At 39.4% G+C, this 144,179-nt stretch overlaps 3 protein-coding genes across 9 annotated transcripts; 2 read left to right on the forward strand and 1 right to left on the reverse strand.

Annotated features, from left to right (window-relative positions):
• Nucleotides 1–17,280: 17,280 nt before the first annotated feature.
• On the reverse strand, nt 17,281–42,369 carry LOC127570341 (heterogeneous nuclear ribonucleoproteins A2/B1-like). Of its 4 annotated transcripts, XR_007956349.1 has the most exons (13): nt 42,044–42,369; nt 39,733–39,801; nt 39,286–39,399; nt 38,566–38,712; nt 35,963–36,173; nt 34,689–34,790; nt 32,949–33,023; nt 32,798–32,860; nt 28,208–28,291; nt 24,526–24,645; nt 21,327–21,402; nt 19,593–19,801; nt 17,281–18,170 (listed from the first exon to the last, which is right to left on the reverse strand). XR_007956349.1 is itself a non-coding variant. In XM_052015790.1 (12 exons), exons 1-11 carry the CDS (start codon nt 42,047–42,049, stop codon nt 21,350–21,352), a joined length of 1,044 nt encoding a protein of 347 aa, XP_051871750.1. In that variant the 5' UTR covers nt 42,050–42,368; the 3' UTR covers nt 19,818–20,967; nt 21,327–21,349. The 4 variants fall into 4 exon arrangements, 3 of the variants coding, with proteins under 3 accessions (XP_051871750.1, XP_051871751.1, XP_051871752.1); XM_052015790.1 differs by lacking the exons at nt 17,281–18,170; nt 19,593–19,801 and adding an exon at nt 19,818–20,967 and having other exon boundaries at nt 42,044–42,368; XM_052015791.1 differs by lacking the exons at nt 17,281–18,170; nt 19,593–19,801 and adding an exon at nt 19,820–20,967 and having other exon boundaries at nt 32,798–32,856; nt 32,948–33,023; nt 42,044–42,363.
• Nucleotides 42,370–42,643: 274 nt separating this feature from the next.
• On the forward strand, nt 42,644–63,087 carry LOC127570422 (chromobox protein homolog 3-like). 3 transcript variants are annotated; one of them, XM_052015989.1, is made up of 6 exons: nt 42,644–42,780; nt 44,064–44,144; nt 49,128–49,269; nt 51,474–51,639; nt 56,545–56,642; nt 59,803–63,087. In XM_052015989.1, exons 2-6 carry the CDS (start codon nt 44,093–44,095, stop codon nt 59,930–59,932), a joined length of 588 nt encoding a protein of 195 aa, XP_051871949.1. In that variant the 5' UTR covers nt 42,644–42,780; nt 44,064–44,092; the 3' UTR covers nt 59,933–63,087. The 3 variants fall into 3 exon arrangements, with proteins under 3 accessions (XP_051871949.1, XP_051871948.1, XP_051871950.1); XM_052015988.1 differs by having other exon boundaries at nt 42,737–42,865; XM_052015990.1 differs by lacking the exon at nt 44,064–44,144 and having other exon boundaries at nt 42,766–42,865.
• Nucleotides 63,088–69,707: 6,620 nt separating this feature from the next.
• LOC127570926 (sorting nexin-10-like) lies at nt 69,708–111,745 on the forward strand. Of its 2 annotated transcripts, XR_007956424.1 has the most exons (7): nt 69,708–69,815; nt 88,984–89,029; nt 97,535–97,621; nt 98,758–98,858; nt 99,548–99,646; nt 109,119–109,296; nt 109,676–111,745. XR_007956424.1 is itself a non-coding variant. In XM_052016876.1 (6 exons), the coding sequence occupies exons 2-6, from the start codon at nt 89,000–89,002 to the stop codon at nt 109,216–109,218; spliced, it is 417 nt and encodes a 138-aa protein (XP_051872836.1). In that variant the 5' UTR covers nt 69,708–69,815; nt 88,984–88,999; the 3' UTR covers nt 109,219–111,745. The 2 variants fall into 2 exon arrangements, 1 of the variants encoding a protein (XP_051872836.1); XM_052016876.1 differs by having other exon boundaries at nt 109,119–111,745.
• Nucleotides 111,746–144,179: the final 32,434 nt, after the last annotated feature.

Genomic DNA, 144,179 nt, shown 5'->3' on the forward strand with positions numbered 1-144,179 from the left:
TTATTTATTACATTATTACTTGGTATGGTACTGAAAAATGTCCTAAAACTTTATAAAATGTTAGAAATCACTTGTATCAATTAATTTCAGTTGAATTGGTGACTTTTACTTAGTGCTTCTCATTATGGTCAGTACATAGAAATGTCATAGAATTACAAATGGACAATGTTGGAATAGAGTCAGTGGGTCAGGCAGCATCAGTGAAAAGAAATGAAGTTAATTTTCAAGGGACCAAGGGAATATGGGGTCAGTGCAGGAAAGTGATGTCGGGATAAAATTAGCCCAAATCTTATTGAATGGCAGAGCAGGCATGAGAGGTAGCATAGCCTGCTCCTGCTTTTACTTATAATGTTGTTATGCCAACGAACTGGGGAAGGTTAGAATGAAACAAGTTTGAAGACTTCCTCACTGTGACTCTGTCCCTGACGTGAGCACACTTGACTCAATCCCACAGCAGCTTTCCAGACCAACCTTGTTATCACTCATGAGTGACAAGAAAGCCAGAAGGCTATATCCTAACTTAAAAGTAACAAGGTTTTGGGAGCAGATCGTTTCGCCCTTGAAACACTAAAATTCAGCGGTGAAGAGCTTCAGTCACAAATCCACAGGCCTTATTGTCCACAATCCGCAAGAGGAGAATATTCCAAAGAATCTCAGAGATGTTGTAATTGTGACCATCTTCAAGAAAGGAGACCGTCCAACTGTGGTAACTGCAGAGAGGTTTCCTTGCTGTCCACCCACCACAGTGAAAGTCATTAGCAGGGTGCCCCTCAAAACATCTCCTCCCAGTGGCAAATGGGCTGCTCCTCAATCATAGTGTGGATTCCATCCATCCTGAAACACAGTGGAGATGATCTTGACCACGCAACTGAAAAATAATGCAGAGAGCAGCACCACATAGCCTTCTTTAGATTCACCAAAGACTCTGATTCAATCAGGAGGGACTTTGGAACCCCCTGTTCAAACTTGGCTGCTCACAATAATTTGTCTCCATCATACGCTTGCTCTACAATGGGATGCAAGTCAATGAAATTAACCAAAGGTCCACAACAGAACCACTGTCAGTGAAGTCTGGTGTCAAACAAAAGTTCTCCTAATCGTTCCTGCCACAATGTCCACACCTCACCTCCAGCAAACTTCTTCCATATGTAGACCTCATCTTCAGAACCAATTGGGAATCTGTTCAACGTTCGGCAACCACACTGCAGAACCAAGGTTATCAAGAGCTCAGTTTCCAAGCTGCAGTGTGCAGCAAATGCAAGCTATCATCTACTCTTTTCACAGAAGCACATAAGAGGACTTACACTCAGCAATCCTCTACCAATATGCACAACTGGCAAGACGTTGGAAGACATAAGACTACTTCCCAAATCACAAGAGCCCCTCAATAAAGGCAGACAATGCATGAGCACAGCCTTTGTTACATTTCAGGAACAGAATATTTGAAAATCAAGACAGACCTGGCACAAAAACTCATGGTCTACCAGGTGGCAGTGATCCTTGTCCTCCTATGTGTTTCTGAGATCTGGACGATCTAAGCATTTCAATTCACTGGAAAAAATACCACAAAACAGTCTTCACCTGACCCATCTGTGAAGAAGTCTGCACTTTTCATATTGGCCTTGTTACCCACCACAGAGCCCAGAAAACGAGAGGAAGTTATCCTTAAGACTGCCTAAGGAGAAGAGGTAACTTTTGTTTTTCCAAACATTTTACAACAATTTCTGTTTTTAATTAATGTGCAGAAAATTGTGGCCCGTTGAACAGATGTGGAGAAACCGCAAAGCTTACACTTTATTTTCTGGCTATTAAAGTCTCTTTTCTCCCCTAAATCTGAATTCTTTATGTCTCAAAAGTATCATTTATTAATTAATTACATTTGTCTGTCAATATAACACTGAAAGAAAACAGCTAATAATTCTTTTTTCTTTGGAAAATATAACTTGAATTAAGATGAGAAAGGCCATCCTGACATCTGCAATTCAGTTAAATTTCTGATGCTGGATTGAATGTAAGAAATACAACTGGCAAATAAGTCAGTACAGTTTTCTGATTTTCCACTTTCTTCACAAACATGCTGAAGCTATTTTGCTTTTATATAAAAAACTGCTTCGTATAGAGATTTTAAAATTTGCTCTCTAATTTTGCTGAAGATAATTTTGGAAAATAACTGATCTTGAACTGGAGAAATTTTGAGAAAATTATGCCTGCATTTCAGCTGATTCTGATGCACTGATTATACCACATGTGAATGATTGCACAATTTCAGTTCTGAGTGAATTAAATTACAAGTAATTATAATATCAGACAAATTTATATCTTGTCATTGTAATGTAAAGTGCTCACTTTTGTTTTATTTATGATCAACTATCAGGGAAAAGTTGGTGAATTTTTTGATGGTTTGTATTTAAAAAAAATTCTGGGCCTGGTAGATTTGAAAGGATTGTTCATAGCCTAATTGCATTTAAGAGTGGAAGCCAAATATATGCATGAACAAGGAAAGAGTGATATGCTGAAAAATTGAAATATAATAGTGGTCCAGAAAGCAAATATGGGTATTAGTAGCAACAATTTGACCCCACCATTTAGAAAGGATGGAGAAAGCAGGGGGGACTACATCCGAGCCAGATGTCATCAGTTGAGGAATGAAGATTGTAATAACAGGACACCAGGAAAAAAATAGGGTTTGCTCGTAGGTGTTATTAAAGGCCAACATGCAGGTGGATAAAGCAACTAGAGGAGAAAATGATATGTTGCCCTTATTACAAGAGGATTTGAATACAAGAGTAAGGAAAGTCTTACTGGCAATTATTAAGAGCCTTAATAAGACTGCACCTGGTGTATCGTGTGCACGTTTTGGTTTTCCTATCAAAAAACATTCTTTCCGCAGAGTGCCTTAGAATGGTTTCGAGGATGGCAGGTCTGCCATACGAGGAGAGATTGAGCAGTGTGGGACTGTATGGTCTTGAGTTTAGAAGAATGAGAGGAGATCTCATTGAAATATACAAACTCCTTAAAGGACACAACAGGCTGACTGTTTCATGTTTCTCCTGGCAGACTTGTCTAGAACCAGGCGGCACAGTTCCAGAAAAAGTGGTAGGTCATTTAGATCTGAGAGAAGGAAAACATTCTTCACAGGAATTTTCTATGCCTCAGGGCTGTGAAGGTTTCAATGCATTAAGGGATCAAAAGATATGGGAATTGGACTGAGGTAGATTGGCCATAATGAATGGTGGAACAGGCAATGAGTGGCTATTCCTGTTCCTATTCCTTACATACGTAGATATGGGACAGTAGCACTGAGGTAGATCAGCCATGTTCTGATGGAATGGGAGAGCAGACATGCCAAAAGCCAACTCCTTGTTCCTGACTTTAGAGATAAATCTAATATCTGACTATATAATAATTCCAGAATGAGAATAGGAACTCTATATTCATATATTTTCTTCAATCTCTTTGAGGGCATGCACACAAATGCTTTGTGAGACAAGGCTAAATGTGAATCAAATGCTTCATTCATATGCGATGAAGCGATGAATGAACGTCCCTTATACGATGAATGGACTATGACCTCACCATCTACCTTGTTGTGACCTTGCACCTTATTGCACTGCACTTTCTCTGTAGCTGTGACATTTACTCTGTACTGTCATTATTTCACCTGTACTACATCAATGCACTCTGTACTACCTAATATAACTGGACTGTGTAACGAATTGAACCTGTACGATCAGTATGCAAGACAAGTTTTTCACTGTAGCCGAGGTACAAGAGACAATATAACCAATGCCATTCAGTGAGTGCATATAGATTAGATAGTAGTTAATCGGATTGCAGATGTCAGGATGGCCTCATCTCATCTTAATTCAAGTTATTTTTCAAAAAAGAAAAAGTGCACATAGTACGATCAGATTCCCTTAGTCTAATCTATGCACTGTCCATCAGTAGCAACAATTTGAGGACATGTGAAGTATTCTTTAGTTATCACAGCTAACATATCCCTATCAGCTTTTATCAAAAACCACAAGTAGAGACTGACTGCCTGAATTCTCCAGGTTGATCATCAGATTACCACTTATTTATTCCCCATGCAGAATTGGTTCACTTGCACTCAGCATACTGGATACATAAACTGGGCTATCCACCCAAAGTAGAGTTCAACATTCACAAATTTAAAACCCTTTCTGTAAGATAATATTTTAGTCAAAACGTACATCGAAACACAGTGAATACATCTTTTGCGTAATGTTCTGGGGGCAGCCCGCAAGTGTCGCCCACGCTTCCGGCGCCAACATAACACGCCCACAACTTCCTAACCCGTACGTCTTTGAATGTGGGAGGAAACCGGAGCACCCAGAGGAAAACTCATGAAGACACGGAGAGAATGTACAAACTCCTTACAGACAGTGGCCAGAATTGAACCTGGGTCACTGGAAAGCAAAAAACAAAGGAAGGCAGGAACAATATCTTTTGATGATCCTGGTCTGAACATCTTTTTCCAGATTATTCCAATTAAAATGGTCTGCCCGCTAGATAAATGGGCAGCAGTGGAAATTGTGTAATTTGGATTATTTCAGAGCATAAAAGATACAAACTCGTTGATGGCAAGTGTGCATAGGGATAATAGAAGTTGTTTTGTATAATGCATTTATTAGTGGCTCAGTTTTGAAGGGGTGTTCATTTAAATGCATCCTCCAATCATGGCCGATGTTTTCCAACTGATCTTCAAAGGATATGTGGTTTATGTACTCCAGTTAAATGGTGCTGTGAATAGCACCTATCGAAAACAAACCATGTAGGAAACTGCTTTGTGCTGAATAGCATCTCTTATCAAGCACAGTATATTTGTGGTGGAAGCAACACAAGAGATTTGTACTCTAGTGCTACTTGGATGCTGCACAAGCATTGCAACTCAAGTGGGCAAAATCACACAGCAGTTGACAGATATCTACAAATAATGATAAGATGGACCTGGCTTACAATATTTCAGGAATGGGATGGGAATCGTGCATCTGGCTTTGCCATCCAGTTCAGACACCCACAAATTACGTGTGTCAAGGCAACCAAGTGGATGTCATTAATGATACACTTTTACCTTGCTTAGCAGGCAGGATGCATGACAGCTGTTCCAGGAACTTGGCACAAACTCCTGCCCTCCCTGCTGCTGGAATTTTGTATAATGCGCATCAGCCACAGTTCAGCATGGAGAGACTACCCAAAGGTGTTATATTGGCCAGGGTAATTAGTGCAGTCTCCTACACCATCCTGGTTTACGATATGAGTGGGAGCATTATTGGGAAGGAGCAGCTCATATTTCATGTATTGACAGACCTGGATACTATGATCTCATCAGCTTCCATTTGATGCAAGGAGAGTACTGTCTCTCCTGCTCTGTCTGCACGCTCACTTCAGCCCAGAGATTTCTCTATGGTAACAAGTGATTGCTGGCCAGATAAATCTCTGGGCCGAAGAGAAACTGCACAACCAAAGAGGGAAAGACAGCAACTTCCATTACATCCATAGTATATTTTGAGAGAGATCACAGGAGTTGGCAGGTCTATCAGTGCTGGAGAAGGTACTGCCATTTCTTCGCAATGGCTCACAATCAGGGCTCAAGGCTGCATCCCACATATCAGCACAGAGGAGCTGCACCACTCACTCCATCTCACATAACACCAGCTCTCACTAGCAGCTTTTCTGCAGGGAACCACAGGGCCAATCATCGCTGGAGTGCAGGATTCTATACCAAGTTCCTGGCATAGCAGCATGAGCAAATGCCTTAAGAAAAAAAGTTTCAGGGTACGCTGCTCAGAATTTGGATCTGAAGACCAAGAATGCTGTAATGAATTAGTGCTCTGCAGGCTCACACTAACCAGGATACCCTGATTTTAAAGCATGCTACTATTTAATAAACAAGGCTTTAATGTCTTGCTTCCACAGGATTCTTAGGATAGGTAGTTAAACTGCTTTCCTGGCCACACTGCAACCCAAACCAGTAAAGCAAATTTTCAATAAATTTCTCTTAAATCACTAGTTATCCCCCTCTCCCCCAACATGCCAATCAACATTCAAATTTACTTCATTCCATTCCACATCAATTGATTATACCTTCAAATTCTCACATTCGTCCACATGGGTTATAGCCACCAGTTTTCAACTTGTTGAAACCCAACATCCATGGGCAAGCCTTTATTCAAACTTCCTGTCCTGAGGTATTATGCATGACTCCTTCCATACTCCCGTTTAAGTTCGAAGCTGTTAGAGCTTCAGCATGCTTAAGCAAGCTAACTCTTCACCTTAATACATCAGTCCACACTAAAGTCAACCTATATGCCTTACACACAGAATAACTTCACTTCTATTGAGGTGTGACATCTCCTGTAAGATTCTTCATCTTTCCTCCCTCACCCCACTGTTAAAAAGGTGTCTAAATAAAAGCAGTCAGTCTCTTAATGACTATTAATGTGAACTAGGCAAGATCAGATTTGAAGGTGAAGCAAATAGGACTTTGTTCAATTGATTATAGGAACTAATGGATATTAAAGTGAAAGATAATTGCACCAATTTTTTCCACTCTAGTACAAGTGCCCTGAATCAGAAATAGGGTTACTGTGGGTAACCGAATTCAGGTGAGTGATTTCAAAAATCCCCACCAACCCTGGTGCAACTTCAGACCATTGTTTCATTCACAGATATACTACTTATTTACAAACTTTAATCATCAACCCAAAAATAACTCTTGGAAATGCCAAGTGTCAAAAATTAAACATCAAATAAACGTTAGAAAAAAAGGTCACAGGATAAGATGCCCAAAAATTAGGGTAAGAACAAGATTTTCAAAATTGGCTTTTTGGGGGCAAATATGCAATTTGGTAAAATATTCAAGCTTGCCACTACTTAAATGCTACTTTCTGGGATCGACTATCACATTAGAACACATGACTGACTTGTCAAATATTATTTAAGGTGCCTCAAAAATACCCAGCAGCCAGTGGAAAAGGTTGGTGACTTTACATTGAAATACTAAGCTTTACAAATACAACTTTATGATGAGTTATGTTAAGATGGCTTCCAGAATATTCACTTGCTGAGCTGTAATGTTTATTCCAAAGCGAGATGGGGAGTTGTCATCCTTTGGGAATTAAACCACCACCCATCCTGGATAATCTGGCAAACTGACCCAGGATCTTGCATCTTCCAAGACCCTACTCAGCTATTGCTATAACTAATATTTTAGCATGGTGAAAATGCTGGGTCAGCCCAACTCCAAGGCCAAGGTTTTTCATGTCTGTCTCAAACTGGATAGTGGTCAGATCCCATGGGGCTCAAGTTGCTAGTTAGACTCCAAAGTGAAACACACAGATCTAACAATGTATTTGCTACTTTTGGTTAGGAGTTTTTACATTTAAGTTCTGAAAACTTTTTAAAAGTTGCAAGGAATGTTTTTAAAAAAAATAGATCAAATATAAATGGGGCAGGAAAGGGAGGAGAAGCTGAGAAGACAACTGCAAACAGTGCAAATCATTGTCTAGGGCAGGTATAGCATAGATACTGCATCGGGGAGGAAGACAATCTCAATTCTTGGCGGACTGTGGGATTTGCTAAGAGGGTATGGAGAAAGCTACAAGCATCCTTGTTAGGTTCATCCAGGAGGATCTGAGTAACAGAGGGCTTTGATTAACTGCTGTGTTCCCAGAGACACACACAGAGACTAACATCAGCGCTGCTGGAAGATCAACCCGGTGAAAGATGCTCTTTGTCTGCCTGAAACTCTTTGCTCTTTCAGTTCAGTGACATCTGCCAACTGGCACATTGCCAGATTGCAGGGTTATATGCTGAGGGATGCAGCCAATGCAAAGGATCTGTGGGGAAAGACTACAGTGTAGGCTCCTTATGCAACTGGATATTGAGGGGCTGAGTCAGGCAGGGAAGCCCCTCAAAAAAAAAAAGCATGTATCACCCCAGGGGACCACATGAGTGGCAATGATGTTATGAACAGAATGGTTTTCCATTTGTCTTTACCTCCAGTAATGTTGGTTGTCACTCAGTTTTGATACCGGTTGTAAACCACTATATTGCAAATGAGATAGTACAGATAGTACAAATCTTCACTCACCAAGCCTATAATGCAAATCATTTGGTTAATTAGAGCACAAGTGGTGGTACCAGTCACCACATGTACATTTTGACATCTGATGCTGTGTGCTCTAGCCTGATCAATAATCTTGACATTGATCCCCAGATATGTGGACATATGCTTCTTGATAATTTGATTCTTGATAATTTAAGTGCAACCAATCAGCAGAGGAATGGGCACCCAAATTATAGCTGGTTGATTAGCTACTATAAACAACATAACAAGCAACTTGTTTCCTGATTTTTGTTTTATTTCATCATACATGGGACAGGTCATACAATTTTGTACAGGAGCTCAGAGTGGTAGCAGATTGGTTGGCCTCTGGTACAACAAGCCAAATTAAATTAATGTCTAAGGAATTAAGGTGATCTATTGGGTGACAAATTCTTTCACAGCTTAAGTAGAAAATTTTTTAATCATGCTACAAGCCAAAAAATAGCAATCAAGCCAGATTTAAAATATTATATACAACCAAAGAAATGAGGTGAGAAAATAAGCAGGTAACAATTCAATAATTGTAATAAACTCCTCAAAGCAGATAATGACAGGGAAAACTCTAGTAAGGGGATGATATTGCCAATTGGGACCTAGAAATTGAAAATAGTTTCAGTGAGATTATATTGTTAAAATCATGGCACAAACAGCTGTGACGTCATTGACACTGAAAGGTCTACGATTTCTCTCTCCAGATGGATGCCTGACCTGCTCAGATCATTTTCAGATTTTCAGCATCTGCAGCATTTTGCTTTTGTACAGCAATGTCATTTTCACAGGCTACCAGCTTGCTTCTATTGAAGAGATTACCTCTGCACACATTATTCATTTGGTCTGCGTTGAGATTCCAACCACTTCCCACTGAAATAACATCAATTGTACCTGTATTGGAATGATAGTCTTGCGGTGGTTCAGAAACTCATTTTCAATTTTGACTGCACCACGCAAAGCAGGTCTATAAATGAAAGTTTCCAAACAGTGGGCATATAACTATGATGTCCAAAAATCAAAAATGAAACTATTTGTTTAAAAATGGCTCCTCAGTCCAGAGGAAATCTAGAAACTCATTGCCAGTCCTCTGCAATGGCAATATTTAAAAGCTCATTGGACCCTCTTGCCAAGATGACCATTCCATTCAGCTTCATGTCGACAGATAAAATTTATTCCATGGCCCATCTTATTGCCAGATTTTAATTTCGTTCCACGCACTCATCACACCTCCAAAATCCATTAACAACCCTATATCCCAATTCCACTAAACTGATAACCACTTTTTCCATTCTCCAAGATAGCCAATATTGCAAGCAACAAACCACTATTCAAAATTAACTGATTGCTCATTGTGATAAATTATGGACTCATTTCCAAATTCCACGATGACCTTTCCTGTAACTACACACACGATCTGTCAGGGTTTGAAACCCAAGATAGCACTGATTAAAAAAATTACAATTCAGCCATGGCTATTCAACTTCAATAACCTTTCATTGTGACATTCTTTATCCAATGTAATCCTGTCATTCAGTATGTTTCCTTCAGCTTATTCGTGGGTTCACTTTATTATAGTCAGGGATAGTTATAGGCTTCTCCCAGACTCTACAGCTCCTCAATTTATTGTCTAGTTTCCTTTGTCCTCTGATGTTGCCCATGGTATCAAGATGCATCATCTGCTACAGTACCTAGTTGCATCTTCCAACACATCCTCAAAAGTCTATAATGCCTTCTTCTAGTCAGGTTTCTTGACCATACCCACACTGACCTTTGATGGTTGCCATTATTAAACTTGTTTCAGCCCTTCAAGTCTGCCACTCAAAAGTAGAGAAAACAGAGCAGATTGTGAGGAACCAAAAAAGGACTGAAACTTTCAAAGGCATTCAATAAGGTGCCACACAAAAAGTTATTTTGCAAAGTATAGGAGCGTGAAGACATTTGGTGTTTTAACATGAATAGAAGATTGCCCAACATGAAAGCAGTTCATTGGGGGCATGAGAGTCATTTTCAGGTTGGCAAACCTGCAACCAGTGGCAGTGAATGCCTTGAAATTTAAAATATAATCACCTAGAGGAAGGACATGTCCCTGCAGCCAAGTTTGCAGATGATTAAAATTGGAAGGGTGTGAGGAGGAAAAAGACATGGAGTTAAGAGAATACAAGCTCTTTAGATAGGTATTGAGTAGTATGGCTGCATACAGAGGAATTGTCTCTGACAAGTCCCATTTATACCACTAAGGACTGGTGATCTTATTAAAACATTCCAAGATTTCCAGGGGATTGCCAGAGCACATGCAGAAAGGTGGTCTCTCCTGATGGGAGGGTTTTGGATCAGATGGCAGTCTCAGAATAAGGGGGTATTCATTTATGACTTGAGATTAAGATGAAGTTCTTTGAAATTCCTTACCCAGAAAGCTCCAAGAGATTGAATCCTTGAATATATTCAAAGCTGAGAATGATTTTCCAATCAGCAATCAATCGTCATGGGGTAATGGTGCGGGAGACTAGTTGGATCAGACATGATCTTACTGAACTGTGAAGCTGGCTCAAGGGACCAAATTGCATATCATTTCCCATTTTTACTTATTATAGCTGATCTTTACCTCAGCAGCACCTTCCTGACCCAACTCCATATGCCTCAACATCTTTTTAAAAAAAGTCCTTCCTCATCTCACATATAGTCCTTCTGGGAATTCAATTCATCACCAACTGGCTGAAAAAAAATTCTCAGCTGACCTAAATAGCCAACCCTACTTTGAAACTGTGATCCCCAGCTCTCGACTCCTCAGCCAGGAAAACTCAGTCCTCATCTCGCCTGTCAAACCCCTCAAGAATTATGTACAATCCCACCACCCCTCCCCCGATTGCTGAAGCAGGTTGAATCAAATTTTCACTCCATGTTTGAAATGACCCAAAGATGAAACTTTAAAAGCTTAGTTTATTACAAAAGGCAGCAGTTACATGGTTAAACGTTACTCTGACTCAGCAATCTGCTTTAAGAAAAATCTTCAATCTGATGTTACCACTTTCAGCTGGTCTTCCATACTTTACCCATATAGTGCTTTATTCACTGACCACTTCATTATATTGGTCAGTCTCCCAAAATAGTAAATTCTCATTGTGTTTAGATTCCTTTCTAGTACTGGCCCACATATTTATATTCCCAAACCCCTCCCCCCAAAGAGGCAAAATTCTTCCTTCAGTTTTGCTTCAGTACAACTAGCCATGTTTTCAGGCTATTTAAGCTCAGCATCTGGATGCAATCCTGAAATACAAATTTGGAAACTTAACACTGATAATATTCAGTTTTCAGTAACAGGAGAACCACTTCACATCTGCTAAGACCATCAAGGCACTCAAATGTTTTGTCCCGATATTGGGCAGTAATCTGACACTTCACAGATTTACTTCAAAGTCTTTTCATTCTTTTTCCACTACAAGACAACACATTCACAATGTGAATGGTTCCATGCAATATCAATATAGTACTTACTTTACCATTTGCAAATTAGATACTCCATTACTTGTACCATCAAATAAAACTAGCTCTACTTCATTATTCATGGTTGTGATGAGTGATATTTTACAAACTGCACCTCAGATTTGAAGTGTATATTAAGTGCTTTATGGTTGCAGTTACTGCTGATAAACCAACTTTGGAGAAATTGAAGTTAATGGCAACGAAAATCTGCTTTAAATCATAATTCTGACAAATCGAGAAGGAAATCTCAATTTTAGCATTTATTTTGTCTTCTGCCTTCAGTTAACATGGGAAGCTTCAAGGTTTCTGGTTGTATGCTTTTAGTTACTACCGTTTTTCTAGGGTCGAATTGTCCCATCTGGGGCTAGTGATTCCAAAGGGACCTGCTGGCATTCAAACAGAAGTTCCAGACTGGCGTTGCACGTGCTACAATTCCAGGATTTACTGAATGATAGATGCATCAGATTTGTTACTACACCGTCACTGGAATTCACATACAACCCAATGACAAGAGTCTCAATCTTGCTTGGATTCCCCAGCATAACCTGGGACTATTATCTCTGAGATCCCAGGCTCAGTCAGACCCAGGTAAAGAATCCAAGACCAGACTTCCATTTAGATTGTGGGACAGAGTTAGAATACAAAAAGGAATTTTTTTTTAAGAAAAGGAAAACTTAACACTGAAAGTTCAATTACTTGAAATACAAGTTTTTGTAAACGTTCCATATGATTTTTCTTAACACAAAGTTGTACCATCTGTGTCAAGAAATGCAAGTTGAAAAGTAATATTTACTTATTACTCCTCCCCTCCCCCCCCCCCCCCCCCCATCCCCTCATAAACTCAATTTTATTCTGTCTCAAATTTTTGGGCAGTGATTTGTGAATTCTGCAAGGGCGAATTTCCATTACCCAGTCATAACATGGGGAGTTGTCTGTATTTGCAAGTTTACAATGTCACTAACTAAGCCACATTCAAAAATTAGTTTTGCCTTTTGTCAAAGCTCTGCCCAGAGCACTGCTTTTTGTAAAGACTTCTGGACTTTGCCACCTGAAGATACAGAGACATGTAAAGTTAGATCTTTTGAATTCAGCTCAAGTAAGCATGGAGATCATGAGTAGCATGCCATGTCCAGCAAGATCTAGTCCTTTTTTCCCTACAATTCCTTATTCCCCCTCATATCCATACTCTAAGATTTAGACTTTATGATCTTATATTTAATATACTTCATTCAGGCCAGCCTTGTTTGATATAAGTTTGGATTATTTCCAGTAAAAACAGATTGTGCCTGGATATGCTTATACTCTTTAAACAAAAATAGCAAAAGAATTCATCCTAATTCAACTGTTTTCCTTTTAATAAGTCAATAATTTCTACATCCTACAATGTTTACCATTTCTGAATAAGATTAGTCTATAAGTCTAAATGCTGTGGTGCATTGTTAAATGGCTGAAGTTAAACGGTTAAATTAGGCTGAAGAACCAATAGTTAATTGGAAGCACAAGTACACTGCAGGTTGTAGTGTAGGTAGCGTGCCCAACAGAATGGCTACAATATTGATGTTGCGAATTCCATCATTGTATTTTCTTGGGTCGAATTGTCCCAGCTGGGGCTAGTGATTCCAAGGGACCTGCTGGTTGTGAAATGCAATCCCATGGTAGCAGCCGCCATAAATGGCACTGCTTAAAGAAAAATTCTCTACACTGCAAGCATGAAGACAATCTTTTGCTCACAAGGTTCACTACCCTCCTATTCTCCCTTAAATTCCCAAATTCCTGCCTATAATTATTGTCACCACCTTAACCTTTCAATATCACGATCTTATTCTTCACATAGTATCAGTCTAATTTCCTTTGCTAATTACGTCATTTTATTATCCTTTACTATCCAAACCTCCTACATCCAACATAAAAACACTTCCAAATCACTTACAGAAATAGGAATAGGCAAGTTGTAAATAATAATCTGATGCCAATCTATTGCACGTTCTCTCTCAACCAAGATACCAAATTCAGTATCAGAAACTTACAGCATTAGCTATTCAACCCAGGTCCACTGAAACAAAAAGGCTTAGATTAATTTTAATTCCTTGCTCTACAGCATACACATGCAGGTTATGACTTAAGTGCTTAAACCTGATACTTCTTAAATATCAAATGTTTCTACTTCCACCACCTATCTTTTTTAAAAGGTGACAAGGCCCTCCCTGACCTCACTTGAGTGTAACAATTTTCTTGGACTCCACCACCCCTCCCACCCCCAACCAATCCTTCTACCAATCAGCTTAAACGTATGCACCCTAGTTACTCACCTCTTACTGCATTTTAGCATCTCAATTCTATACATTCCAATTTAATCTTCTTTTAGTCTCCTTTGTTCCAAAAATGCTTCATTTACCCACCTTCTCCTCAAAACTATACCTGTAGTTCTCCAGTCTTGTAAATATCCTCACAAATCTCCTCTGTATTTGAGTCCAAAAAAAAATCGGTTAACTCAAGTGGAGGTCAGGGAAAGCCTCATCACATCTTTCTATGTGATCAAAACTTTACTCAGTACACAGGACTCCCGCTGTGGCATCACTACACTGGTGTTCTATACTTTGACCAATGAGGTCAAGTATCACCTAACCACTCTTTACCCTCCTCTGGAACACAGCAGTTTTCGTAACAAAGCCAATAGTTTTAAACTATATTGTTGACTTAGAACTTTATATTCGACCAAAGTAAGCAGTTCTACTTTCTTGTTATCATATAGCAACCAGGTACAATGTTTACCTGGCTCTCACAGCTCCAGTCTTTTATTCTTCCAATGGTAGAAACAGTAATGTCTTAAAAGGTTCCTATTTTTTTAAAATGTATGATTGCCTAGTCCCACCATTAACACTTCACTATTCATCCATAATATATGCAACTAGATCTCAGTAATGGAAACTGAATCAGTTGTCTTGGCTCTAATTCACCAGTCGTTAACTTATCAACATACATCTTGAGTGTCACCTAGAACTTGCGTCCAAGCTATTTACCAGCTGTAGAGACAAAGTACAGAAATGCACAAGGATGAGAATACAAATGAAAATAGAGGGCAATGGTTCAGTCCTCCAATTTTGTTTTTAGAATATGAGAATATAAGTCAAATGAACTTCCATCTACATCTGACTTTTTTTGGAATAATGGCCAAGAGGATCTCTCAGCCTATGACATATTGATCCACTGGATCAGGCAAAGTAGAATGGGAACAAACAGCTCTCAGATTATCTAGCAATGGAGGAACTACACTCATGCTTGAGGCACCAGTTATTCTTAATCTGTCAACAATTTAGCAGAGATCAAATGCATCTAAGTTTACTGATGATCAATACTAGATAGGATTGAGAATAGGGAGAAGAATGTAAATAGCCTTCAAGGGGAATAAGGCAAGCTGAGTGAGTGGGCAAGAACCAGCATAACCTAGCAAAAAACCGAGGCCATCCCCTTTGGAGAACATAACAGAATAGTATCTCTTAAAAAAAACTGGTTAATATTGATGTTTCAAAAGGTAATATTCTTGCACATTCACTTAAAGCCAACATGCAGCTGCAGCAAGCAATCAGGAAAGTAACAGTATGCTGGCTTTTTATCACGACAGTATTTGAAAACAGTTGCAGTAAGACGTCTCTACTTCTATGACTTATCGTCTTGCTCTGAATTTTAAAAAAAATCACTAGACTGGTTCTAAGGATGGCAGGTCTACTGTATGAGAAATTGAGCGGATTAGACATGTAGTCTCTGAAGAGAAAATATCTTATGAGGTTTGGCAGACTGGATTCAGGGAGGATAATTCCACTGTCTGAGCAATCTAGAAACAGAAGCCAGTCTCAGAATAAAGGATTGAATGGAGATGCAGAAATTTCTTCACATAATCAGTGATGAATCTCTGGAATTCTCTACCCCAGAAGGCAGTGGAAGAGTTCATTTAAAACATAGGTCATAGATCACTGGAAAATTAAAGAAATCAGCAGAAATGGGAACAGTGAAGGAAAATGGCATTTAGATCAGCTGTGATCTTGTTAAATGGCATCCTGCTGTTCTTATTCCTTACATTCTTATGCATGTTAGAGACATATCCTGCAATGGAACAATAAAGTCAGTATAAAAGTTGGCTACCATTCCTATGGAAGAATTCAGAGTTCAGTCCTGGGGAATTCCTAAGTGAACAAGAGAAAAATCCACACACAATCGAAGGACATCATAGTCTCACTGAAGCTGAAGAGGAAAGAGGATAAATTAGGTTGATGTGCTTGACAATGTCAAAGGCCACTGAATAAACAGAGGGCAATGAATCACCAGTATAAAAGATTAAAAATAATGCAGAAAAATCCATTTGAGCAGATTCAAACATGGACTTCCAGGAATAGCAGGAATTTTTTGGCATAGGTTGTGGGATGCTTCCAATTCTGACATTAACTCCAAAGTTGCAGGGTTAAGGAGATCCTATCAGAACAATGCCCAACAAGTAAATACATTAAATAATTAACAAAGTGGTCTACTCCCTCAATCTCCCAAATATTGTCTCCACTACTGCCTGGGCCCAAATCATTACTATTCACCAAACCAGGCTTCACCCAATAATCTGCTCAATGTATAGGCCACACACAAAACATCTCCTTACAATGCAGAATTTTAGATTTTGCAATCCATTGAATTATACATCAAACTAGACTCTTTCAGGTAATAGGGCATTCTGTACATTGCTGAACAAAGTACAGAGAACCTCTTGATCTTAGTATTAAATCTGCCCTTTGAAGTTGCACCCCCTTCATTGTGCTCTCATGCCCAAGGAATAACATTTAGTTCATAAAACACGATTTCTTAATCTGGTGGGGAGCCAGTAATTTATACGTGCTCATCTGGGGGAAAAAGTGCATTGTGGCCATAAGTGTAGGCCATCCTATTAAGAACTTTTACAGAATATTACATCACAAATGTTTAAATTTTCAGTATTCAGTTTAGCCCAACTTCTAAAGTAATAGTTCAGATATTAATTGCACACAGGTTATATTTAAGGACTAACAGTACCCTAACCTTTGTTCAGCTAAAGTGTGGGTGCCTTCTGTCCCTCAGGCCAACTTAAACATACTTTATTCATGCATTCATAAATAGTAGTTGTAACCTAAGTTTAATTTGAATTACTTCTAACAGTGGAGTAATTTCACTCACTTTTCCATATTATGCATCTGCTTGATAGTACTGAGTTAAGTTAGGAGTACCATTTCATGGTTTCATAGTGAAAGAATGCCATTACCATACACCTAGAATTGACAGGTATACTTACATTAATTAGACATTCCAAACCAACTTATAAACCTGGAAACAAGAACCAGAATCCTATGGAAATTTGTAACATTATTCATATATCTTCCTATTTTGCATTCAGGCAAGTAACTGATGTAATGTTTCCTCAGCTCCAGCTAAGAAGCGAAGTTTCATTTGTCAGATTTTTCAAAAAATATAAGTTGCAAACTAACACAGATGCACATTTGCAGGCAAGCATATCTACTTTTTAAAAACTCTGAGACAAGGATCCTGGAAAAATAGCACCAGCAAGTTTCAATGCTGTCTCAAGCACTTTCCAAAGAAAGTTTCTAGGGTCAATGAAACCCAACCAACTGAATGCCTCATGGTTGTGTGCTTAATTTTCTCAGATGGATTCCTTCCCTCAAGTACAAAGTTCTTTGTTCATTATTCCTGCAGCACAAATTTCATACAGCCGGTTGTTTTAAAAGTACCATTTTCAAGCAAGTTGTGATGACAAATTTATTGGTGTAATGTGCTGCGTCAAAAAAAAGCACCATAAGAACAAAGCCAAATTGTCCAGTATCATGGAAAAACTCAGTCAATTATGCAAGTACATACACCAAGTAATTCAAGACTACAAACAAAATCCACAGCAGATGGCTTGTCATACGAATCTGAGAACATGCACAATGTGGTCCAAATTAAACCAATCTTTGAGAACTTCAACAATAAATTTCAACATTTATCCTGAAGATGGATGTAATCATGAAAACTAACTTCAGTTGCTCTGTTTCGACACTTCAGCAGAACTGCAAGTTATAATTCTATTGCTACAAGGAAGTTTTTTTTATATCTCTTAGCAAACCAGCAGCATCCAATTCTCTCGTAAATAATTCCAAAGTCTAAGTTTTCATTACTCTATCCATAAGACCATTTATTATTTTGATTACCCAATGTACGAAGAACTTCCTCATCAATGTTTTAAATTTACCCTTTGAGGCTGTGCCCCCTTGGCTATACTCTTGAAGGTCAGGAAATTTTCCACAATTGTGCCATGCAATTTATCGTTAGTATCTGCCACTCCTATCCATAATAGTATTGCGGTATTATGTAGAATCTAAGAGAAACTAAAAACCAGTAGCAATTCAATTGCTACACCTTTTTGGAAAAAAAAAATCACTAAATTGGAGCTTTTTGGTCAAACCCACCTTTAAAACCTGCCATGAATGCAAAGCTATTAATTCACAGAACTCAGCATCCTCAAAATTTCACGATCCATAGAATTCTGTTTCACTTCCTGCAAAGAAAGAAAAACAATGCAAGTAAGTTCCATATTCACAGAAATGAGAGGATAAACAATTCTCAAAACATTAATACAATAAAAGAACTCCTCTTCAACAATCATTGTTCAGCTGCAAGATTTAGCTGGCAACCACTCATAGGACATTGGACCAAAACTATTCCAACCAGACTAGATTTTTTCCCCAAACCAATATCCAATTAGCACATTCCAAACAAGGACAAATGGTTAACAATAAAGGGAGAACAACTTCAGCTTAGGGATGCTGAGACAAGCTTTTGCACCACTACTGAAACACAAAAGCTAATAAGACCTCTTTGACCACCATGACCCAAATGTTTTGTCAAATTTTCAAGTCCATAGCATTTCTATTCAGATTATATTTTAACCTCCTAAAACCCAATTCATCAAATTTTCCTAAAACAGTAATAATCACATTTCAGGCCAATAGGGAGCACTGTTTTGATTACTAGACAAGAGACTAAGAAATGCAGAATGTAAACACTTTGACAAATCCTATCCATTCCCATTAACCCTGACACATTTTACAGCTGGATACCACCAAATAAATCCAAATGTTCTGAAAAGATCCAATGTTGCAAATGAACCAAATATCTCAATGTACTTGGGTTCCACGTGGGTTCATGGCACGGCAAAGCCTGTATTGCAGAACATTTCCATTCAATGGGTCAGTTTCCAAACATTTATTTAGTTATACTTATTTGCATGTTATAGATTTAAATCTAACTAACAAAATGAAATTATTAAATGCAGACTGCATCAAATACTAATGAGCTCAGACAGATTCTTGGACAAAATCTATTTCTGAAAAATTACTTCACGTTAAGGCTCAGGTACTTTTAATCAATGGAATGAAATCAGTTTCTTGAACCAACTAACTTTAACCCTACCTCAGCAATGCAAACACTACAGATCACCTCTGGCATTACCATGGATTGTCTCCGATTGTCTTTTTTGCAGTCTTGTTTTAACAGATTTTTCCACTCCCTCTTTACTGTCTTAATTTATATTCTGTGTGTTGTCTATATCTACATGCCTGTGATGCTGCTGAAACCAAGTTTTTCCATTGTACATGTACCTCACTGTATTTGTGCACATGACAACTTGACTTGTTCTGTATAGGACAATGAACTGAAAGGTGAACATTTTGTTTCAAATTACCAGAGCGTTTGAAAAGGCAAAGAATGTTAAAAACTAGAGCTCTATTATACATTTTAAGCTCAATATAAAGTATTGAGACAAGGGCTATACAGCCTCCATCAATACTTGCTTCATAATTAGCAAGCATTAAATCAATGCTTTCAATTCTGAGGAGCAAACATTTAGTCTAATTTAAACATTCCAAATTTTAAGGATCATTCAAATTAACACATACTGTTCAGAGTTCTGTACACTTACCTACTTCAGTAGAGAACCAAAACTCATCATGTGGCTTACAGCCAAGATCACTGCCCTCACCACTGTGATTTCAGTTTCAGTGCAGCTCAGACCAGTTGATAGAGGTCAGATGCTGGCTGAGGATGGTTCTGATCACATGTGGAATGAAGACTGGCAGCTCTCACTTTAGATCCAGTGGACAATCAACACCCACCTTCAGAAACTAAAACCTTAAATGGCATAGAAAAGTTTATTAGTTAGGCACAAAGAGACAGTGAAAGTTTATTTTTGTTTTGGGGCATTTAATGGCACAAGGAATTTGGTGTAAAGAAATTCCCACAATGTGATACAATAGAACAAATTCAATATACCAAAACAATTATCTGCTCGATTTCTATGAGCTAAGTTTTGACCACCTCTTCACTTCTGTAACGTAAAAGACAATTAAATAATATCTTACCTACATGGTGAAGTTAACTGATGCTTAGCTCTATTCTGCTCTATAAGACACATCTGTTTTCGTTGGCCTCCTCTTTAAATTTACTGCAGTTAAAGCTTTTGATCCATGAATACCGCTCACTGTTACAAGAGTGCTGGCTGAAATTAGCTTCTTTGTCCAGACTTCTTGTGCTAGACCTGTTTTCTTGGAAGTGTAAACCACTTGCTGTTTAACGTCGGATCATGCCTTTCCTGGCCGATGAAGTAGCTGCTGTATCTATACGTTCTAAGGATCTCTCCTTCTCGCAGAAACCAGTTCTAGCAGTTTTTAAAAGTCTGAGGACTTGACGATTCATCTCTGCACTTTTTGCCTGATTAGCAGTCCTGCATTCCCCTGGCTGTGTCAAAAGCTGGAATTTACCCACCCACGATATATCTACCTAAGAAAACAATTACACACCCCCTTTTCTTTTTTTTTGGGATTTTATTAAAGTTACTGTGGACATACAACATTTTCCAAACTCTACACACTGCAGATATTTAACATAGAAAGGCTGAATATTATAAACTCCATGATCCTGGTTCATAGCTCTCAAAATTTCTCAGTGCATCTAAGAATATTTAAATGTCAAAAATCCCCTCAAACTCATAACAATTCCACATTGGAACTTGTGTAGAACACTACAAAGATACTACAGCAAAGAAAATTAAAAAAGCTAGAAATCTGTCTCCAAGGCATCTTTACAGTCCTTTCTCCACATCAAGAGTCCGCTCAATTAAACAATCCCAAGCATTGACAAAATGGTTTTCTCTGCCTGTGCTCTGGAGTCTTCCGTCATCTCACTGCCTTTTATGTTCCGCTGAGATAAATTTTTTCCTTAAAATTTTGCTGAGAGAATAACCTGCAGCTGTCCTGTAAACTCTGGGCTCTCATCCTCCCCTATTTATATAGTGATGCCTGTTACAATAAAATAAAGGTAAACAGTAAGCAGCAGTTAATCACAAAAATCCAAATGTTACTATCTATTTAACATTGAAATGGTACATAGCCCTCAAAGAGTGGTATACCAAATGTTATGTTTCCATAAAAGTTAGTTAAAATAACTTGTAACTACATTACTCCTCCCAGACAACTTGCTACAATTATGAATAGTCGTGCATATCTAATTGGAGCAAAGACACAAAGGGCATCTTTTAAAATTACTTGAAACCTTTCAGGTTTAACAATTCAAACAGTGTTAGAAGTAACTTTAAATGTTTGTTACTGGTATTATTAACAATAAAATGTTCAACAATAGGAATGGATCACACACTTACCCTTGGAATGGGTTGTTATTGAATTAATATCTGCTGCGGCCACCAAATCCTCCTCCTCCTCCACCACCATAGTTTCCTAGAGTTAAATTTTAAAAATTTGTTTACACAATTTTATTACTGTTTGCATGGAAAACGTAGAAACACTGCTGTACCACATTTCCTATTCATTTTTCCCTTGGATCTCATGTCAGAATTCACAACTTAGCCACAGGAGAAAACCATGCAGTTTTGATCATTAGTCCCTCTCAAATGCCAAGTGATCTCCTGCTCTTGCATGAAAAAAACAGCAGCCTGGAATGTTCCCCACTTTCAAGACCGGCAGTTTCCTTTGAGTACACTACAGTGATTTTAAATTAGTAAGATTGAAGCTTCATTCTTGCCTAAGTAGAGGGAATAACTTTCACTTCGGAAATACTGCACCGAACTGATGAAAGGTGAGCTCTGATGAAGGATTTAAACACAAAACATCAGTTTCTTTCCAGAGATGATTCCTGACCTACTGAATGCTTTCAGTATTTTATATTCACACCAAACAGATTTGTCTGAAGATACCAAGTTCAGCAAGCAAGCAATACTATTTGCAAACCTGAGATGTTAAAGTTCATCGATTGAATACAGATCCAACATCATGATTTAATAATGGACTGGGCACATCTCACTTTTCTCAAATAAAAATTTAAGGGAATTCTACATTACTTATAGTCATTGTTCATAGCCAGGCTATTATGAACTTTTGCTTTAGCTGGTTGAACTGACTAAATTTGGACCAACTATTCATTTCTCAAGAATATGTAGTTAAGAATTCTAAACAGTCACTGAAGAAACTTTTAAAACTTCTGATGTTTTAAGTCAAGCAAGGATTGAGTGATTCTACACTCCAAAGTTCATCTGCAAAATGGCTGCAGGATGAAAATGAAAGGTTTGTAAATAATTCAGACTGTACCTAACAGATGAAAATGGTACTAAGTGGAACTACCAAGGTACAATACTGGGATAAAATAATCATACTATCAAGAAAAACTAATGGTTCTAGATTAAACAACAACTCACTATACCAAAAGGTTTGGAAGATCTGTCAACTACAAGAAAACTATCTGGAGTAATCCTTTTCACCATTTAAATGATACCAAATCCAGTCGTCAAAAGATAGACAGAAGATCAAACTTAACTGTCTGCTTTTTGTCTTCTTTGGAAAATAAGGAAAAATATTCAAAATGTAGATTGGAATCTGCTATTTACTCTTGGTACAAAAGATTAATTCATTAAAATAGTTTAAAAATGTTGAAATCAGTCAGGACTCTTAAGAAGCCAACCACCAATATTGCATACAGATAATGAGAATGCTGGACAATGCAATGTTTCCATCAGTAAATTACATCTAGTGCAGTTAAATAAAGGGATCCTCATTTCAAAATCTAATAATGCAGAATTAATAATATACTAAATCTAAGCAAAAAAGTCAATTTTCCTACAGAAACATTACATTTTATTTCTTTTAAAAAGTTATACAGCATGCAAAACAGGCCCTTTAGCCCACATCATCCATGCTGAGCTAGTCCCATTTGCTTGCAGTTGGTCCATATCCCTCAACCTTTTCTATCCACGAACCTGCCCAATGTCTTTTAAACACTAATTGTACCCACCTCTACCATTTCCTCGAGCAGCTCATTCCATACACCCACCATCCTGTGTTTGAGAATTTTATAAGATTTGTAAGGGATCCATAGCAATCAGTATTCAAATTTTTCTGGTGACATTACAATTTATTCATGGATTTGAAATTTTCAAAAATTGCCCTTTCTTTGCCAATTTCAGACATCATTGCATTTAAGGCTGGATTGTAGTCCCAGTTAATTTCTTGAAGATCCAAGTCAAAACTGAAAGGGCACAAAGGCAAAGACTATATTCAATCGAAACTTAAGTTTACACTTAATCTCTTCCGTAAAATATCCAAGCGTGATGCTTATTACAGCTGTTCAGCCATGGGATTCCAAATTGTAGTTTTATTGTTAAAAGGGAACAAAGACAAATTGTGATGATTTTACTGCAAGTTGACACTCAGTAAATTCTGAAATGTTAACAGACATACTTAGAGTGATCAGTGCAACTGAGCTACATTGCTTTTCAATAGCTGGTAATCAATGTTTAATGTAACTGTATTTTAGCAATTAACATTTAATACCAGATGGCCAGTACAGATGCAGATAAATTCAAAATTCCTAATAGCTGGACTAGAGACCATCTTGTGCAGGTTTTCTCCATTTTGAAGCAAAAAAAATGTTTAATGGGTAAAAATACACGATGTTACTATTGTAAAATTAAAAGATTTGCACCAAATTTGATCATAGGATGCCACTAGGTTAGCTGGAGGGCAGAATGGAAGAGAAACTTTCATGACATGAGAACATCCAAAAGCTTTTCAGCACAGAACACCATTGAAAAATAATTAGTGAAAAGTCAATTTGTGGACAGCAAACTCTCACAAATAGTATCATCAAGAGCAGATAACCTTTATGGGATCTTGTGCATTCCCAATGCAGCAGATAAGAACATAAGGTAGCATCTCATCTGAAAGATAGCACTTTTCACAACCTGCAACAACAGTCCCCCAATATTACTCCAGAGTCAGCCTGCACCTTTATGCCAAAGATAATGGAGGGGGTCTTGAACTTGCCACAGCAGCTGACACAAGGGATAACAACTGGGATTTCTCTGCTGAAAAGGTGTCCAGTGATCCCATTAGACAATGGATGAGGGCAGGGCAGGATTGTCTCACCTGTCTGACTCTCCCCTCAATGTCTATAGCATCTACCACTAATCAGAATTACTGTTTGGCCAGCTTTATAAAATGAATGTAAAAGGAGGAAAACAACACAGATGAATTTCCAATTAATTTTAAATTATAGCTTTAGAGTGTAGTAAAGATGAATGGAGGCAACCTTGCTGATGCAAAATTTAATACTCCACAAATGGAATTTGGGCAAATCTTTCAAACCTCATTCATGGTATGCTAAATTACTCTGGCAGAAGCTTTATCTTGTCACTGCTCAAAACAATCCACCCAGAAATTTAAAGCAAACAGTATCATGAAGGTTCTACTTTCTAAGAATCCCTTTCATCCCAGTCAAGAGAAAAAAAAATTAATTTCTGTGAACCTCCCAATATAAACTTTCTGCCATACAGTAACAAGAAAAATTACCTCCATATGGTCCACCCATATTTCTACCTCCAAAGTTTCCACCTTTCATTGGTCCAAAATTAGAATTCTGATGATTGTAATTTCCAAAATCATTGTAGTTACCACCACCACCAAAATTTCCTAAGGTTAAAAAAAATGCAGATTACTATGAGTATTTTATTCAAGCCCTTCATTACCTCTATTGTCCTTTGACGTGGTTATGAAAAGATTTCAATGTCATTTGTAAATTCACAATCACAAATCTTTCCATATTTTCTTTTGCACAGCAGATTCTCCCCAAAGATATCCATCATTGCAAAGACTAAACAGCAAAATCAAAACCCAAGTTGGACATTTATCATATTTTCTAATGGCCTGGAGTCCATACATGCAACAATGATTAATTCCCAAAAATTTAAGATGTATAAATGTAACTTAGAAGAACCAACAGAATTATTTATTCCACAAGGATAGATTGCAAATTCAATTGTTCCACCTACCCTCAACCCTAACAGTTATATAACTGAAAAGTGCTATCCCATTAATGGTAGGAAAACAGCATTAAGGAACTGTCCCAAAACAGCTGTTACTTTTGGTGCATGGAAGCTACCTAACGACGAGAGACTAAGAAGCTAATAAGAGAAAACTGATAAGAAAATTGGCAAATAATATCAAAACAAACAAGAGCTTCAATGGATATGCAAAATGGAAGAGGGTACCCAAATAACTTTGGGACTCCTGGAGGATGAGACAGGAGAATCATTAATAGGAAACGAGGAAAAATTTAAACAAATACTTTGCATCTGTCTTTATGGAGGATGACACTACAAATATCCAAATGTAATAATGACTAGTTTCAAAAAACAAGGGAAAAACTTATAATAATCCCCATGATGGATGAGCCATTGGAAAAACCAATGAGACCAAAGACAGGCAAGTCACCAGGCACGATGACCTACAGTAGTTGAAGTTTTTCCAAAATTGACCGAGATCCTAGAAAATATCAGCAAATCTGACGATTCCCTTATTTAGGAAGGGAGGGAGACAAAAAGCAGGAAACTACAAGCCAGTTACCTTAACATCTGTTGATGCCAAGATGCTAGAATCCATAAATTAAGTAAGAAATAACTAATCACTGAGAAAAGTACAATGCAATCAAACCAAGTCAACGTGGTCTTATGAAAGGATACCTAAGTTTGTCAAATTTGTGAGAGTTCTTTTGAGAATGCAACAAGCAGAGTCAATAGAAGGGAAACTGTAGATGTAGTATATTTGGATTTCCAGAAGGCATTTGATAAGCTGTAAAGAAGCCTGGTGCATAAAATAAGAGCTCACAGTATTGAAGCCTGGTAATCACACAGAAGACAGAACAAATGTCTTTTTCGTGCTGGAAGGATACAACTCTTAGAAGGATCAGTTCTTGGCCCTCAACAATTTACTGTCTATATTAATGACTCACAGGAGAGGGTAGAGCACAAGTTTCCCAAGTTTGCTGATGACACAAAATGCACTCCAGCTTATTTTTATAATGAGAACATTTGGACTCAGAATATAGATAAGTTGAATGAATGGGTAAAAAGATGGCAAATGGAATTTTATGTAAGAAAACGTGAAATCATTCACTCTATTAAGAGGATTCAAAAAGGCAAGTATTATCTAAACAAAGACAATGTAAATGAGTAGAGGAATCTAGCTGTTGTTGTGTATGAAATAAAGTTAACATGCAGGTAGAGCAAGTAGTTAAGACAAATGGGACACGAGCCTTCAAAGGGTTTGAATTTAGAAATGAAGTGTTGTTACCATTACACAGGATGTTGACGAGGCCACATCTAGAGTACTGTGTACAGTCGTGGTCCCCTTTGTTCCCACTGGTCTTCCTATACCAGCACTGGAGATAGTCCAGAAGAAATTCACTAAGCTAATTATAGGGATGTGAGGGCTGTCCTATCATACAGAGTTATACAGCATAAAAACAAGCTCTTCAACTCTCCATGTTCACGCCAACATTTATGGGCATCTACACTACCCATACTAGAACCACATTCTTCTATACCTTGTTCATTTTTGTGCATTCTGAATGTCCATTAAACAGTGAATGTATCTGATTTCAACACCTCCTCTGGCAGGGAGTTCCAGATTTCTACTTCAGTATAACAACTCTTCCCTCAAACCCCTGTAAAACTCCTTCCTCTCACCTTAAACCTATGCACTCTTGTTCTTGATACTCCTACCAGAGGAAAAAAAATTACCTATCTATGCCTCTTACAACTTTATACACTTCCTTAAGATCACCCCTCAGCATTCTTCCCTCCAGGAAATACCCAGCCATATTTAACATCTCTCCATGACTGAAGTCCTCCATTCCAGGCAACATCCTGGTGCATCTTCTCTGTACTCATTCCAGTGCACTCACATCCTTCCAGTAGTGTGATCAGAACTGCACACAATAGTCAAAGCAGTCTAATCAACATTTTGTAAAGTTGCAACATAACGACCCATTCTGTGCCTTAACCTATTAAGCATGCTATATTCTTCTTCACTAGCCTATCTGCCAGTCTTGCCACTTTCGGGGAACAATGGACTTGAACCCCCAAGGTCATTCTGTTCACAACATTCCGAACACCTTACCATTTCCTGTACATTTTGGACATCTTATTTGACTTTCCAAAAACACTATCTCGCACTTGCTGGGATTAAATTCCACCTGCCAACGCCATCAGGATGGAGTTAAGAAATGAGAGTTGTATTCTTTGGTTTAATAAAATGAGGGATGACCTTCAAAAATAAGAGGAGACAGGGCTGATGTTGAGATGTTTCCACTAATAAAGTTATAAGTGTGATCATTTAAAACTGATGCTTAGAGGAATTCCTTCTTAGGGAGTGGTGAAGCCCTGGAATTCTCTACCCCAGGGGGTCATTAATGCTAGATCACTGGAAACATTTAAAGCAATTTTGAAAGATCAGGGAATTAACGCCACGTAAAACTGGCACTGAAGAGACATTGATTCAGCAGCAAATCTGCAACGATCATATTGAATGGTGGGGCAGGCTTGAGAGGCCAGATGACCCACTCCTGTCTCTATTTTCTTGTGACCATCAAGCACCCATTTACACTAAACTTTCTACCACTGACCTACACATCAGGGTCAATCTTCGGTGGCCAATTAATCTTTTAAGATGCAAGAGGACACACATGAAGGTTCCAGGGCAAATGTGTAAATTCCATACAGACAGCAAAGTTCAGATCAAAAACAGGTTGCTGAAGCTGCACGGCAGCAGCTCTACTAGCAGCACCATTATTGCAGTTCTTATTAGAGCAACACACTTAGTGCTGAGAATTGGTTTCCTCAATTTTCTCAGATCAGTTCATTTTCTCCCCTTTAATTAACTTCCTTCCAAGGTGTTTTCTTTATATTTCAAAACTATCTTGAATTGGTTGGCAGGAAGGAAAGGCTAAACTGGGAACAAATGTTCAGTTCTGAACTTCTGCTAAGGAATGATGCTTCTCTTTCTACAATTTCTGAACACCGTCTCTAATCCTACAGAGGAAAACAACTTTAGAAACTTAAAATTGTCCAATTCTGTACAAAATTACTAAACATCTAAAGCTGTGGTAATTAACATGGCAACTGCATTGTAAGACATCTTTCAAGGACCAAATATATTTTCTCAAAATTCTCTACAGCAGTAGCAAAGTACTCACCACCATAATTTCCACCTCCATCATAGCCACCACCCTGATTGCCAAATCCTCCACCAAATCCAGGGCCACCGCCAAAGTTACCACCTTAATAATAGAAAACAAATTAAATAATTGGGTGAATTTGGCAAGCTATTCAATAGTAGAATAAAATAAGGCAAGGTTCAACCACCTCAGACTTAAACTGTTTATTTAAAATGCTTCTTCAATGAATGGAAATGGAGTCGTATTTGAAAACAGGAAAGGAAATAAAATTCACAAAGATGCAGACATTCAACTTGTAACAGCATTCAGTTAAATAAAAGCTGCAAATTTAACTAAACCTGGAAGAAAATAGCTTGATGCTAACCTAGAAGAGAAAAAAATCTGAACCAAGCATTGGTCTTCTAATGTGCCAACCTGCAGATCTAGTCACCCCTTCATCAAAAAGATGGCCATCATACCTAGAAATGTTCATTGCCTTCCAATTGAATGTAATCAGGACATAATCCAAAACCACATCAATACTTGTGGTCAGAGCTTTTAAAATACATTTACAAATGAAAATTTGGAAACTTTCTAATGAACTGTAACATACATAGGCAGAATTTGATCTGAACTGAACTTTGACAATCACTTGCAGAAAAATTTGTCGTTAATATTTCTTACTCAACTGCAATAAGCTAAAAGTTATTAAAATAAATGATCCCTACTCCTAGTTATTTGAATGGTTAATATGCCTAAATAAACCTTTCATTTTCGGCTGGAGGGAAAATATAAACCTCTGATATGCTTACCGAAAGTAGTTATGCCTACTAAGATTTCCAGTCCGTGCCAAGTGACTGCAAGTTTAATAAATCAAAAGAGCAGCAGCACAGGCTAGTGAAGGGGTGAATGAAAAAAAATCTTGCCAAGGAAGGTTAGAAAATATGCAAACGCATTTGGCAGAAATTGAATCCAAAGCAAGTAAATATTGAAAAGTTAAAGCTCAAGGCTCCACCTGAACACCAGAGACATTTGTAACATGAGACACAAGCTGATGGCACAAAAATAAGTTTGATTTAACAGCTATTAGAGACATGCAATTGATGTTCCAAAAGAGGAAAAAAAAGGGAGAAGTGGAGTTGCACTGATGACCAAGGAAGGTATTTCAGCAGTGGCGAGTAGCAATGAAGATACATTGTGGATTGTGATGTGCAACAAATCTGAATGGAAATAACATATTGGGGGAAAGAAAACACAGCGGGATTGATCTGTATGCCTCCAACATGTTGCTTCACAATAGATCGAAGCAGAAGGGAAATATCAAAAGGCATACAGGTGATTTCAATCTATCACGGAAAGCACTGAAGAATTTGTAAAATGCTGCATGGACTGCTTCTTAGAGTAATATGTTTCATAATCTGCCTGGCAACAGGTTATTTTAGATGGAATCATGTGTAACGAAGGTTTAAATGCAAGATCTTGTAATCAAGGATCCTCAGGTGAGCAGTGATTATAACATAGTACAATTCCAAATAAAGTTCGAGGAGACACAGGAGTCCAACACCAGCATCCTCAAAAGAGGGCCATTACAAAGCAGTGAAGGAAAAGTTGTCTCAAGAGAACTGGGAAAATAGACTAAAGGAAAAGATAATCAGTGGATCAGCAGTGACAGATATCTGAGAAGTATTTTCTACCCATCAACAGCAATTTATCCTAATCAGAGGGATTATGTGAAAGATGAACCATCCATTGTTAACAAAGGTCAGGAAAAATATTAAAAAATAAAATGGAAAAACTCATGATTGACCAGAGATCTGGAGTTTTCAGGAACTAGCAGTGGAGAACCAGAAAGCTAATGAGGGAGAGGATTGATTACAAGAGTACACTGTAATTAAAATCAATATAATTAGCATGTGTTCCTATGGATATAGAAAAAGGAAGCAGGTATCCAAGTGTGGGACTCCAGGAGAATGAGTTTCAGGAATAACACAAAAATAATAAATAATCTAAACTAATACTTTGCATCAGTCTTCATGATGGAAGACACTGCAAATATTCTGAAGAGCTACTGTTAAATAAGAGGGAAGAAATTGTAATCATCCCTTTCACAAGTAATGAAACATTGGAAAAACTGATGTGCCGCAAATCACACAGTTCACCAAGAACTAGTGGCTTGCATCCAAGGGTTTTTGTTTTAAAGAAAAGGAAGCAGCTACTTAATGCTCCTAAAAGTCACCGAGTTCCAGGACGGTATCAGTGAATTGGAAACTGCAACTGTGACGTTATTAAAAGGGAAAGAGACAAAAAGCCAGAAACTCTAGGCTCTATCAAGGAAATGGCTTTTCATTTAAAAAAGCTTAATTCAATCAAACCAAGTCAACAAGACTTTGAAAGGAAGCCCATGTTAAAGAATGTAACAAGTGGAGTCAAAAGGGAAACTTGTAGATAGTGTATTTGGACTTACAGAAAGCTAATCGATAAGGTGTCACATGAAAATTTGATGTAGAAGAGTTCACAGTATTGGAAAAAAGTCTGTTCACACAGACTGATGGTTATGAGTTTTTCCAGACTAGAAAGATATAATGAGAAAGATATAACAAGTGGAGTGAACCATGGATCAGCTCTTGGCTCATTATAATTAATGACCTAGAAGAGGGCAGAGTGCAAGGAATTCAGATGACGTGAAAATAGAAGAGCCTGCTGCATTCAGGATATACACAAGTTGAGTGAGAGGGTGAAAATTTGGCAATGGGAATTTAATGTTGAAATATGCCGATCATGCATTCAGTAGGAGGAATCTAAAGGCTGACTCATCTAAATAGAAGGAGAATGCAAACAGAGTACAGAAAAACCTCAGTCAGAATGCACAAAACAAAGTCAGCACAACGGAACAGCAAATAACTAAGAATTCAATACTGGAAGGGGACTGGAGCTTAAAAATAGACATGTTACAACTGTACAGGGTGTTAACACAAGGTCTTCAGTACTGGGTGAGAATTTAGTCCCCTTATTTCAGGATGCGCTAGCAGTCCAAAAGACATTCAGTAGACCAATTCTTGAGCTGTCCAATCATGAACAGATAAAGGTTAGGCCTGCCTTCTTTGGAGTTTAGAAGAATGAGGGGCAATCTTATTGAAATACAAGATCAAAAGGACACACAACAAAGATGTCAAGATGTTTCCACTAGTGGAAGTATCTCAAATGCCAGATCATAGTTATGAGTGGATGGTTATTTAAAATTAAGATGGGTGGAGCTTCTTCAGGGGTGAAAAATCTCTGAAGTTCTCAACTCGAGGGTTATGGGGGCTACATCACCAAGGCAGATGAATTATTGAAAGATCAGGGATTTGAGGTGTACAAGGAACTGACACAGGAGGCTGGGGAAAATCAGCCACACAATGAATGATGGAGGGGTCAAGTGGCCTACTGCTCCTATTTTTTGATGTTCAACAATCTATTTGAGACCATTTTTGTATTATAATTGGTATCAGGAAACTTTTGGAGAGTGCAGAGATGTCATTGAGTAGAAAAAAAAGGAAGCCATTTGCTTTGCCATAACTGCACAAGGTTTTTGCTGCAGCAATCTTACACTTCATTATCATCTACAATTTGTACCAAATTTCCCTTAAAAGCAATGGTGTTAGCTTACCCAGCCAAGGCAGATAATTCCATGTTCTAACCCATTTATCTGGCCAACCCACTTGTTTCATGAAGTTATCTTTGGCCATAATCCAATACCTGCCAAAGCACTTCTGTTTGACAATTTTTCTAAGTTGAGAACTGCAGTGCAAATCCAAATTTAGCAGAAATACAATGAGAATTTGTAATCTGTCTTAAACCTTGGGCAACCCATAGTCTACGCTTCTCTATTAGAGAGAATTTTCTATCCACATTACTGCAGTTCCTTGTACAATACACCTGGACTTATGTAACAAACTGATTTTGGACCAGCTTATTTAACACCCAAAGATTCATACAAAGTAGAGCTACATTCCACTTTCCAAATATTCAAAAGAAATCAGAAACAATAACTGATATCACATTACTGATATTTACTATTCTAACAAACTACTAGTCTATACTTACCCAATTCATCCTTCAATGCCTTAAATTCTGTCATAGTTTCTTTTCAGTATCATTCAAAACTAGAGACTAAAAAATCATGGCAACTTTTCTGCTTTCCAGATTGCATACCATCAGAGACAGTTTATACATCCATTTGAATTTTTTCAGTATTTTAAACAAAATTTTCCATATCACAATTCTTACTTCCACTATCTTAACAAATAAAAAGTTTTTAAGCCTTCATCCTCAAGTTCTACAACGTGCTTCACTGTCAATTGTGCTTTCCTTGACTCATTTCTTATGTCAGTCCCCACTATTTTTTTCCCCTCAATGTTCTCCATTATAGCTTCCATTTCTCAGCCAAGCTTACTCATTACAGCCATCCGAATAGACACAACATAAACATCACTAAAGACAGGGCCAGACTCTGCTGCTTGAGTCATTAAAATGTACCCCCTCAAATGACAAAATGTTGAAGAATCAATTGGAAGCGTACTCCAGTCACAAACCAACACCTTCAAGGAAAGTTGAACCAGAATAGAATACTATTTTGAATAAACTTACCACCTCCACCATAACCATTGAAACCAGGACCATCACCAAAACCACGACCACCTCCAAATCCATCTGTAACGAGAAAAAACTTAAAAGACAGACACCATACAATAATAAATAATTAATTTTATTCATAATCCAACATATCTTAAGAGCTTACGAGGGCCACCTCCGAAGTTTCCACCACGTCCCATAGGAAAATTGCCACCACGAGAGTCTCCTCTAAATCCACCACCTGTCAATTACATATTGAAGAAATCCTGATTATTTCTCATCAGAACACTAAATGATAACAAAAATGCACAAAAAAAAGTCGTTACACTCAGTCACTGCTATTTGATAGGATAACTAATCTCTTACCCGAGCACCACCTTTACAATGCCAACCTCTAATCCCAATAGCCTTAATATTCAAAAATCTAAACCTCTGTCCAGAATATATCCAGCAACTCAACTGTCACTGCCCACCTTGAAGAATTTCAATAATTCCTCTGAAGAGATTTCTTATCTGCTCGGAAGGACCAAGCACGTATTGCAAGATGAAAAACATGATCTTGTAAAGACCTTTAAGAATTTTGTATGTTAGATCACCTTTCATTCTTTTAAACTTTAAAGGAATACAAAATTGGGCTTATTATCTCATTAGGGCAATTCCACACTAGCCCCTAGCAACCACTCTCCACGTTCATCTGGAGAATCTTTCACAAGTATATCCTTAAAGTAGAGAGACCAGATCCATATCTCCCAATCCAATGTAACTGCACTGTGTAATGAATTGACCTGTACTACTGGTATGCAAGACAAGTTTTTCACTGTACCTTGGTACAAGCAACAATAATAAACCAATACCAGGTAAGACCTCACCAGTACCCCATATAAGTATGTCTTTACCCTCTCACTTCAAATCCTCTTGCAATGAAGGCCAATGTACCATTTGCCTTCCTAACTGCTTGCTGGTTCTGTGCGGTTACATTCATTACTCCTGTACAAAGACACTCAAGGACCCCCTGAATACCAATGGCTTTCAATCTCCCAACATTAAGAAAATACTATTTTATATTTTCTTCTCAAGTCTACAAGCTCACCTTCTTCCATAGCTCCTCTGCCACGTCTTCACTCAATCATTTAGTTGGTCGATACCCTCTTGAAGCCCACCTGCAATCTCTTCACAAATCAGACTGCCATTCAGAATTATCAGCACAGCTAGATACAATATACTTGATTCCCCTCATCCAAATCACTGGTTTGCAGGTCCTCCCCAGTTTACAACCGCCTGACTTGTATACAGCCTGTACACATGAACAAACATTTGGGAGACCAGTGATACAGATTTGCCGACTGCTACATGTGGGAACTAGGTTCACAGCCACATTTCTGGGTCATGAGCAATGCACAGGAATGGAACCCTGTCATAACCCAGGGAGGACCTGTTGATTGAAAAGGAACAGCTCCGTTCCGTCGAACTAAACAACCTCAAAGCCCAAAAATTACCCATTCGTTCCTGGTTTTCTAAATATTAACAAATCCACACCAACTTCTCTCTCAAAATATTCTGGTGTCTCCTGTGCACCTTATTTAAGGTCTTCTAAAAATACAAATTCACATCCCCTGGTTCCTTATTTTTCCAGTTGCACCCACAAAAAAAAATTCAGATTTGTCAAACATATCCCTTTCATAAAGCAGTGTCCACTCTGCATAATCCTTATAAATATCCAGTTATCACTTCCTGGTAAGTTTGTAGCATTCTATACACATCAACACAACTAGTCCATAATTCATCATCTGCATTCTCAATGTTCCTTTTGCAATTTCAAACATATCCTACACCTGCACTCCCACAACCCTCCGAGGTTTTGGAGATTATCCCTGGCAAATTTTGTCTACTGGTTTTGTTTACATACCTCCTCGTCCCATCCGGTTACTTTGTGCCTCCATTATTTCCTGACGAGACAGAGCTTTTCTCACTTCTGCATTGTGTCCATTAACATAATGATACTTTTGAACTGAAAGAAAAATTTACAACAGTATGCAAGAAAGCTAACAAGAACCTATAGAAAAGCCAACCATTACTTTAAAATTTGAAAGCTACTGATTTTACAAGAGTATGGAATGTAAATTGAAAACATTTCAAAATATTGACATTGATAGATCTCTGATGCACAGATATAATCTCAAGCAATTTAGAGCCCAATTTGTTACATTCCATCTGCTAGTGCTCAAATTTGAAGTTTTATGCTCTTAGGTCTATTCATAATCTCACCTTTCCTGTGATTAAAATGGTGTATATAAAGTCACACATCGCCAATTTCTCTTGCTCACTATTGGCACTCATGCTTTCAATTGCCTAATCTTTTCAACTTCCACTATTCACTCAAGTTTCTCTTATAATATGCTCAAGTTTTTATTTCCCTCTTCGAAAACCCTTTTTGTCAAATTTCCATCAAATTACATTCAAACTACCTAGGACAGTTTTAATATACATTGTGGAACACAAATGGAAATTTTCCACCTTTCCACTGTGGAACAAGGAACACTTGATTCTGTCAAATCCACCACATAAGAAAATATGGTATGATATGGTATTTATGATAGGAAGCCATTCCAGCCAAAAGGTTCATGCTGGCTCTCCCGGGGGTGGGGGCCTCCATTTCCCACTATTTTTTTCTGTGATCTATTTTCCCCCCACATTCCCATCAATTCCCCACTGAAATTCAACCACACAACTACATACCAGCAGCAATTAAAGTGACCAATTAACCTATCAGCCCACACGTTTTTGAAATATAGGAGGTAACCAGAGCACCCCAGGGATGTGAAGAACATGGCAACTCCACACAGACAGCACGAGAGGTCAGGATTGAATCCAGGCCACTAAAAGTGTGAGGCAGCAGCTCTATTAGCTGCACCACTATGCCACCCTAAACATTACTAATTTTTTTCCATAAATAATGGAATTAAACAACACTGGAAACTATCTGGAATGCATTAAATAGGAGTACTTTCTACACTATTTTCAATGATTTTCCAGAATCCCAGAAGCTAGAGTACATTTTGGGGGTGGAGGGGAGGGGTGGTCAGGAATGAGAGAATGTTTCGGGGAAGGAGCATAGGAGAGAAAACAAGGAATTCTACACTAAAAACAGCCTCAGTAAGCAATTTTGTTAATGCTGCTTACGGACTATTTTGTCCACCGGATCATGGTCATCAAATGATACAAATGCAAATCCTCTCTTTTTTCCACTTTGTCGGTCAGTTATTACTTCAATGGATTCTATTTTTCCATAGTTCTTAAAATATGCTCTGAGGTGATGTTCATCAGTGTCGTCTTTTATTCCACCAACAAACAACTTCTTCACAGTTAAGTGAGCACCCGGTTTCCCAGATTCCTAGAAAATAAAAGTGTACTTTAATTGCAAAATAAAATTTAAATAATTGGTTGGACTGTGTTCCATCCAACCTACTGCTTGCATGGAAACTGAATGCTAATCCTGAAGCCACATCTGTGCGCACTGGATGCCTTTACTCCCACGAGGCAGAGCAAGCTCAGAACGGCAACCAGTCTTCAGGCAATGGCAGTGGTTGAAGTCACATTTTTTTTTGATTGAAAAAAAAGTCTGATTTGGGAACATCTAAAAAATGATTAAATAATAAATTAAAATATTAAACTGCTCCTAGTTAGCAAGGAAAAAAAAGAACTTTATTTTTAAAAAAAAAAGCAAGACCAGCTAAAGGCCAATGACTATTTGTGCATCAGCTATAGTCAGCATACCTGGCCTCTCACATTAGAATAACCTAGACCTGCTGCTGTACCCAAGAGGTTAACTTGCTGCATCTGACCTCTAGTCAGATGCTTGCTTCTTCTAGTCTTTGCTGAAAAGCACACTTGTGACCACTGGCCAAGAACAGGTTTTGCCTTACACTGACATTGGAAAGCCACCAAATAAGTTGCAAAGAAAAACTGATACACCATCTCTGTAAGCTTTGTAATAGTGGTTATTTAATCATTATTACATATAAAACCTTTGGCTCCCCAAGTCTAGTGTTGACTAAATACAGAAATATGGGTTCAACTAAAAGGTGTCTAAAATAGAACACATAGAAAACAAGTTAAACTAATGATGAAGATTATAGTTACACCAAATAACACATTCCTCCAAATCAATGACTCAACTCAAAATACATACAAGACTTATAACTAGGAATTCTACATTTATGAAGAATTCTACAATTGAGAACAATGCAATTAAATAAATCTATTATCTCAAGTTAATGCTGCAATATATAATGCTACTGAATTGTGCCACAAGTACTGTACTCTGCCAAAAGTGGTAACAAATAGATTACTCGTAACCAGCCAGTTTCCACTGACAGCTACCCAACAAGGTTTACGAGGGAAACAAATAAGTGACACAACAAACCTTTATTTCAATTTAAGATTTACAAATTTCATAAATTTCCTACACCGTGCACAGGAAGTTCATGTCTCATACATTCGATCTAGCTCCCCCCCCGAGATGACCAAGAGGATTGATGGGAGCAAGGCAGTAGACGTTGTCTACGTGGACTTTAGCAAGGCCTTTGACAAGGTCCTGCATGGTAGGCTGGCCTGGAAAGTTTGAATACACAGGATCCAAGACAAACCAGCAAATTGGATACAAAATTGACTTGGTGGTAGGAGAAAGAGGGCAGCAGAGAAGAGGTGTTTTTCCAGGGTCGAAGCCTGTGATGAGAGGTGTGGTTCCAAGTCCTCTGCTGTTTGCCATATACATTGACGTGGATGGGAATGCAAGTGCCGTGATTAGCAAGTTTCCAGATTGACATCAAAATATGTAGTATAGTGGTCAGTGAAGTCAGATGTCCAAGGTTACAACAGGATATAGATAACTAGGAATGTGGGCAATGGAACAGCAGATGGAATGGCAGGGCCCTGGAAAGCGTTGTTCAACAGAGACGCCTTGGGGTACAAGCACATAGTTCCCTCAAAAAGGGAACACAGGTAGACAGGGTGGTGAAGGCATATGAAATGCTTTCCTTCATCAGCCAAGGCATTGAGCACAAGAGCTGGGGTGTCATGTTACAATTGAGCAACACTTGGAATACCATGGGCTGTCTAGTCACCACTTGACAGGGAAGACGTGATTTAAGCTGGAGAAGATTCACAAGGATGTTGCCTAGATTGGGGAACTTTGAGTTATCAGGAGAGATTGGACAGGCTAGGCCTGTTCTGCCTGGAGGAAAGGAGAAGGAGTGATGATAGAGGTATATAAAATTATGAGACACACAGAAAGGTTAGATAGCCATTGTCTAAAACTGGAGACCATAGGTTTAAGGGTGAGACGGAGTAGGTTTAAAGGGGATCCAAGGGATAAATTTTTCACACAGTAGTTAGTATCTGGAATGAGCTGTCAGAGTACATGGTGGAAGCAGGGACAGTAACAATATTTAAGAGGCATCCGGACAGGTACATGAATGAGCAGGGCATAGAATGACACAAAATTAATTGCAGTCAAGTGGGATTAGTATAGACAGGCATGACAGTCAGCACAAATGCTGGGGAACTAATTGCCTGTGTCTATATTGTAGAAATCCATGACTCTATACAGACTATATTTCTTAAGCTGTGGATCAAGCTGGGTCAAATAGCACAATTCCAAAAGCTAAAAATTATAATTATCAAGATGACTACTGGTAAATCCTCCAGTTTATAGCACATAATACACAAGTTTACTGAGTTCATTTAGTACATTTATTTTTATGAAAACAGCATTGAAAACTTACTTCTCTTGCAACTGCTCGTTTAGGCTCCACTACACGACCATCTATTTTATGAGGTCTTGCAGCCATTGCATCATCAACTTCTTCTGCAGTAGAAAATGTCACAAATCCAAATCCTCTTGATTTTTTGCTTTGAGGATCTCTCATGACCTGTAAAGAAAGTAACTAATTTTACAATCACAATGCATCTGAATTTAAGCATAATTAACAGCTCTTTTCACACCAATATATTGGAAATGTTCACTTAAATTCTAATTTTAGTTGTTGTTAACTTAGCCCATGAAGGCCACAGTTCGAATACTTCCCTACATGCAAATTACCTATAAAGGCACATCAAGGTCACTTGAACATTTGCAACCCTGGTAACTGAGATTTCCATAGTCAAAAAAAATAATAAGCGGCTGAAATTCCTTTAATGCATAATGAAAAAAATGGAGGTACAATTTCAGAAGTTTAACTTTTCATATATTTTAATTAAACAAAGTATGAGTCCAAAGTAGTAATGCCTTCAATGTATTTTTTTTAAAAGCATGGTTACAGTGGACTACAAGCAGCTACCGCTTAAAATCCATACAAAGATTACTGAGCTTGGAAGTTACATTAACAAGTTCAGTAACTAGCCACTCTTCCATTCCTCTAGACATCAATGGCTTCAGATTACAACAGTTATATTTCAAAACCTTACCTGATGAACCATTATATGTATATTTTCACAGAACTTACCACACAGTCTGTAAGCTTTCCCCATTGCTCAAAGTGGCCTCTTAAATTTTCTTCTGATGTATTAAAACTGAGACCACCTATAAACAGCTTGCGGTACTGCTCCTTATCCCTGTTCTGGAGAGAGATTCAATCGGTTAATTAATTTAAATAGCAGACTTAGTACAAAAATGGAGAGGATACTCCAGCACCAGGTTAACTGTAGCCCAAGTGCAAAAGCATATTGCAGGGGGTTATGGGATGTCTTTGCCAAGTCAAGGTCTGGTATTCAAAAGGTTTTGCACAGTAGTAAGAAAACACATTATTTAAAAAAAATGAAACAGGTGCCCAAGCTGACTAACTTTTTAAAAGCAGAAAGCTTGTAAGGGATTTCACCAAGACTAAATTAGAAATGCTGGAGGTATGAAGACAGTACCCACATCTACACAAACAAAACTCTGCTCCACTTACCTCAAATATCTTTTCTACTGTCTGCTGCCTTACTGCTTGCCCAATATCCTGTACAGAAGCTGAAAATTCCTGAAATTGATCACACTCATTTTTTTTTGGCCACAATCTTAGACAAAACTGACTTTTTACATTTGACTCTATCACATGTAAAGGTGAAACCTGGCTCCATAAAAAGGACCCATTTGACCCCCCCCCCCCCCAATAACACTTGAATCCCTGCATCCTACTTCAGCTTGAGCCTGAAGTTTTCACCAATGCTTATCATCAGTAGAGTTGATTATTTCAATGCTTGAAGCCAGCCTTCCATTTTGCAACCTCCATAAAATGTCACTGCCACCCAATAAAGTCCCAGTCAACTGTCAATGTATTAATGCAAAGACATTAATGCCTGGCCAAACTTTAAATGATGTTCAAAATTCCTCATGCCTTTGCTGTTCTAAGAACTCTGCTCCAAGCATGGTGTAAGACACATCCCTACCCTCAATCCATGCCTATGCTGGCATTTTCTCCTTAAACCCTTGTATACTTGTCCTCAAAACCAATATTTTAGCTGCCAATACATCAACTCTCCTAATTATCCCCTTGCAAGAGAAAGTTTTGTTTTGACCGTGCTCCTGTGATGGTGTTTTAATTCATTAAATGTGCTATATAAATAAAGTTACTGACACCTTTATTTTACATAAACACATTTACAGAAATGGCTAAAATTAAGGAAGTAATTTTGTCCCATTTGAAATTAAGACAACATTGAGATTCATTTGTATCTCACATGCAACCTGCCTTTGCTGGGTATGTAAAGTATGATGTGCAGTAATAGGTCAAGCTAGAAGAGTTGTCTCATTATTTTGACTCAGTATAATGCTTAGGTTTGCTTTTAATGGATGAAATGGCAACTATAATCCACTCTCAAAGTTCCACTACAAATTACAATCCAGATGCAAGGACAAAAATCTGGGCTAAAATCTCTGGGCATACTGGGGAGGGGGAAGGGAGGAAGGAGGAATGCCATCTTTTGGATGAGGTACTAACACAATCCCCAACTGTTTGCTCAGCTGAATGCCAAAAACATGGCAAGTCTCCCCCCTCCCCACAAAGTATCATGGCCAATATCTATCACACAAAAAGGATTGAAGGGTGATATTGATCATCTTGTCACATTGGAGCTTGTGGAAATGCATTGTACACCAACTGGTTGCACAAATGACGACTCCTTGAAAAGTACTTGACCGTGAAGTGCTTGGGATGCTCACAGAAGGGTTAGAACATGGATAATCCTTTTGGGTTCCAAGCGATGATGTGGGTTATTCCAACCCCACTTTTTTCTTACTCATACACTTTTTATTTAGTTTCCTCTCCTTTGCTGGGGTGATGCATGTGCACTTCTAGTCAAAAAAAAGTTGCTCTGTTGACCAAAGGGAGTAGCTTAGCCTCCACCTTCACTTTCAGAGCCACCCACTAAACCTTGGCCAGCACTCAAAGAGCAGGAGCGGCCTCAAGAGGATGTTTGGAGAAAAAGAGGAGAGAAAAGAGGGGGGAAAAGCAAGGAGGGGGGGAGGAAAAAAAAAGAGGGGAAAAGCAATGAGGGGGAGGGAAAAAAAGAGGGGGAAAGCAATGAGGGGGAGGAAAAAAAAAGAGGAGAAAAGCAATGAGGGGGAGGAAAAAAAAGAGGAGAAAAGCAATGAGGGGGAGGAAAAAAAAGAGGAGAAAAGCAATGAGGGGGAGGAAAAAAAGAGGGGAAAAGCAATGAGGGGGAGGAAAAAAAAGAGGGGAAAAGCAATGAGGGGGAGGAAAAAAAAGAGGGGAAAAGCAATGAGGGGGAGGAAAAAAAGAGGGGAAAAGCAATGAGGGGGAGGAAAAAAAAGAGGGGAAAAGCAATGAGGGGGAGGAAAAAAAAGAGGGGAAAAGCAATGAGGGGGAGGAAAAAAAAGAGGGGAAAAGCAATCAGGGGGAGGAAAAAAAAGAGGGGAAAAGCAATGAGGGGGAGGAAAAAAAAGAGGGGAAAAGCAATGAGGGGGAGGAAAAAAAAGAGGGGAAAAGCAATGAGGGGAAAAAAGAGAAGACTGCGAGAAAAAAGTGGGTAAAGAAGAAGAACAGAAATGAGGTTTATTCGAGTTAACCAACCGTACGATGAGAAGCAGCATCTCGATGTTTTATTACACTCACTCGCCCGGTGGGAAGACCGACTTGGTCTTCGATCCGCTTCCGTTACTAGCGCCATACGCGTGGATTTTTCCCTCGCCAAGTGATCCCCCAGAGCTCAAAATTTTACAACAAAAAAAACCATCTCCAACCCTATTTTTCTATCCCTTACCTCCATCCTTCCCGAAAAAGTGTTCTCAAAATAGTTACACTTCAACTCAGGCGGTGTGTATTTAGCGGAAAGTTCACTCTGAAGCTGAAGAAACTCGACGGCTGGGCCAAGCCTCAACCTCCGCTCGGTCCCTTTTTCTAGAACCTTCTCTCAGCCACAAAATGGGCGCTCTCCGCTCACGTGACCCGCGCTCGCCAACGGAAAACAAACGGTTGGAAAATCGTCCGAAATACGAAAGTCCGCCAAAACGTAACGCTATGCTCTGAAATTCTGAAGTTAAAACATGCGAATTTGAAATATTTGTAGATCTGGCGAAGATATTTGACGAAAGTTGTCCACGGAGCCACGGTGGCCTTTGACGGAAAATACCGAAGCGCCATCGGGATGACGCAATTTAAAATAACATTTTACTCTCACGTATAAAATCTTCTATGTCAAGCCATGTATTTTCTCCATCGATAAGGAGTTTTAAAGTAATCAAATTATGTTCAAAAAAATTCGCCAACTGATTCCCCAAAATTTATTCCACGTCACGTGACAATCACGAAGTCTGGATCAAACGAGTGCTTTATCTGCTCGTTCTTTATTTCTAGTCAAAGAAGTCGGAATCGCTTCTTTCACTCGCAGGCAAGCGTTAGTTGGTCGTTAATGAAGAATTAAAATTTTAAAACAGCAAGGGGGAGCGGGGCTTGAGGCTGCGCCTGCGCACTGCGCTGACGCCTGGTTTTGGCGGGACAGTAAGTGAGTGGCGGAGACGAGCGGCGGAGAGGAGATAGGAGGAGAGGTGGAGTGGAGCAGAGCGGAGAGGAGAGGAGAGGGCAGGTAGGGCGGCAGGCAAGCAGGCAGGCGGCGGCGGTGGCCTTGCTAGCTAGCCGCCATCAAAGCTTCACCGGCTGCGGCCGCTACCGGAGCTCCCTGAAGCCGCGCCGCAACGACGTTCCCCCTGAGGGCCTCGGTTATCGAATAGATAAAACTTCTGGCTTTTTTGTTAAATCGAGTGTAGGCCCCGAGTTCTCCGTGTGCTTGTGCCTAGGCGACAACCGAAGGGTATCTCTGTACCAGCAGCAACTGAGCCTGCGCCTTGTTGTAGTGGTTTGCAGGAGTTTTGTTTACAGTTTCCCTTTTTCTGTTGGGGCTGGTGATCTTGTCCTTTAAGCCTAGTGGTTAGAAAATTTGCTTTCACCTTTGATCCTGTGGTATTGACGTCAGTGTTGTTTAGGTTAAATGATACTTTTTAAAATGTTCTTACTATCTCGTTTCGTTTTATGTGCCTTCTCGTAAGGCTAATTTAATTTAGAAAAAAAAATTAAGGCCATTGCATAACTGGGTATGTCCGGAAGTCGAGTACTGTAAAATGATTCCTTGGTTAATAAATTTCGTTTGCAGACTGGTATGATAAAATGCAACCTTGCTATAATGGGTACTTAAGACATTAGGTTAGACATTGTTAATGATTTGGATGTGCTGTTATGGAAAAAGGAATTTTTTTACCATGTAGAAGAATTCAATTTAGTGTAATTTCAAACCAAACTCATATTTGAGGTAAACCATAGACTGAACTCGGATTATGATTTCCGAGGGGGAGGGAACATTAATATGACGCAGAAAAGGTTTTTAGTCGATAGTTAATGGTTGCAAACATGTAGTTCTGGTGGAAGAATTAGTAAAAGTTTAATGTTGTCTTGTGTACTTTTCTATATGTGGCACATTTCAGTTTCTATCTTGAGTTTGTTTTTAAAAAACCTGAGTTGTTAGATGCACATCTGCTGAATCATAAAAGTCGTTAATTTGGTGTTTTGGCCTGTTTACGTTTGTTGGAGTGTTTACGTGAAGTTGACTGCTCCACAGCCAGTTGTAACCACCTTTGGCATCTTGCACCATGTATCCCTTTTTAATTTAAAGAATTTAAAGAATTTAAGCAGGTTTTTAAAGTTGTTACTGTCTTGATTACACCAAAATGTAAGTGTTTGAAATGCTGACTTTATTTATATGTGAGCAATTGCTGATTATTTTTTCCTAGGGCTTGAGTAGGCGGATACGCAGTAGAAGATGACTACGGTTGAAGATTCCTTTTTTTCTCCTATTAGCCTTGTTTCTACTAGTGAGTTAATCCATGTTTACAAATAATAAAGAAAATGCATCATGTTATATCCCATTTACAGTTTATGATGATTTGACAATATATTACAGTGTTGAGTAAAATTTGTTTGTAAACTCCCAGGCCCTAGAATGAAAACCTGAACTCATGCTGTTTTGTTTGCTAGGTCTGCCATTTTGAGGACAATGAGATTGACAACTTGTTCTAGAGTACCATGTCTGCTCAACATGCATTCAACACTATGCCAAAGCTGCAGCTATTGTGCCACTATTAATATTGAACTTGATAAAAAGCTTGCAAATTAGCAGACTATATTAGTGAATTAAAGATTTGCTAAACTTGGAACATGGAAAAGCTTTTAATTCTAATTATCCATCCAGGATTTGACAAGGACCTAGTTAGTGGGGAATACCATCCAGTGAGGAAATAGTGCTCATTTATTTCTTTAGATTTTATCTGTTTAAATATGCTTAGTATGATCTTGGAACAATATTAATACCTTTAACAAAAATATGATAAATTGTCTGAGGGTATATGTGTGTGCATAATGTGCTCTCATTCATCAAGCTGTAATAAACCAAATTTTATATGTATAGTTTAAAATTAGTTTTAAACAGATTAGTTGGTTTTAATTTTGTTCTGAAATCCAAGTGTGAAATTCTTTCCCACTTATCCTGTCTTGCTTGCCTGCTTTTACTCCTAGATTTTAACTTGAATCTGAACAATTATAGAATATTTTCTAAAAATGCTAAAATCTGTACATTACCTGTTTTGCAGTCAGTGTCAATATTCCCCTCCACAACAAATCAGTAGAAACAAGATTTTTACGTTTTATATTGTGTGACGTGCTGTACTGCTGCTGCAAAGCAACAAATTTCAGACATATAAGTCAGTGATAATAAACCTGATGCTGTAATTGGGAAAGCCTGTATTAACTGACAGCTTTATTTTTAGAATCAGTTATTTGCATAGTTCACTGGACAAGCTATCACAACCCTTTTTATTTTCATTCCAAAAGGATGGGAGGTAAATTAGATTATTCCTTTCCCTTTGATTTTAAAATGTGTTAACTGTGAAAGGCCCAACTTTGTGATCAGATGGCAGAAAGTGTTTTGGGTTTAGTCGTAAATCAAAATTCACTTTTTGACTGAGTAGCAATGTTATGATTTTAAAATATCCTGTAGGATTTAAATTTCAAAATAATTTTTGTTATTTAGTATTTCCATTTTTGTTTTCCCTTTTCTGTGTAATAATAAAATAATTGTTGGCCTCATTTGAGTACTATATATGGCTGTACTCCAATTCTTTATTCAAGTGACCATTTGTGTTTTGATTGTAGTCATTTAGAATCCACACTGTAAAGTGCCTTGTAGCTAACCTTGTGTCTGTCCTGCCTAATATCGATATGCATTTGGGAATCCATTTAAAGCTATTGGGAGCTGAAACCAGAGGTGGTTGTATCGTTTACAAATTGCATTAACACAGGTTGTATTCAAACCAACAACTTGGTTTGTACAGCTCTACTGTTTCGTGCATTAATTTAGTGAGCTAATCATCATGAATTATGAAGTTGCCTTGGATTTTTTGCACCCATTGTTGTATGGTTCTGTCATAAATGGTTGTGGTAGGCCTCTGTCTGTAAAAAGATGGTAAGGTGAGGAAAATGCTGTAGAGTTCCCCAGCTGTTGCTTCTTGGTCATCTTGTTAACAATAAGAAATATTCTTTTAATGCTAATATTGATTCTGGTGACTGACAGAGTTGGGGTTTAGAGCAGAAGGGAGTGAAGAAATGAAGCATTGCAACTGACTTCAGTTCAGGCATTGTTATTCTGTATGCATAAATGCTTTCACTAGAGGTAACAAATGAATATTATTTGGGAGCATGATGGACCAGTTTCTCCTTCTCGAGCCCAAGGGCATTGCTTGAAACCTTGTGCAGAGTTTAAGCAAGAGATTAAATTTTCATTTTTGTCCTGTGCAACACTTGTGCTCTGAAATGTGCTTTCAGTTTAGATCCTCGAGTAATGGATTTAGATTGTTTTGTGGTCAAAATAGCACTAGTACAGTGAGTTACTTTGCTTCTGAGACTTGAGTAATGTTTAAACCAGATATGTGATTACAAATACATTTACAAGAGGGGTCCTGATGAGAAGTATGGATACTCTAAGCTATTCCAAGCTAGCACAAGTTTTCAATACAAAACTGCTCTAATTTGGTACTAACAATATCATGCTAAAATCTTGTAGACCAATTTTCACCTTTCTGCTAAACCCTCCTGCACACCAATGTCTCTGGCATTTTTGTTTTGTTGGTTCTATGTACCGTATATAATTGTTCTAACAAGTTAAGTTGATCTGAAAATAATTATGTGCAATATGAATAATTAAAATTTGAAAACCACCAAGATCAGATTCAGATATCTTTTGAGTTATTTACTTTTTTTCCTTTTTGCCCAATAAATAGCTTCTTAAACTCAGCTGTTTTCTGGATTAACCCAATCTTTCCAAACTGTAGTCTGGTTGTGGACCAGTAAATCCCATGGTGACCTAACTTTTGTTTCAGGCTACCCAACAATTCGTGATTCATTTACCGTGATCTATTGCTGATCACATTCTGCCCTACTTTCCCATCAATTTTACTTCTTTGGCACATTGATCAAAAACCTAAAAAGACTGCAGATGTTGGAAATCAGAAATAAAAAGAGAAAATGCTAGAAGTACTGAGCAGGTCAGGCATCCTTGGTGGAGAGAAGATCTGAAACTTTAATTCTGCTTCTCCCTCCACAGATGCTGTCTGACCTTCTCCTTCCCGTGTTTCCTATTTTTATTCCAGGTCGTTGAATTGTTATTGGACTAGAACTTTGAGGAAATATTTGGAAAATAACATAGGAATAGCATGCCAGCTTGTGTGGTAAAACGGTTAAGAAAATTCACGCTTTCAACTTGTATTTTATGCACAAGTTTGTGTGCCAGTTCAGCAATCCATTGCTTTGGTAACATAGCCCCACCCCATGGACTGTTCACAGCATTTATGGCATATCAGAACCAACTTCTTTATGCACAGTTTTAAGCACTAGAACCAAAAAAATGCAGCATTTATAACATGCTATTTTAATAGTATTTTTGTCTTCTACCAGAAACCTGCATTCATTTCTCTAAATCCTTAAAAGCATTTTCATGACATCAGATTGTGTCACAAAATACTTGAGCTCCCACTATTAGATTTCTTAAAGTGTATAAAATTAAGGTTTAGTGCCTTCAAAAAGATTTTTTGAAGACTCTGGCCAGTTAGAGTAGTGACCAGTGAATTCTTGTAAAACTTCCTGGTAATGCCATTTGAGGAATTCCCAGGTACTCATTGGTGGTATCAGAAGCAGTTATTTAGAAAAATCAAGTAACAGGTTGATGAAAAATGTTGCCCATTCTTCTCTCTGGGGTGTATATACATTTGTGGGTGAATGGGATGAGGAACAAGTCAGTAGAGCAACCTTATTGTTAGAGTGGTGGCTGAGTGATTCAGAAATTGTTCAAATCCCACTGACCAGCAGGGAAGTCAATCTGGCTGGTTGTGGGCTGATAGCATTTTATAAATAAAATAAAACTTTTCTCTCAAATCTGGAGGAGAAAGAATCCTCCACTTTTAGCTGGTCTGGCCTTTATGTGACTGACACTAAATACCCTTGAGGCAAGTAAGGATGAGACTTGATACTAACTCAAGAAAATCACTGCATTCTGAGATGTTTCACTAATATTACAAGCAAAGCAAATACTGCATTTGTCCATCAGAATTTCATGTATGATCCAAACTGGTAGGATTTTTGGTCCCATTTACTGATAGTCCTTTCTTATCAAGCAGCTTTAAGCCTATCAAATTAGAAACCTCAGTGATTTACATTTTATGACAGTGGTTTTCAGTCTGTCTTTCAGCAACCTACTTTACCCAAGTTCTCAGGTCTACAGAGTGGCATTTATTTAAAGGAGCTGAGATAGCAGCCCATTTTTGTTTTAAAATATCTCATGGCCTACCTGGGTGTTGCATCCCCTGCTTTGAAAGTCAACATTTTGTAACATTTACATTTTTTAATATTGACTTTATGTGGGGAGAAACCTTTTTCATTTGGCCAAGTCGGGTTGATGCATCATTAGCGCTTGCATGTTCATTTGTACTTATTTTCAACTACTTGCTTTTCTTTGTGCTTGTTATTTTATATATAGACCTGTTGTAAGAGTGACTGCTTAAAAAAAGTCATTTCCTCTTCCCTTGAGAGATTCTTTTACAGTACTTGGGAGAGAAAATAGTAATCTTGTGTTTCAATTCCTCAAGAAGCCTGTATGTTTATGTGTGCAGATATGATCCAATCACCTGATTTGCAATCAATTTAAAGATAGAACAACCATACACTAAGGGCTGGAGTTGATCTTAAAAACTAGTATAAAACCTAGAAGAAATATTACAGAAAATAATGTTTAGAGATTACTTTGAAAATCACATGTTCTTAAGCTTTTGTACACTTTCCATTTACCAACTGCTAAGCCACCTGGTATAGCATCCTTAATTGATTAGTGCATTTTTCCTCATGTTCTTGCAGTTTCACAAACTGCAATATTCCTGCAAGCCTGCAGTTTTGCTTTTGTATAAGCACTTGTCTTTAAGACTAATTAGTTGCAGTACATGGATTTGAGGAGCTGCTGGTGGTCAGTTCACTGCAGTTCATGGCCAAGCCATTATGCTGAAACCTCAACAGCTCCCGTATTGCTTGTTGGTTGCTGCCATGATGTAAGCATGCTCTATAATGGAGGAAACTGGTATACTTCTGAAATCCAAATTCCACCCTCAGCTTGGACTTGATTGTAAGCTAAAGGTGAACATTGGGAAATATAGACTAAATGGATGTTTAGATTAATTTACATTAAAGTTTAAAAGTAAGTATTTAAATGATTATGTTGGTGCATATTTTGTGTTTTATCATCTTATCCTTTTTTTCAGCTAAAATGGGAAAGAAACAAGGTAGCAAGACAAAAAAGTCTGAAGATGTTCAGCCTGAAGAATATATTGTTGAAAGAGTCTTAGACAGACGAGTTGTACAAGGAAGAGTTGAATACCTTTTGAAATGGAAAGGTTTTACAGAGTAAGGATCTTTACTGTGAAGGCAATCTGTTACTCTGTTTGAAAGTTCACTTTCTGTTTTAATGTTGGATAGTGAAATGGGCATACTTCTAAAAATCTAGTAATCTGCAAAATGTATTCGTTTGGAAACGAAATCAAATTTGGTAACGCTGTCATAATTTTAAGGTACCACACTGGCACTAATACATGTTTAAAATAACCCCAAATCATTTGATAGCTTCTGTTGTGCCTGTGGATATTTGACCTTAAAATTCAATGTCCATTGACATTGTGTTTCTTTCATGTTGCAGGATTATTGAGTGGAAGTGGTTTCACAGTATGTTGCAGTACATGGTGCTGTGAAATCCTTTCTTGTGTGAAGACAGATTCCACAGCACTGAGGGAAATGAACCAAGCTACTAATAACACTTTAAAAAGTTGCACGCGGATCATATTTATTCCAATTTGCTTAAAAGAAATGTTCATGTAGTCAAAATGGTATAATTGAGCCATGCACTCCAGATGCAACATCTGGCTCCCATAAATCTTAAATTTGAGATAATATCAAATTGGTGGGTTGGTCGAGAGAGATTAAATACTTGGGAGGACCAGTGGATTTCAGGAGGACATTTAATAATCTTGTTGAATAGACAAATAATCAGCATGTGAAGTACAAAATGAATAAGTAAGAGAATACTCTTTGATTGGAGGAATAGAGAGATCGCATTTGGAGGACAAAGGTCTGGGGATAGAGACACAAAAAGATTTCACAGAAATGCATCAGTCCCCAAAAGTTGGGTTGCAGATTAGTAAGGCCATTTTGGGAAATGAACAAACAAAGCCTTAGGGATAAAATTTAAGGGGTAGAATTAAAAGTAGCTAAATTATGTTAAATCTGTATCATGACAGACTATTTTTGGAGTACTCCCTACAGTTCTGTTTGCCATGTAAGAAGAATATAAAAGCACTGGAGAGGATGCAGAGAATGCTTAAGTATTTTACCAGAAATATGAGGATAAAGATCCCAGGAAGGGATGAACAAACTGGTTTTGTTTTCTGTTGAGGTAGGGGGTTGCTGAGGAGTAATAGATCTTTAAAATCCTGTCATAATTTTAAGAAAGAAAGGTTACACCTTGATTATGTTATTCCCAATTAAGATAGTTATCAAGAAGGCTAATAGAGAATCATGTGACTGATGGTGACATGGAACTTGATTGAAGGGAATAGTGTTGATGCATTAAAGTGGAGAATCAAATGAGGAAGATGGAATAGAGGGCAATGCTGATAGATTTAGATGAGGAAAGAGGCTCAGGTGGATTGGTTGGGTTGAATGGTCTATTTCCACACCTTATCCTATGTAATTATATTTGGTTCTGTTCCTAAAGGACAGGGAATAAAGATGTCCTTTGATAAAGAGTTATGGCACTTGTACAACAGTGCTAGTGTTAAACTGAGATTCAGATTTCGTATTCTTTTATCATTCAATTCATAAAATGTCTATTCAACACTAAAATCAGGTTGGTGTCGCTAATGGAGTCAAGTGTACCTAATATTCCAATGCACAATAAGATTCGAGCTTTTTCAGTAATCCTTTTTGTACCATGTACACTTCCAGCAGGTCTTTGATAGTACAGTAACTTTCCAGTAGCTTAGTGTCTGCTGTTGATTGTTTAGGCACTTTAAATCTAAAAGTGAATGTTCATCTCACATTTATCCCAGGAATGTCATGTGAGCTTCCAATTTGAATGCATTTTTTAATTGGCCTTAATGAATATAAAAGGAATAAAGATTAAACCGCCATTGTACAGTAAGTGAATTATTCTGTTTATAAAGGGGACGAATTATGTCGTCAATTCTTGAATGCTATTCTTATTTTTAAAGGCACTAAATATCTTTTGGCTATATTGCCATATTAGTAGGAGTTTAGTTTTATCAAGGTTAGAGTCTAAGGGGTTGGGTGTGTACAGTGCATGTAGATAAAACATGCCATGTACTTGAGAGGGGTACAGTGAAATTGGATTTATTTCTAATATTTTGTATCCATTGTTCTTTGCATTTTTGTTCTGAATAACTGACTTGGGCACAAATTCAACATGGTTATCCCATGCAAAGAGAACATTGGTAGGACTTGCACTTTGTGCTTTTACTTTTATTTTCAATCTGCTTGATCTAATGGCATTCATGGTATTTTGAGTAAGCATTTACTTTAATATGAATCTGTTTTAGTGCTGACAATACGTGGGAGCCAGAGGACAATTTGGATTGTCCAGAATTGATCCAGGAGTTTCTAGATTCCCAAAAGGCCACCAAGGAGCGTACTGATGGATTCAAACGAAAATCTGTCTCTGAAAATGAGAGTGAAGAAAACAAGCCAAAAAAGAAAAAGGATCCAGTAAGGGACTGTTTTTGTACTTATGCTTTCAGAACTGAATCAACCGATGCAATTAGCATTTATTTCATGGGTCTAAAGTGATAGAAATTATCTTTGGCTTTCATTGTCAAACTGTCCTTTACTGCACTATTTCTCACCCAAGAAGACAAATAATAACTATGCTCCTTAGCCATGTCTCTAGTGTATAGTTGATGGGTGCACAAGATTGGTCTGTATTGATGTACTTTGGGCCCTCGGCATTTAGTTATTCCCATTCCACCTCACCAGTGAGAAACTAGTCAATTGGGAAGAATGTAGCAGATGGTATAAATTCATGTTATGAGTCTGCTGCCAATTTACATCTTATTACCACCTGCTTAACACCATAGCTAATTTGATTTATTCTTTTTACTTTTGAAACTTGGAAATTTGGAGTTGTACATGAATTTTAAAATTTTACTGTGTTTATTTTCTCACTTTTTATGGTGAAATTAACAAGTCACCAGTAGTGTGTTTAAAAGATGCATTTAAAATAAAACATGAATGCAGAGTTGAGATACGAGACTGCAGATGCTGGAATCTGGAGCAATAAACAATCTGCTGGAGGAACTCAGCGGGTCAAGCAGCATCTGTGGGGGGGGGGGGGGGGGGGGGGGGAGATGAAATTGTCGATGTTTCTGGTCTAAACCCTTAATCAGGACTGAAAGTGGACAGGGAAGATGGCCAGTATAAAGAAGTGATTGGTGGACTGAGGATGGATGAAGTATGATGGGCAGATGGAGCCAGATTTGGGTGGGGGGGGGGGTGGTGGGGATGGTGGGGGTGGAGTTGGGAGATGAAAGGTGGAGGCAGGCCAAAAAAAAAAGCCGATAGGGCCAGGTGGGAGGGGAGGCTGACGGTGGAAGCAGCTAGGAAAAGCAGGAACATAAAGGCCACCAATGTTGGAATCTGATAAACAAGGAAAGTGATGATGGAAACCATTAAAGGCAAAGTAAGCAGATTGAACCAGGTGGGGAGTGGTGAATCTGGTCAGTAAATTGCATGGGTAGGAGGTGGATAAAAATGGGTGATTGGGGATCTGGAGGGGGAACAAAAATGGAAGGACTGGGGATGGATCAGAAGTTGGTGGGGGGTTGGGTTGTAGATTACCCAGGTGGAATATAAGGTGTTGTTTCTCTAGTTTGCGTTGGGTTTCATCCTGGCAATGGAGAAGGCAGAAGACAGACAGATTGGTGTGGGAATAGGAAAGGGAGTTAAAATAGCATGCCACCAGGAGCTCAGGATGGCCATTGCAGAGTGCAGGTGCTCTGCAAATTAGCCAATTAGTCTGTGCTTGACCTTGCTGATGTAGGGGAGGCTACATTGGGAGCACTGATTGCAGTGGATGACATTGGAGGGGGTGCATGTGAATCTTTCACCTGAAAGGGCTGTTTGTCTCTGGATGGTGGTGAGGGAGGAGGTACAAGAACAAGTGTTGACCTCCTGTGGTTGCAGTGGAAAGTGCCAAGTGTCAGGGAGGGTTGAGCAGACCAAGGACTTGTCAGGGGAGTGGTCCCTGTCAAATGCAGGAAGGAGTGGGAAGGAGAAGATATGGCTAGTGGTGGTTTCTCGTCGCTGGTGGAATGCAGAATGTTTAAAGTTGCATTCTAAAGTTAGCTGAGGTGCAAAGAGATTGAAAGGATTGAAGACTATTCTAAAAGTTACAGTGGTGTTGGGAAGAAAGGTATGCTTTGCCATCAGTGGTGACAAGGATGAGGGAAGGGCTAAAGTTAAACTTTTCTGCATTGTTTTTCTTGTCTAAAACATTGAGGGGCAGGATGCTAATGATCAAGTAGATTTCCATTTTAGATTTGTTACATATTAGTTCAGGTAGTAAAGGTAACAGTGAAGTTATGAAAATTAATTGTGGTTAGAAGCTGGCCAGCAAGACATTTTAATTCTAAATGTTGATCTGGTTGGAGGCAAACATACATGGTGACAGATGTGGTTTGTGGTTTTCAACTTGATGATAAGTCAGAGCAGCTACCATGGTTTTACATGGTCTTAATCAGCTTGCAAAAGTATCTGACATGGAGCTAATGAAAGATTAATAGTTTATGCCCAGAGCGGAGAATTATGTGTGATAATGGAATTGGAGCAGAAGAGCCAAGCATTGGGAAAATTCACTTGGCTACATTTGTGCTGAAGGATGATGCGGAGGAAATATTTTTCTTGTACCTTTTTCCCAACCAACAATTGCACTTTCAGCAGGCTGGGTCCTATACTTTGAAATTTTCTCTTTAAGCTGCTCTGCCTCTCCATCTTGCTCTTTGACAGAATTGTTATTTGCTTCTCTTAATATGAGCTCCTTTGGTTTTGGCCAATTTCTTCACTCCCTTCGCCTATTAATGTCTCTGAAGAAAATTGAAATTCAGAGAGAGAGATTTATAATTGAGGTATTCAAGGACAGTTTAACGATAGATAATTTTGCAACTCCAGGAGTAATTTAAGTAAAATTTTGCAAAATGGTCAATTATTTTTGGATTAATCATATTTTTAATTAAAGTTAAAACTCTGCAGCAAAATAAATAAAATAGTTGCTACACTCAAGGGGACAATCCTGTAGAGTTGCTCACTGGAAGCAAAGTATTTGGCTGATTGCACCCAGTATTTCTGAAATTGAGTGGAATTAGATGGGACAATATGCTGTTTTGGGAGGGTAGGGGGAAGGGTTTTGAGACCTCATTTATGGTACTCACAATGAAGAATATTCTTGTTTTGCAATCTGTGCAACATAAAATCACTAAATTTACTCATGGAATGATGGATTGACAATTAAAAACAACAACGTTGGCCTTTATTTCCTTGAATTTCGAATAGATATGATCTCATTGAAGTGTACAAGACTGGGAAACTATTTACAAAGTTTTTCTTTTGCTGGGTGGTCCAGAACACAGGCATGGTCTCAGGATAAGTGTCAGTTATTCAAGTACTAAGATGATAAATCTTCTATGGAGAGAGTTCTAGAGCATTAACTATGTTAGGACCAAGAAATGCTGGTGTAGGGTAGATATGATGAAGCAATAAGTTTGGTGATTGTCAGGCAGTGGAGTTGGAAGTAAGTGGTTCATCAGATATAAGTTACCTTGAGTGGGAATTCAGACATAAATCTCATGGATTAGAACCCTTCTTTGGGTGGTGGGGAGACACAGCAGAAGGATTTGATATGAATAGTTGGTTGATAAATTATGCTTCTGAATTATCATCTGAAGTTAATGAATTATGAAATCATTTGATATTCCATGCTTTATGTGAAGATAGATTATACCCCTGAGTTTGATGTCCTCAACCTTAAATAGTGGGGTGCAATAGTTAGGGCATTATTTAACTTGATGGGAGGAACCTCGAAAATATAAGGGAAGCTGCTGAAGTGTTGGAATGGGGAAATGGCACTGTTCTTTTCCGAAGGTCACATGGTGATGGTAACATGGGTGGCTTTTTTTTAAGAAGGAAGTGGTCAGAAGATGTTGAAGTGGAAAAACCATAAGGTGGAAAGTTATGCTAGGTGTCTGGTAGTTTATTTTTGCTAGGATTAAGCAAGAGTGGAAGAACAGTGCAATCTGAAGAAAGGGATTAAACTGATTGTTTACCTTAAAACAACCAAGTGCCATCACTTGGTAAAAGATTTGTGGTCATTTAAACAAGAAGGTTGCATGGACTTTGAGTTAGTAAAATGGAAAAGAGAAGAATGTTGAGGGAGAGATGGAAAATAGTTCCTTGAATAGAAAGTGCAAGAATTTGGGAGTGGATTTAAAATAACACGTAATGGCTTATTTGAACATCAGAACGCAAGTTGATCATTTGATATGCTGAGCTTGTTGTTGCTTGTGTCTGATCTGCTCTGTAATTCCATATACCTGCCTTTTCTTTATATCCCTTGATACCTTGGATGATATAGATGTATCAATCTTAGAGTAGTTTCTAATTTTATTTCTATCATTTCTCATCTTTGAAGGAGACTTAGAAATCTCTTACTCCACCTGCATAGAAGTTGAGGGGTCTGGTTCCAATATTTGGATCATGACTGTAGTCTTAGATTCTCCAAGCATTGCATAGTTTGTGTCTACGTTTTTTATTTGATAACTTTGATCAAATTACTCCATGTCTTTCTGAATTCCAAGGAATACAACCCCCTTTTTTGTTAATGTTTTTTGATTTAACCATAGAAGAATAGGTATCATTCTAGTGAATCTATGCTACACTTCTGCCATTGCTAATACAGTGTGCCCCATGTTACGGCAGTTTAGGTAATGGAAATTCATCCTTATGGAATTCACAAATTGCTACCAAAAGAATTGAAATTCAGAACACAAATTCACTGTTATAGAATATGTGAGAAAAATATTTAAATAAACACATTGGGAAAGAAACAAATTTTGTCAAGGGTTTGCGTTATGGAAAATTGTGATATGGACGGTTTTTAAGCAATCAACCACTCTGTAACATGGGGCTATACTGTATGTCCTTGCTCAGGATGAACCTAGAACTGCCCAGGACTTTGGCTGTGATCTAACCAAAGCTGGTTAACTTGAGTAAGATTAGTGCAGAGGAGGACATGAAAATGACTAGAAGGTATACTGGTTGTTCCAGTTATTGTAAATTACTGTCTGAAAATGTATTGTGGCATTTTCTGTTTCAAAATTGGATGGCAAATTAGATACAATCTCTTTTAATCATGTCTATAGCTGAATGCATCTCTCTGGCTGCACTCTTCATTCAAACCCAAATCACTTTTCCTGAGCAGCAACTCCAATACTGCTAATTCACTTGTCTTTGGACCACCTTGGGTATTTTGCATGACTTTGTATAGTCTGTCTTTTGCTACTTTTGTTTTCTACAACTTTAGTTGATGAGGAATGCAAATGTGTAACTTTTTTTTCTCTGAAGAGTGATAATCAGCCAAGAGGTTTTGCAAGAGGATTGGAACCAGAACGCATCATTGGTGCAACTGACTCAAGTGGTGAATTGATGTTTCTGATGAAATGGTAAGGACTATGTTGTGAGTTAGTCTAGTTCTCCATTTATGTTGAGAATTAAATTTCTTTCTTGACCCATTTTTATCTACTTTGTTTTTTTTTTAAACTGTTATATCTGATGGCTAAGGCTAATAGACAGAAGTACTAACTTATGAAGAAATCTCAGTGCAGAGATGAAAAATAAAGCCTGGTGCTTTTTATCCAGTGAAATTCTGCAGCACTATGGCAGAGAGAGTAACTAGAAGGTTTGTAGTACAGTTTCGTGTACCGGCTAATGTGAAAATGGCATACATTCATGGCGCTTTTTGAGGGATAAACAATATTTTCATTTATATTTTTCTCTCCTCCTTTGTTCTTGTGAATACAATGTGTATCAAAATGTATTTGTTAAACATGGAGAAACTAGAGTTCACACTTCTGAAATGTTGCTGTGCAACTAGATGGCAAATGCCCAACTAACTACCCTATACATGACAGAAACATAAAATACTGGAAAGACTCAACAGATGAGGCAGTATCTGTAAAAAGAAATGTTGACTGTTTTTCCTTTGACAAATGTGGTGTGACCTGTAGTCTTTCTATTATTTTCTGTTTTTCTTTCAGATTGCCAGCATCCACAGTTTTTATTCATGATATTTTATTTCTTTAATGACCTATACACAAGTTTGATGGAAATTGCAAAAATGAAGCCATAACCATAACTCCATTACCTTAAAATTTCTGAATGCCTGAAAGAGGGATAGATGCAGAAAAATGTGCTGCATAATGAACTGCTTAGACACAGACTAGAATTCCTACATCTTGATTTGTGGCTTTGCTGAATTAGTTCATCTTGAGAGAATGCAATTTAGATGCAAGTAGAATATTCGGTGGTAGATTGTTGCAGTTGATTTTGTTTTCCTTGGTCAGGTTGAGGGGAAAGCTCCCTGTTCTAATCACTATCCAGTATGAGAATGAAATTAGTGGATTACTTGGGTGACTGCCCTTGTGAAACTGTATATCCAGGAAAATAATCTATATGGGTACATGAATTAGAGATTGGAAGGGGAAAGGTCACAATAGGATTTGAAAACAAGTATGTAAAATTGAGCCGTCAGAGATCAAAAGGCAAGAGTGAGGGGTGACAGGATTGATTAATGAGTCAGAACATGAGTAGCAGATTTTTGGATTACTGTGCTAATGGAGCTAAGGCAGAAGTGCATTAGAATAGTCACATATAGGTATAACTAATATTGAGGGGGTTTCAGCATCAGATGCTGTGACATTGTGGACTCTGTTACAGATGTGGAAGTGGGTGTCCTTGAAAGAGTGGGAAAGATTGAAATCTCAATTCGGAAGAAAAGGCGATGCAAGGTTATGAACAGTTACTATACCAGATAATTGTCATGGTCAGGGGTGGTGTCACTGGCTCAAGAGTGTGTTGCAGATACTGAAAACAATGGTTTTAGTTTAACATTTGACCAGAGAAAATTTCTTTTCATCTGTTGCATAATGTTGTACCATTCTGAAATAATGAAAGCGTTAAAGAGAGGTGGCAATATAGAATTGGGATTACATAGAGGTAGTACATTGTTGTAAAATAGGAGCTAACCAAAGAAAGATACTTGGACAGGAGATGCAAGTATGGGCATAGAAGGGAAGTCATCACAAATAATTTTCTAGCTGTGAATGGATAATTGAGAATGGAACCAGACAATGTGGGCCCACAAGCTGAGTAACAGTAGTGAGAGATGGTGTGGTTGACAGTTAAAAAGGAACTAGTGGATTACCTTGGTCCAGAATCATTTGTCCCTCACTCTTTCAACTTGAAGCACGGCAGGCAATAATACTGGTTGGATATGGCTTTGGTGGGAGCAAAGGAGTATGGAAGTGGCTCATCTAGGGATTGACTGAATTTAAATAGGTGTCTATATGGAGGCAAAATCTAAGAGAACAGCAATTCTAAATGAATTGTAGAATTGATATACATAGGGGAAATTAATCAGCACATTGTACATTCAGCCAATTCCATCTTGGCTGAAGGCTAAAATGAAAGCAAAATACATGTCCAGACTTTTGGGAGATAGTAAGATTTTCAACTAATTTTAAGGTCTCAATGGATAAATGTAATCATTTTTTAAAATGTTTTGTTTATACTTAAATTTGTCTGTTTTGAAATTTGTTACTGCAGAATCTACATGGTATGTGGATGAAGGAAGTTTCAATATTTTGAGCACCTTTGGGTTTGATTTTTACTGTTTCATTTTAGCTAAATTCAAAACAGATGATTAAAGTTTAAAAAATATGTCACTCTCAATAGCTAGTATGATTGTGATTGGGCATAGATAACCAAATAGTGGGGATATTACCAATTTTTTTTCAGTGGGAAGGATATTACCATCTATAATGGAAAATATATTTTATTTTCATGAAATAAAGCCAGAACTCAGATACCCACATTCACTATATTCATGACAAAGTTAAATGCACAAAGACGAGAAAATAAATTGTAAATAGGCTAAAAAAAGATATAGATCTTTGTCTATTATCTGCCCAGTGGAGTATAATGTGGAAAATTGTGAAATTGTTAATTTTGACAGTAAAAGCACAAGCATATTATCAAAATGGTGAGAGATTACAATGGTTTGAGATACAGAGGGATCTGGGTGTTCTAGTACACGATTTGCAAATGGCCAGCATATAGTTGCAGCATATAATGTGAAAAGCTAACAATGTTACAGAAGATCCTGATGAGTCTTGGAAGTTTCCTCTTGTGAGAGAATCTGAACTAGAGGGTCACTGTTTAGGAAGGAAGGAATTGCACATTTTAAGATGCAAGGTGATTTTTTTTGCGAGTATTGGGTTTTTGGAATTCTTCCTCGAAGGCTGGTGGAAGCACCATTTCAATGGAATTGGAGTGCGCTTGGTTTTTGGAACAGTTCAAACTGTGAAACTGATCAAGCAATGCAAATTCAATGAGTCTGCTGTTGTAATGCAGCTACTGAATTGAAACTTTGAAACTTGGATACTTGATTAGGTTCTTTGATGCCATTTGACTTGTATGTTAAAGCCACAACTATTCTAGGCCCTCAGTTTATACCTATGAAACATGATGTGATCATGAAATAACTAATCAACTCAACTTGCAGCTAAACATTGTGTAAACATTTCTCATTTGACTCCCCATTAGGAAGGATTCTGATGATGCAGATCTGGTCCCATCCAAGGAAGCCAATGTTAAGTGTCCACAGGTTGTGATTGCATTTTATGAAGAGAGATTGACATGGCATTCCTATTCTACAGATGATGAGGAAAATTAACTGCAGGATGCACTATAACTGAAGGATATTGTGGAGAAATTTTGAGTCTATTCATGTTCGGATGTACTGTTACTGCCCCAAGTTTTAAAAACCTGCGCTTGAAGTATAAAGTTCAGTTTGTTTATGCCCATTGACTGCAAGTGATTTGAACCGACCTGTGCATTGAACCTGGAACATTGGGATACATTGATTAAATGCGTAAATATCAAACGTACTTTTGATTCATTTTATTGGCGGTAATTTAGTCTTGTTTACCAAGAAAATTGTTTGCGCATCATCAAAAGCTTGTACTAAATCTGTCATGAGGATTTGAGGTTAGACTCCATTCACCATATTATCAATTTTTTTGTGTACCTGTTTGCTTACATTGTCAAGTTTTTAAAAACTAAACTGCAAGTAGGAAAAGTAACACACAGGCTTCATCTGAGCAAGTGTTTAAGTTCCAACTTGCAGTATCTTTGGCTCAGCAAATTATTCTGGCTATTTTAATTACTTTAATATCCTGTTTCTAAAGTCACTGTTGTAAAGTTTCATTGGTATTTGTAAATGTGTGATTTTAAAATATAACTTGACGTGCACTATTTCTATGGAATTGGAGCTCGCTTGGTTTTTGGAATGGTTCAAACTGTGAAACTGATCAAGTAATGCAAATTCAATGAGTCTGCTGTTATGCAGCTGCTGAATTGAAACTTGGATACTTGATTAGGTTCCTCGATGCCATTTGACTTGTATGTTAAAGCTATAACTATTCTAAGCCCTTGGTTTATACCTATGAAACATGATGTGATCATGAAATAACTAATCAACTCAACTTCTGCTCTAATGCTGAGCTGACGCAGCAACATACTCAAATTACAGAATTCTGACCAGCTTTGGAACATGGGTTAATTTTGAAACCTGAACTATTTTTATTTATAAATTCAGATTTTATTGTTTTTCTTTGAGTACTTGTATGTGTATTGCCTAGGTTCTTTAGTAATGTTGATTAGTTTCTTGTTAACTGCTGAGGAAAAAAATGTTTAATAAAACTATTTTGTCTTTTTGAATACAAATTTTTTCTCTTTATTGCATACATTCAAGAAGTGTCTGGAGCTAAAGATGGGAGTTCTATTCCTTGTAAGATCATCAAACATTCCTGGCATAATATGCAGTAGTGGGTGAAAAATTGGATGGAACACATTTTCTGAGCTGTATCTTGTGCATCACTCAATTCCAGAATGTTTTATCAGCTCCCTCCCTAATGGCCCTCATTCATCTATTAGCCTGTTGGCTCCAACAGCATTGTCACCTAGATAATTTTGGTCTCCACCCTACAGAAACTTACAACACATTTGTTTTCTCAATTCTGCAATCTTAGTGAAGGGTCATTATCCTTTCTCTGCATGGAATGCTGCCTGACATGCTGAGTGTTTCTAGCACTTGTTCTAGATCAGTTTAGATTGAGTTAATAGAGCTATAAATCTGCTGCAGAATCTCAATGATTACAGCATTGAAGGAGAACATAAAATAGGGAGCAGGAGTGGGCCATTGGTCCTTTGTGCACTCTTCACCTTTCAATAAGATAATGGTAGTTATGTTTTGGCTGGGGTGCTATTAGGCAATCAATCAGGACAGACCAAGTGTCGGTGTCTTTACTCACAGGGCCTGTAAAGGGAGACTCCAGTAAAAGGCAAATTTCTATCGAGTTTGTGGGCCTTTCCTTGTGTTTGTTGTTGATCTAGTATTTCTACACCTGTGGAGTAACAGTTGATTAATTAGCTAATATGGGAAAATTTAAGGTATCAAGTGTACTGACTAAATATCTTTGATTCATGTACCGCAATGAGAGATTTGTGTACCAGTCGCATCTCTAGTCTAACCCAAATTCACTTTCCATTTGTGTGCATTTTACTGGCATTTTGAACTCTAGCTCATTACTTGTGTCTCTTTTCACTCTACAGGCCCCCTTCTTTAACGTCTGATCAATCTCATCTTTGCATCCCCACATTCCTATTCCAATCCATTTTTACCCCTTTACCTTTCTGTCACTATTCAGGCTTCAAATTATTTTTGAGAAGCTCATTGTTTAAACTACCTTGGCATTTTCTGAAAGCCCATTATATTACCAATCATTGCCACATTGAGCAGCATTTCATACTGTGCATCTGCTGGGGTCTAATTTCACTAACATCCACAATTTGAGTACTGCCTGTTGTTCTGTTCACCATATTAAAGGAAAAAATATTCTGAAGAGGATACGGAGGAGATTTATAAGGATGTTGCTACATCTGGAAAACTTTGAGGAAGATTGGATGGGTTCTTGAGGTGGATGGTAGGATTAGAGATGGAAGGTAGGAAATTTTTCATCCACAAAGTGCCAGGAGTCTGAAACACTGCCTGAAATTGTCAGAAACCACATTTAAAAATCAGAAGTGTAACTGGGGAGTTGTAATCTGCTGTTGGTATTGGGCTAGGTAGTTTATTGGCCATTGTGGACACAATGGGCTTAATGGCCTTTGAAAATAGCAGTGCTGTGCAGAAATTTACCAAGTATGATAGAAATTATAGCGGTTCTCTTGTATCCCAGATTCTACCTGATTCCTACCTGACAAATATTAATTCAATTCCCTTCAAGGTTAAACTTTAGTCGCCACCTCTAATTATTTGCAATGAAGAGCCGTTGAGCTTCTTGGAGAGTTCAGCTCAGGAAATGTCCACCTTGCAATCCTAGTTCCCTATTCTCCCACCAGTGGAGTCGATCTTTCACTATATACCCACAATTATGTCCAAATTTTGCCCAGATTTTAAAGGTTCACAGTGTTGCTCCCACCCACCAATGTTAATGTTTCCACTTTTGCAGGAAATATTGGTCTCAAATCTATTCAACACCCGTCTTTCTCCTTGTGTCCATGGTCCTAATTTGCCAATTGATTTGCAAGTCTATGCCATGAATTCATGTGTCCTTTGTTCCACACCTGAATTATCCTAAGTCATCAGGATCTCTGTTTTGTAATTGCACCTCAGTGGTTCACCCTGAGATGTTTTCCTTAAAGGCATTGTATCAAATCAGAATTGTTTCTTTTGCTTTACAGGCCTCTTGATATTTACAGCATTTTCTGTACATTTTATCTTCTTATTTTGTTACATTACAATAAACATGAGCCTGACTGGAAAAACTCGAGAGCTCAGAAGTTTATCTAATAAACAGTAATGTGTATTTGGAGCTTTATCCTTTACAATTCAGGTCCCAAATGGATAATGCCACAAATGAAACTACATTGTCATCTTTTCTAGATCAACTCATTTACTTTCAGTATCGCCGTTTTCAGCACAAGAAAAAAAGATTTTAAGGTATAGAAAATAGGGAAGAGGGGAGGAAAGAATAACAGGAACAATCCAGTGAAGTGTATGGCAAGGGAGATTAAATGACAAAAGGAGGATCAAAGGGAAAGCAATAGGATAAGTAAAGAAACGAGATGGCTCAGAAAGAATAAATGGAAAAAGCAAAATCATTATCTAAAATTGCCTGTAATAAGATGAGGTGCTTATGTTGAACTTCACTGGACAGAGAGATCAGAGCGTGAGTAAGATACAGAGTTTAAGTGACCAGTGATCAGAAGCTCATTCTCATACTTTCACAACGTGTACACCTAATATTCATTTACTTTTCCCAATGCTTGAGGACCAAGTGCAAAGGCTTTGATGAAGGAGGCTGAGAAGTGACAAGGTATAGTAGGTCAAGGTATGGTCTTTCCTTTTTTTAAGCCAGTAGTATAGAAATGGCAGTCAGTGGAGTGGGATGCTACTGTGAGATGAGGGAGAAGTCAAGCACCCCTGATAACTATCTTTGCAGAAGTGTGTCCAGCTGCAGCTCCTCTCAAACCGCATCGATTGGTTGAAGCAGCAGTTGGACTTGCTGAGGATCATACCAAGAAAGCAGGAAGTGTTATAGACAGGAGTTTCAAGGAGGTGATCACACAACAGGTTCAGCCAAATAGGTGGGTGACAGCCAGGAGGGGAAGGCAAGTAGTGCAGTAGTGGTGCCTGTGGTTCTTTTCTAACAGTAACCTTTTTGGATACTGTTGGGGAATGGCCTCTCGGGGGAAAGCAACGGCAGCAGCCAAATCAGTGACTCTGTTGTAGAACAGGAAGGGTCGAAGTGTAGACAAGCGGTAGTGACAGCATACTGTATAGTCAGAGGCACAGACAGGTGTTTCTGTGGCCATGAGTAAGACTCCAGGATGGTATGTTGCCACCCTGGTGCCAGGGTCAAGGATGTCTCTGAGCAGGCACAGGACATTCTGAAAGGAGAGAGTGAGCAGCCAGAGATCATGGTGATATTGGTACTAACAACAAAGACAGGAAGAGAAATGAGGTCCTGCAAAGTGATTATAAGCAGTTAGGCAAAAGCAGGACCTCTAGGGTTGTATTCTCAGGATTACTCCCTGTGCCACGTGCTAATGAGGGTAGGAATGGGAGGATAAGGCAAATGAATGTTTGGCTGAAGAGCTGGTGCAGGTAGGAAGACTTCAGTTATTTGAACCACTGGGATCTCTTCTGGGGCTCTGGTGACCTGTACAAGAAGGACGGATTGCATCTGAATGAGAAAGGTTTGCTGGTGATACTAGGGGAAGTTTAACTTAGTCTGGCAGGGGAAAGGGACCCAAAGCAGTAGTGTATCAGATGAGAAAGTGAAGGCAAATATAGAGCTCAAAGCAAGCAAGTCCAGTAGGCAGGCCTGGCAGGAACAGGACAGGGAGTGGGGAAGGTCTGGTAGGCTAAACTGCATTCCAAGTACAGCCTCACCAAATACGAAAAGCCTCCCAGGTAAGGCAGATGAACAAGAAGCCTCATAAGTAAGGGATATGTGATTGTGATATAGCTATTACAGAAACATGGTCGGGCAACAGGCAGGACTGGCAGCTCAGTGTTCTGGGGAACCGATGCTTCTGGTGTGACAGAGGTGGAGGTAAGAGAGGAAGGGCAGTTGCACTATTGATTAGGGAGAACATCACAGTAGTACTTAGAGAATATCCCATTTGGGTGGGGGGGGGGGGGGAGCGACATCCAGTGAGACCACATGAGTAGAAGTAAAAATGGGGTGATTACTTTCTTGAGACTATACTATAAACTCCCCTATAGCGAAGAAGTTTGTCTAAGGTTACAGCAAGATAAAGATCAAATGGGAAAGTTGGGCCAAGGAATGGCAGATGGAATTTAACTTAGGTATATGCAAAGTAATGCATATTAGGAAGTTAAAGCAGGACAGGACAGGACAGGACATACACAGTGGATGGCAAGGCCTTGGGGAATGTTGTAGAACAGAGAGACCTAGCAGTACAAGTACATAGTTTTCTGAAAGTGGCAGCACAAGTAGACAGGGTGGTGAAGAAGGTATGTGGCATGCTCACCTTCACTGACTGAGGCTATGATCATAAGAGTTGGGATGTCATGCTGCAGTTGTGCACAGTGTTGATAAGGCTGCACTTGGAATATCGTTTGCAATTCTGGTCACCGCACTGCAGAACAGATGTGATTAAACTTGAGTGGGTGTTGAAAAGATTCACAAGGATGTTGCCTGGATTAGAGGGCTTGGGTTGTAAGGAGAGATGGAATAGGCTGTGTCTGTTTTCCCTGGAGCGAAGAAGGCTGAGAGATGACGTGACAGAGGTATACAAAATTAAGAAAGGCATAGATAGGGTAGATGGCCAGAGTCTGTTTCCCATGGTAGGGGTGTCCAAAACTAGAGGGCACGGGTTCATAGTGAGAGGGAGGAGGATTAAAGGGGATCCGAGGGGTAACGTTTTCATACAAAAAGTAGTTGGATCTGGAATGAGGTGGTAGAGGCAGGTACAGTAATGACATTTAAGAGGCATCTGGACGGGTACTTGAATGAGCAAGGCATAGAGGGATATGGAATTAATGCAGGCAAGTGAGGTAAGTATAGATTGGCAAGATGGTCAGCATAAATGTGGTGGACCAAAGGGCCTATTTCTGTGCTCTACAACTCCATGAATCTATGACTCCATGTAGAGGAGATTTTGCTGGAAACATGTACAAATGTATTAGTACCTACTCTCAGTTTCCACTCCCTTTTTGGGTGGGTCTTACAGTGTTATAACTGAGGTTGAGAATTTGTCCTCATGCCAGCTATGTTTATATTGTTATCACTAAGTCCTGTTTTATTTCTTTCTACAAGTAGCTGTACATCATTGTGTACTCTTGTCAAATCAGAGAGCTTAATTTCCAGTAATCATGTTCACTGGCACAATGTATTGAATGATGGCAGACTGAAACTGATTTTGCCATAAGCACTGACATATCTTGGTCCCAACCAGAATCAAAACTACCTCATCTGCAAAAGTTACACGCAGCTTTGACTGCACTGGGCATATCAAGGAAGCTCAAAGTTGTGGGACAACCTCATCTGCACTTCGTGCAATTCTGCAATGCAGTGAAAGATTTCCTTTATTGAATGCTTCTGCACACTCTCCTCTTCCTTGCTTCATCTTCTATCCTGGTGCACATTGGCTAACGGAGGGCTATCTACACTGAAGTCCATCATTGCAAACCTGGGTGAAAAAAGTTGCATGGAACAGACCTGTCTGACTTGTAAACTAACTTTTGCAGCCTAACCTCTCTTTAAGGTCTTATGGGCAAAACCTCTGAACAATCAATGGAAACCAGTATCTCCAACTTGATTATTATGATAAGAATTTCAAGTGAGTCATACTTAAGGAAGAGAAGAATTGCATTTACCCCACACATCACACACAATTACTGTGGTGTACATTGGTGTTAAAATATATCTGATTGATCTTGGTAGTGAATTTCTCACATGGATGCATTGTGCTATGCATTTTCCAGGAAGCTTCCATACTTCATCCCTACTTTTTACTATGAAGTAGACCTTTGTTTACTTTCATTTGTTTAGCATTGAAGAAGTACGTAAGAGATAAAGATTGATTTTGGGGAGAATGCAGTTGTAATTATGAGAAAAGGATAAGATCGTTTATGGAATGCCATATTAGATCTAGTATTAGGAAATGAATCGGGTCAGGTGACAGATCTCTCAGTGGGTGAGCATTTGGGGGACAGTGACCACCACTCCCTAACCTTTAGCATTGCCACGGACAAGGATAGGAGCAAAGAGGACAGGAAAATATTTAATTGGGGAAGGGCAAATTATGAGGCTATAAGGCTAGAACTTGTGAGTGTGAATTGGGATGACATTTTTGAAGGGAGATGTACTATGGAGATGTGGTCATTGTTCAGGGATCTCTTGTAGAGTGTTAGGGACAAATTTGTCCTGGTGAGGCAGAGTAAGAATGGCAGGGTGAAGGAACCATGGTTGACAAGAGAGGTGGAACATCTAGTTAGGAGGAAGAAGGCAGCATACATAACGTTTAGGCAGCAAGGATCAGATAGGTCCCTTGAGGAATATAGGGCAGCAAGGAAGGAACTTAAGAAGGGGCTGAGGAGAGCAATAAGGGGACATGAAAAGGCCTTGGCGAGTAGGGTTAGGGAAAACCCCAAGGCATTTTTCACTTATGTGAAGAGCAGAAGGATGACGGGAGTAAAAGTAGGACCGATTAGGGATAGAGGTGGGAAGATGTGCCTGGAAGCTGTGGAAGTGGGTGAGGTCCTCAATGAATACTTCTCTTCAGTATTCACCAAGGAGAGGGGCCTTGATGACGCTGAGGACAGTATTGGTAAGGTTAATGTTCTAGAGCATGTTGATATCAAGAGAGCATGTGTTGGAGCTGTTAGAAAATATTAGGACAGATAAGTCCCTGGGGCCTGATGGAATATTCCCCAGGCTTCTCTGTGAGGCGAGGGAGGAGATTGCTGAGCCTTTGGCTAGGATCTTTGAGTCCTCGTTGTCCACGGGATATGGTACCGGAAGATTGGAGGGTGGCAAATGTTGTCCCCTTATTCAGAAAAGGTAGTAGGGATAGTCCAGGGAATTATAGACCAGTGAGCCTTACATCTGTGGTGGGCAAGCTGTTGGAAAGGATTCTTAGAGATCGGGTCTATGGGCATTTAGAGAATCATGGTCTGATCAGGGACAGCCAGCATGGCTTTGTGAAGGGCAGACCATGTCTCACAAGCCTGATAGTGTTCTTTGAGGAGGTAACCAGACAGATTGATGAAGGTAGTGCAGTAGATGTTTGACAAGGTTCCACATGGTAGGCTTCTTCAGAAGGTCAGAGGGCATGGGATCCAGGGAAGCTTGGCTGTGTGGATTCAGAATTGGCTTGCCTGTAGAAAGCAGTGGATTGTGGTGGAGGGAGTGCATTCAGATTGGAGGGCTGTGACTAGTGGTGTCCCATAAGGATCGGTTCTGGGACCTCTGCTTTTTGTGATTTTTATTAACGACTTGGATGAGGGGGTAGAAGGGTGGGTTGGCAAGTTTGCAGATGACACAAAGGTTGGTGGTGTTGTGGATAGTGTAGAGGATTGTCGAAGATTGCAGAGGGACATTGATAGGATGCAGAGTTGGGCTGAGAAGTGGCAGATGGAGTTCAATCTGGAGAAGTGTGAGGTAGTACACTTTGGAAGGACAAGATCCAAGGCAGAGTACAAAGTTAGTGGCAGGATTCTTGGTAGTCTGGAGGAGCAGAGGGATCTGGGGGTCCATATCCACAGATCCCTAAAAGTTGCCTCACAGGTGGATAGGGTAGTTAAGAAAGCTTATGGGATGTTAGCTTTCATAAGTCGACGGATCAAGTTTGAGAGCCGCAAGGTAATGATGCAGCTCTATAAAACTCTGGTTAGACCACACTTAGAGTACTGTGTCCAGTTCTGGTCGCCTCATTATAGGAAGGATGTGGAAGCATTGGAAAGGGTGCAGAGGAGATTTACCAGGATGCTGCCTAATTTAGAGAGTATGCATTATGATGAGAGACTAAGGGAGCTAGGGCTTTACTCTTTGGAGAGAAGGAGGATGAGAGGAGACATGATAGAGGTGTACAAAATATTAAGAGGAATAGATAGAGTGGACAGCCAGCGCCTCTTTCCCAGGGCACCAATGCTCAATACAAGAGAGCATGACTTTAAAGTAATGGGTGGGAAGTTCAAGGGAGATATCAGAGGAAGGTTTTTTACCCAGAGAGTGGTTGGGGCATGGAATGCGCTGCCTGGGGCGGCGGTGGAGGCAGGTACATTGGTCAAATTCAAGAGGTTACTAGATAAGCATATGGAGGAATTTAAAATAGAGGGATATGTGGGAGGAAGGGGTTAGGTAGTCTTAGGTGAGGTTTAAAGGTCGGCACAACATTGTGGGCCGAAGGGCCTGGTCTATGCTAATCAGTCAATGCGATATGTATCTTGAATGTGATGTAATCATAGCATATTCTAATAAAATCTCAAGATATTCAGTACTTGTAGTCTTTCCTGTTTTACAGGAAATACAGTTCTAAAAGCGTACTATTTAGTCCATGGCTATATAATTATAAGTGTACGTGCACTTTATTGTACATACATATATAATAAAGAATTTTAATTTTTGTCGGTATTTATTTTAATTATCAGTAATTCAGTACTAAATTTCTCGCATATTTTATTCTGCAGTGGGATAAAATCATATACAGTGCGTGAAATTTTGCGAAGGCGCACTTGCAAGTTTGTGCATTCATTGTGCAAAGCATGATGCATTAAAAGCCTGCACAAAAAGAATCCTTATTGTAGCTAAGCGAAAAATCTCCTGTTTTGCACAATCCAAGGGAGAATGGCTGTTGAAAGGGAATTTTCTTTTCTAGCAAAGGCGGAAGCAGTAGGAGGAGCGGATCTTAGAATTTATTTGACGCCATGTGACTCGGGCACTGTAGTCCCAGCACGAACCGAGGTAAGGAGGCGGGCGCGGGTTGTGCGAGTGCCGGCGAGGCAGAGCCGAGGAGAGCGGGTGAGTGGAAGGTGGTCGCTAGTAGCGGCGCCACGCCTGGAACACTGCGAGCAGCAAGTCGAACGTTGACACTGTAGCAGTCGATCGCCATAGCTGGAAATTGCAACATGCCGAGTGCATAGGACCAGCGCCCAGTCAGTACTCGGTGCGGCTTGGTGCTTCAGAACAATCTGCTCAATTCATTTCGTTGTGTTTTTTTTGGCCTTTTCGTTTGTATCTGCCTGATCAGACATCATACTTGTGGCTACGATTTTAAATCAAGGGACAAACTGCTACAGTAGCGTTTTAACCGACAGGATTTTTTAAAATCACTATTTGTTAGCTGGTAGTTGGGCTCCTGTTTTTCAGCTTGGCTGGTGTATTTAAAAAAAAACATGAAATGAAAATAAGTCTCACGAATGTGGAAGTTGTAAGTAGCAGGATTCAAGATCCATGCAGTTCACTTCTTGAATGTGCAATGGCTTTAATTAAACCAGTGCTGGAAATTGAGAAATTATGTGGGAAAAAAAATACTGCAGTCTGAAATGAAAACCGAAAATGCTGTCAGCGGGTCAGGCAGCAGCTATAGAAAGGAAAAGTTAGTTTTCAGCCCTTTATTAGAACTGGAAAAGTTCTACTACCTCATTACTAGGAAGTTGTTCCATGCACAACTCAAAGTAATTTCAGCAGTATGTGTGGCAATTGATTTTCTTTTATAACAGTGAAGATGGTAGTTACAGGGATTGCATGTCAAATGCATGTCCAAAATTTTTTATCCATTTCTTAGAGAGGGTGTTTCTCAGGTAATGTTAAGACGAAATATTCATGGTCAGTCAACATCTTGTTCATAAATGAACCCAGTAAAAATGTTAACACAAGAATTTTGGAAGAAATGAAAAATGCATTACTGCCAAGCTGATCCCTGACTCATCTGAGTCCTTGTCCACATTCTTGATGAGAAGTGATGACTGTGTTTCCCGTCTCCTATCCTTGGTCCAGTGGTTTTGTGGCAGACATCTTTTTACCATTGCCACAGCCAAGATAATTTTAAATTGGTGATTGAACTGTGGACATGTATGGTTTCCACATCCCACTGAGGGATAAGAAAAATGGAACCTTTTGTTTTCAAGGACAACAGCATGAAAAAAGTTACATTTTTAAAACCAAAAAATGTTATTTAAACACAGCACTAGTTTTCCCAACAAATTCTCCTCTGGTCACTTCTGCATTTAATTTCCCCTACCTGTCAGACTTGACTTTTAAAAGATGTCTACTCTTTTATAAACTGTGTTTTTGTTCTCGAGAGGAATTATTTTTTAACACCGTATTTGAGCAGGCTATGACTGCTTGAGGTTAAGATAATTCTGGGCAGTTAGTGATAAAGAAACATTTTTGTTGTATACTAGTATTTTAAAAACAAAATCAAATAATGCTGCAAATACATGGGTATGACAGCTTCTGTACCAGAGAAAATGGACTTTCTAGGTGTGGAGGAGACTGAGGTGGGCACCTGATAGATGTATGCAAAATTTTGAAAGGCATAGATGGAATAAGAGGACATGGGTGTAAGGTAGAAGTAAGAGGATCAGAGGGGATCTGAGGAAAATATTTTCTATGGAGTCATGAAGTCTCACATAGCACAGAAACAGGTCCTTCGCCCCAACTCATCTGTGCTGACCAAGGTGCCTACCTGAGCTCGTCCCATTTAGCTGCGTTTGGCCTGTATCTTTCTAAGCCTTTCCTGTCTACAGTATATACTTGTCTAAATGTCTTTGTAATTGTACCCACATTTACCACTTCCTCTGGCAGCTCGTTCCATATACTCCTCACCCCCTGCATGAAAAACTTGTCCCTGGGTTCCTGTTTAAATCTTTCCCTGTTACCTTAAAAACATATGCCATCTAGCTTTAGACTCCATACATGGGAAATAGACTGACCATTCACCTTATTTATGCCCCTTGTGGTTCTATATCACTTGATAAGGTTATCCTTCAGCCTCCCTCTCTCCAGTGAAAAAAGTCTCAGCCTGTCCAGTCTCTCCTTATAACTCTATCTAGTCCCAGCAACATGCTTGTGAATCTTTTCTGTACCCCTTCCAGCTTCATGACATCCTTCCTATAGCTAGCAGAACTGCACACAATACTCCAAGTGCAGTCTCACCAACATCCTGTACAGCTGTAACCTGACATCCCAACTCTTGTACTCAGTGCCCTGACCAATGAGGGCAAGTGTGCCAAAGGCTTTCAGGGAACTATGTACTTGTACCCCTAGGTCCCTCTGTTCTCCAGCACTCCCCAAGGCCCTGCCATTCACTGTGAAGCCCTGCCCTGGTTTAGCTTCCCAAAATGTAACTCTTTGCATTTGTCAGAGATTTCACCTGCCATTCTTTGCCTCACTTTCCCAGTTGGTCTAGATCCTGTTGTAATCTTAGATAACTGTTCTCACTGTCCACTGTACCACCAATTTTGGTGTCATCCACAAACTTGACAATCATACCACCTACTTTCTCATCCAAATCGTTAATATAGATAATAAACAGCAAGGTACCCTGCACGGATCCCTGCAGCATACCACTGGTCACGAGCCTTGAATCTGAAAAATAATCCTTCACTACTACCCTCTACCTCTTACCACCTAGCCAATTTTGTATTCAATTGACTAGTTCACCTTGGATCCCATGTAATCGAACCTTCCAGACCAGCTTACCATGCGGGACCTTGTCTAAGGCCTTACCACGTCTACTGCTCTGCCCTCGTCATTCCTCTTGGTCGCTTCTTCAAAAAAACCAGAGGATTGTTGAAACCTGGAACAAACTGCCTGAGAAATTGGGGGAAGTGGGTATTCTCTCATCATTTAAAAAGTGTCTGGATAAATACTCAAATTGCTAAGGTGTATGCTAAGATGGACCAAGTGCTGTTGAATGGGATTAGTGTAGGTCAAAGTCATATGCACAAGTACATGTATGCACAGGTGCAATGAAAAACTGACTTGCAGCAGCATCACAGGCACATAGCATCATATAAGCAACATTCAGACGAAAAACAGAAATTAAACTTAAATTATTACACAATTTTTACAAGAAAGAACACAATTAGAACAACAAAAAAAAACCAGTTCATTTTAGTGCAAAGTGATCTGAGTGGTCATAGTGTTGCTAAACTGTAGTGATTAGGGTTTTGCCAGTTGGTTCAAGAACCTGATGGTTGAACGGAAGTAGCTGTTCTTGAACCTGGTGGTGTGGGACTTCAGGCTTCTGTACCTCCTGCCAGAAGATGGCATGGCCCAGGTGGTGGGGATCTATGATGATGGATGTTGCCTTCTTGAGGCAGTGCCTCCTGTAGATACTGCCAATGGGGGGGTGGGGGGGGGAAGGGATGTGCCTGTGATATATTGGGCAGAGTCCACTACTCTCTGCAGCTTCTTGAGTTCCTGCACATTTGAATTGCTGTACCAGACCATGATGCAACCAGTCAGGATACTTTCAACAGGACATCTGTAGAAGTTTGTTAGAGTGTTCGGTGACAAGCCAAACCTCAGCCTCCTAAGAAACAAAGACACTGGCGCATACGTAATGGTAGGTGTGGGCCAAAGTGTTTCTGAACTGGATGACTGTGACTTTGACACTTTGTTCCTGTGGCCTGGGTTTAACTTCAGAATCAGATTTATTGTCACTGACTTATGCAGCTGAAATTCCAATGATTAGGGCCTGCCCGCTGACTGAGTACAAGATAATTATAGGGAGTCTGGATATCCTGCTCACGTTAATTTGATATAAATTGGTCTTCTTGCTTGACGTAAAAACAGAATGGCTGCTGTGGGCAACCAGCAAAATGGAAGCTGTCCTTGGGTCAGAGCTGAGGCCTGTTGGAATAAACTGTGTGCTTTCCACAACATCTGTCTCTGTTGTCCCTGACCTGAGAATGCTAAATGCTTCCATGGGGTGCCTGAAATAAGGATGCGATCCCCAGTCAGTTCCAAATTTACCACGAAAAGACATCTTTATTAGTCACATGTACATTGAAACACACAGTGAAATACATATTTGCGTAGAGTGTTCTGGGGGCAGCTCGCAAGTGTCGCCACGCTTCTGGCGTCAACATAGCATGCCCACAACTTCCTAACCTGTATGTCTTTGGAATGTGGGAGGAAACCAGAGCACCTGGAGGAAACCCACGCAATCATGGGGAGAACGTACAAACTACTTACAGACAGTGGCTGGAATTGAACCCGGGTCACTGGCGCTGTAATAGCATTTTATTGTAACATTTTAAGATTCTCTGCATCAGAATTGAAAGCTGAAATGGAGAAAGGCAAGTTAGTGCAGGAATTGAAAGTTAGCAGCCAGCTACAGAAAATGCTGCACATGGCTAGAACGATGGTGAGCACCAAAAATACCATTCCACATTTAGAGGAAGTACTTATGAATGAAAACCAATACTTACTCGTCCTGGATGCCATTCTTGATATGGCCCTCACTTCCTCTCCCATGTCTAAAAGGTATAGAGTTGAACAGGTATGGCAAGGTGACGTTCCACTGTCAGCTCTTGTTGGACCATGCGGCACTCTTGATGCCCTCAAATTCCAAAACGACAGGTTCATCGTGGAATGCAAAGATAACTCTGGGATTTTTTTTGTCCTCTTTATTAATGTCATTAAGGTGATTTAAACCTGCTACAATATTCTACCTTAGCTGCATTTATAGCAGTGCATTAACTATTGTTGTTTTTATTTATTTTGAAAAATTAGAAGACTCATTTAATAAAAATCTAATCCACAATGGGCTACTCCTCTGGCAGAACTTCACAGCCTTGTGAAGTTTCTATTTGGGAGCCTCAAGCACACATTAAACAGTTGGCCTGAAATTTTGGGGGCCAGAGCAGGTTGAACTTGGAGCTTGGCCTTGACTTTACCTGTGCTCATAGAAAGATCTTGCATTGGTTGGGCCTTCCAAATTACATCATGAATTGTTGCTTCTCCCTCACTGGGCTGTCTGGAACTCAAAATAAGGGATCATCCATTCAAGACTGAGATGAGAAAACATCTTTTCACCCAAGGATAACGGATCTTTGAAATTCTCCATCAAAAATGGCAATGAAGGTTCATCTGATCGGTATATTCAAGACAGATTGACAGATTTTGACGTATACTTGTAACTAATGCAGGGACGTGATACTGAGGCAAAACATCAGTCGAGATCTTATTGAATGGCAGAGTTGCCATGAAGGTCTGAATGGGTTTTTCCTGCTTCAGTTTCTCATGTTCTTATTCATAACTGAATAATTACTTTTGAAACAATTATATAAACATGATGACTAATCTGACCATAGCACTCTCCCACAAGATGGGAAACTAAATATTTTTTAATGTAGTGTAAGGGCTATTAGTGAGGATGTTGAAACCTACTTGCTTTCCTTTGAATATTAATACCATGGAATATTGTGTCCCCTTCAGAGCAATGTTATTATCCCATGTGAATGCAAATTGAGGAAACATACAGATATTATTATGGACCTTCTGAATGCCTTGTGACTTTCTCCTGATATACACCGTGCATGGGCAAAGAGTATGCTGAACTATTAAAACCGTACATTCAAATAGTGACACAGTGGTGCAGCTGAAAGTACTATTTCCTCACAGTTCCAATGATCTGGGTTCAATCCTGACCTCTGGTTCTGTCTGTATGGAGTTTGCATGCTCTCCCTATGACTGCTTGGATTTCCCTTGGGTGTTCCGATTTCCCCTCTCATTCTAAAGATATGCTGGTCAGTTCTGGCCTAGCACATCTGAAGATATTCAGATCTTGGGACCATTGGATAAAAGGTGGTCCATTACCATTTTTCCTTCCCAGCGTTATGTGGTTGATTAATCTTTGGTTTGGATACTGTTCACTTCACTAATTATCACTATTGAATTGGATCCAGTCTTTGCGCAGTTAGCGCAGACTAGAAGTAAACTGAAAGATTTCCTGTTTATGTCAGCTTCACTGCTAATATGTTAAGCCTTCAGGGCAATTGATTCTTCTGAAATTATATTCAGGATCTGGATAATGGATTACATTCTTGCTCTTTTTCTTTATATTGTTTTTTTGAGTGACCTTTGAATTTTAAATTACTATATTTCTTTTCTCTACTTTTTCCATCTTTCAGGGAACTGAGTATAGGCGTTGGGACGTTAAGTGCAGTGTACAAGATGTTGGTGAGGCTGCATTTATAGTATTGTGTGCAGTTTTGGTTACGCTGTTATAGAAAAAACATCATTAAGCTGGAAAGAGTGCAAAGAAGATTTATGCGAATGTTGCCAGGACTCAAGGACCTGAGTTGTAGGGAGAGGTTGGGCAGGCTAGGAGTGAAAGAGAGTGAGGGGTGACCTTATAGAGGTGTGTAAAATCATGAGGGGCATAGATAAGGTGAATGCACACAGTCTTTTCCCCAGGGAAAGGGAATCAAAAACTAGAAGATACGGGTTTAAGGTGAGAGTGGAGAGATTTAAAGGGGATCTGAGGGGCAACTTCTTCAGAGAGAGGGTGCTGCGTAAGTGGGATGAGCTGCCAGAGAAGGTTGTTGAGACAGGTGCAATAACAACATTTAAAAGACATTTGGACTGGTACATGGATAAGAAAGGTTTCGAGGGATATGGGCCAAATGGAACTAACTTAGACGGGCATCTTGGTTGGCATGTGTTACGGACTCAGTGAAAGTCCCTTTAAGATAGAGAGTGTGTGTGTATGTGTGTGTGGGGCGTGCTTACGTCAATAGAAGATAAAGGATGTAATGACGTTGTTGAAGAAGTTAGAAGAAGGAGAGAGAGAGAGAGAAGGGAGAGAGACACCAGCCTGCTAGTTTTCTCTATCGATGGATGAGAAACAATAACTGTGTCTGCCACTGAAATCCATGTATGGAAGTTGGAAGTAATCCGGTGGAGTTCACTTTGTTGCTGACCTGTAGAAGGAAACAGGTATTTGTGTGGACGACCACGATTCGGATGCTTTTCGGGGTGAGGAAGTCACTACCGAGTAAACACTGGAGTGTCGTTTGGGTTCCATCGTGGAACATTTGGATTTTGTATTTACTCTCTCTATGTTTCTCTACGTCTACGTCTTATCTTCAGACAACGGTGGTTGTTGAAGAAGCCCTTGCTCATGTTTCACCTTATGGATTGCGGAACTGAACTTTAAGAACCATTCCTGAACTGGGAGTTTTGGACTTTGTCACACACACACACGAAGAGTTTAGTTTTTGGGGTTAACGTTCAAGGTTTAACATTTTTGAATTCTAACATACTAACATTTTTACTTCTATTTTACGTATTATCATAAGTAGTGATTAATAAAATAGTTTTTAACACTGAATCATGCTCAGTGTGGTTCTTTTGTTGCTGGTTCGTGACACATGGATGAGTTGGGCTGAAGGGTCTGTTTCCGTGCTGTGTTATTCTGACTCTTTGACCTGCTTGCAGTGTGATAGTGGTGGCTTCTGTTAATGCGTCACCTCACTGAAAATTAAGTGACAACCAGTGCGACAGGACAAAAAGATGTCGTCGACTTAATCCCAGTGCCATCGCCACCAGTTTAAAGGGCTCTACTTTCCACCTTTCTCCATGGCATTATATGGGGTTCCTGCAAGTTAATGAATGAATTTGTACCACAGATTATTTCTGGTTCCATTTCAATTTGCCATGTTGCCTTTTAATGTCTTTAATTTAACAATCAGGAATTATGGAAGACTGCTACACTTCGGGAGACCGAATTTGAAGGCAGAATACAAGGTTAATGGCAGGACTCTTAGCAGTGTGGAGGAACAGAGGGATCTTGGGGTCCACGTCCATAGATCCCTCAAGGTTGTCGTGCTGGTCGATAGGGTTGTTAAGAAAGCATATGGTGTGCTGGCCTTCATTAGTCAGGGGATTGAGTTCAAGAGCCACAAGATGATGTTGCAGCTCTTATAGAACTCTAGTTAGAGCACACTTGAAGTATTGCATTCAGTTCTAGTTGGCTCATTATAGGAAGGATGTGGAAGCTTTAGAGAGGGTGCAGAGGAGATTTACCAGGATGCTGCCTGGATTGGAGAGCATGTCTTATGAGGATAGGTTGAGTGAGCTAGGGCTTTTCTGTTTGGAAAGAAGGAGGATGAGAGGTGACTTGATAGAGGTGTACAAGATGTTAAGAGGCATAGATCGAGTGGACATTCAGAGACTTTTTCCCAGGGTGACAATGGCTAACACAAGGGAACATAATTTTAAGGTGATTGGAGGAAGATATAAGGGGGATGTCAGGGGTAAGTTTTTTTTACACAGAGAGTGGTGGGTGCATGGAACGCACTGCCGGCAGAGGTGGGGGGGCAGATGCATTAGGGAAATTTAAGAGACTCTTAGACACATGAATGATAGAGAAATGGAGGGCTATGTGGGAGGGAAGGGTTAGATAGATCTTAGAGCAGAATAAAATGTTGGCACAACATTGTGGGCCGAAGGACCTATACTGTGCTGTAATGTTCTATGATAAATGTTTTATTTTTAAACACTCTTTCTGGCTGCCATTATTGCAGTGTTTACATTTTTAGAGAAAACAGATAACACAATTTAGGATGTGAGGTCATTTTTCAGGAGGGAATTGTCTCAAAATGCATTTCGAGCAGGAGCTAACCTAAAGTTGGTTAGCTGCTCCAGCTCGTGCTGTATTGTTTTAGCAATCCAATGGCAATCACAGATGTTGTAAATAGGGGAGCTTCCATTTTGAACAGGTTCTCAATAATGGCATGCCTTTTAGTGATACCTGTTCCTAGCATGATGGAATTGCTCTGAGCTGGCATAGACTCATGAGCAACGGAAGAGGGGAATCTGATTTTGTTCTTTCTGAGAGCAGGGCCCTGGAGTTCTTGAGAGTGATGTGACTCAATGGACCCATCATGTAGGTCCCTCTGGGGGTGAAACAAAAGTAGAGTTCACAATATGCAAATGATAAAGTTTTAATATTTGGTATCTTCTGATTTCATAGAACCAGAGAACGAGACAAGTGGTTAGAGTCCGGTAGTGAGTGCATACCAGACTCTAACTGCATGTCTCATTTCTTAAAAAAAAGTTTTTTCCTCATGTGAGTTTTGGTTCTTTTGCCAATCACTGCCAATCGGAATGGTTTCTCTCTGTGCACACTGTCTGTACTTTTCATATTTTGTAACAATGTAGAAGGAGGTAATCCAGCCCATTGAGTTTATGCCAACTCTCAGAGCAATTCCATCATTCCCATTTCCTGGTAACCTATTCTCTCTGCAATGCCCATCAACCCCACCCTGATTCTCCTCCTCTCAACTATACCGGGATTTCACATTTACCAGATGATCTATTAACCAGCATGTCTTTGAGATGTGGGAGGAAACTGGAGCATCGGGGGGAAACCCATGTAGTCATAGGGAGAAAGTGCAAACTCCACATAAGACAGCACCTGTGGTCAAGGTCGAACATGGTTTGCTGGAGCTATGAGACAGCAATACTATTTGCTGTGTTACCCATGATTTGGCAATTAATAAATATTCTGAATTGCTCAATGTTCAATGTTTCCTGAACATTGTATCAATACTCGTAAGCTTCTGCTTTTCAAAAAAAAAATTCAATTTTATTTTTTCAAAATCAGTACTGTTCACCTCCCAAATTTCCCAACCTTGTTTCATCAAACCTTGTCTAATTTAGGAGTGTCTAATGTAATATTAGGCCAAATCCCCAATTTTTGAAAGTGCTTTTCCTGGATTTCTTTGTTTTGGTGGCATTCGATCCAATCTGGGTCTTCCATCGTTGCTGACTGCTCTCTTTATACAGTTAACGTTGTTTGTCACTAGGAATATATAGGTGAGTCTGGTGCTGGCCAATTCAAGTGGGGCCTTAAATAACTGAAATTAAAACAGAAAAGTTTGGAAATATTTAGCCTGTCAGGAAGCATTCAGTGGAGAGAAAAACAGTAAATGTTTCAGGTCAATAACCTTTTAGAACTGAGGATAACTATTGGGAAGTTAGTCATTGACCTCATCTTTCTAAACTGGTTGTCACCATTTAATTAAACACTGGTTCAAACATTGGATTTTTTGTCTCCTTGCATGTTGTGTACGAGATAGATTTGCAAAAGTGGATTTACTGGGGAATACATGCAGTCTTGCATGCAGCTAGTTTTGTAATAATGTTATCTAGTTCAGTTCCAAGGTTCAGGAAGTATTTTTTTCCTGATGGTTCAAATTGCAGTGGATATTTGAGTTCTAAGTATTGTAAACTTTCACTGATTTGTGTGATAGCTTACAGGCCTCAAATAAAGATTCCATTTTAGACCACTTTCTTTGAGGCTTAAGTCTACGATGAAAATGTTTTCTATAATTCTGAAGGCCTGCTGGCAATTCTGTGTTGCTGTCTCAAGTTAATTGATAAATGAATCTAACCATTTATACAGCCAGAACAGTTGCTGCTGTATACAAGAAGAGAATTCTTTCTGATGAATGTGATCTTATTCTTAATTCTGAATGTGATTTGTTTCTTCAGTTTAGTAAATCAAAATAGGAAGTTGTGAACTTGCTGGCCAACTGAACTTTGATCAGTTTAACCTGATTACTGACTGATGTCAATAATGCAGAACAAGATCATTGCAAATCTGAGTCTTTTTTTTAATGTTCCACCTGTTTTTCTGTTCTGTTGACCTAGTGGACACAGCATCAGGGTCATTTTGTAATTAATAGCAGGATCTTAGTTCCAAATTTTCTTTATATTAAAGTTTTCAAGCCTTATTATGTGCTGAATCTTTGGTCTTCTCATGTAAACAACGCCACCAAACCCAGAACATCCAACAAGGGAAATTTGAAAGATAGTTTAATACAAAAGGTGTTTAAAAACGTTCTTTTGTATTAATGATTTTTTTTCAGATTGTTCTACTCTAATTGGTCTAATTCCTTCTGACACAGGTTTTTCTGATTTTGGTGCTAAAAATAAGAACTTTAAAAAAAAGTGTAAAAACTAAAGTTTTTGTCTGCCGTATCCTGTCTGTATTTAGTTTTTATATTAAAAACCTAAAGTTCAGGTTGTTAATATAAAAACTACAAACCTAAACTTTAGGTTTTTCCCTTATTTTGTTGTATGTTAATTGAGTTCAAATTATACCTAACTGTATTCAATATTTTTATGTCTGGAGTGTCTTGTCTTCCGTGCTGTGTTATGGTGCAGTAAAATTGTTAATGCAGCCCTGGAGATTAATTATCAAGCTAACCAAGATGACCTTTTAAAGAACTAAATGTGATCTGTTGACCAATTTTATGTATGCACATAAATCTTTCTGGGTGGGTGTTCACAACTGTAAATATTTGACAATAGCAACAATCTGTAGATTTGAGGTTGACTAAAAATATGACTCGAGCTCATTGTAGCTGAAGATTTTCTAATTGACTATTTATTAATAGCTGAATTAATAACTTGCCACCTAAATTAGTTTGGTTTATCCAGCTGTGTTCTTATTTCCCCAGTTAAACCATGCTTGCCCTTTAACAGCAAATGTACCTTTTGGTTATGTGATGCTGTTTTTGGTTGGTAAATGTTGAATTAAATGTTCAATGAGCTAACTTATTGAACGTAATTTTTTAAAATTATTGAATGTGCTTTGAACCTGGAGTCCAGGGTAGATAGAACCATGTAATGAGGGCAAATTCTATTTCCTAAAAGCAAACAAAATGGGTTTTTATGACAATCCTTACACTTTGTTTTGTAAACCATCACTGTATGTTGGTACAAGTCAATATACTGCCTGGATTTTGCAGTCAGCGGCATAGAAGGAACTCCAGTTATTCATTAACAAACACTTCCCCACGGACTTTCAGTGGACTCTGCATTTGGAACAATTAGTGAGCAAAAGCACTGGATCAGGGCATCTTGATATGGAAATTGCAAACAGGGTGTGCACTTGTGTATTTCCCCAGTCAATGAGATGGCACAATTGTTACTGAGATGAGTCAGAGTCTGAACCAAGAAATGTCTGAAAGGTTGTCGAACTGGAATATTAACTGTGTTTTGCTTTCCGGAGGTACTGTTGAGCCTGTTAAGTGTTCGTATTTTTCAAAATTTCAGCATCCAATACATTTTTCTGTTATTTCAGGAAGTGGTAGAATGGTTAATTAAACAGAAGGTGAAGGGTAATTCCTAGTGTTAGAGAAAGGTAGCTTGGCAGTGGTTAAGAATTGATATGCCATTTAGACTAACACTGGAATGGACAATGTTTTTCTGGTGTGTTTGTGTATCATGTAAGTACAGCAATGTCACGCTGCCTTTTGTATATTTGAGTGCAAAGTCTCTAGGTGTGATACTGTTGTGCTATGGAGGATAAGGCCAATTTGGACTGCAACTTCCTGATCTGCACCTTTTAAGAACATACCCAAGCAGTGAAAGCAATCGGATTTTGGCAAAGCTAAGTGATTCCATCACCAATGAGTTAGATGAAAGCTCTGCATTCAGTTGTGAATAGCAGTGGACAGCTAATAAAGGCACTGTAAGTGTCAATATCCTCAGTAACCATTGTCTTACCAGGACCATAATAATGCTGAAGTTGGTTTTCACCCATTTTGATTTTCTCCACTTGATATAAAGTAAAGGAGGAACAGGGAAGTGATCGAGGAAAAGGCAGGTAGAATACGAGAGTTAATTGTCGAGCAACTTAAAACAGACTTCAAAACCTTTTATAGCTCTGTGAAAAGGAAATATAAGCAAAGCTAACGCGAATCCCTTATTGAAATTTTCATTGGGGAAGAGAAATTAAACAAATATTTTGTGTCCTCCCTCAAAGAAGACACAGAAAACCACCAGGAAATAGTGGAGAGCTACATGTTTAGAGTCAATCATCTAAAAGAAATTAGAATTAGTTCTTTTTTTAAAAATAAAAGTTTTAGTGAAATTAATGAGACTGAAAGCCAATAAATTCCCAGAACCTGCATCCCAAGGTTTTGAAATTGATCCCTGCAATGGAGATTTGTCCTCAAGGGGCCTAAACTCTCTTGCATTTAGAAGAATGGGATGTGACCTGACTGAAGCATGGAAAATTCTTACTGGGTCTGACAAGCCAGTTGCAATATTGATGCTTCTCCCCATGGGTGTGCCTAGAACCGGAGGTCATAATCTCAGCATCAGGGGAACACCAATCATTTTCTCACCCAGAGGATAGTGAATCTTTGGATATCTCTATTCCAGAGGACTGTGAATGCTCAGTTTGATATAGCTAGCGATTAGAACATAGAACAGTATAGCACAGGAACAGGCCCTTTGGCCCACTGTGACTATGCGGAGCTTGATGCCAATCTAACCTAATCTCATCCGCCTACACATGGTCTGTTCAAGTGTCTATCTAAATTCCTCTAATCACTTCTATTGTATTTGCTTCTACCACATCCTCTGGCAGCATGTTCCAGGCACCCATCCCTCTCTGTGGGGGGAGAATAAACTTTCAAAAACCTGCTTTGCAAATCTCTTGTAATCTTGCCCCCTCTCACTTTAAACCTAGACCCTTTAATATATCAGCTCACCTCTCAGCCTCCAATGCTCCAGAGAAATAATCTAAGTTTGTTCAGCCCCTCCTTACAGCTAATGCACTCCAATCCTGGCGAGATCCTCTTCTGCACCCTCTCCAAAGCCTCCACATCCTTCCATTAGTGTGACTGGAACTGCACACAATACTCCAAATATGGCCTAACCAAAGTTTTATGCAGCTGCAGCTTGACTTCCTGACTTTTACATTCAATGCCCCAACCAATAAAGGCCACTTTCAGGGACCTATGGACTTGCACCCCAAGATCCTCTGCATATCAATGCTCCTAAGGGTCCTGCTGTTTGCTGTATACTTCCTTCTTGCACTTGACCTCTCAAATTACAACACCGTACATTTATCTAAATTAAACTCAATCTGCCATTTCTTCTCTCAAATTTCCAACTGATCTTTACTCTGCTGTATCCTCTGACAACCTTCCTCACTATCCACAACTCTGCCATATTTTGTGTCATCTGCAAACTTACTAATCAGACCAGCTACATTTTCATCCAAGTCATTAATATGTATTACAAACAACAGAGGTCCCAGCACTGATCCTTGCAGAACTGGTCACAGACCTCCAGTCAGAAAAACATCCCTACACCACTACCTTCTGCCTTCTATGACCAAGCCAATTTTGGATCCAATGCACCAACCCACTGTGGGTCACATGTAACCTAATCTTCTGGACCAGCCTACCATTAGGGGCTTTGTCAAATGTTTTACTAAAGTTCATGTAGACAACATCCACTGCCTTTCCCTCATCAACCACCTTCGTTATTTCTTCAGAAAAACTTAATCAAATTTGTGAGACAGGACCTCCCCTGCATAAATCCATGCTGAGTAACCTAATTACTTCATGCTTATCCAAAGAATCCTGTCCCTAAGAATCTTCAATAATTTCCCACCACCGATGTAAGGTGGTTTCTTAAGCTTGTTTTGTTTTCTTAAACAAAGGAACAACACCCGCTGTTCTCCAATCTTCTAGCACCTCGCCTGTGCCTGAAGAGGATGCAAAGATCTGTCAATGCTTCAATAATCTCCTTCCTCGCTTCCTTCAGTAGCCTAAGGACTTATCCACCTTCATGTCTTTCACACCACCACCACCACCACCTGAATATTGACATTCCCTAGAATATGAACATAACCCCCTTTGATCTCACCATCATCCATATCCTTCCCCGTGATGAATACCAATGTGAAGTACTCATTAGGGACATCATCCACTTCCTCTGGCTCCACACATAAAGGCCATCCTTTGTTCTTGAGTGGATCCACCCTTTCCCTTGCTACTCTCTCGTTCCTAATAGATGTATAAAATGCCTTGTGGTTTTCATTAATCCTACTTGCCAAGGAGATTTCATGGCCCCATTCAGCCCTCCTAATTTGTTTCTGTCCTGTTTCCTTTATATTCCTCGAGGACCTTCTCTGACTTCAGTTTCCTGAACCTTGCATATGCTTCCTTTTTCTTTTTGACTAAACTTGCAATATCTCTTGTCATCCAAGTTTCCTGAACCTTGCCATCCTCATTGTTTATCCTCGCAGGAACGTGCCAGACCTGAACTCCAATCAACCAACTGCCCTTTAAAAGACTCCCATATGTCACATGTGGATTTATCCTCAGACAGCCACTCCCAATCTACCTTTTTCAGTTCCTGCTTCATACTGTTGTATTTACCCTTCTTCAAATTTAGCATATGCACATGAGGACCAATATTATTCTTATCCATAACTATATTAAAACTTAAGAAATTATGGTCACTTTTCCCAAAATGCTCTCCCCCTGAAGCTTCAATCACCTGGCCAGACTTATTCCCAAAGGTAAGGCCCCATCTGTATTTAGACTCTCTCCATATTGTTTCATACGGCCTTGCTGGATGAGTCCTTCAAGATGGAGCATTTCCCCTAATGAGTAATGCAACTCCCTCACCTCTTTTACATCTCCTTCTGATGTTTAACCCTCTTTGGCATGAAAGGAGCTCAAGGGAGATGGGGTTAGTAGAGGAAAGTGGTGCTGAGGTAAAAGCTACGATATTGATTGGCAAAGCAGGCCCAAGGAATGAACGGCCTGCTTCTGTTTCTTGTGTTTGTATGCAAGAGGTGCAGCAAAGGTTTGGCACTTAATGAGATCTGGGCAGTGCTGAAGACTTGTACCTCAGGCCCAGCAGTGCCTATGGCCAAGTTGCCCCAGTATAGCCATAAGTGTTCCAGCCACAAAATCTAGATAAATTGACTTCCTGTCCCACCAGCCTACTCTTAGTCATAGGAAAGTGAGGGAAGGTGATATCAGAGGCACAAGAGATCTGGAGGAGGAGGAATCTGGTAGGAGAGGTCAGTGGACCGTGGAATAAAGGGAAGGAGATTGGGAATGGGCAAATCGTGAGGGTAGGGCAGGGGTAAGGGAGGGGGCCACAGGAATGAGGAAAAAACAAAGGTGGGGGGGAACAGAGGGGTCCTGGTTTCCCTCTCACATTGCTGCTTTAGTTTAAAGAACTTTCTTTCAGTGGAGAATGACTGTCCTCGAGCATCGGAGCAGCACACCTGACTATGTATGCATTAAAGATCCTGGTAAATGCGAATTAGAATTGAGCGAGAAACTCTCCACCATCTGAAGTCGTACCTCGCACAAAGGAAGGCGATTATGGTTCGTAGACGCCGATCACTTTGGTCCCAGGATATCACTGCAGAAGTTTTCATTGAGTCCTAGACCCAACCATCTTTGGCTGCTGCTTCATTCGCCTTGCCTTCACATTAAAGTCAGATAGAAACAGAACATAGAAAACCTACAGCACAATACAGGCCCTTCGGCCCACAAAGCTGAGCCGAACATGTCCCTACCTTAGAAATTACTAGGCTTACCCATAGCCCTCTATTTTTCTAAGCTCCATGTACCTATCCAAAAGTCTCTTAAACAACCCTATCGTATCCACCTCCACCACCGTTGCCGGCAGCCCATTCCACGCACTCACCACTCTGAGTAAAAAAAAACTTACCCCTGACATCCCCTCTGTACCTACTCCCCAGCACCTTAAACCTGTGTCCTCTTGTGGCAACCATTTCAGCCCTGGGAAAAAGCCTCTGACTATCCACACGATCAATGCCTCTCATCATCTTATATACCCCTATCAGGTCACCTCTCATCCTCCGTCGCTCCAAGGAGAAAAGGCCGAGTTCTCTCAACCTGTTTTCATAAGGCATGCTCCCCAATCCTGGCAGCATCCTTGTAAATCTCTTCTGTTGTGGCACTTCTGCTGAAGATTGTGGAATATTTATTTCCACCTGCAATTTCTCCGGCAGTGAAGCAGTCTGTGCAGACTGTGTGCATGTGGAGGGCATTAGACAACATTCAGACTTGCACTAATATGTGCCAAGCAACATTCATGCCACATAGTGCCAGGCAACACCATCTCTAAGCACTAATATCACATCCTGAGGGTTATTGTGACCAGAAATTTGTTGTACCAGTTATGCAATAATATGGCTGCTGGAAGTCAGATGCTGGATGTCCTTCAGTGAGTGGCTCACCTCCCAACTCTTCACAAGCCTTTCCAACATCTGCAAGGTACAGTATGATGGTATGCCCTCCAGATGCACCCTGTAGCAACACTTAATATCTCAACGTCATCCAGGACAAAGCAGCTGTATTGACTGGCACTCTGCCTACAAGTTTATGATTTCATTCCCTCTGTGACCAGTTGGAAACAGATTGTTCAGGTCTCTTGTATATTTATTTTCTACAGTCCATCTTTTTTGATGTCAAAATTGTTCTAAATCAAAGTTTTACTAACAACATATACTATTGAAGCTATGGAATAAAATCTGCAGTGCCAGTAAGACAGTAAATTAACATTGATTATACCTCAGTAGAATCAACGCAAGTACAATCCATTTTGAGTTTAGCAAGCTACCTTTTCTTGGCATATTTATGGAATATAACATATTCGGTCATTGATTTTCAGATTTCTTTTTCAGGAAACCACCTGCAAATGTTAGCTCATTCTCGAAGATCCACCGTTTCTCCTTTCTTGCAAATCAATAACTACCAAAATAAGCTATATTTTTGGCAGTAAAAGATTGTTATTGGCTTGCACTGATTCATAGATATGCCCTTTATACAATGTAACTTGGGTGATACCTTGCTTCAGTGTACATGGTGTGCTGCTACCTCAGTTAGACTTCAGGAGTGGGAGTACTAATGAAATCAGGGCTAAAAGAGGTCATTTTAGCTTTGTGTGTAGAGACAGTGCTGACGTGCTGGGAACCTGGTGTAAACCCCTACCCTCCCAGTCGTTGCATGCTGCTATTCTAGCCACCCGGCATGAACTCCTGCCCTTTGCCGACAATCCCACGGCAATGAATTGCCCCACAGCTTAGTTGGGGGAGGTTGTCTTTGAGGGCTGGTTGTGGCATCTTGGTACTAGGTCCCCATTCCCCTATTTTTCATGACCTTAATGCCTCATATAAATGATTTTTCGGGAATGGATCCCCTGTGCAACCTGGGGTTTGACTGTGGGGCCTTTTGCAATCTCTGGGTGGCCAGACTGTTTAAAGTCCAGAAGATAATTGTGTGCCACATCAGGTGGGCTCTTCTGATGTTACTTTGAATTTCAAAGAAGTGACAAGGTCAAGTTGAGCATCTGAGTTTTAAATAACGTGTAAACTTTTCTGGGATGCTAGATTTGACAGTGCAGGATTAAGTAGCTCGTACAGATGAAAGTTGATTCCATAAGCAACAACTTATCTTGTACAGCACCCTTTGACGTAGTAGGATGCCACATGTGCTTCATAGGAGCAATAACGGACAGTTTATGTCCCAAATAGCAGGATGTTAGGACGGGTGACCAAAATCCTGGTTTAAGGAGTAGAGGAGCTGGAGGTCAAAGTCAAGTTTATTGTCATTTGCACAAGTACACATATGCACAGGTGCAATGAAGACTTACTTGCAGCACCATCCCAGTCACATTGAATCATATAAGCAGCATTCACAAGAAAAACATAAATTAAACACAATTTTTACAAGAAAGAACACAATTAGACCAAAAAAAAACAAAGTCCATTTTAGTGCAAAGTGGCTATAGTCTTGCTAAACTGTAGTGATTAGGGTTTTGCCGGTTGGTTCAAGAACCAAATGGTTGAAGGGAAATAGCTATTCCTGCATCTGGTAGTGTGGGACTTCAGGCTTCTGTACCTCCTGCCCGATGGTAGCAGTGAGAAGACGGCATGGCCCGGATGCTGGGGATCTTCGATGATGGATGTTGCCGCCTTGAGGCAGCACCTCCTGTAGATAGCACAGATGGTGGGGAAGGATGTGCCCGTGATGTATTGGGCTGAGTCCACTTCTCTCTGCAGTTTTTTTACCTTCCTGTGCATTTGAATTACTGCATCAGACCATGATGCAACCAGTCAGGACACTTTCGACAGTACATCTACAGAAGTGTGTTAGAGTGTTCGGCAACATGTTTTATTTTGCCCTGAAATGTTCTGGCTTTTGCTTACGTAAAAATGAGTATTTTTAGTAAGTGAAATTTCAACAAAAATAATGCTAGAAAAGCTGTTGGTGTACTGTATCTAGTTTTACAGTTGTGGATTTACTATTCATATTTTATTATGTGTATTATACCTAGAAATTAAGATAATCTGTATGGATTTCTTATCTAGATTTCAACTAGAAGTAATGGAAAACCAGATGAAGAATGAGAGAAAGGTAAGAAGTGTAACTGTTATTATATTTCCCCACATTTAAGTGACTTATAAATCTTTCCAGGGTTGTGGAGTTTGTGTTCTACAGATGTGTTGTGTTCACAAGATCACAAGACAAGGGAACAGAAGTTGGCCATTCGGCCGATCGAGTCTGCTCCAAAGAAAAGGGAAAAAAGAAATGAGAAGTGGGGGGGGGGGGGGGAACGTCTGCTCCATGAGGAAAAAAAAACTATCCTAACCCCAGTTTCCAGCCATATCCCCATATTCCTTGATACCTTGACTAATTAGATATCTATCTATCCATCTCCTCCTTAAACGCCTCCAGTGATCTGGCCTCCACTGCTGTGCGTGGCGAGGAATTCCATAAATTCACTACCCTCTGGCTAAAGAAATTTCTCCTCATCTCTGTTTTAAACCGGTAACGTCTAATTCTAAGACTGTGCCCTCTGGTCCTGGACTCACCCACCAAGGGAAACAGCTTGGCCACATCTACTTTGTCCAGTCCTTTCAACATTTTAAATGTTTCTACGAGGTCCCCTCTCATTCTTCCGTACCCCAGTGAGTACAGTCCAAGAGCTGACAAATGCTCATCATATGTAAGCCCTTTCATTCTGGGAATCATCCTCGTAAATCTCCTCTGAACCTTCTCCAACATCAGCACATCCTTCCTAAGATATGGGGCCCAAAACTGCACACAGTATTCCAAATGAGGCCTCACTAGTGCCCCGTGGAGCCTCATCAACACTTCCTTACTTTTATACACTATACCTCTCGAAATGAATGCCAACATAACATTCGCTTTCCTTACCACCGATCCGACCTGGTGGTTAACCTTTAGGGTATCCTGCATGAGTACCCCGAAGTCCGTTTGTACTTCTGTACTTTGACTTTTCTCCCCTTCTAGATAATAATCTACCCGTTTATTTCTGTTTCCAAAATGTACAACTGCGCATTTCTCAACATTGAATTTCATCTGCCATTTCCTTGCCCATTCTCCTAAACTATCTAGGTCTCTCTGCAACCTTCCTGTCTCCTCAATGCTCCCTACTCCTCCACCTATCTTGGTATAGTATTTCTTGGTTCAGTATTAGGAACACATGGAAATTCTGTACGTCACTATGTGATGAAAACAAAGTTTGAGTTTACAAGCAAGATGCTTTTTAGCCTTGAGTGCCCATATCCAGAAGAAAATTGGATCAAGCCATCCTTTGTGTGCCATGTTAGGCTAGTGAGTTTTAAATCTCAAGTGACAGGAGTCTTGTAAACACACTGTCCACATTCATACACAAGGGGCACTGGCAACAATACAACTCATTTAATGGCAGAATTTATCAGGGAGACTTGGCCACGTTCCAGTTGGCTCTTCATAAGAGTTTTAGAGCCTTTTGAAAATTTCTGTTGATAATCACACTGCCAAGGGTCATCTCCTCCACTTCATCTTAGCTGTGGAGAGCACAATAGGATATTCTGTTGATTGGAACAGAGCTATTGCTGATGACCAAGAAAATTTTCAAAGATTTTTTTAGGTTAACCTTGATTTTTGTTCAACTATACAAATCTAATTCAATCTGTGTTTTTAAAAACACAGCTATGAAAACCTTGCCAATGCATGGAAATTTTACCAGAGTTGAATGTAGTTTAATTTGTTTCTTGGCAAATTTCTTTATCATTGTCAGAATTCCTTTGAAGCTGCTGGCATATCACCATGTCAGGCACAAAGGGTTTGGGCCACTCCATAATATATAAATAATATTTAACAAAGAAGGTAACAAAGTGAAAGTTGGACCTATGTAAAGTCAGATGGGGAATTAGTAATGGAAAATGAGAAGGAAGATGAATTAAACAGATATTTTGCATCCATCTTCACTACAGAGGGTATCAGTAACATCTAAGAATTAGCTGTAAGTCAGCAATTGGTAGAGAGGGATGAACTCGGGGGCTCGGGGGGGGGGGCCGCAAGAAAGATGTGGAGGGGGAAATGCAATCAACATGGAAGTGTTGCTGAGAAATGATTAGAGCTGCAGGCTGACAAGTTTCCGCGTCCTCATATACTTCATCCTAGGGTCTTCATAGAAGAAGTAAGTGAGGTAGTTAATGTTAAGAGAGGTTCTTTTAGATAGGAATACAGCAAGTGTAGCACCTTTATTCAAGAAGGGAAAGAAACAAAGCAGGAAATTGCAGGCCAGTTAGTTCAACATTTGTCTTGAGATAAATGTTCGGAACTATTATTAAAGACATCATACAAGGCACATAGAAAAATTCAAAGACAGAGACACAAGAAATCCTGCAGATGCTGGAATCTGGAGCAATACACAAAATGTGCTGGAGCAACTCAGCAGGTCAGGCAGCATCCATGGAGGGAAATAAACAGTCAATGTTTCGGGCCGAGGCCCTTCATCAGGACTGGAAAGGAAGAGGGCAGAAGCAAGTAGTCCAGCAAAGTCAAGTGGTCTTGTGAAATGGAAATCAAGTTTAACTAATTAATTGGAGATCTTTGAAGAAGTAATATGTGCGGTGGATGAAGAGGAACCTGTGGGTGAACTGTACTTAGATTTCCAGAAAGCATTTGGTAAGGTGCCATGTCAAAGGTCATTGCTGAAAACGAAAGCTTAGGATATAATAGGTAATATAGTGGTGTGGATGGGCGATCATTAGCTAATACGGAACAATAGACATATATAGGTCTACTTCTGATTGTCAAGAAGTAACGAGTAGTGTGACCTCAGCCTTTTATTATTTCTTTAAATGGCTTGGATGAAGGCACTGAAGATATGGTTGCTCTAAATGCTTATGACAGCAAGGCCAAAAGGAGGCTACAGAAGGATTATGATTGGTTAAGTCGGCGGGCAAAGGTCTGGCAAATGGATTAGAATGTGGGAAATGTGGTTATCCATTTTGGCAAGAAAAATGAAAAAAGCATTCAGGCCATGCCTGGGTTATTAATGCTCAACTTATAGACACGCCTACATACAAACAAGCTCCTGTAATATTATTAAATGAAAAAGTCCAATGTACGTACGTAAATCCGCTCCTACGAATGGCAGAACTAGTTTCCTCTATTTTTTCTCTATCTCCACTTCTAGTAATTGTTCTTTTTTATCAGTCTTGTGTGCTTTCATGACAATACTGTGGGGATATGGTTACCTCATCAAATGATTTTTGTGTACTTTCTGACTTATGGACAAAATTAACTCGTGGACATGTGTAAAAATGGAACCTGTCTGTTACCTGGGGATGGACTGTATAATTAAATATTATTACTCTTATTATTAAATTGTGAGAAATTGCAGAATTCCGAGATGCAGAGAAATCTGGCTGTCCTGGTGCACAATTCACAGGTGGCTGGTACACAGGTGCATCAAATATTCAGGAAGGCTAACAGACCATCATAGTTTATTGCTTGGGGAATTGAAAGCATAAATAAGGAGGTAATGCTTCAGTTGTACAGGGCATTGGTGAGGCCACATCTGGGCTACTATGTCCTCCAGATATGGCCTCACCACAGCTTAGGGTCATTGCTTATACTGGATAAAGATGGTGTGCGAGTGAGATGCTCCCATTCCTGCAAGATGAACCCACTCCCAATGCCGGGAAATTTCACTATGGAACCCGACAGGAAACTCCAGCCTGCCGACACAGGGCAGACGAAGATTTCCTTGGGAGAGGACTTGGAGGTTCTGGGTCAGGTGTCAGGTGGGAGAGATCTGGTAGTTCTGGGCTGGTTTGCAGTTTGGCACCTAGTGTGGATGGGTGGGAGTGGGGGGGGGGGGGGGGGAGGGAAAGGTCAATCAGCAGTTGTGGAGCATCTCCTGAAGAGAGTGAGTCACAGTGGTGGAGTCAAGTACTGGAGGACATAGGTTTAGGATGAGAGGGGAGAGATTTAATAGGAACCTGAGGGGCATCTTTCTCACCTAGAGGGTGGTCAATATGTTGAATGAGATGCCAGAGGAAGTGTTTGAGGCAGGTTATTAACAACATGTAAAAGATACTTAGGTTCATGGATAGGAAAGGTTTAGGGTGACATGGGCAAGTGGGACTTGGTTGGCACGGGCCGGTTGGGCTGAATGGCCTTTCCGTGCTGTCTGACTCTATGGTCAGGGGTATCCTCACTTCTAGAGTGGGTGAGGAGTGGGGGACAGGGTATGGGAATCAAAAGGGGAAGGGTGAAGGAACGGGCTAACCGGGAAGAAGGCGAGTGCAGGATAGGACACTGAGAGTAACAGGAACCAAGAGAGTGGGGAGTTCGAGGGAGAGGATCGGGGAGGGTGTGGGCTGTGGTGAGGAAGGGGAGCCAAGGAAATGGGAGTGTTGTGCCATTGGACCAAGACCTCCCTCTGTCAAGACTGTGTGGTAGCTTGTGTGCACTGGCCATTCCATGCTGACAGAAATCCTACATGCAGACTTTCCATTCCTCAATGGATTAAGTCATCCTCAATCCTGAGGGATTGTCTTGTGATGGACATTTGCTATCTAGGGTCAGGAGGCTTTTCGCTAAACTCAGCACAACAGAAGAAACTGTTCAAGATGTTTATTGTTAATTTTTAATAAGTACTATTGAACCATCCTCTTGAGAAACAATACTGTCTAGGCTCAGGAAGCCTATTGTTGATTTAACTGAGACTGCAACCTCATCAGAAGAAACAACATTGTCTCTGTTAAGTTAAAGCTCCAGCCATCTGATGTGATCAATGCAGTTGTGAAAACATCACATACAGGTGGGGTCATCACTAGATGATTGGCAGAAAAAAAGATACAAATGTTAGAAGGCAGTAAGGGTGGGGAGGAGTTACAGAGATGGAGACAGAGACCACTCTTCAGCCTCGACCCGAGAAGGATCTCTTTCCAGAGCCGCCTTTTTGCGATGGACGACATGTTCGTCCACAACTCAGTGGTATGGTTTTCTAGTTTGTAAGAATTGTACTTGTGTTTGGAAATCCTTTGAGGAATTATAATCTGTCAGAAATTATTCCTCAAATGTGCTCCATTTAAAGTAAAATAACTGTGTTTAATCTGCTTGGTGAACTTGAAGTATCTCCTCCTTGGTTGGGGGGGGAGGTGGGAGGGACCCATTGCTTGAAATAGTGATTATTAACAGCTAAATCCCTGCAGAAGAGAGACTAAAGTAGTTAAGTCAATTAGTATTTGCATTGTCGGTTGATACAGTATAATCTCCCTAAAGTGAGGGTACTGATAGAAACCTATAATTAGAAGATTTAAGGTCTTGGCTTAAGTTTAGGACTCTAGAACGGGTACACTCAATATCACAGTCTAAGAAGAACAACAACTGTGTACAGTAGTGGTATCCTTATTTAAGGAAGGATGGTAATGTGTTGGAAACAGTTCCGAGATGGTTTACTAGACTGATACCTGGAATGTCATGTTGCCTTATGAGCAAGTTTGAACAGGCCAGCTTTGATCTACTGGAGTTTGGAACTGTGAGAAGGGACTTGACTGCAAGATCCTGTAAGGGTTTGCAACATGCAAGATCCTGAAGGGTTTTAACAGAGTGAATATGGAGTGAGTGTTTCCTTTTGTAGGGGAACCTAGAACTGGGCATCACTGTTTTTAAAAACTAGAAGTCACCCCTTTGAGCCTTGGATGAGGTGAAACTCTCTCTGAGGGCCGCGAGGCATTGCAGCTGTCTTCCTGAAAGGGCAGCAGAGTCATCGAATGTTTTTAACACAGAGGTCGGACAGTCACAGAAAGAAAAGACCCTTTGGCCCACCGAGTCTGTGCTGACCATCAACCACCCATTTACACTAATCCCACATTAATCCCTTTTTTTTTTATTTTCCCTACATTTTTATCAACTCTCCCCAGATTCTACACACAAGGGGCAGTTTTGCAGTGGCCAATTAATCTCCCAACCAGCATGTCAGAATCAGGTTTATTATCACTGACATATGTTGTGAAATTTGTTGTTTAGAGACGGAGGTACAGTGCAAGATATAAAGACATAAAAATTACTGCAAGTTACAAAAACAAATAGTGCAAAAGAGGAATAACGAGGTAGTGTTCATGGGTTCATGGATCGTTCAGAAATCTGATAGCGGAGGGGAAGAAGCTGTTCCTGAATCAATGAGTGTGGGTCTTCAAACTCCTGTACCTTCTCCCTGATGGTAGTAATGAGAAGAGGGCATATCCCGGACGGTGAGAATCCTTAATGATGGATGCCGTCTTCTTGAAGGTGTCCTCCATGGCGGGGAGGGTTGTGCCAATGATGGAGCTGGCTGAGTCTACGACGCTCTGCAGCCTCTTTTGATCCTGCGCATCGGAGCCTCCTTACCAGGCGGTGTTGCAACCAGTCTGAATGCTCTCCACTGTACATCTGCAGAAATTTGCAAGAGTCTTTGGTGACGTACCAAATCTCCTCAAACACCCAACAAAGTAGAGCCGCTTTGTCTTTGGGATGTGGGAGGAAACTGCAGCACCCGGAGGAAATCCATGTGCTCACAGGAAGAGCGGGCAAACTCCACACAGACAGGACTCTGTTAGGATTGAACCAAGCTCTCTGGTGCTGTGAGGCAGAGGCTCTGCTCACTGCGCCACTGTGCTGCCCATTGATGGATACTTGATGAGCAAGGGAATGAGAGGTTATCATCCGGTAGATGGGAATGTGCAACTGAGGTTGCAGTCAGAACGACCGTGATCTTATCAAACAGCTGAGCAGGCGAGGGGCCTACGATTCCTATATGGTGTGTTAGTCTGTAATAGTTGGGGACCGACTGCACACAGCAAAGGGTGCTACATGACATTCGGAACAAAATGTATGAGCTGATTACATGAAGGGGTCAGTAATTAGTGAAGAAATCAGCAGATTGAAGCCCAGACACTGTAAGCCCATTGGTTTTGCATTGATAACTGGCTTAAACCAAAGATTAAGATCAGCATTGAACCCTTGCGTGGAAATAATTTGGCAAGTGAAAGCCAAAATAGCTTTTGAAGGAGCAAACTCTGTCTCACTAAACTCCTAACCTGTATTGGCTTTATTACCTTTTCAAAAAACCTTTGATATTGTCCTACGTGGAAAAACTGCTATGTGAGAGCAGGCTGGGGTATTGCATAACAAACCTGTGGGGAGATGAAGAATTGCCTGAAATAGATGAACCAACAGGTACTGGACAACTAAACCCCAGGCTTTGTTCGATTACCTGCTGCCCTGTTGCGGATAATACTGCTTCTCTTTTCCACCTTGTCCTCTCCTTCTCCCTGTCTGCCATTCACTTGAAAAATTGAAGCTTCTAGGGATTTATTTTAACTTATAGGAAAGTAAACGATTCTCATTTAGGAAATCATGAGCATAGTAATTTCCACTTTTACTTAACTTGATTCAACTTGACAATTCAGCATGACGAAGTATGTTTCACAACCGATCACTGGACTTCCAGTAACCCGACATTAGCATTGAGACAGATTTGAAGTCATCTGGCAGTTTGGTAATCTGGGCATGGGTGACAGCTGGTGGAGATATATTCCAATGTGAAGGTAGTTAAGGAGAAGGCATTAATGAGACCAGCTCCCTAGGGCTGTGTGTCATGCCTCATAACCTAGCTGTGAATTTCTCTGGGCCTGTTTCAAGAGTCCTGTCTATAACCATATGCTCTTTCTTAAACATGAAATGCTGGAAATGCCCAGAAAGTCAGACAGCATCAGAACTGATGAACGATGGTGCTGAAATGTTAACTGTTTCCCTTGCCAAGTGTGCTGCTGATCCGTTGAGTATGTCTGTTGTGAAACGGATAATAACAGGTAATTTACAAAGGCCGATGGCCCGGTGCCAGCAAGGACTAATCGATTACAAAGGCCAATGGTCAGGTGTGCGCTGATGGGTGGGGCGGGGTCAAACCTTGATTGGCAGTGGTGTGTCATCCGACCAGGTAGGGGGGGCAGTGCTATCACGTGACAGCCACGACCCTCCACAATACAATGTCCTGTTTTATTTCAGATTTTCAGTATCTACAACATTTTGCTTTTGCTGTTGGTTTAATTTTTGTTTTCATTAATTTATCCCCCAACTGAGGACTAACGGCACAGCAGAATTTACTTGCAATTTTTGTTTTTCTTTCGTTGGTGACTATGGCAAGGCAATGCTTATTGTCTGATTCCTCAACCCTGAGGGCATTGAGTGAACCACAGACCATGCAGAAGCGCTGAGACTCTTCATCCATGAATTACCAGATTTATAGAGTTTAGTTTCCCAATGGGATTTGAAAACGCATCATCTGGGGTCCGAGCACATCATCATCGCCATTGTGTCACTGTAACCTGCCCCCACTTATCACAGTGAATAGTGTTCATGTTATTTGTGTATCCTAGTGTTAGCACTGATGTATTTCTGGGTTTTGCGAAATCTAATTATCAGGGTGAATGAAACTGTGCTATGACTCAACAGTTAACTTGGAAATTGCGACATGTTCTGGATGCTTGTATAAAAGCACCAGAGTAAAGCTTTTGTACATTTTGGTGTGAAGTGATCATTCCAGTGACTTTCTCTAATATGCCACATCAGGAATTCATCACCGTGTGGGTTCGCGATCCAAGAATCCAGAAGGAAGATTCCTGGCAGTCGTTTGTAGATTATGAAATCTGTCTTCATGTAAGTATGTTTAATCATTTTGTAAGTCGTACTTCTCTAGGAATAATTCCCAGTTACAGAACAAGCTGAATTCAAACAGTAGAAATGAAATTCAAAACATTTATGCTTTGAATACTAAATATTAGGATTACCTCGATATTAAGCTGCTACAGAGTTAGATGTTTCAGTATGTTACTGCTATTTAATTCATGTTAATGTCGAGCACTTTCAGATTGTAGATCTGACCACTAATGGACTGTAAGACCACCACTGTTTGGAGATTGCACTGATGCAAAGTCTCGGATTTAAAAAAAAGTCAGATAATCCACTGGCTGTTTTGGGAATTCTGAACTTCTATTTTTAGTGTTATTTTTCCACATCCTGACAGACACATTGCTCCTAACTGTTCCTGTATACTATTTTACAATTTAGCTCTGCAGAATGACTAATTAATCTCCTGCTTCCTCTTTGACGTATTTCCAAGGTTCTGGATCGCACTGCTATAAATTGTAGAATAACTGCTTTCTAAGTAACTGAAATTATTTTGGGAATGCTTGTTTTCACAACATGTGCTGTTTCCAAAATTATTTACTCCACGTTTGGTCAGTAATTTTCCTCTGAGTATTTGTTAATGTAATTGTAAGAAAAAGTTTGTTAGAAATGGCAGTTAGATAAAATCATGCACTCTGTTTCTAATGAGGCCAGCACATGGAGGTCTTTGTCTGCTTTGGTGTGGTGTGTGTGTTTGCTATCCACTTTAGATTTTGAATGTTTGAGGTTTTATTCTGGTCAGAAAGGGAAGTGTTAGCCACAATATACAAGTTTTGCACAAAAGTTTTGTCTTTTGTACTCACACATTTTTCTTCTACAGTTGGAGAGATTTTTCCCTTGTCATCAGTTGTGCAAATATTGTTCCTAGATTCGCAGATTAATAGATGTACCAACAGCTTAAAGTCTGTTCTCAGGCATGTGTAAGCCACATGTTACAGAAATGAAGTTTTAGAATTATTTAAGATGTCAGTTCTATTAATACTTCAATAACTAAATTTTGAGCCATTGGCCATATGTCTTAAAAATTTAACTGGCATGTCAATGCATGGGATAGACTTTTGGTTTGATTGTTCCAGTGAAGTCTTTTTTCCTTTTTTTTTGTATAGACCAATAGTATGTGTTTTACAAAGAAGACGTCCTGTGTTAGAAGACGTTACAAGGAATTTGCTTGGCTTAGGCAACGACTACAAGACAATGCTGTGTTGATGTATGTTTTTTTTCTCTAAAGCCAATCTATTTAGCTTAGTTTTCACCCCCCCCACCCCCCCCCCCCCTCCCCCCCCCCCCCCCCCCCCCCCCCCCCCCCCCCCCCCCCCCCCCCCCCCCCCCCCCACCCCAGTGATAGTCAATCTTACCAATGCAGATCTGATTTGGACATCCCAACGTATAATAGAAAAGCATCTCTCTTTTCCTAACTCTTACAGTGCCTCCTGCCCCAGTTCTTTCAAACATGCCTGAGCTATCATGGGCAATTTGCATGTTTACGTTGGTGGATATTGACCAGTTTTAGACTGGGTTCTCAGTGTAATTCCACATTCTCTGCTTGGTGACCAGGAATAAAAAGTGCTTATTAGGAATAACATTGTTAAAGCACGAGCCGCCTTCATTTCTGTAATATTTTCTTATCGTCACTTGTAAACTAATTTGAGTATGTATATTTTGATCTTCAGCTTTGTCCTGGTTGTGTAATGCATGCAACTGGTTTGCACAAATCCTTCCTGTTATTAAGACTTCTACAGTAATGTTGGTTCGATGTTTCTGACATTCTTAAAAAAAAACTTCCCATTTTTTCCCCCAAGTGAACAGGGAAGATTAAAATTTTGCAATGTTGTTTGGTTGATTGTTGAAGGGCATCTAATCTGAACACTGAACTCCCAAATGTCCTTTTCTTTGCAGAAGTTTACCAGAGATTCCTCCTAAAATCCCCTTTTTTAGTGCCAGTAATACGCAGCTTGTGGAGCAACGTCGCCAAGGCCTTCAGGAATTCCTAGAGAAGTATGTACAACTGAATTTATTATTTATAAAATCCTAAGTGATGAATTGTGACAAATGGGCTTGCTTGTGATTCTTGCTAGCCATAAGTTACGGAGGCCAGCTTTCCTTCTATGTTCCCCTCTCTAGGTGGATGACATGAGTGATCTTAACTTACCTGTAAAGTAATAATAATAAATATTTTATTGGTACCTGATCAGTTTCCTATTTCTGTTTTTCCTTCCAAGCAATGAGCTTGCAGTTGGAATTGGCTTACTCAGAATATTTACTGTGTGCTGGTGTATTGCGCTGTTCCTTGGGAGCTTTCCTATTATCTTTTTGAATGTCATTCTGGTCTGAATTTTGGCAGTGCTAGTGCTGTGCTTGCTCCATTTACAAACATTAACCAAAGTACTCAGTCCTGAAGGGCTCAATGATATCCTTTGTTCTAGGAAAGTCTGTCTCCTTTCGCCGTTCAACCAAATGATGCATCTTAAAAACAAAAGCAGACGGATGGTAGAACTGAAAATAATTACTAGAATATTTGCATATTTGTTTCTTGCACCTGTTTTGAGTTTACAATAATACTAGTCAAAGAAGTCAACAATGGCATCATATTGCTTTTTGTACTGAACATCGGATTAAGGGACTGAATGTTTAAGGAATATGTCCCTTGCATGTGGTTGATAATTTGAAGTTATTTTGTTGCCTAGGGCATATCCAGGATATCCTGTTTTGTTTTAAAAGTACTGTAAGCCCTTGATTTCCAGTAAATTACACTTGGCTCAGCTTTTCCTGTTTTCCAGATAGCTTAATCTATGCCTTTTATTGAATGTCCACTGCCATCTTGTGGTTACAGGTTTGTACTGCAGTAACTAAGGAGAAATTCCTCTGGCGCCTTGCTGGTGATTGCTGTAACTAAACTTGGCTTTGCTTTGTAAATCGACCCAGTTTCCCTATATTATGTTCTGGGGTGGACTTGGCAACAGCAGTAAACTCCTCAAAAATGAAATGTAGGCATGCAGTTACTTCATTTCTCTACGTGTGCAGTTATTGCCCTTAATCTGATGATTCATGTGTGTTTTATTCTAATGGTAGTTTCTTGCCAGTCTGAAGATCTGTACAGTGTGACGTGCTCAAACGTGCTGCCGGTCTTTGTGGACAGATTGTGAGCCCAGCCTGCTGATGGCCAGGTCCACAATGGTGGATTGTGCTGATGAAATCTGTTTTATTTTTTGGTGATTTTTGGCTGGAGAGAGAGATGGAAATTACTGACTCTTGTCAAGTGTTTGTAACCATTTTACTCTAGAATTATCACCAGTGATACCAGTTGTATCTGATGCATTCTTATTAGTAGCTCTAGTAAATTATTAATGCCGAGGCCCAGAAATACTTGCAAATGAGGACGAAGTCATGCTTGGTCTTGATGCTCATCATTTAATATGTTTGTTTGGTGTCAAATTCTCTGTGCTATTTTAATAAAGGCACTTTTTCAATTTAGTTAATACCTGGAACAAAATTGTGGGAAAGATTTTACAGCATCTAGCCCAGAAGCTGCTGATATAACTGGTTTACAGATTGGTTTAACTGGATCTGAGTGGTGTCCATTCTTCACTTAATGGTACCTGCAGAGCACTGATTTGCAATGGCATTCTTGGTCCTGGAGTCTGAATGCTCACCGCTCATACTTTAAGATAGCTATCCACTCAGGCTGTGTGTTGTTGTGCTGGGGACGCAGTGAGAACCCCTGCTCTCCTCTGCTGCTATTGCAGCAACGAAATGGGAATCCCACAGCTGCGTGCTCAGCGTGGGGTGAACAGTTCAACTGCTCAATGCTGAGATGCAGGGATTCTGGGGGCACCCTGGCTGGGAAAATGAGGGTTGGCTGCTCAGTGTGTTGACAGACCGCCCAAATCCTATGGCTCTCTCAACACTTGTTGGATGTGATGGAAACTTTGGCCTCCTGCTCTCTTTGTTGGTTGTACGGCTCTCCCCAGCCCAGAGATTTCTCTGAGGTACTCTTAAAGGTGGACACTGGCCGTTGAGTTTGTTTCCATTGAGAGAATTTAAAAGTCCAGACTAATTAAACTGTTCAAAAGTGTAACCTGTTGTGCGCAGTTTGTGGCAGACTTGAGGCTGGCCTTTGAATCTGATTGGAGCACCAGATGATATGCAGGCTCTATGGTTGATGCAACAAGACTTAATATCCTGACTACTTTGTTCTCAGAGAACAGCCAAGTTTACAGATCACCTGCGCTCAAACTCTTTTCCCTGGGGTGAGATTTCGGATGCAGCCTCGTGCAGGGAAGCCAGCTCCCTGCTGATGGCCAAGGTCCTGTGCAGCCCATGGTCTTTCTGATCTAAACCGACAGGCTCTGTTCCCTGCTTTGAGCGTTGGTTAAAGCATGCCCTCGGGCTTTCTGGCAGTCAAGCAGTTTGAATGTCTCTCTCATTCACTCATATGGAAATAAATTCTGAAGTGCCTAAAACTAAAAACATACTACTGCAAATTTTATTATTTAAAGAACTCCTTTTAAAAACGCTTAAACCATTACAAATCATTTAAGTAAACTGGACCAAGTCTGTTTTGTCCCTCCACTAACCTCACCCCCAGCAGCCATTTAAAATGAACGGATTGGCACAGGTTCAGCAGGCAGATCTCCCAGCCTGGGACAAGCCATCAGTGGGAAGCTGTCCCATGTTCAGCTGAGGGGAGCCTCTGGACTTCTGTCATTTTCTCTGGAATCCTGAACTTTTACCCAATTACACAGCTAAGAGCCAGCTGTTCCAAGGAACTTCCTGCTTTAAAATCACAAGATTAGGTTAATACACAAAATGTGCTGGAGGAACTCAGCAAGCCAGGCAGCATCCAAAAGCAGTCGACTGTTTATTTCCCTCCGTGGATGCTGCCTGACCTGCAGAGTTCCTCCAGCTCTTTTTGTGTAGATCCAGATTCCAGCGTCTGCAGAATTTTTTGTGTCTCTGACGAGATTAAGTTAACTGGTTTTGGGGAGATGAACCACACCATTTTGAACATGCTTAAATCCCACAAAGTCTCTTTTTTGGTAAAAGTAGACACCTGTACCCTTTGCAAGTGATTTTTGCTGGTGCTATGTTTGTCAAGCAATGTAGAGAATCTGGACCAAAGCATGTCCTGCAGCACCAGCAAGAAATGGAACTCTCCAACCCCAGATGAATCCCAGCTGGAAACTGTCCTGATTAGCATTTCAAACCAAACCTCAACCTATTGGTTTGAAAATGTCTCTGCTTTAGATTTTCCCCTGAGAGTTGTGGTGGTAAGCTTATTTAATGATTTACTTGGTCTCTGCTCTGTGATTCATTCCAGTAGTACATTTTTTTTGGGTCTTTTGTATTTATTTCAGTTGAATATTCATCCTGAAGATAAGTAGGCCAGGAAAAGGATGAATAGTGTAGGTCGAAATCTGAATAGAAGTGAGTGGGTTTCTATACATCCACACAGCAGTGTGAGACAAGTGCAGATCACTTCTCATGGGATCAGTGGAGCACTCTGGAGGTACCTTCCCTTCAATAATTTTAGCGATGGTCACAAGTCCTATTGAAGTCTCCCATGGTAGTTCCTAAGATGCGGGGAAGGGTGTGGGTGCAAATAGTGTTAAAATAAATTGGTCAGTATCTTAATTTTGTGGGGGTGGGGGGGGGGGGAACGTACTGCTGCCTTCATTTGCTCTTCATATATCCTCTTCTTCTACTTGAAATACTGCAACAACACTCAGGTTTATGCTCTTGTAAGCACCCTAGCCCACTCGCCATAGCTCTTGTCAATTTACTGGTGCTGATGTAGCACATGTGCATGCTAAAGGCACAGTACCATTGCCACAGTACCGTTATTAAATGATAGCTTAACGTATGATATCACCAAAACGTAAAACAGTTTGGTTCCCTGTAATACTTTGCTTTATTTATGATATTGATATTGAAATGTTCCAGAAAAGCGTGCATCCCATCGTTGCACAGACGGCTTCTTGTTTGTTTGATGCTCTTCGTGGTCCTCGTACTGGCATCAAACTTATAAGCACCAATGACTCAGCTGGGTGAAAATGTCACATGCTTGACATTATGCTTCACTAAATTCCTAGTAACAGACTTTTATATTTGTATTATGAATATTTCTTTTCACCTTTTCACAAATATTGGAGTATCAAGACATGCACTGAGGCTGAGAGAGATGAATGCTAGCGTGGTTGTGGTATCAGCACTGCACTACGGATATTGGACTGGAATGTGTAAGGTAATTTTCAGTGACCGATAATTTATGGCTCAGAACAACTTGCTCATTCTTTCAAACAGGGATTTCCTTTATAGTTCATTGAATGTCTATAATGCACATTCTTGCAATTTGTAAAATTGGGTCCATTGGTCTTTCAGAACAATTGCCCAAGTATATTGTGAGCACAAAGATTGTGGCTTTCATTTGTAAACTTTTCCTTCTAGCTAGCTAATCGTAAGCTGTAACTACTTTTGGAAACTTAACCACAGAATTTATTTACCTTCTCTGTGATAATGTGTTATTTAAACGCGTCATGCTCTTGTGAAAGCTTCAAGAAACAGTGGTGTTGACAATTTATAATGATAACCAGTGCACTCCCAATTAGCAGAGAACTCAAAACATTTTTATTTAAAACAATAAGTCTTCGTCAAAGAGCAAAGAAACAGGCTCTTCAGCCCACCCTGTCCTGGACAACTGTCAAGTACCCATCCATAACTAAATCCATTTGCCAGGACTTGGTAATTCAAGTACAACCAATCTTTGGTGAGACAACTCTTCCTCAAATCCCCTCTATACCTCCTACCCCTTACCCTGAACTTATACCCTCTGGTGAGAGATGCATCTGCTATGGGAAAAGCTTTTTTTCACCCTATGTATGCTCTTCATAATTGTGTACCTCTCAGGTCCCCCTTCAGCCTCCAGAAAAAAATAAACCAGCCCCTCCAGTCTCTCCTCATGACAAAAACATTCCATCTCGGGCAATATCCTGACGAATCTCCTCTGCATTTCTCCAGTGCTTCCTAAAGTATGGTGGCCAGAACTACACACAGTACTCCAGCGTGGCTTACCAGTGTTTCATACCACCTTGGTCTTATTCTATGCCCTGGCTAATGAAGGCCGGCATCCCATCTACCACCTTTGTGCTGCCACCTTTAGGTTAGTATATCAAGGTCTCTCCGTTCGTCAATGTTCCCTAGGGTCCCATCATTCACTGTGTACGTCCTACTCCTATTAGACCTCCCAAAATGCATCACCTTGCATTTATTGGGATTACATTCCACTTTCCATTTCTCTGCCTAACTTGCCTGCATTCAATCAATTTATCATTAGATGCTGCATCTAAAACTCCAGACAGGTAAAGGGAACTTTGGAGAAAACTGAGGAATGTCATAGAGTCATACAGCATGGAAACAGGCTCTTCGGCCCAACTGGACCATGCTGAACATGATTTCCCACCTAAGCTAGTCCCATTTGCCCACATTTGGCCCATATCTCTATGAACCTTCCCTATCCATGTACCTGTCCAAGTACCTTTTAAGTGTTGTTAATGTACCTGCCTCAACCACTTCCTCTGGCAGCTCGTTCTATATACTGACCACCCTCTGGGTGGAAAAGGTGGCCCCTCCTATTCCTGGTAAATCTCTCCCCTCTCATCTTAAACCGGTGCTTTCTGGTTCTTAATTCCCCAACCTGGGAAAAAGACTGTGTGTGCGTTCACCCTATCTATGGCCCTCATGATTTTATACACGTCTATAAGATCACCCCTCATTCTCCTATCCGCCAATGGAAAAAAATCCCAATCTGCTCAATCTCTCTCCATAACTCAGTCCCTCGAGTCCCGGCAACATCCTTATAAATTTTCCTCTGCACTCTTTGCATCTTAATGGCATCTTTCCTGTAGCAGGGTGACCAAAACTGAACATAATATTCCAATGTCTTGTACAATTGCAACATAATTTAAGGAAAATATCTACATTCCATTACGAAAGGAAAAGATTTTCTAAACAAATTCTACAGATGTTCACAGATAGGTTTGGAGGGAAGGGGAGGTGGAGTTTTCCAATGAAAGCTGCAAAGGTCAAGTTCTAAAATATTTTTTAAGCTTTCCCTAATTTGGATGAACACTCAAACAGCAACATATTTAATAATCACATGCAAAGTTCTGAATACCTTTTTGTGCTCTCAACATTAACACTCTACTTAGTCATTTAGCACTTGGGAAAGACAGTTTAAAACTTTATTTATACAGCATGGTATCAGGCCCTTCCAGCCCAACAAGTCTGCACCGCTCATTTAAATCATGTTAACCTACACGTACGTCTTTGGAAAGTGGGAGAAAACAGGAGCACCTGGAGGAAACCCACGCAGGCATGGGGGGAACGTACAAGCTCCTTACAGACAGTGGCGGGAATTGAACCCCGATCGCTGGTGCTGTAATAGTGTAACGCTAACCGCTATGCTCCCATTTTTTTGCTGTGGATATTGAGAGGCATCGTCCTAACCCTATTTCTGCAGTGTTGACTGTTTTCATTTGGCCTCTAAGTGGCGCCAAGCAGCTGAGAAATTCTCTGGCATATTCCTCTTAATGCCATTGAGTCCTTCCCATAAAATATGGGGCTTGAATTACTCTCTGGATAATGGCTAAATATCACTTCAATCTTCGTTTAGAACACGAGGTCAGGAATAGGTCATTCAAACCCTCAACCTTATATTCAGCAAGATCACGGTTGATCCCATATTCTAGCCTTGTCCGTCCAGCTGTGCTCCACATCCCTGAGATATCTTCTGGCGAGACAATAATATTATCTGAACTAATATTTCAGTTACTAATTGTTGTGGGAGAGAATTACACGCTTTTTAACCCCTATCCTGAAGATCGCACTTTAAGACTGTATGTCCTTTGTCGATCCTTTACCAGGAATAAAGGTTTTTCAATATTGGCATCTGTCAGAAACCTGAAGGCCTTAATTAAATCATCCTTGACTATCTACATCCCAGATGGGACAAGATCAGTTTATTCAATATTTTATAATCTTAATGCTTGGAGCCCTAATATCTTTCTGGTGTACTCCTTCCAAGGTGCAATACCCAAAATGCTACTTAGAAGTCCTGATGTGGTCTAATTTGTGCTTTGTATAGCTGTATCAAATCTTTTTTCTTTTTATGTCATAGTTCAATAAATGTAAAGGCTAATGTTCTACTGTTTTAAATAATGGGATTACATACCTGTGAATATTTGGACATCAGGACCAAGAGCTTAAATATATTGCATGTATGATTTTAATCCAAGGGACTACTAAACGAGGTTTCTTGAAGGCTATTTTTGTAATACTCCCTTCAGAAATTTCAAGTGGCAGCATGTAAAATCCATTGGTCAGACTTGCTAGCTTACTGAATTAAATAGAAAATACATTTGAATTTTTTGGTGATGTTGCAGAGATATTCTATAAAAGCTTAATATATGAACAAAAAGGGCAAAAAAGAAAATGTATCTTATCATTAATGTATGTAATGTTTTCTAAGTCAGGAGTTGAAACTTGTATATAGTTCATGTGACCTTGTGCTGCTTAATATCAGCCATATATTTGTGAACAAAAGATTGTAAACATGAAATATGAATCAATGATTATAGCGTAGATAGACTTTTTCACAGGGTGAACATGTCAGATACTAGAAGGCAATAAGGTGAGAGGGTAAAGTTCAAAGATTTGCGAGGCAAGCTTTTTTTTTACACAGGGAGCGGTAGGTGCCTGGAACGTGCTGCCAGGGGAGGTAGTAGAAGCAGATATGAAAACCAAGTTTGAGGCGTTTAGACAGACACATGAACAGGCTGGAAATAGAGGCATGTGGACCGTGTTTAGGGAAATGGGATTAGTTTAGATTGGCATCATGGTCTGCACAGACCTGGTGGGCCGAATGGCTGGTCCTGGCTCTGCTGTTCTATGACTATTAATCCATAACCTTTATGTACCACATAGTAATATTAAGGAACAGGTACTTTTTTCTTTTGGATCAAGCTTCAAAGCATTGTTTGTATTTGTACAGCTGACTTGCTCTCATGAAATTTGCACTCGTCAGCACTCTTTTGCATGCAAACTTCTAAAATCCTGCTGTGTTCTCCTGTACTTTAATTGTACTTTTGAAAATTGGCACTGGCTTAAACAATCTTGTGCAAAGCTGATACAAGTCCAAAGGCTGACTTCTCTGGCTAATTCTAGATAATTATGTAAAGCCTTCAATAAACCAGTTTCTATATTTGCAAATAAATTGGGGTTAAAAAATGTTCTCCCTCCAATTGGCTGTCGTTACAGGGTAGATTCATGACAAAATGCTGTGAACAAAAGCCCCATGTAAATGGCAGCTCCTGGTTAGTGTATTTACTGGTCAATAGGCACCTTATAATTAAAGTACTTAACTCCACCACTAAACTTTTTTTAAATGTTCTGCAATGAGAAAATATTTAATATTAAACTACAATTTTACTGAACTATTATTTCAGACCATCTAATTCAATTGTTGTTCTAAAATTGCTATTGCCCAATGATCGATTAAATATATTAACTGTGGTTTGAATTGAACTTGCAGAATTTTGTGCAGCAAGTGAGAAAGTTAACACTTTTTTTTGTTATGATGATCCTATAGTTTGGGCTAAATTCCCATGAGCTCCTAGAATATTTATTCTGTTGCATTTGGAAATGCAGCTCTGCTTTGGAGAGGGTGAAGAGAGCTAGTAGTAGAGAGGGTTAGGGGAAGGAGACAAACAACAGAATAGAGGAAATGATTGCTAATACATCTGTTTGTTTGTATTTGATTTACTTTTCTTTTAACCAGAACTGTTATCCCTCTTGAGAAAATGAACTTGTGTTTATAATAAAAAAAATCTACAGTCACGTCATAGCATGCTCCTTAATGATAAGACATTGGTATAAATTGGTGAAGAATTTTGGGAAATTGCGGTATATTTTGAAAGCAAGCAAATAATTTTTGAAAAAGTAGTTTTGCAATTCTGCTTTAGAGTGCATCATTGCTGAGTGAAAGTTGGCAACCTCTTAAGTCCTTGGCCTCTCCCCCCTACTTGTTTTCGAAATATTCCATCTGCTTCCAGAGTTTAGTAACACACACAAATCTAAAGTTTTTTAAATGAACCAATGAATGTGAAGTTTATTGGTTTTGACCCTCCTGTGGTGTGGTCTCAATTACTCACTTCTCGAATGCAAGGCTCCTCAGTGTCTTCTTGTTTCAGTAACTTGCTGCTTTAACTGATGAACTGTGAGGAAACACTAATTTTTTAATACACTCCTGTAAAGCTTCTCTTTAAATCCTCCTCTACATATAAAACCTCTAGGAGTTCATCTAAATATATTACCAGTTGCTATTTGTTTTCCTCATTTTATATTTTAATCACATCTATTGTCCATTGTGTATATTTAAAGAAACCACTTGACAGGATCCTTTCTGTTTTTGCAGAGTATTGCAGAGCAACATCCTCCTTTCGGATAGTAGATTGCATCTCTTCTTGCAGACGCAGCTAAGCACCACAGAGATCGAGGCTGTGTCTCGGGTCTGACCGACTACCACAGTTACAGATGCTATTCATAGGCATGCAGACGTCCAACCGAAGGTTCCTGCTGAAGAAGCATAGAAAGTAAAGATCTATTTAGATTTAAGTTGAAAGATTTTTAATCCAGCTATATTTTTCCGACAAAAGCATTGTTAATTGACCTCATTGTTATAGAGCTGTGACAGCTCATCATAGAAAGCTGCTCACACCTACACACTGAGTTAATGAATGCAGTGAAAATTCAATTATCTGTATTCTGATTATCTGAATTTCATTTTGTTAGACTTGGGTTATTTCCTTTTAAATTATCTAGCAAAAAATATCAGACTCTACTACAAACACCTAATTAAAAGACAAATTTCCTGTCTCTCTGAGACTGGAGATAATTAAGGTTCTCCTCTGTTACTCAGGCTTTAACTGTGTTGTAGAAACCAATTTCCTCTTTATTATTTTATTTCATCAGCACTTCATCCTCGGGGCTTGGAAATGGCAGCAGTGACAACAATGTGAAGTCGTAAAAGATGAAAATTGCAAGGATCTGTTTTGTGGCTCATTTTCTGTTTTGGGCATGTGTTCCAAATCTGCTGTCTAGACTGTTGTTCTCCAAATCTAAATCATCCAAATAGACCTCATTTGCAAAAGAAATTTGTGGAAGCTTGTAGTTTGATGCAGTGTTTTTTCTGTGTAGATACTAAAGTCTGACTCTGAGCCATTGTATTTTAATTGCGGCTTCTGGAATGAAGAGGAAGGAAAAGCCTTAAGAAATTTGGGTTTTTTTTTGCAGGACATGTTCGATTGCAGAAAGCACCAAAAATAAACGACTGCAATGAATTAGAGAGAATCTAAATATAATTGAAATCATAAAATATATTTGATGTATCTTTTTTTTCTGAACAGAACTCAAACTTGAACTATTTAATTGCACCATATGTGGGGTGTGAGTTTGTATTATGCATGCTATTAATGGCAATCCAAAGTTACCATGGTTGTCTTTAATACAAGAGCTGTTGAAGAAAATATTGTTGTTACACATGGGAAATGTCATTCAGTCAATCATAAATCACTCCTGGATTAATTTATGGAAATTAATCATTCAGTGTCTTGATTTAATAACTTATTTGCTATGCAAACTTATTGCTTTCAGTCTGTGATTCTCGTTGTATTTGATAAAGATAGCAAAATTCACTGTGGAGGAAAAGTAACTCTTTCTGCTATAGCTTTTCTGCTCCATTGAAGCAATTTATATTTTTGAAATCCAAGCTTTTTTTAAAAATCATTTAGTGCTACAACATTAATTAGGGCATTGTTGGTGTACTGCACTTCTGTTGACTATTATCCTGAAGATCAAATTCACATTTTACTTGACAATGTAGAAAATTGACCGTTTCATTTACTTATCAGACCACTGTTACTTTAACTCTTTACATGGAATTTTAGTTGGGATTACTGGTTTGGCTTTGTTCAGAATGTATTCTCTTGTTCCTTGCAACATTTGTTTTCGGTCATCAAGTTGCTAAATACCCTAAGGTCAGATAATAATTCCATTTTTCTCCTGACTAGGAAGGTAGCGTATTTGGGTAAAGGAATGTTGATCTAGCTGCTTATTGCTAACTAGCAATCCTTACTTTTGAAGTGCATGTGCTTGCATTGTTCTGATACCCTTCTGGACGAAAGCCAATAAATAAATAACTGGTTCCATGCTTCACATGAAAATGGCCACTTGGTGAGATAACAATGAGTGAGCACGACTTATGGAACCTTGACACAGCAGGGGGGAGTTATCCTTATGGAGGGGAGAAAGTTGATTGGCTGTGTATTGTAAATGAGCTTTTTATTTAAAAAAGTAAACCGTTAATTTCCTATTTTGCAATGTCAGTGTTGTCCCCAAAACGTTTTAATTTTTCCATCTTTTGATTACAGATATTGAAGTTATCTTGTGGTTTATGGGTCTTAGGAAGCAATATAACTATGAGCAGCCTAATTCTTTAACTAATTGCCCAGGGGATAGAACTCTTTGGGTTTCTTTTCTATCCTGATCTTATCAAGAAAGTTAACATGTTTGAGGGAAGCGGTTACTAGCTTATTTTGACTATATTGATTCCTCCATATTGTAGTAAGCTGGTTCTGAAATACTAACTTTCTCCCTACCTCCACAGATGTACCATGACCTGCCGAGTATTTGCAGTATTTTCTTTTTTATTAAACTGAAATTGGATTTTCTCATTACTAAAGAGAACACTTTATTAAAGTGCATAATTATCATACCATTATTTGACTCCTTGATATTGAGAATTTGCATTTGTCTTTGAGTTTTTTGAATATATAGTTAATTATTTAGCCTGCTAGCCATGAGGCTGTTGTCTGTGAGAACTCAAACTGTGCAATTGAGGTTAGTTTTGCAGAAAATTGGAGAATGAGAAAAGCTGGAAGTTTACTAGATGTCTGGGATGCTGTACTTAATTTGTATAAAAGTTTTATCATTTAATGTCAATGTTCATGGAATTGTGCAATCCTGTACTTAATAAATCAATTAAATGCATGTTATTGGTGACGTACTCTGATTTACAAACACTACAGGATAGATAATGATAAATTGAGATGGTGTGCGTAAAATGAAATGTTCTGGTAAACTGCAGGAATTCTTTCATTTCCAGAGATTAAAATGGTGGAATGGCTTGTGAAACAAAATATGTGGAAGATCGTAGATTGTTCACAAATATACATGTTTAATACCAGGAAAAAACAAATCTGTAGCTTCATGCAAGTTATGTACGTCAAACCTGTCTTACTCAATTAGCACTGCAGTAGACCATTAGCACTTAGTTTGTCAACAGAAGTCTGTTCTTCTTGACCATATGGTATTAGATGGTTCTGAGAGTCTTTCTGGATTGTCTAGACTAATTAAAGGACTCTGGCACCACACATTGTTTGACAATTTAGTGGGATTTAGAATGAAATCTAAATGTTGTTGTGCAGTTTATCTCCTTGATTGTAAGTCATCACATTTTTTTTTGCAGTACTGATCTGCAATCTCTAAGTAGAATTGGAATACAGACATCGTAGAGGTGCAGATTGAAACAGAAGCAGAGTTCATATTTTTTTCCTCTCTCAGCAAATCTAAAGTCATTTAGAATTGACAGTACACTTTTAAAAAATATTACATGCAAAAAAAAGGAAAGATGTAATTTCTGGGATTTCCATTTTTTTCTGCAGGAACAATCAGGACTCAAACTGAAATGTTATCTTTGAGATATTGAAAGCTTAGATTTTTGTTCTATTCTTTACTTACAAACACCTAGATGGAGAGAGCTGGTGTTTTAATAATGGATTCTGATCCTTCAAGAGCTCATCTCACTAAAATTTTTTTTCTTTCATGGCACACAATGCATTTTAAATAATCAGTAAATTTGGCCTTTCCTGAACGTTGCTCACTCAGATGTTTGTTGTTTCATCTCAACCTGAAACATTGACCATCCCTCTGCCTCCACAGATGCTGCCTGACCCCGCTGAAGTTCCTCCAGCAGTTCGTTTTTTGCTCCATTTATGCATTATTTTTCACTGTTGAAAATGTCTCTGGTATCTCACAGGAATTATCAGACTTAGCTGATTTTTTTTATATATTTGCAAATAATTTGGCAAATGTCTCTTTGGCCACTTAAGAGACAGGAGGGTAAATGAACAAATGCTTGTTTGAGAGGATAGGTTTTTAAGAATTTTCCTAAAGGATAAAAGAGATGGAGAGGTGTAGGGAGGGAATTCCAAAGTCCTAGGGCTTTGGTAGATGAGGACAAAGTGGGGGAGTGACTAAATTTGGCAATGCTCAGGAAATTAGATTTGGAACACGGACATCTTTAGAGATGTAGGGCTGGAGAAAGACTGCAGATAGGGAGAAATGACACGGAGAAATTTGAAAACAAGGTTTTTAAAATCAGAGCATTATTCGTCTGGGAGTCAGGGTAGGTCAACAAATAGAAAGATTTGGTACGTGTCATGGTGTGGCTGGCAGAATTTTCAATGATCATTGTGATCACAAATAGGTAGAACAAAGGGGACCAGACAGGAGAGTGTTGAAATAGTCTAATATAGAGGTAGTGAAGGCATAGGTGAGAATCTTTTTAGCAGATGAACTTCAGCAGAGGCATTTTTGCTTTGCTTCTGCTTATATTACATATTCTTGACACTCATTGCAGTAATTGTTTAATCCAGACTTTGAAGCTGCACAAAGTGTTTTTTTCCTAGACTATGGGCAGTATTTCCACTAAGCTGCAATGGTTTTTACCAGAACAAGTCACCCCAAAGCAGCACAGGAGATCAAGGAATTCAATCACACATCAATTTCACTTGTTTAAAAACATTGTGCAGGAAACTGGCCAACATAATCACTGTGCTGAATTTCAGCTAATGGGGCTCATTTGTAGCCCTTCAAGGATTCTCTTAAAATTAAGCTGCTTTTCTTAGGCACAAGGACATTAATAGACACCTTTAAACACTTATGTGATTTAAGCACATTTTCAGTTGCATTATACAAACTGCACTAAATTACCACTCTTAACTACAACAAAGAATATTTATTAATTCAAGGGAATAAAAGTAATAACATTCTAAAACAGTGTCTAATTTTGCTGGTTCATTACCAGTGTTATATTTGTGAATATGGAAATTAGTTTGAAATAGAGAACCAGAGCAATTTTAGATAGGTTTACTGATTTTTGCAAAGCCTAGAAACAATCTCTTCCCTAATATTTTGGCTCATTCCTTTTCCATTTGTGACCACTCTATTTTCCTTCTAATGCAACCTCACTTTAAATAACATCACTTTAAATAATAGTTTCAAAAAAAAAACTGAAGCATTGTTTCAAGCGTGTTTTTTTTTACCTTTTATAGTCCTAGCATAAATTGTATTCATGTGTTCTGATTATGTGAGTCACATTTTCTTCAGTGCTGATTCTCCGCTTTCCACAATGATAGTTGTCCATTTCTGACAGATTAATTTGACTCCTTTATATGCATTTTTAATTGTTATACTTTTATTACTAAATATACAAAGCCTTTTGTCTGCCATTATCAATATGAACCCTTCTGCTAATACTTAGTTGCCTTTTTCTAACTCTTGTGTATGGCCTCATTCCTTTCACTGAATTAAACTATACTTGGGGTTTGCTGCTTTCAGAATAAAGTACACCTGGGGTTTGGTGAGGCAACATCTGGAATGCTGTGTGCATTTTTGGTTTCTGTATCCAGGGATGGATACATATGCCATTGAGTCAGTGCAGTGAGTATTCACCAGATGGATTCTTGGGATGTGAGTTGACCAGTGTGCACATATTGAGTAGGATGGATTTATATTCACTGGAGTTTAGACACTGAAAGATGATTGAATTGAAGCTGAAAGCCTAAATCATTTATTCTGGCTGGAAAATATAAACTCTGTGTGAAAAGCAATATTGTATTTTCAATTGTGTAATAACCAGATAAAGGGTCAGCTACTTAGGACTGAGGTGAGGAGAAACTTTTAAATACTGGAGTGTGAATCTTGGAAATCTTCTGAGCCCGGGGGAGTGGATCCTAAATAACTGAGTGTGTTCAAAGCAATTGGGATCAGAGGGAATCGAGCTATATTGGGATCAGGGGCAAAGTAGATATCAGTCATGATCTTAATGGCGGAACAAGCTTGAAGTCTTTCACCTACTCTATTTTGTGTTAATTTTTTGTTGGAGGAAGACTTCCACTTAAACCGGTGGATTCTATAGCAGGAATAATGCAGCCAGGGCCTGCAAATTACATGCTGTAATCTGGAGTCTATAATGGAAAACAGCAATTTTATGTCACCCAATTATAGAAATAAAGTGAAATAATTAAGAAATCTGCATTGCCAAATACAAGTCTTACTTATTTTTAATGATGATGAAGTTGTGATACCCTAAATCAATAAGAGGTATAAGTTATATACACACTTTGCCAGATTGGAATTCTTAGAGATCATAATATTTTAGTGTCATCAAAACATTGAAAGAGTTTTAGGTTTGTATGCAGACCACAATTTGCAGTTACATTTTCATTGGCTTGATTTCAAAGTAAGATCCTTGTTTGTAAAAACGTTGTTATCAATTACAAAGAAACAAGTAGAAAACAGGCTTGAAAATCAGTGATGGAGCTGGACCTAAGGTAGATGAAGGGAGATCTCAGCACCATAAAGTCTTTCATGAATTGAGTAGATAATGAAATATTTGCTTAGAGGAAATATATCGAGCGGATGAAGTTGAAAAGGTGTACATTAGCTTTAGTACATTGGCCAAGTTTCTGGAGAAACTTTGTAAAAATAAAACCTAAATTAAATTCAAACAAAGGATACATCAGCTGTGGCGAGGTATACTTAATGTATAATTTTTTTAAAATCGGCATCTTTTGGAGGAGGATCCTTGCACAGTGCAAATAAAAGGCATTGGGAGTTTATTGTCACTCCTTGGAGAAATGATAATAAAGGTAAGGACCGGTACTGTAGGTAGTCAAATCTTGTAGTGTTCGCGGAGACCATCTGATATTTGACAATTGAGCTGATACTTTTTTTTCTCGGGAAGGTTAATGTTTTTTTTGGGGGAGGGGGGAGCCCATCAGCTCAAAGTGCCCAGTGGTGATGAACCTCTTCATAGAATTTTACAAATGCAGCTCCGGTTGTAGCTCAGTTCTGACTTGGATATTTGGTAATTTAATTAACATTGACAGTCTCAACATTTAAAAAAAAATTAAACCAGGGAGCAGTGCAGAGAAAAGTCTATAGGCTTTGATATTGAGGACTGCAATAGTTCAGTGAAACGCCAAGACTATGAACGAAGGTCTATGAGCCAGCTGCGTACTATGGCCACCGTTTTGAAGTTTCGCAATTTTACACTGAGTCAATGTAAATAAAGCTTCAAATTTATCACCTGTAATGAATTATCGTGTTTTTCAAAAGTTTATAATCCCAGAATGCATTAAGGAAGGGATCACATCTTTGAGGTATCGCCTGTAATTTTTATAGGATTCATTTGTTTTTGGCAGGAGTGCTGTTTCCGGAAAGAACCCCTGGTTTGATGACTTTTTTTACAAGCTCGAAAGCTACACAGTTTAGTGTATTTTATCCCGTTAGATGCAGGTCTAATCTGAGATATTGTTTGGTCGGTTATCCATTGAGGTGGTTTGTTGTTCCTTTCTGGGACTCGCCCTGAAGGTGAGACCAGAGTTCACGCCCTTTCGTTGTCTCTAACTCTAATGGTAATTGAAGTATGCACAACTGTATTAACACATGCGTCTAAATCCTACCTTTTATACCTTATTAGTAATTTCAACAGTGAATTGGAAATAAGGAAAGAAATGGCAGACACAATGCACAGACTGAATCGTCTTGCACACATATTTAAAAAAAAAATTCCAAAGACTACCTAAATCTATTGCAGGAATGCAGGCAGGTTTTAAATAGAAGATATGAATGAGTAAAAGTTACGAACTGAATTTCCAATTCAATGTTAACTACAGAGACCTTGAATATCTGCTTGATAAGATTTAAACTGCTGTAGTTTATGCATACGGATTTTCAACACCCGTGATTTGCATCAGTTTGGTTTGGTTTAGATAGACGAGTTATCAAAGAATACACCGCGAAACTTTGGAGAGGACCACATGTGTAAATAAAACGCCTTCACAATCGTAGATGAATCGAAAATTAGTAATGGGACTCGGAAATTAATATCCTATCTGAATGGTTCAACTGAATTTGATCATTGCACTTTTCAAAGAGGTGCACATCATTTTCAGTGAAGCTTGCTTTACAACCAAGTTCTACAATTATATTGCTCCCTAAAATGATCTTTTGAGCGATCTTCCATAGCCACGCCATCAGCAGGCGCCCATAAATAATCGTTTGAATTGCAAACCCTTCCCTTTGTCAAAAAGCCAGAAACTCAAATATCCAATGCACTTCAGTTAGAGGGGAGCTCGAATTAAGTTTGTTGCATGCACATCCCGCACTATAAATAAATCAAAGGACTTGGTTTTAAAACCAAAAAAAAAGGTAAAGTGTGCTTACTCGTAACATGCATAAACATATTAGAAGCAATCACTGTAGTTGTTGACTGGCTGTAAGTGACCCTGAAGTGTTTTGTACTTGAACTAGTGTGAATGCTAGAAACAGCCTTTCAAAAGCTCAACAGCCACCATTTCGGGATTCGACTTCCCTGATGAGAATGAGATGTAAATAACGTTAGTAATTATGATTTATAGCATTACAAACAAACATACCGAAACAAAGCGCCAGAGCGGTGTACCTGTAAGGTCCCAGCTCCCTCTCACCTCAGCCAGGGCCGGGCCCCTTCCAGCCATTGATTGGACCTTCCAGTTTTCCTTGTACAGACCGACCATCATTTTTAATTTCAGTAATTTTTTTTTGGTTGTTGTTGCAGCAATGCTTTCTCTGGCAGTTTATTCCTAAATGCTGTTTGCCGATGCTGGTGGTAATTCTCTGCCAGTTTCTTTAGTGGCAGGTAGCGGTAACCCATAGCAACGGCGTGCGAGCCAGCCAGAGACAGCAGTCGGCATTGGCGCAGCCAGACACAACAAGCCCGCGGGCGGTGGGGGCAGGGAGAGGGGCACAAGACACGACAACCCTCCTCTCCTGTAACTTCCACCTATCTTTATTGTTTTCAAAACTAAATCAGGAAATAAGTGCAAATACCTGAACTAGTTTGGTAGCATGCACTAATAAAATGTGTGGGTGCCTGGAAAACCAAAACATGGACATTCCTATAAATTCATCCAACAAGGATACAAAAGTTAAACAGCAGATTTAGCTGGGGGTTAAAATCGATAGAATTTATATCAGTTCAGATAAAAGCACAAGCTATTTCCTTTTCAGAAAAGAAGATGAGAGTTAAATGCTGGATGATTATTTTTAAATGTTTTGCTACTGTTTGCTCTAACCGTTGGACAAATTTAACTCTGACAAAGACTTTCACAGAACAAAATTGCTGCAGTGCTTTACATTTCTTCGCTGTTTTTGGTGGCTGTTTCACTCAATCATGGGGACCACCGAGCAGATAAGAAAGTAACTGAGGATACGTAAAAGGAGTCTACCGCGTTAATATAATCAACCTATTCTTTATAGAGACAGGATGGACCACTTTCTATTAGTCTTTATTGGACCTTTCTTATATGTTGTGAATTGTATCCATTGATTGCGAGATGAAGCAGTAAGGTACTCACGTTTTCTATATTAACTGGTATTCTTTATTATCTCCCGTTGTAATTGGGCAGATTTGGGAATTCAAAGAAGGAAACATACACGCTCTCCATTCAATTGTCTTTGAAACCACAAATCAGCTTTCTTTGTTAAAGCGTCTCTGCAATCAGACACAACCAATAATTAGGTCAGTGTTAAAAGAGAAAAGCTGTATACAATAAATAATCTGACATTTTTAAAGCAAATCGAAGTAATTAAAATCACGCAATATATTTTAAGTACCACATCCTAATGTAAACCTATTTTGTTACAATGCGATTTCTTTTTTGAATGATTTCTATTTTGTTTCTAACTCTGAAAAAAATGAGGAAACATTTTCATGTTTCATTTCCATGTGCTGTTGTTTTGTTGAATCATAAAATATTTTAAAAAAAGACCTAATGGGACTTCAAGGTAGTTCATTACCTACAAACACCCGCCGTTTATATACAGGCGCATTGTTCATGCGAGGCTCATCCACTAAGATTACCGCTCCGCGCCCCACTGAAAGGTGTTGTAGATGCCAACTGTTTGAGTGGAAAGCTTAGTAACAAGCCGCACCGCATGCCCATCTCGCACGTTTTCAGAATGACCCAGCGTTAAGCAAGTTGAGTGTCCGTCAGCTGCAAAAGATGTATTCATTTTATAATGTAAACAGCTCTTGTGCTTCCTAATACCGATTTCCTCGAACTCTCACTGTATAATCAGTATCTGTCGCACGCCATAGAGGAAATTCTGGTTTCATAATCCTAGTCATGGATAATATCTGACCCGCACGTTTTATCATATGGATGTAATAGTTTTTTCAGTCAATCTATCTTATGATGTATTAACAAATAAACTTATCTAACATTAATTTGCTTTTGTATAAGGCTGTCCTGAAACCAGATTTTGACAATCGAATTTAGCTCTGATATACTTAAAATGATTGTTTAATTGAAGATACGGTCTTTCCTTTGATTCTTATATATTGCGTATCACTTGCTTAGTGATAAGGGCCCACATGACGGCAAAAGTGGTATATTTCTCTTGGCTCCCAGACAAACAGATGCTGTGTAATAGGAGCGCAGAATATCAAAAGAAATTAAACAGGTATATTCGGTTAATTCCAAATAATTCAAAACTGCTCGATGCACATTTCTATTTCAGGACCAAGATATATAGCATGTAATATGCATGCATACCTTACATAAAGTATTTTAAATACAACACGATTTTCTGAAGATTAAATTTTGGCACTCTTTTGCATAGATTCAACCCTATTATATATTTATGATAAGCATATAAGCCATTTAATTTTGTTGGATCAATTGATTATTTTGTCGGACAGTGGGCAAATCCACGTTTGAACTTCCATTCGCTGAACACGTCTTCTTTCTCGGTGTCACGTTAGGGTCGCAGAATGTGACATTTTTAAAACGCTTGCTCAGCGGATTTACAAATGTGTACGTATTAGGTGAAAAAAAGGGGATGCATTTATAGTGCATCAATTTTAAAGTGCCTAATAGGTCAAAACCTTCTCTCGTTTAGATTTTAACGTTGTTGCATTTTGATTTCTTAAGAATTTAACGCAAAAACCCGATAGAAAATCATGGCAGGTTGGAGTGACAACAGATTAATTAGGGCGAATTGAGCTTGTGTGCTCAGTCCTCATGCTCTTGCTTTCAAGAACTGCATATTGTAGATTTCTCTACTTGTTTTATGAAGTAAATAATATTCGAAAATAATGGTGAATTCTCAGAAAACAACCTCGCTGGAAGATGGGAGCACCTTGTTTCTGTCTTTGTCCTGATGGAGGCGCTGGGCGAGGTTAGGTTCAATCTCTCCAGACCTAGTGGACTGCGTTTGAAGCAAAGTGGCATCATTGATCACTCATCGGCTTTTGTACTGAATGAAGTAGGTTTACACCAATGTTCACGCAATTTATTGCCGAAGAAAAATAGGGTATCTCCAATATAAACTCTCAATTTTTATTTTCCTTATCCTTTTAAGCAATATATCAATGGCAGCTCTTACTTCCGAAGTTATGACGTAGTAGTTATTGATTTTCTTAAATTATTGTTATTGCCTTAGCACTTAATACATGTTTTTAATAATTGATTTTACTATTTTTTATAGCTCCGATCGTATGAATCACAGTCCATATTACAACTACGTATATTAGAAGAAGAAGATTTCTCGAGGTTTTTTTTTGCTTTGTGTAAATCAAGACAGGAAAATCGGTTTTACCGATGAGGGATATGAGCTGATTTAATTTAAGCTCTTACATTGAGAATAACATTAAGTGGGATCTTCTTTCTCATCTCTTCTGAACGTCGGTGCTTCATAAATTTGGGACCATTAGGTTAGCAAGCACAAGGAAATGTAGCTACCTGAAGCTGGGCCAGATAGAACGATAAGCGCCACAAACTCTCTCTTTGCAGATACGCACCACGACAATGTATAACTGCCTGTGTGAATTTGTGCCCTTAACTTTACATTTACAGCATTTTGAGTGTTTAAACTAATTTAAATTGGCCAATTAAAGCAGTTGAAAATGAGCCTATTGAATTGATGAAGGCACGTAAACTGGCTTTGAGGCACAGCCTCCCCAATGAAACGCTGTAATGAAAACACCAGCTGTTCACAGTGCACTTTTCTCTTTATTGATCCTCTGAGGGCTGTGGGCAGCTTTTGCCACATTTAAAAAAAAGTTTCAAAATTTAAACACTTCACTCATCTTATAGTTAGTCTGTTTATTTTAATTTATATTAAATTCACAAAGTACCGTATCCTCAGATAAAACCGGCTCTGTTTCTATGACACACAAAGGAAATTATCCAGTTTCACCTGGCATACCAAGCAGATCCGGATCCATAAAGCGGCCAGCCCTACTGGCCTGAGAATTGGGTGCAGATTAATGCTGCAGCACACCACACCTGGCCGAAGCCTGCTTTTTAATTGGCTTATTATACTGTCACTCAATCACTTTTATTTTGACCAATGGCAATAGACTCCTCCAGCTGGTGGGGAAGAACAGTACAATTTACATTTATACTGTACACTGAAACAACCTGTAGGGTAACTTCACACAACTTGGGTTTAGTTTAGTCTTTGTGTTTTCCCAAAGTGTCGTTGTCAAGTATGGGGAAAAAGAACACAAGAACAGTATTTCAATTCACTCAGATACTGTACCACACCTACCAGCTGCTGAGCACAATGGTCACTGTCAGACCAAAATGACTAACTATATAATGAACCAAGGCAGAAGCATGATTAGACAGCACTGCTGTCTCTTTGCACTCTAACCTCTCAGTGTGTAAGTTAGACATGCGAATGAATCTATTTGATGTGTCATGTAAAACAGGTCCATTTTAAATCTGAGGGTTGATCTCACTTTTAGTTAACACTATTCCTTCCAGCTGGTTTGTACAGGTCAGTTTCCGATTCATCCAAAATGGTGTTGGACAAACGTCTTCAGTATGTAACTCAGCACCATCATCAAGGTGTTGAAGAGACAAGTAAAGCAACATAAAATATTAGAGCTGGCTGCAATCATTTTCATTCTGGGATATGAATATTTAGTATGGGGGAAAGTGTAAAAATAAATTCTAATGAAACAATTAAGTTCCTGTTAAAGGAAATGTCCAGAATTTAAGTTTCAAAACCAAAATTCTGAAGCTTTGAAAAAAAGTACAAAACAGCTTATTTGTGATGATGAGCAGTGTAGTCATTAAAATCATAATGTTTGAAGAATGAACCTCCAGCATTCTTTAACCTAAAGAATTATCAGCTATTTCATTTGTTCAAGTGCTGTAAAGGTTAATATCTGAGGTATGTTATGATAGAAAAAGGCAACATTCTTTACTGACATTTACCATTTGCTGCAGCAGATGGTCTTTCTTTAAGTGGTGCTTTTTGTGTAATAACAAAAGCCAAAAGGCCTCATTGAAACACTGTGTCATGAAGTAATGGAATATGTAGGGTCTAGGCTGGAAATGCACAATGAATCGAGAAGGTTTTTATGTAATTAATTGACCAGTCTTAAATAGTTACTGTGATGTAAGGAATTTGGAACTCATTAATTTGGGCCCTGACAGTTTTCATATTAGGACTGGCAAAAATGGATTGGAACGCTCATTCTTTGTAACAGCTAGAATTTTACATGACAGTGAGGTTTAGCAGAAAAAGACCCTGTGTCAGAGCATAGCTGCCTAGCCTGCAATCATCAGCTCTGCTGGGTAATAAAAGGTAATGAAAAAAGACGGAAATAATAACAGAATTCCTCGATGTTAAAAATAAAGGGAAACAGACCGGCAGAGGGCAGCTGTCACTATTTTTTTTGGGCAGTGATGCTGTAAACTAGAACTTAAAGATGAATAGAATTTATAAGTAATGGAGTGTTGATCTGGATCTGTACTCTGGTCCTGACAGGTTATCACAACATTACTCAAGCCAATCAGGAGAGCCATACCAACTCTTACACCAGGCCTTTTTAATTAGAAGTGAATAGACAGAGCTCACCAACACTGAAATGGAGGCCCTTTTTTTCTATTTTACTCACTACAACCCACTTCTAATTCCAGTCAGTTAAGCCTTTACAGTGTTATATTATTCTAAGATAATGAAGTGCATGAATTTTGAAAATGTAGTAACTGTCAAGTTAAGATAAAATGCATGCATTTTACTTGGAATGGACAGTGTATAACGCTAGAACTGGACCTGCAAAAAAAAATTAGTTGCATTCATTTTGATCATTGTACTTGGGAGGGAATATCATTATTTGAATTAAATTAGAACAAGCATTTGTTTCAAAATCATTTAAACTCTATAAAGAATATGTTATCAACATATGCCAATTTTGGTTTTGATTCACTCAAAACAAATATACTATAATACTTTGGACAACATCTCATAATTTACAGCAGCAAATATTAAATACTGAAGAAGAAAATTGAAAGACCAATAGGCTGCACCTACATTTTCTCTTCAAATCACTTTTATATGCTACATCTGTTAGTAACTGAATGCTATTCCTTTGCTTAAGCCAAAATGTAACATGATGGTACAGAACCAAAAGATATATTCCTTTGAATATTTCATTTAGGTTTTTACGGTTTTGTCATTTTTATCCTTTGTCTTTGTACACACGAGGAACTTAAGCTCACATGAAAAGAGATTTGCCTGTATTTCCTCAGGGCCAAATTAGTTGTAAAAAGATGTGTTAAACTGGGAACAGTGCTGTCCACAGATTCTATCCAGACTTTATATTAAACATAAATGAACTGGCTTTTTTTAAAATATCAGGAATGTAAAATATTATAAGTAAAATAAACATGCTGATTTGTATTGGTTACATCATTACAAAGATTTTGTAAAAATTATGTGTTGTCTAGCAACACTTAAGTTCATTTAAATATTACATAGCTGCATAGGGTTTGCTGGACAGCTAATTAGCTAAAGTCAAATAGATGGTGATTAGCTGTGTGGTGTGTGTTGTTAATTATATAAACTGATTATAGAGACATGTGGAGCTTCCTTAGAAAAAAGACTTTAAAATGAAGACCTGCCTGCCCTCTTGGGTGAATATAAATGATCACAAAGCATTATTGGGAGAAGAGCAAGTGGAATCTATCGGTGTCTGGGCCACCACTTATCCATCAACTAACATCAGTAAAACTGTTTATTTAGTCATTGGTATTTGTGGGACCTTGCTGTGTAGAAATTAGCAGCTCAAGTCACAATGGAGCAAAAGTGCTCACTCCTCATCAGCAATGCATTAGCAGTAAAGCACATTGGGTTTATCCAAGATCTTTGATGTGATTATATAAGGGCAAGTTCTTCCTTTTTTTCCACTTTTTAGATGAGAACTTCAGATTGTTTTTGAAATAAAATAATCCTGTGAGTAGATATGCTTTAAATTCCAATCTGTATGACACATAACCAGTACCTTAAATTATTCTGCTTGATCAGAATATATCTGTATGCTTACTATGCTAGTTTCAAACTCCTCTGCTCACTTGATTAATCTGGAATGGGATAAAGCTTCTGCTAAAGTATTAGAGAGCAATTTGAGACAAATGCAGTAAGTGTTTATTTGGAATTCATCCATGCTGTGAATTTGAGGTCTGTATATTTTTCAACCAAAGTGCATTTAATTAGTTGTTCTGCAGATCATAAATATCCCGGGTTTGATCATTGCTGCTTTAGCTGAATTCCAGGCTGGAAGTAGGGCTACTACATTTGGTCTCAGCTTCACCAGGCTAGGACGAATAAAAATCAGCCAAGATCCCTGTTTAAGGTTTTTCATTCATTGTCTCCTACTGGTAAGTGTACTTGTGGTAATGGAATAAGGATTGGATTGAATTTGACTTTGATTCTGGCAGCTATTGTATGGATGAAATTGCAACCAAGAATCACAGTATACGTTTAATGTATGGGCAATGACCACTTGAGAGAACTGCTAATGCCTATGGAACCATATAATTTACTATCATCAGGAGAAGAGAGGTGAGAACAAGACATTGAGGAAAAGGATTGTCTAACAACATAATTAATTAAAAAAAACAAAATTACTGACCTGAAATTATTAAATGTAGATTCTTAATGTAGACATACACTATATTGCAGTATAGGTATCATGCTTGATTTGCCTGGTGTTGTCATTCTGGAGGGGTACTGGTCAGGAGGTTAGGCTGTGTAAGCCAAGGCACTGGGTCAGATTTATAGAGAAAAGGGGAATTAAAAGCTCTGAGCACATTAGTGTTAGTGATGGTGCATTATCAACATGAGCTAATGACAATTATAAATTAAAGTGTATTTGGACAACTTATGGAAGAAACAAATATTGACTTCTGTTTATGATGTGAATGATTGTACACTACTGAATGAGAAAAGTGAGCTGGGGCTTTGTCCTCTATAATGCATTTGGAATGAGGGATGTTTACATTGTTTGTAAACTGATGAAACAGATAAATTGCTCTGCATCAATCAATCTTTTAATGTTACTCAAATGTTGGAACTGACCTCCATTTCCTAATACTATTCAAGGGTATGTTAAGACTTACATTAGAATGAATTGGAACGGGCAAGTCGCATTTCTGGCTTCAGGAATACCTAGAATCTCCAGCAATCTGAAATGAATCTCCCAGCTGATGTATGAGCAAATCAGGAGTCAATTCATACCAAAATTATAAAAATAATTTTGGCCCAGTTCCCTCACCCAATGTTAAGGCCACTGCCAGTGGATTCTCCCTCCCCCATTCCCCCTCCCCGTACCCACGTGCACCTGACCCTCCACATCCCAGTCCCGTGCAAGAGCTGAGTGGCAACAAGACCCCTGTTGATGCAGTGAGGAAGTCTCACCCCTGAAACACAACAGGGCCGGGCTTTACCAACTGTACATGCTGTAGTTGTAGGAGTCCTTGAGGATCACTGAAATAAATATGCTAAGAATATAAAGTTAAAATGTTAAAAATAAGTAAAATCATCACAACAATTAAAATATTGAATTAAAGCAAAGTAATTGAAACACTGTACCATACTTGCCCTAATGCCTTTGAATCCTCTATCCTACACCCTCTTGCTCAGGTTCCTCCCTCTCAACTTCCTTTATATAACACATTAATGAGTGAATACAATTGCATGGACATGAATGAACAACAATACCAGAATAAATTTTTCATATAATCTAGAGGTTGATGGTTAATTGAAAACATTTCTAAATGGGATGATGATTAAACCTGACTAAGGAACATTATAGGGAAGTATTATAGGAAGAATGTAATACTGGCAGACATTGTTGGTATGTTGCATAGGTACCGTATGTATAATACAGCATGGTTTTGTAGTGAGTTGTAATGTTAATTCATTGGTCGGCAGACAGAATGTTCAGCTTCATGCTATGAGTGGGAGAATTTACCAGGGAATGTGTTCCAAGCCTCAGACTTCACTTGGGATGCTGTGATGGAAGGATAACCAAACACATTGCTGTCACAGACTGCCGCACCTACTCACTTATTTTACTATGTGATCCACTCATTACTCCCCTGTTCAAAGTGTTTTTTTTGCATTCTGACTCCACAAAACTTAAGATAAGGTTCTTTGAAGTGTTTAAAAATAATTATTTGAGTAAATGTTTGTAGTTGCATAGAGAGTTTGTACAATTGGTTGAACTCCCAACTTGTGTTTCACTGAGCATGTTAGTAAGTACACTTAACTCTGAGGTCACCTTCAATGGTATTTTTATGATGATGGAGAATAAAATATAATCAGTATTAGCAAAGAGCTAAAATTGGTCCTGGCACAAGGGTGGTCTGCTGATAAAAAGGAGTGTTGTGTTTCGTAGTTAATGTATTACTCAGCAAAGTATGGGTGTTTCCCCAGGAAGCAACCTGTCCAGCAACCAAAACAGAATAGAAAATGCTGGATATTCTCAGCTGCTCAGGGAGTATCTGTGGAGAGAGGAGCAGAATTAATGTTTCAGGTTGATGACCTTTTATTTGTAATCAAAGATTTTTTCCACAATTTTTCTGCTTCCTCATCACCTTCAGACCTACCAGATAAATGAAAGTGTTATGGCAAGTGGAGGTGGAGGACGGTGGTGTTATATGGAACTCTTTCTGTACAGTTACACATGATAAATTGGAAATACAGTTCATTCCCACTTCATGATTCACCAGTTGGAAAATAATTTGGGACAGGGACAATTTAAGAAATGTATGTAATCCTGGTTGAGGGAATTTTGTAAATTCTGGGCATTGCCTCTGGAGAGAATTAGGGGTCAGATTGTGAGACAGTGATGAATTTTAGCATGGCCTCTGCGTTTGTAACGATCTTCATTAAAACTAAATAAAATTCAAATGAATATTAAAAAATTTAATTATAAGATCGCACGAATGCCATAAATAGAATATGCTATGGAGACCAGTGAAATCTTCTTTTAATTCCCACTCATGAAATGAAGCATAACTCACTTATTGAAATAAAAGTTCATTCTACTGTCCCATAGCCTAACTTTATTTATTCCACATTAGTGGACATTTGATAATTTTGCTTACTATATTAAATAATTATTTGCATCAATTACTTTTATTGCATTATGTGTGAACTTGTGTATATATAAACCTTGCTGATAATATCTGCCTGGCTTATGCATGAAACTTCTTTACAACTAAAAAGATCACATAAACAAATGTAACTGAACCACCTTGTAGTCATAGAATAACCGTGCAAGATGCAACTGAGGCTTCTAGGTTGTGTATCAAGTTATGTGAATACAAGTTTATATTTAAAGCAGGCTGTTCATTTTCCCCTTTCTGTTTTAAATGTTTTTTTTCTCTCTGCACTTCCTTTTTAAATGCTGTTACAATGATAAGTAGGTGACTCAATTTCACACTTTTGCAATGGAACCAGCAGCTGGAATTTGCATAGGATACCTGAGGTAAATCTTGAAGATGCTTTTCCCATTCCTTTCATGAGGAAGTCTTGATTTTGCACCTCCTTTAGGATGAGGCCACACAGTATAAGATGGCTAGTATACTTGATTGCTGTGCAATTACTGCATCATGTGTTAACCATGGCAAAGCCTGAACTCAGACCCCGAGTCAGAAACCTGAGGGTTCGAGTAAATTGGTGCATCAGTCTGGGTGCTGATGATGTACCACACTGGCTGTCAGGTGTTGTTATATTTGGATAAAACTCTAAAGCTCTTTCTGACCCTCAGGTGAATGTTAGGGATCTGATGGAAATATTTCAAGGAAGAGCTGGGAGTGTCTCTAGTGTCCTGCCCAATATTTATCCCTTAATCAACATCACTAAAAGCAGGTTACCTGGTCATTGTAACATTCCTGTTTCTGGGAGTTTGCTGTGTGCAAATTGGCTACATAATTTTCTACACTACAGACTTGACCATGCTTAAAGTATTTCCTTGGTTGTAAAATGCTCAAACATTATGAAAGTGGTGAAATAAATGCAAGCCTCTTTGCCTTCCTTTTAATCAAAATTGCCATGTGTAAGATTCAGTATTTTGTCAGGTACTGGTGAAAAGATTTTCTTCGATCAATGATTTGGCTCGATAACAGTAGAGTTAAGCACTGATAGTTTTATTTCTCAGTGCAAAGTTGATAAACATTGTAACAGCTATCAATACTGGAATAAATATTAGGCCATACCATCCATTCCATAATAGATACAGAAAATGCTGGAACTTCTCAGCAGGTCAGGCAGTATGTAAAGAGAGCTTACATTTTGGGTCAATGACCTTTCATTTAGAATCTATCTGTTGGGTAGAGGACATGCATGTCAGCAAAGTTGATCAGGATCGAGGTCTCTAACTGTATCCCAGCTAGAACTAAGACGACTTAGGCTCCAGTCTGTGTGGATTTCCCTGACAGGTACGGATTATGGTTCACTTCTCTACAACCAAGAAGCTATGATTTCACCACAACTTACACAACAATTTCACCTTGAAAAGGCTAAATAAAATGTGAAAACCTTGAAGCCGTCAGAGTAATGCTGACCACATTGTTGATAGTTTTACTCTCAGTAACTCTTCAAGAGTATATATTTTTTTCAGCTTGTAAATCTGTCCATGAATACATTTTCTTATCTGAAGGTTGCCATGAAGTTGATATTCCCAGAGTCTGGTTCCTTTAGCTGTTCCTGCATTTCAGGCAGCCCATCTGTGTTAGTTCAAGTTACTTTATTGTCATTCACCCATATGCTATAAAAACACATGGAGGAATGAAATGTCATTTCCCCCAGACTCTCACAACAGAGGACATACATAAAACAGAAGACATACAATAAACGCAGACAAAAAAATTGTGCAAGTACAAATAATGCAAAAAACGGTATATACAGAATATAAAATTAGTGCAGGGTTAGTGCAGAACTGAGCTGGACGAAGAAAAGGCAGCACGGTAGTGTAGCAGTTAGCATAACGCTATTATAGCGCCAGCGATCCGGGTTCAATTCCAGCCGCTGTCTGTAAGGAGTTTGTACGTTCTCCCCGTGTCTGCGTGGGTTTCCTCCGGGTGCTCCGGTTTCCTCCCACATTCCAAAGACATTCGGGTTAGGAAGTTGTGGGCATGCTATGTTGGCGCCGGAAGCGTGTCGACACTTGCCGGCTGCCCCCAGAACACTCTACACAAAAAGATGTATTTCACTATGTGTTTCGATGTACATGTGACTAATAAAGAAATCTTAAATACAGAACTCAGTGTGTTGCACTAAATGTATAAACATGTTCAGCAGCAGCCGAAGTTCTTATACGCTGTTGTGCAAACCAGGGCTTTTGATGTGTCATTTGTCTGAAACTGCTTCCAGGGTATTCAGGAGCCTGACAGCCTGGGGGGAGAAAACTGTTGCACAGTCTAGTAGTTCTGGCCCGGATGCTCCGGTACCGCCTGCCAGATGGCAGTGGGACAAATAGGTTGTGGAAGGGATGAGAAGGGTCATCTATGATTCTGCAGACCTTGCGTGTGCATCGTGTGTTGTAGATGTCCGGGATGGAGGGAAGAGGTACTCCAATGATCTTTCCAGACCCAGTGACCCAGACTCAGCTTTCCATCGGCCTTCTTCCCAGCATGCATCTTTTTCTGGTCACAAAATTTCACTTTACCCATATATTCTCGCACAGGGATCAAAAGTAAGGAAAATCAGCATAATTTGGAGAATATGTAACTTCAAACTTAAAAGGCTTACAAAAGTCATCAGAAACTAGAAACTGTAATATGCTCTGCATCAAACCTCTCATCCCCTTTTACCTTTAACCAGATGGACAGTCCTCCGCTCTATTTTTCCCTGGTTTGAATACGCGTTTATTTTTCCTTAGTTGTTTCATCACCTGCTACAATTATGGGCAGTGAGTTTTTGTTGTGTGATTTGACATTAGAGGAAGCAGGACATGAGGGCTTTAGAGGATAATCATGCAGTAGGTTGCTCTAGAAATTATGCAGAAACCTAGACCAATAAGTTCTGAGCTGAGAAAATGAGGTTCCAGGATTGGGAGAAGTATTCAGCTGATCCAGAGCTTGGCACGGACACCATCCGGGGCTGTTTTAAGTTTCAGAGCCGAAAATGTGAACTGTGATTTCAATCACTTGTAACGTTTTCTATTTTCTCAGCCAATACCTTGTGTTTTCTCGCTATAAACCCATATTTAGATATTGATTTTGATTTCAGTCTGTGTCTCCTCGCATCACATTTTCCACTTCATTTCCCCCAAGCCCTGTTTGCGTTGCTTTTTATTACACAGCAAAATATCTGGTTGAATGTGGATGTCAGTAAATTGAAAATACAAAGTAAAAACATTCTCTGTTGTGATAATTCTTTCATGTTTGTTAAGCAGTTAATATTATGAGGAGTGTTAAACTTTAAACTTTATAGTTTATTTGTACAGCACGGTAACAGGCCCTTCCAGCCCAATGAGCCCGCGCCGCACAATTACACCCATGTTAACCTACTAACCCCATACATCTTTGGAATGTGGGAGGAAACCGGAACTTCTGAGGCGGTAGTGCAACACAGGGAGGAAAATGAAGGAAAGTAGATTCCAAAAAAATTATGCCACTTGCATACAGAAAATGACCACAAGAACATTGCAAATAACTTCGCAGGATTATACAAAATATTTTTCACACATTCTGATACGATACAAAAAGGAATTTAATGGGTCAAGTCATCCTTTTCTCATTCCAGTAAATAAATGTTAGCTTTTAATGATAAAGATTCATATCTTTTTCTTCTTAGCAGTCCCCCAGGGTTGAGGATGACTTCCTTTCATTCTAGTTTTGTGGCTGTTCAAAGAGGTCAATGTGGGCCCTGTAGGTTCTTCAACCATTGGGGCAGGAGGTGGCTGGCAAGGCCAGGGGGTGGTGGTGGTGGGGGGGGGGGGGGTTGGTGTGTGAGGAGGTCTGCCACTTACGTGGAGCCCCTGCGTGTTCCCGATGCATGGCCTCCCGTTCTCAAGACCATTCTGAATGCTCCTTCTCCATTTTGAGTGGTCACGGCCCAAAGGTTCTCAGGAGTCAGTGACAATGTTGCAAACCTTCAAGGTAGCTTGGAGCACATCCTTGAACCTTTCTCTCTGTCCACCTGTGGAGGTTGGAATAGAATGTTGGAAGTCTGCGGTTAAGCACGTGAACAATGTAGCCTGCCGGCTGTACCTGACTGAAAGTAATCAGGGCCTCAGTGTTGGGGATAATGGCCTGGGAGAGGACACGGATGTTGAATTGCTTATCCTTCTAGTGAACATGGAGGATTTTGTGGAGACATAATTGATGGCATTTTTTCCAGTGCCTTGACATGCCTGCTATGGTCCAGTCTCAGATGCATATAGGAGGGCAGGGATCATTGCCAGAGCCCCGAGACATCGTTGACTCACTGAAGCATACAAGAGCATGAGACTTAACATCTGCAAGTGGAAGGTCCTCTACCAACCTGCCCCCACTGCACTACACCAATCCAAATTATGAGCCTATTGAAACTGTGGACCACTTCCCATATCATGGGAGCCACCTCTCGGTAAAGGCAGATATGGATGATAAAATTCATTGGTTCCTTCATTTGGTCAATTGAGCAAGGAGGTACTTGACATTCAAGACCTCAGATCTGGAACAAAGGCTTCCATATAATCATTGAATGAATCATTGGTGAATCCTGTTGTTCTTCCGAAGGACCGCTGTACAGTAAGCATGTTGTATACAGTGAATATCTACTTGTTAAACAGACTAAATCATACCCACTGGGGATTAAGATATCTTTATTAGTTACATGTACATCGAAACACACAGTGAAACGCATCTTTGTGTAGAGTGTTCTGGGGGCAGCCCGCAAGTGTCGCCACACTTCCGGCGCCAATATAGCATGCCCACAACTTCCTAACCAGTACGTCTTTGGAATGTGGGAGGAAACCGGAGCACCCAGACGAAACCTATGCAGACACGGGGAGAACGTACAAACTCCTGACAGACAGCAGCAGGAATTCAACCCGGATCACTGGCGCTGTAATAGCGTTACGCTAACCACTACACTACCGTGCCAAGTAACATCATATAAATACTTTTCTTTTGCAATTTTATTTATTTCTATTGTGTATGTTATTTCAGCTGTTGAAATTGGCATATGAGGAATAATTGAATGGACCAGTTTTGTGCTGAAATATCAGCATTCACTGTTATTGAACAATAGGTCAGGTGTCAACTTACAGTGATGCAATACACTAAGGAGCACGGAAAGTTTCTCCCTTAGTTGCCTTGTTGCTACAAGAGCTTTTCCATAAGACCTTGCACTGAGACTCATGGAACACCCTTAAGCTACCATTCTTACTATCCACTAAACTACCAAAATATTATGGTTCATCTATTCCAGTTTGTGTAAATTTTTAATGGCATGATGTCTTAATTACTGTCTAACAACTGCTCTGATGTAGAAAATAAGCTTTTATATATGTGGTGTCTCATTCTTCCACAGTGCAATTATTGTTGGAGATTTTAAAAAAATGGATTTTTTTCCTCTATCTTTTTATTTCCCTCTCAATCCCAATTTTCTCTTCTCTTCATTTCACATTTGGCACAAGATGTTGACATTGAATTAAATATTCCAATATTATAATTGGTACTGTCTCGTTCAGAATCAGATTTATCATCACTGACACATGACGTGAAATTTATGGTTTTGCGGCAGCAGTATCGTGCAAAGACATAAAGATCTATAAATTACATGACAATTCTTCAATATGATTGGTTACGGAGATGGGCAGTTGCTTGTATGATTAACACAGGTTGCATTCCCTCTGTGTAAGGTACTGTGCCAAAATGTCGATTGGCTTACGTCAAGTTCCACTGCGTAAAACTTGTCTTTGGATAAGTTGATTTCTGACAAATGGCTCGGTTGATGCCTTCACCATTATCTGCAAAATCAGAGCCATTGGCTCAGAATTACTTTGTGATCTCATAGAAATATAAAGGATTCCAGCAAATATAAAAACTTTCTTTCAAAAGTGAGCTAAGAGAACATGACATCCTTAGCAACATTTATGCAGTTAAACCAAGGTATGATCGTGAAAATGTTTAATTGAAAGTAAACCAGTCCATTTGCAGGGCTCATTGCCAGGACAATGCAGGCTCCTTTTTTCTTCTTCTTGACATCTATTGACTAGTGACCTACCGGTAATCTATGTAGTTAGGTGAATGCTAGGACAGACCTTTGGTTAATTCCTTTGTGCAGTTGTAAAGGATAAAGCAGCAAACTCTTCACATGTGCCTTTAGGTGCCTCGAACAATCCAATGGCTTTATAGTTGAGATCTGTTATCTCTGCTGCCTGTAGTATTATGGTATGGTTTCCCTTCAGTTCTTTGACCCATCACTGGTCCGTTCCTGAACCCAAGACTATTTATCTACCACATCCCTGTTCATGCTTCTGCGGATGACTGCTGTGATCAATATGCTAGTTGGGATATTTCCTGGCATGAGATCACCTCTTTTATCCTGTTTTGTTTTCTGCTACTTTCTCCTATGTGGTGGGTAGCTTCATCCACGTCCTGGCATGGGGAGGCTAGCCCTTGTTAAGCTCCCTCAGTCCAGTTTAATGGAGCTAAATGCTGCATTTTCAGTTTTCTCCTATCATGCAATTTTGCCAAATTTTGATATTTGCTCCTTTTCATTACTTTTGGCTTGGTGTGCCATAACAATTCAATTATTTGTACAGCAATAAAACAAGTGGCTCAAACTCTTTTTTGACAATGATACTTATGCAGAAAGGCAGTTTGTTAAATTAATAATCTTTGCAGACCATAGTTATAGTCTTCCTTTTTTCCAAGGAATTGTTCATTTGGATCAATGTTATCCCTTTACTTCAACCAGTATCTGCTGCCCGCAATGTCTCTCCCTCTTCCCCCCCCCTCTCTCTCAGTCCATTTCTTTCTTTTACTCTTTCTGTCCTGCTCTTTGTCTCTTCTAAGCTGTTTACCATGCAGTTTTGACAGCTGTTGACAGAAACATTGCCACCTTGCCGTTATAACTACTTCTGCCAAATCTTTTCAGCATTACAAAGAGAAGACAGTTGGTGATGTTGTCTGCCTGACACCCTATAGTTTACAACGGCAAAAGACCGTTTTAATAAAACCTCTGAGGGGCCAACTGCCACTTCCTTCGAAGGGCTTTCCTGTAAGGAAGTGCAGTAAATGTCCCAGGAGGAAACTGTGGAATACACTCCCATTGAGAGAAGCCAGTGTCTTCTGATTTCATTGTCTACCTGTCAATACAATAAGGTATTACTTCTGACAGGATGAACTTTGCTATTTCACGAGCTGCTGTTTAAAAGTCATCTTCCATATAGAAAATCTTCATATGAAGACTATAGTTAACTCACCAATGTTGTGAATATGCAACCAACATATCATTAAGGTATATTAGAAAATTGCTCTGTGTAAAATACTGTTCTTATTTGTAATTAATGTTTTCTTCTGCTGTGTTTCTGTTTCTACACTATGGGTACATAAAATAAATATTACATGCAATCCTGGTGACTCCCCTAGTGCACCATTTCAAAAGTGGAAGTGAATTGATTTTTATCAATTTATTTAGAAATATGGTTAATTAAAAAAAGATTGCTATGTCATTAACTTCACTTTACCTTGTTTTTGTTGTAAATTACAATGTAGAATGTTGGTAGAAAGCATATTTCTGTTGCTTAAGGTACAAACAGAATGTAGTGTTCAAACAAAAATGCTGGAGAGAAAATATGTAATCCCAGTACTAATTAGCATTGGAAATGAGACTCACAGATATACAGCTTTTAAATAGCTGCAGAAGGGAGTGGTAGGAAAGCAATGCAAGTTCTGATCTATTGTGCAGCACATGTTGTTTAGAAAATGGCCCACCCAGTGTCTGTCTACTATCATGGGATCCTAACTAATCCACACATAAATTATTCACGTAACACATGTAGGTCACAAAGCCAGTTATCACGTTAATCACATCTCACATTTTGCTGAGCAACGGGAAGTGGTTTATTATGGCTGTTCTGGGTGTTTCCTCACTGTGACTGAGGGCATTTTTGAACCAGCCACCATTGTAACTTTGTGAAGCTAATAATCTCATTATTTACAAATCCTTCCAGTGATTTAGTTACCCCTGTTTACATTCTTATGGTGGTAATCACATGCTAAGAGTACAGGTAATGACTTAGAAAATGTGTTATTGACTTTATTTAGGTGGGAACTAATTAACCTATTTGTTTAATTAAATGTTCAGCTCCTGTTTCATTAAACACAGATAAACAAACTCTAAAATATAACTTCACGGTTGCTGAAATAAGAGGTGTCTAAGGTTTAAAGCAGAAATATTTCTTGATAACACAAATAGAATAATTAATAAAGTAACCACAGTAAGATATCTTAGGACTGTTATAATTTTGCTAAGAATACATTGAAACATTGCTCCAACCAGTTGTTTCCTCCAGTTAAATGTAGGTTTAATTTCCGATTCCAACAGCTTTCATTAGCTCTCCAATATCTTATCAAGTCATCGTTTATCACCCATAAATTTAAGTCATGGAAAATTGAGCATTGGATGATATTTTTCCATGTCAGTGATCACTATCCAATTCCCATTCTCTTCTCAGCCAACATGCACAGACACAATGATTAGAAACCCCAGCAGGTTCCATGCACCCTCTCCCTTGCACTGTACATCATATTTGTCTTCCTAACTGCTGGTCACGCCTGTATGTTTACATTCCGCACCTCTTGTTCCAGCACCCACTGAGGTATCGACTTCATACCCCCTTTCTCACAACCTCTTCTCGCTAATCCATCTGAAACCTTTCGGACATTTTAATATATATAACAGAGCTATTTAATTTTATTTACATCTTAATTCATATTTTTAGCGCATTTTTTATTCATTAAGATGCTTTAAGACATTAACTAATAAATGCAACACATTTTCAATCTTCTAAAGACACAATACAAATGTTACTAGGTGACCAATTCGCAGAACTCCTGCGCTCCGTCCGTAACCGCGATCTGCATCTTCCAGTTGCCGGTCATTTCAAATCCCCCTCCCACTCCATCACAGATATGTCAGTCCTTGGCCTTCTCCACTGCCAGGAGAATTCCAAGCGTAAACTGGAGGAACAGCACCTCATTTTCCATCTTGGAACCTTGCAGCCTAACGGTATGAACATTGAATTCTCCCACTTTAAGTAATCCCCACAATTCCTCCCCACCCCACCCCCCCCATGCCTCTTCTCTTCTTCCCATTCCTAGCCTATCTATTTTTTTCTACTTTTTTTTCCTCCGTACCTTTGACCCATCCCCCAGAGGATCTGCTCTCCCCTCAGCCCCCGCACCTGCCTATCACTATCTCTTACCTGCATCTACCTATCACCACCTTGTGCCCACCCTGCCTCCCCTCTTTTGTCCACCTATCACTGCTCTGCTTTTCCCTCCTATATATATTGGGCTTCCCCTTTTCCTATCTTCAGTCCTGAAGCAGGGTCCTGACCTGAAACATTGACCGCCTGCTTTTTTCCACGGATGCTGCCTGGCCTGCTGAGTTCCTCCAGCATCATCGTGTTTTCCATCTAGATTCCAACATCTGCAGTCCTTTGTTTCTCAAATGTTGCTGGGAGTGGTGTAGTACAATCCAATAAAGCTCCCTCCATTCTGACTCAACTGTACAGAAATATTTTCATGACTTCTTTCACAAAGTACTAACTTTGTGCCCTTAGTGCATTGCGATTTTGAGTTAACCAAAGCCCTAAAGGTGCTGTATAAGTAACAGGTAAAGATCAAATGTCTCCTCAAGCTTGCTCTGCCATTCAATGTGATTATGCACATATCAGCTCTTTTACTTCCCTGCCCAGTTGTCACATTCTTTGATTCTTTCAATGTCCAAAACTCTACCGATATTACTTTTAAATATATTCAACAACCAAGTGACCACACACCCCTCTGGGATTGAGAATTCTAAATACTTGCATGAAGGAATTTCTCAACGCATTTGTTAATGGCTGATTTCATATCTACTAGATTCCTGAACCATAGAAAATAGCCTCTCAATATTTGTCCTGTCAAGTGCCTGCATGCTTCAATGAAATACCCATTTATTCATCTAATCTCCAGGAAGTAAAGTCTAATTTTATTCTTAATCTCCTCACAGAAGAACCTTATTTAAACCATTCTTTAGATTACAAGACTAAAACTCCACATCATACTCCAGATGTGGCCTGTACACTCAGTAGATCATACTTAATTTTGTACAACTCCCTTGTAGTTAAATACCATTATAGTCTGAGCCTTCCTAATTGCTTGTTGTAGCTACATGTTTATATTCTGCATCTTGTGAACCAACACAACACGTCCTTTGTGGACTAGCATTTACTAATGTTTTATTGTTTATGAAAAAAATCTCTTTTACTGTTATTCTTACCAAAGAGCATAATAAACTCAGAGAGTGATACAGCACCAAAAACAGGCTGTGTGGCCCATCCTGTCCATACCAATCATCAGGTACCCATTTAAACTAATCCCATTTACCAGCACTTTACCAGTCCATAGCCAGTCTTAAGAGGATAGGTTCTCTTTGGAGCGAAGGAGGATGAGAGGTGACTGGATAGAGGTCTACAACATGATAAGAGGCATAGATCGAGTGTGACAGTCAGAGACTTTTTCCCAGGACGACAATGGCTAAAATGAGGGGACATAATTTTAAGGTGATTGGAGGAAGGTATAAGGGGGATGTCAGGGGTAAGTTCTTTACACAGAGAGTGGTGGGTGTGTGGAACACACTGCTGGCAGAGGTTGTGAGGGCAGATAAATTAGGGACATTTAAGAGACTCTTAGATAGACACATGAATGATAGCGAAATGGAGGGCTATGTGGGAGGGAAGGGTTAGGTAGACCTTAGAGCAGGATAAAATGTTGGCACAACATTGTGGGCCGAAGGGTCTGTACTGTGCTGTAATGTTCTATAACCTTCTGTGCTTTGGTGATTCAAGTGCTCATCTAAATCTCAGCAGTTCACACACTTTATTCCATCTGTCCTCTCATTTAATCTGCCTGTGAGCAGTGGCAGACATTTCCATCAAGCTTGGTTTATAAGATAATCTTGGATATGTTACACTCTCCTTTCATCTAAGTAATTAATATGAATTGTGAATAGCTGATAAACCAATGTAGCACCTCATGAAGTTCCTGTAGCACCTCAAGTTGATAATCTACCATCCCGATATGAACCATTTATTCCTCCTCTCTACTTTCATCATCCTCTATCCGTGCTACATGTTACCCCAAACTTATGAGCCCTTTTGTGAAACAACCTTTTGTGTGGTACTCTATCAAAAGCCTTTGAAAATCCAGATACATAACACTTAATTACTGGTTCCCCTTCCTCTACTGCAAAAGGAATTTTAAAGTATGTAAATGGTAAATATCGTAGAATAAAAAAATCAGTTGAATAAATATTTTTTCTGTAATATATAATTATTGGAAAATGCTCTAAATGAATAGTCAAGAACCAAAATAGTCTGGGAGTCATGCTCATTTATATCCCTGAATAAAAGGACATCCACTTCGTTTTGCTGTTCAAGTTTTCATGCTGCTATGTATGCATTTGCTCCTCTGATACAAAAGAAGGAATTGGTAAATTGATTTATTATTGACACATGTAAGATACCTTTATTAGTCACATGTACATCGAAACACACAGTGAAATGCATCCTTTTGCGTAGAGTGTTCTGGGGGCAGCCCGCAAGTGTCGCCACGCTTCCGATGCCAACATAGCATGCCCATAACTTCCTAACCCGTACGTCTTTGGAATGTGGGAGGAAACCGGAGCACCTGGAGGAAACCCACGCAGACACGGGGAGAACGTACAAACTCCTTTCAGACAGCGGCCGGATTTGAACCCGGGTCGCTGGCGCTGTAAAGCGTTTACGCTAACTGCTACACTGAAAAACATGTCTTACATGCGGTCCACACAGTCTATTTCGTTATAATAGTGCATGGAGGTAGTACAAGGTAAAGCAATAACAGAGTGCAGAATAAAGTGTTACAGAGAAAGAGCAGTGCAGGCAGACAATAAGGTGCAAGGCCATAACGAGGTAGATTGTGAGGCCCAGAGTTCATCTTATCGTACTAAGGGACAGTTCAGGAGTCTTATAACAGCAGGATAGAAGCTGCCCTTGAGCCTGGTGGTAAGTGCTTTCAGGCTTTTGTATCTTCTGCCCGATGGGATGGGGGAGAAGAGAGAATGCCTGGGGTGGGTGGGGACTTTGATTACGTTGGCTGCTTTACTAAGACAGTGTGAAGTGTAGACAGAGTCTACGGAGGGGAGGCTGGTCTCCGTGATGTGCTGAGCTGTGTCCACAACTCTCTGCAGTTTCTTGTGGTACCAGTGCTCTCAATACACTTTGGAATTCCTTGTTTTTATAAATTAGATTGTGCTCTACTTTTATAACCATGTTTTGGATGCATTTAGGTGACCAACAGAGAAATGTTAGGTTTTAAGGCTGATGGCTGCCTCATACAAAAATAATTACTGCTCCAATTCCCCAGACTTACCAGAAGCACCCATCACTGGTTTCAATGCCCACACTTCACTATTGTGTTCTGTGCCATTTTTGTCCTTACCCACCAGAAAAAATCCTCTGCTAAGGAATGAATTGTTCATGAATCGTTCCAAAGTCTTTTGCACAATTTTAAGTGACATCATAATGTCAGTTGAATGTTTTCCTGGCTATCGGTTGACACATATATACTTTAAACAGGTAACATTCTCAAACAAGTAGAATAACATCATTCATGTTACTTGCAATGACAGCAATATTCAAACTATTAATTTCCTTGACATTTATTTTAAAATATTGCAAGTGCAGTCACACACAGAGGGAGTGGTAGTCAGTCATTAATGCCCAGTAAAGAAGTAGCCTTTGCATTATCAGATAGAAAATATGAAAGTGATTGTGTGCTCTTATTTGTCCCACTGGCTTCTAAAGCATTAACAAGCTTTGACACAAAAAAATGTTTCATAGTACAAGTCCATTTAATAATGTCTTTTCAATTTAATTATGCTCATCCAAATCCAATAGTCTGCACAAAGGTTTTCTACAATTCCCTCTGAGATAGTTCCTGCTATTTCTTGGGGTTTAGTACTTTAGACGTGATGCTAAATTTGATTATTTAAATTAAAATTGGATGGCTGTTAGGAAAATAAAACAAGTATAAAACATTTAGAACTTGATAAAATGGCAATTTATTTGATGAATAGGCCTGGTGGTTTCCTGTGTCAGTACATTGCTGGCAACAGCCACCGGGAGTGAACGTGTTGACCTCTGTCTCAGAGATTGTTCGCTGACTGAAGGCTTTATTAACATAATGATCCTTACTTCAAAGTCCAGGAAAGTAGATGTAAAAATGAAGGGAAAGACTGATGGATTTTCTTCCCTTTTTCAATATGCTCATTACCTGAAGAGCCATGCTGGGATGCTGTCCACTGACAGTCGTAGCCCTTACCCACACTGCTAAACTTTATTGATATGCTTACCATTCAAGGCAATCTTAGACCCTAAGACACAGGAGCAGAATTAGGCCATTCGGCCCATCGAGTCTGCTCTGCCATTCGATCATGGCTGATTTATTTTTCCCTCTGAACCCCATTCTCCTGCCTTCTCCCCATAACCTTTGGTGCCCTTACCAATCAAGAACCTATCAACCTCCTCTTTAAATATACCCAATGACTTGGCCTCCACAGCTATCTGTGGCAATGAATTCCACAGATTCAGCACCCTCTGGCTAAAGAAATTCCTCCTCAACTCTGTCCTAAAAGGACGCTCTTCTATTCTGAGGCCTGTGCCCTCTGGTCCTAGACTCTCCCACTACTGGAAACATCCTCTCCACGTCCACTCTATCCAGTCCTTTCAATATTCAGTTGGTTTCAATGAGACTCCCCCCTCATCCTTCTCAGCTCCAGCGAGTACAGGACCAGAGCCATCAAACACTCCTCATACGTTAACCCTTTCATCCCCAGGATCATTCTTGTAAATCTCCTCTGGACCCTCTCCAATGCCAGCACATCCTTTCTTAGATATGGGGCCCAAAACTGCTCACAATACTCCAAATGTGGTCTGACCAATGCCTTATAAAGCCTCAGCTAACATTGCATCTGCCTTCCTTACTACTGACTCAACCTGCGTTAACCTTTAGGGAATCCTGCACTAGGATTCCCAAGTCCCTTTGCACCTCCAATTTCTGAATTTGCACCCCATTTAGTAAATAATCTACACCTGGCAGCACGGTATCATAGTGGTTAGCGTGATACTATTACAGCGCCAGTGTTCGGGGTTCAATTCCTGCTGCTGCCTGTAAGGAGTTTGTACGTTCTCCCCGTGTCTGCATGGGTTTCCTCTGGCGCTCTGGTTTCCTCCCACATTCTAAAGACGTATGGGTAGGTTAACGTGGGTTGAAAATAGGTGGCACGGACTTGTTGAGCTGGAAGGGCCTGTTACAGTGCTGTATAAATAAAGTTTTTTAAAGTTTATTCCTCCTACCAAAGTGCATGACTGTACACTTCCCCACGCTGTATTCCATTTGTCACTTCTTTGCCCATTTTCCCAACCTGTCCAAGTCCTTCTGCAGATTCCCTGCTTCCTCAACACTACCTGCCCCTCCACCTATCTTTGTGTCATCCACAAACTTGGCCACAAAGCCATCAATTCCGTCATCCAGATCATTAACATATAAAGTGAAAAGTAGAGGACCCAACACCGACCTCTGCGGAACACCACTAGTCACTGGCAGCCAATCAGTAAGGGCCCCCTTTATTCCCACTCTTTGCCTTCTGCCAGTCAGCCAATCTTCTATCCATGCCAGTACCTTTCCTGCAATACCATGGGCTTCTATCTTGTTTAGCAGCCTCATGTGTGGCACCTTCTGAAAGGCCTTCTGAAAATCCAAGTAAACAACATCCACTGACTCTCCTCTGTCTATCCTGCCTGTTACTTCCTCAAAGAATTCCAACAGATTTGTCAGGCAAGATCTCCCCTTAAGGAAACTGTGCTGACTTTGGTCTATTTTATCATGAACTTCCAAGTACCCGAAACCTCATCTTTAATAATGGGCTTTAACATCTTACCAACCACTGAAGTCAGGCTAACTGGCCTGTAATTTCCTGCCTTTTGCCTCCCTCCCTTCTTAAAGAGTGGAGTGACATTTGCATTTTCCAGTCCTCTGGAACCATTCCTGACTCTAGTGATTCTTGAAAGATCACTACTAATGCCTCCACAATCTCTTCAGCTACCTCATTCAGGACCCTAGGGTGTAGTCCATCTGGTCCAGGTGACTTATCCACCTTCAGACCTTTCAGCTTCCCAAGCACCTTCTCCTTAGTAATAGTGACTACACTCACTTCTGCCCCCTGACTATCCCGAATTTCTGGCATGTTGTTGGTGTCTTCCACAGTGAAGACTGATGCAAAATACTTATTCAGTTTATCTGCCATTTCTTTGTTCCCCATTACTACCTCTGCAGCATCATTTACCACCAGTCTGATGTCCACTCTTGCCTCTCCTTTACTCTTTATATATCTGAAAAAACTCTTGGTATCCTCTTTTATTGGCTCGTTAACCTTCATATTTCATCTTTTCTCCCCATTGCTTTCCTAAGATAAAGTATCTTTATTAGTCATGATGTACATCGAAACACACAGTGAAATACATCTTTTGCGTACAGTGTTCTGGGGGCAGCCCACGCTTCCGGCGCCAACATAGCATGCCCACAATTTCCTAACCTTTTGGAATGTGGGAGGAAACTGGAGCACCTGAAGGAAACCCACGCAGACATGGGGAGAACATACAAACTCCTTACAGACAGCAGCCAGAATCGAACCCGGGTCTCTGGCTCTGGAATAGCATTATGCTAACCGCTACGCTACCATGCCTGCCCTTCTGTCGGTTTTTAAGTATCCCAATCCTCTAGCCTTTCTCTAATTTTTGCAATATTGTATGCCCTCTCTTTTGCTTTTATATGTCTTTGATTTTCCTTGTCGGCCACGGATACCTCACCCTCCCTTTAGGATGCTTCTTCTTCTTTGGGATGAACTGCTCCTGCGTCCTCCAAATCACTCCCAGAAACTCCTGCCATTGCTGCTCTATCATTATCCCTGCTAGGGTCCCCTTCCAATCAACTTTGGACAGCTCTTCTCTCATGCCTCTGTTGTTACCTTTACTCAAGTGTAATACCGATACATCTGATTTTAGCTTCTCCCTCTGAAACTGCAGGGTGAATTCTATCATACTATGATCACTGCCTCCTAAGGGTTCCTTTCCCTTAAGCTCCCTAATCAAATCTGGTTCATTGCACAACACCAAATCCAGAATTTCCTTTTCCCTAGTTGGCTCGACCACAAGCTGCTCGAAAAAGCCATCTCGTAGGCATTCTACAAATTCTTTCTCTTCTCAGGTTAAAGGTGAGTAGGTGTGGAAAGTTTGCTGGCAGCTGATATGTTGGCTGTTCAACAGTTGCCAATACTTTTGGAATTTTTCACTTTTGGAAACATTCACCAGGTCATTGATCGCAGATTGTTGAGGGGATTGTCGAGATTGTAACTCAAACTGTGTGATTAGCCCAGATTTGAACTTGAATGGTACAATATTAGAAACCAGAGTGTTCTAGTAACTTTTCTGTTATTTATTAAAACAAAAAAAGCCACTCTAATCAAATAAAAGACTCTT

This window comes from Pristis pectinata, chromosome 5 (assembly GCF_009764475.1).
Source record: "Pristis pectinata isolate sPriPec2 chromosome 5, sPriPec2.1.pri, whole genome shotgun sequence".
In the NCBI taxonomy this organism is placed as follows: Eukaryota; Metazoa; Chordata; class Chondrichthyes; order Rhinopristiformes; family Pristidae; genus Pristis; species Pristis pectinata.

Bases quoted from the DNA above. Each gene is read 5' to 3' on its own strand.
- LOC127570341 (XM_052015790.1), bottom strand. The intron at 38,713-39,285 runs GTAAGTTCTGTG...CTTTCTTTACAG, and splicing joins GAAAGCTTACAGACTGTGTG to GTCATGAGAGATCCTCAAAG. The intron at 24,646-28,207 runs GTGAGTACTTTG...TTTTAACCTTAG, and splicing joins TGGAGGTGGAAATTATGGTG to GAAATTTTGGTGGTGGTGGT.
- LOC127570422 (XM_052015989.1), top strand. From the start codon at position 44,093: ATGACTACGGTTGAAGATTCCTTTTTTTCTCCTATTAGCCTTGTTTCT. The intron at 49,270-51,473 runs GTAAGGATCTTT...AATCTGTTTTAG, and splicing joins AAATGGAAAGGTTTTACAGA to TGCTGACAATACGTGGGAGC. The intron at 51,640-56,544 runs GTAAGGGACTGT...TTTTCTCTGAAG, and splicing joins CAAAAAAGAAAAAGGATCCA to AGTGATAATCAGCCAAGAGG.
- LOC127570926 (XM_052016876.1), top strand. From the start codon at position 89,000: ATGGAAAACCAGATGAAGAATGAGAGAAAG. The intron at 97,622-98,757 runs GTAAGTATGTTT...TTTTTTGTATAG, and splicing joins ATTATGAAATCTGTCTTCAT to ACCAATAGTATGTGTTTTAC. The intron at 99,647-109,118 runs GTATGTACAACT...CTGTTTTTGCAG, and splicing joins CTTCAGGAATTCCTAGAGAA to AGTATTGCAGAGCAACATCC.